We start from the raw sequence: 134,483 nt of genomic DNA on the forward strand, positions 1-134,483 counted from the left end.
GAATATGAGAAGCGAAACTGTGATAAAGTGGTGGGAACGTCTATGTTATCGTACACACACCCCAGTTTACAGATTAAGAGGCCTGGGCTCAGGAAGTTAAATGCCCAAAGTTGTATCGATGAGTGACAAAAGGCTGGCTGTGCTCTGGGAACCTGATGGGCCAATAATAAAAGTCAGGAAAATTGGTCCAGGCTGTATGCAGAGAATGATCTAAACTGAGTAGGCAGGCCCGGAGAGATAGCATGAAGGTAGAGCGTTTGCCTTGCATGCAGAAGGACGGTAGTTCGAATCCCGGCATCCCATATGGTCCCCAGAGCCTGCCAGGAGCGATTTCTGAGCAGAGAGCCAGGAGTAACCCCTGAACGCTGCTGGGTGTGACCCAAAAACCAAAACCCAAACAAACAAACAAACAAACAAACAAACTAAAATAAACCGAGCAGGCAGCAACTGGCTTCGACAATGCTGGGACCGAGTTCCAGTGCTTTTTCTAAACTTTTTGCAGGCCTACAACACACCCTGGTGGGCACGATGTCTCTCTTAAGGAGAATGTTTACAGCATGTTGGACCCGATCGAACCAGGAGCTCCATCATTTCACTTAAGGGCTCATCATGGCCCTGGCACGACATAGGTGAGTGAGCACAGGAGATAGTGTATCCCTCATCCCCACTCTACCTAACCCAGGAACAGTTTCGGGTGTCTCTAACAACAAGGGATCAGGTAAAAAGATGAACTGTCAAATGCAAGATGGTAAGAAAAGGGGGTGAGGAGGGGAAAGTAGAGAGAGCCAGGATCTCTCAGCAAAAGGCTGTCCAGAGATGGGAGCTCCCTGTTTCCCATTTCCTTCACCCCACGTCCTCACGTCCCTACCCCACACCCCGATTTCCAACTCTGATCAGCGGGCACGCAGCCCTGGCAGGTTCGGGGAGTTAGATGGGCCGAGTGTCATGAGGGGAGAAGAAGTCAGCTCTGGGATCTAATGCTGGCAATACACTTCTTTGCTCCATGATCACAACACACTGGTCCCGGGCCCCAGACCCTCCACCTGCAACTGGCGGGGTGGTGGTGGGGCGCAGCGGAGGGGCCACAGGCGCTGGCCTAGCAACTCGGCCCAGCGTTCCCCAGGCCAGGCCAGGTCCAAGCTTGCTCGGACACCGGACCAGGGTCCCTCAGGGCGGGGAAAGGGGGCGAGTGAAGGCCCGCCCTCGAGGAGCTGGACTCGGCGTCTGGGCGACGAGGGGGACCGCTCCCGGCAGCGCACCAGGCGGCCCCGCCAGCCCGGTACCTGGTCCTGAAGTTGCGAGCGAGCGGTACCGCGCGATCCCGTCTCAACTCCGCCTCCTCGTTGATGGCCGCGCCACCACCAGGCCGGTTGCGAGGGAGGGACGCAGGCGACGTGCCATGCGCAGTAGAAGCACGAGGGCGGGCGGGCGGGAGAGGGAAGCCCCGCCCCCAGAGGGTGGGGCTAGGAAGCGCCGTCCAATCCCGAGCCTTAGAAAGAGAAAGCCCCGCCCAATCCCGGCTTTGGAAAAGAGGAAGCCCCGCCCCACCCGGCCCAGAGGGAGGAGGAATCTTAGCCCCGCCCCAGTCCACGCCCCTCCGCCAATCCCGGCCCCTGGAACGAAGCTCCGCCCCACCCCGGCCCCCGACGGAAGAGGAATCTTAGCCCCGCCCCTGAAGGGAGAAAGCCCCGCCCAATCCCGGGCCTTGGAAAGGGGAAGCTCCGCCCGCTCCGGAACCAAGGGAAGAGGAAGCTCCGCCCACCCCGGCCTCGTGGGAAGACGAGGCTTATCCCCGCCCAAGACCACGCCCACGAAGGGAGAGGAGGCCCCGCCCCCTCGGCCCGCCGCAGCCCGCCAGCTGCGGACGAAGTTCTGGGCCTGCTAATGGTGCTGCTGCTCTAACATCGCTGCCGCGCGGATGAATCCTGTACTAGGAGGGTGTCCCATCTGTAGCTCGAGAGACCCGTTGCCCCAGAGTGGCGAGGAAGCGGAGCTTTCTGGGTGCGGCCTCCTCTGCCCTGCGGGAGGGAAGCAGGTTCCCATAATGACATCCAGGGAAAAGGGCTGTCACCCACCCCACCCTGGCTACTCACTTGGCGACTTGGAGGCTTCTTGATTGTTTTTCCATTTCGTGCGGTTGGGCATCCAAATGGGAGAATCCTGTCTCGCGCTTTTTTCTTTGGGGCTTGGGGACATAACCAGCAAAGCGCAGAGGGTCTTTATAACGCATCTCACAAAGAGAACCCTAACTTTTTTGGGGGGGTTTGGGTCACAACCGGCAGAACTCAAGAGTCTACTGGCTCTGCACTCAGAAATCGCTCCTGGCAGGCATGGTGGGGACCATCTGGGATGCCGGGATTCGAACCACCTTCTGTCCTGGTCGGCTGTGTGCAAGGCAAAAGCCCTACTGCAGTGCTATCTCTCTGGCTCTAACTTGGGGGGGTTTGGGGTCACACCCGGCAGCACTCAGGGGTATTCCTGGCTCTACGCTCCTGGAAGGCTCTGGGGACCATATGGGATGCCAGGATTCGAACCACCGTCCTTCTGCATGCGAGGCAAATGGCCTACTTCCATGCTATCTCTTGGGCCCCAACTTTTTTTCTTTTTTAACCCCCGCTCAGTCCCAAATAGCTCAACTGATGGGAACAACAATCACATTTCCCCTCTGGGATCATTTTGTCCACAGGTCTTTTCTCTTCCACACTCAGGAAGTTTTGTTTGCAGAAATCCGTTGACAGGGAGGCTTGCCAAAGCCAAGACAAGCTGGGCTGGAGAATCAACAAGGCAAATTAAGCCAAGGCCCTTCTGAGACTGTTTCAGGCCTGTTCTCATCCTGGATGTGGGACTAAGAAGCTGATGGAAATGGTGCAGGAACTGAATACAGCCCACATCATCTTATAGCTCCCTCCTTCACACAAACACTATTTTGTTTGCTTACTTTTGGTTTGGGGACCTTGCCTAATGATACTTAAGGGGTACTCCCAGCTTTGAGCTGGAGGTTCAGGGAGTATCGCTTCTGGTGGTGCTCAGGGGACCATTACCTTGCCAGGAACTGACCCTGACCTCCCACATGCAGAGCATACACTCCAACCCCTTGGGCTACCTCTGATCCTATACAACTTTGCTTTTAGGGGTCCACACCCACCCGTGCCCAGGGAACACTGCAGGGAATATATGTGGTGCTGGGGATCCAAGAGTGGGTCCTATGAAAGGCAAGCATCTTAATCCCTTTACTATCTCTTTGGCCCCAGACACACACCACTTTGACCTTATCTAATCCTTCTAACACACCAACACTATCACTATTTTGTCAGTATCAGAGTAAGATGCTTATCTCAGACAACTTGGAAAACTCACAAAGCAAGGTTGCTGACTGAAATTAGGATCTTTGGCTGGGACTCCAGTTACATCTGGCTCTGCACTAAGAAATCGCTCCTGGCAGGCTCGGGAGACCATATGGGTTGCTGGGATTTGAACCACTGTCCATCCTGGATCACTGTGTGTAAGGCAAACGCCCTACCGCTGGACTATCTCTCCAGCCCCCAAATAGAAAATTTTTGAGAAATTAAGAAATATATAATATTGTAGGGCCAGAGAGATAGAATGGAGGTAGAGCATTTGCCTTGCATGCAGAAGGATGGTGGTTCAAATCCCAGCATCCCATAGGGTCCCCTGAGCCTGCCAGGAGCGATTTCTGAGCATAGAGCCAGGAGTAACCCCTGAGCGCTGCTGAGTGTGGTCCACCCAAGAAATATATAATATTGTAGAAAATTTGTCAAATTATTTACATATTTAGGGACTAGAACAGGTAGGGCACTTGTCTAATAGGCAGTTAACTAGTACAGGGGATACCCATATGGTCTCCCAAGTCTTGCCAAGAGTGAATCTAGTGCAGAGCCAAAAATACATAAGACCTGACCACTGCTGATTGTGGTCCCCAAACACCTCCCCCCCAAAAAAAGCACTTCACAAACTGAACAGTCATTTTGGGACAGAAGATAACGCTTATGGAAAAAGAATTTGATTAGCAGGAAACAGACTTCAAGTGTCAGGAGTGTACTAAGGTTGTTGTTCATAAACTTAGGGTTCTTTCCTGAAGCAGAAAACTGGTTTTAAGTCCACCTGTGATTCATCTTTGCCAGTTTACAGGAAAGAACAATATCAGGGCCAGAGCAATAGCACAGCAGGTAGGGCTTTAGCCTTGCACATGATTCACCCTGGTTCAATCCTCAGCATCCCATATGAGCCAGTCAGGAATGATTCCTGAGTGCTGCCAGGTGTGGCCCCAAAACCAAAATTAAAAAAACACACACACGGGGCCGGAGAGGTAGCACAGCGGTGTTTGCCTTGCAAGCAGCTGATCCAGGACCTAAGGTAGTTGGTTCGAATCCCGGCATCCCATATTGTCCCCGGTGCCTGCCAGGAGCTATTTCTGAGCAGATAGCCAGGAGTAACGAGCACCACCAGGTGTGGCCCAAAAACAAAACAAAAACAAAAAGCAAAAAAAAAAAAACACACATATGATGAAGAAATCTACTTAAAATATGGACATAGCTAATATGACATATGGAGACACCTCAAAGGGCTGGCACATGCTTTCCATGCAGCAGCAACAGGCTCTATTCCTATCACTGCTTGGTACCTCCAAAAAAGCAGGGAGCAGCCTGGGAGCATTGTAGGCCCAAGCAGCACATCTTCATGCACCCTTGCACCGAACTAGCTCAGCTGAGAATTACTGAGAGTGGTGATACTACTTAGGCAGGCCTCCTCATTTTCTTCCCAAGTTTTTTTTTTTCTTTTTTGGTTTTTGGGCCACACCCGCGGTGCTCAGGGGTTACTCCTGGCTGTCTGCTCAGAAATAGCTCCTGGCAGGCACGGGGGACCATATGGGACACCGGGATTCGAACCAACCACCTTTGGTCCTGAATCGGCTGCTTGCAAGGCAAACGCCGCTGTGCTATCTCTCCGGGCCCTGGGATTATCTTTTATTGCATTTTGGGCCACACTGGAGGGATGTGGGTGCTGCTCCTAGCAGTGCTTAGGAAACTCTATGGTGAGAAGAGTAAAACTGGAGTTTGTCCACATGCAAGGCAAGCACTTTAATCCTTGTACTATCTATCTGAGCCAAAGAATCTGGGTTTTCAATAGAGGTTATAGATTAGGGTTACCTGTAGAATTCTTCACTGCTGATTTATGACAATCACAGACTTGGATTTGTTAATGCTAAAAAAAGGCATTTAGGTTTTCTTCCATATGCAAATAAACCTCTATTGCCAATTTCAGAAACTGAGAAAAGTTTTTGGTTTTTTAAGTCACTCTTATGGATCTAATTCTGTTTACAGCCTTATTTTTCCCCACTAGGTAGTGTTCCGAGCTTACTCTTGACTCTGTACTTGAGGATCAATCCTGGCAGAGTTCAGGGGAACTATATGTGGTGCTGGGGCTTGAAACAAGATTGGCTCTGTACAAGGTAAGTACCAAAATAACTATAATATAGACCTGCCCCAAAGTTTGCTTTGGTTTTTGTTTGTGTTTTGACCACACCCAGCAGCACTCAGGGGTATTCCTGTTTCTGCGCTCAGAAATTACTCCTGTGCAGGCTTGGGGGACCATATGGGATGCCAGAGATTGAACCAGGATCCACAGCATGCAGGCACAAGCCCTATCCATTGTGCTATTATTCTGGCCCCAGAGTTTACATTTTTAAAGAGCTATAGTTTACAATTTTTTTATTATTATCTTGTGATGTTGACCTACTTTGTAAGGTATGCATGGCAATGGAAATAATAACTATCTATTCTGATTATATAAGGAGGAACAAAAGAGACTCCAAGAAGGTAGTAACATGCACAAAGCAATCTTTTGCTTTAATAATTGTCATTTCTGAAGCTCAAAATTTTCCAGTGTTGGAAGTACAGTATAGTAAATAGGGCATTCGCCTTGCATGAGGTCGACTGGGTTTAATCCCTAACATCTCATATGGTCCCCTGCACACCACCGAGTGTAATTCCTGACACATAGCCAGGAACAACCCCCTGAGCATCGTCAGGTGTTGACCAAAAACAAAACAGAATTTTTCGGACCAGAGTGATAGCACAGCGAATAGGGTATTTGTCTTGCATGTGGCCAATCTGGGTTTGATCCTCAGCATCCCATGTGGTCTCCAATCCCACCAGGAGTGATTCCTGAGCACAGAGCCAAAAAATAACCCTTGAGCACCCCACCCCCCAAAAAAGAATTCTTTTTTTGGGGGGGCCACATCCGGCTGTGCTCAGGGGTTATTCCTGGCTATCTGCTGAGAAATAGCTCCTGGTAGGCATTGTGGGGACCATATGGGATGCTGGGATTCGAACCAACCACCTTAGGTCCTGGATCGGCTGCTTGCAAGGCAAACACCGCCGTGCTATCTCTCCAGCCCCAAAAAAGAATTCTTGCTTGGAAATAAAAAGATTTTATTTGGACTTACTGACGAAGGTGAAGGAGAGGATGAGAAAGAGAGACTAAGAGTAACATGCTCAAGGAGAGTGCAGGTTTCTCCAAATGCTGAGACCCCAACACGAAAGTAGGAAAGTCCACATCTCAAGAGGGGAGATGCAGATAATGTGTGTTTGGGAACTTGTACTGGGCAGTACATATGCACCAAAAATTTGTGTGTGTGTGTGTTTAATGCAGGGCCGGACCGGTGGCGCGGAGTGGTAAGGCATGTCTGCCTTGCCGGCACTAGCCTAGGACGGACCACCGTTTGATCCCCTAGCATCCTATATGGTTCCCCAAGCCAGGAGTGATTTCTGAGCTCATAGCCAAGAGTAACCTCTGAGTGGCACTGGGTGTGGCATAAAAACCAAAAAAGAAAAAGAAAAAGATTGGGCCCGGAGAGATAGCACAGCGGTGTTTGCCTTGCAAGCAGCCGATCCAGGACCAAAGGTGGTTGGTTCGAATCCCGGTGTCCCATATGGTCCCCCGTACCTGCCAGGAGCTATTTCTGAGCAGACAGCCAGGAGTAACCCCTGAGCACCACCGGGTGTGCCCTCCCCCCCCAAAAAAAAAGAAAAAAAGAAAAAAGATAATGCTTGTTGCAGCACCACTCAGAACCCGATGAATATAGATAAGATTGGAGAGCTCAATATTTTTCCTATGTATGGCAGTCAAAAACATTCTCTTTGCATTCCCTGCATGAAAACGGCACCTAACTCAGAGGGAAACTTTGGGGAAGAATCATTCATAACATATGAATTGAAAACACAGACCATTTTGCGGGGGTCAGAGCAATAGTACAGATTAGGATGTTAGGCTTGCACACAGCAGTCCTGGGTTCAATCCCTGGCACCCTATATGGGTCACCTGAGCCCCGCTAAAAGTGATTCCTGACAACAGAGCCAGGACTAAGCCCTGAACAGAGTTGGGTGAGGCCCTAAAATAAACACTACACAGGCTGGAGCGATAGCACAACAGTAAGGCATTTTGCCTTGCACACAGCCAACACAGGATGAACCCCAGTTCGAATCCCGGCATCCCATATGGTCTCCCGAGCCTGCCAGGAGTGTCTTCTGAGTGCAGAGCCAGGAGTAACTCCTGAGCACTGCCAGGTGTAACCCCAAAACAAAAACAAAAATAAATAAACACTATAGCCCATTCTAAAAATGATAGCATGTTAACCACTAAGAATTTACAACTCTTTGAAAAGAAATGCATTTCAGTGTTGATTTCTACAGAGCAGAGTGAACACTACTATAGAACAACCCAGAAAAGTAAAGGCGGCACTCTGGAGACTTTTGTTAATTAATTTAATATATATGCTTAAATTACAAAATTAGCTGCCATGATCCAAATGTGTGGGATTTATAAGAAAGCTTGTCATAATCCAAAGAGAGCTAGGCATATCAACTTTGATTTCTAAAATGTCTTTGAAAGATTTTTAAAACAAAGCTCAATCTAGAATTAGATAGCAGTAAAGTGATCAAATTTTATTATTTTGGTTATTTCAATAACTTAATTTTTTTACGAACTGTTAAAAAAATATTACATTTGCATTTCCCAGTTTACACGTTTCTGCGTCAACCAAGAGAAAAACTCACGGGAAAAGTTTCCATGCAGTGACAAAGGTGCAGCACCTGCTGTTTTCACAGCAACTTGTTATTGCCCTGAAACACACCTGCACACAAAGCAACAACCAAAATACCCACCCACCCCTCTCCCACCAAAAAACCCAGCCCCTTCCCAACTCCCAGCGAAAATTACCTGGTACAAGCACATACTTAAAAAAAAAAAATGCTTTCTTAGTAGGAAGCATTTATAAAATGCAGATATCTGAGCAAGCTAAATGCTTGAGCAGAGACGGGCCTCTCCCGTAAGAGCGCCTTCCTTCCTCAACACAGGCAGAGAGAAGAAAACTCGCAATCATCTGGGAAAGCTCTTTTTTTTTCTCTCTCCAAATTTATGCATGTCACGGCTGTTTCTTTGAAAGAGTACACCCAGCCTCAACTGTGGAAGACAGAAAGCAGGAAAAGCAAAGAGACACAGCCATAACACAGACAATCGAGCTTGTCCACAAACATCCAATAGGTGGCAGCAACCAAGGAAAACGTTGGTGACTTCTCAAGAGACCACTGGCCTGACCTAGGGGAAGCAGTTAATTTTTTCATGCATTTGTTACTCAAGAAAAATGTACAACCACTTACACTACAGCATTCACATTGTCAAGAGCTCGTGGTATCAGGTAAGGAGAAAGCTGCGTTCCCGTATACTATCTACCCCTAGAACTTTCCATGTACAAGTGTAAGTATCCTAAAGACTATAGATATTCTATAACACTGTTATCAGCACCTCCTACTTACAAAACATATTCAACCTCACTGTCTAAGATCCCTGGAGATTTAACACCACGTCTAGTGTTCTAAAATTTACTTTTTTACAAGCTTAATAGACGAAAATGAAAACACCAAGCAATATTTATTGTGCAATTCCAAGAGTTACTTGTGGAATCGTGGTTTAGAAGTCTGTCTTCATAGCCATTTCAACTGTCTAGTTTGAATAAGAAGCATCAGTCTGGGCCGGGCGGTGGCGCTGGAGGTAAGGTGCCTGCCTTGCCTGCGCTAGCCTAGGACGGACCGCGGTTCGATCCCCCGGCGTCCCATATGGTCCCCCAAGAAGCCAGGAGCAACTTCTGAGCGCATAGCCAGGAGTAACCCCTGAGCGTCACAGGGTGTGGCCCAAAAACCAAAAAAAAAAAAAAAAAAAAAAAAGAAGCATCAGTCTATAAATTTCGTAATTATTCTTCAAACATCCAAGCACTAAAAGCACAGGTGATTCACGGTATAACTTTAAAAATATTTTAAAACTATACAGATTTCAAATATCATTTCTCTTATAAAATAATCAAAACAACTAGATTATCTGGAAGATCATCTAAACAGTCTAATATTATCTATAACCTTTTTGCAATTCCAAGCCAAAAGCAGAATAGATGATGAAATACGAATATCTCAGTCATCAGGAGTGTCTGAACTTTAAGAGAAATGGATCAGTACTTTTGATGTTTCCTGTCAGTTCAGAGCTTCCAGAAGTCAGATCTCTGGGAAGACCTTTACATGGCTTTCACTTTGATTTGCTTCATTTTCATTTGCTTCTTCTCCAATTTCTTTTGTTCCCGCCTCAAGGCAGCTTCCTAGAGAGAAAAAGAATCCAAAATAAGTGGTTACATATTTATGTAACTATATTTCAGTTAGTAAATATGGAGGAAACATTCATCTTTAATAACAACTTTGAAAATGCAAAACAAGGGGCTAGATCTATAATACGGCAGATAGGGTATTTGCCTTGCATGCAGCCAACTCGGGTTCAATCCCTGGCATCCCCTATAGTTATGAGGAGCAACCCCTGAACGCAGAGCCAGGAGTAAGCTCTGAGCACTGTCAGATGTGGCCCAAAAACCAAAAACCAAAAACCAAAAAAAAAAAAAAAAAAAAAAAGGGAAAACAAATAAAATGCCAAATTATTTTTTGGGCCATACTTGGTGACACTCAAGGGTTACTACTACTTCTGGCTTTGTGCTCAGAAATCACTCCTGGCTTGGAGGACCATGTGGGACGCTGAGGGACCGAACTTCGGTCTGTCCTATGTCAGCAGCGTGCAAGGCAAGCACCCTACTGCTGCGCCATGGCTCTGGCCCCAACTAGAAATTGAACTTCACGCTGCACACACATCAAGCTATTTGTTTGTGTTCTAGCTCCACATTAAAAAAACAACAACAATAATTTTCATAGAGATATGATTAAAAAAGGAGTTTGAACTGGTGAAAGTGAAAACTCATATAGCCTACTGGCAGGCAATCTTTCTCCTCAGACTGCTTTTCTCAGGCAACAAAATGGAAAAATATGGACAAAATACTTTCTTTATATTCATCTATTTTATGTATAAATATAGGCATATATTTATACATATATATCTTAGTATATTCTGGGTCAGACCTGTTAATACTTAGGATAATACAGGAAATTGAACCAAGGGTAAGGCAAATCCATTACTGAGTCACATTTCCCTTGCCCACCACTTCTTATAAAATAATCTATGTTAGGGGCCAGAGCAATAGCACAGCCGGTAGGGCGTTTGCTTGAAAGTTGCTGATCCAGGTTCAATTTCTGGCATTTCCACATGGTCTCCCTAAACACCACCTGAAATGATCCTTGAGTGCAAAGCCAGAAGAAACCCTTGAGCACTAATGAGTGTGGCAAAAATATTGCATAGAAAAGCATATAAAATGAACTACATCACAAATATGTAGCCAGAGAATAAAATAAATAATATAACATTAACAGAGATTAGTTGACTACCTTTCGGGATAGGAATTAGCTGAAAGACTGCTTTTGTAGTAGAATTAAGATGAAGTTTTGGAGGGGGCCAGAGAGATAGCATGGAGGTAGGGCGTTTGCCTTTCATGCAGAAGGTCATTGGTTCAAATCCCGGCATCCCATATGGTCCCCCGCCCCCCCGAACCTGCCAGGAGCGATTTCTGAGCATAGAGTCAGGAGTAACCCTTGAGCAAAAAAAAAAAAAAAAAAAGATGAAATCTTGAGGCTGAGTGATAGCACAGCAGTAGGGCATTTGCCTTGCTTGCAGCTGACCTGGAAAGAACCCGGTTCAATTCCCAGCATCCCATATGGTCCCCTGAGCCTGCCAGGAGCGATTTTTTTTTCAGGAGTAATTTCTGAGCACAGAGCCGGGAGTAACCCCTGAGCGCCGCCGGGTGTGGCCCTCAAACAAAAAAAAAAATTATGAATTTTCATTTCATCTTATGTTTCTCTGTACTTTTCAAATTATATATGTGTGAAAACAGCTACAATAGTGTTGCAAAGGTACAAGATAATCTGTTAGTGTAAAATTATTCAAGTCAGAAATAGAATTCACGGGGCTGGAGAGATAGCATGGAGGTAAGGCATTTGCCTTTCATGCAGGTCATTGATTCGAATCCCAGCATCCCATATGGTCCCCTGAGCCTGCCAGGAGCAATTTCTGAGCGTGGAGCCAAGAGTAACCCCTGAGCACTGCCAGGTGTGACCCAAAAAACAAAAAAAGAAATAGAATTCACGGGCCAGAGAGATAGCACAGTGGTAGGACATCTGCCTTGCACCTGCCTTACCCAGAACAGACCTGGATTCAATCCCTGGCATCCTATATGGTCCCCCGAGCCTGCCAGGAGTGATTTCTGAGCACAGAGCCAGGAGTAACCCCAGAGCGCTATTGGGTTGGCCCAAAACCAAAAACAATAACAACAAAAAGAAATAGAATTCACTAACTTGAGGTTTTTTTTGAGGGTTCCTTTCCATTTACTACACTGAACATTTTTTTTTGGGGGGGGCCACACCCGGCGGTGCTCAGGGGTTACTCCTGGCTGTCTGCTCAGAAATAGCTCCTGGCAGGCACGAGGGACCATATGGGACACTGGGATTCAAACCAACCACCTTTGGTTCTGGATCGGCTGCTCAAAAGGCAAACGCTGCTGTGATAAGCCACATGTTTTTCTGCTCGGTAAACTATTGATTACTCCCTTCTTCCTTGCTAACTTAGACTGACTTGCTAAGGGCCAGAGAGATAGCATGGAGGTAAGGTGTTTGCTGTTCATGCAGAAGGTCATCAGTTCGAATCCCGATGTCCCATATGGTCCCCCGTGCCTGCCAGGAGCAATTTCTGAGCCTGGAGCCAGGAGTAACCCCTGAGCACTACCGGGTGTGACCCAAAAACCACAAAAAAAAAAAAAAAAAAAAGAATTACTTGCTAAAGTAAATGTATAAAAACCCTGCTCTTGGGGTCTGAGAGAGAGCACAGCGGTAGGGTGTTTGCCTTGCAAGTGGCCGACTCAGGACCAACGGTGGTTCAAATCCTGGCATTCCATATGGTCTCCCGTGCTTGGCAGGAGCAATTTCTGAGCAGAGCCAGGAGTAACCTTGAGCGCTGCCACTGGGTGTGGGCTCCCCACACCCAAAATAAAAACCCTGCTCTTTGAGTGAATAAATAGGCTAGATCCAAACTCCTTTCCCAGTGTGTGGTCTAGTCACAATCGCTGACTCCAGTGCCCACTCACCTAGAGGACCCCACTGCTGTTCCTGTGTCCAGCTGCTCCTGCCCAGCCCCAAGTAGCCAGTGACAGATCACCAATTCCACAGTCCCTCAAAAACTCTTAGAAGAGATTCCTGAATACAGAGCTGGGAGTAGTCCCCTAGCACAAACAGGTGTGGCCATAAAACAAATAAAAAAAAAACAACATTTTTTTCCCAATTTCTTTTTACCTCATGTTTGTCTTTAAAGAGAGAGAGAGAGAGACAGGGGCCAGAGTGATAGCACAGGGGTAGGACATTTGCCTTGCATGAGACTGACCTGGGTTAGATCCCAGCACCCCATATGGCCCTGAGAACCTGCCAGGAGTAACATGGGGTTGTGTTGGGGGAACAGGATATCGGATAGCACTCTGGGGTCTAACAAGGCTTGAACTGGAAGGACAATTTTTGTGTGTATTCTCAGCCAACTAACAATCTATCTCAAGGGTTGACAAAACACTGAGCTTATTAACATGCCCACACAATGTTAACTGATAGGGCACATAAGCGCATCCTTCCCTGAGTTGTATCCCAGGGATAAGAGAAAGGTGTCTCTTACCTCCAGCCTGCGCTGTTTCTCAGGATCTTCCTCATTCATGATTCGCTCCTTTTCGGCTCTTTTCTTTTCTTCACGACGAGACTGTGCAGCTTCCTGTCTCTGTACGTGGGTCAGCTTCAAGAAGTTCTCTTCTACTCGGGCACGGTTCTTATCGGCTTTTTGTTTGCCCTGTCCCAGAAAAACAAAGTATTTCATTAAAAAAAAAAAATGTATCCGCAGGGGCCGGAGAGATAGCATAAAGGTAAGGCGTTTGCCTTGCGTGAAGAAGGTCGGTGGTTCGAATCCCGGCATCCCACATGGTCCCCGAGCCTGCCAGGAGCAATTTCTGAGCGTGGAGCCAGGAGTAACCCCTGAGCACTACCGGGTGTGACCCAAACCAAAAAAATAAAAAATAAAAATAAGTATCCCGCAGAAGATACTTAATATTTTTCATTAAACTACTGTCTGCCGGGGCCGGGCGGTGGCACTAGAGGTAAGGTGTCTGCCTTGCCAGTGCTAGCCTAGGACGGACCGCGGTTTGATCCCCCGGTGTCCCATATGGTCCCCCAAGCCAGGAGCGACTTCTGAGCGCATAGCCAGGAGTGGCCCCTGAGCATCACCAGGTGTGGCCCTAAAACCAAAAAAAAAAAAAAAAACTACTGTCTGCCTTTTCGTTTCTTTTGGGATATGCTGGATATTAAACCCACGTCCCCCACATGCAAGAGATGTGCCCTACAACTCAGCCACATCCCTCCTGGTATTCATTTAGCCTTTTCAAGTCAATAAATCAACTGAACTCACAGATAGCTAAGACTCTCCCCTCACCCAGATTTCTCCACCTCCAGGAAGACAAACAACAAAAGGGATAAGGATAACATGTAATAAAGGCTGCAGGCCTTACGTCTCTGTTGAGCCGGAACTTTTTGGCTTTATCAATGGAATAGATGACCATGTTCATCAGGGGCAGCAAAGCCTCCATATCCTTTGGGTAAGTGTTTCCTGAGCCAGGAACTGAAAAACACGAATAATTTTCCCAATGAGTCATGGCAGCATCAATCCTCCTACATCGTCATATCTTTTGGGTTTTTTTGGAGCCACACTTGGTGGTGTTTGGGGGCCAAATGGAATCCCAGGGATCAAACCCGGGTTGGCAACCAAGTGCCTTACCTGCTGTGCTATCGCTATGGCCCCTCATCAAATCTGTTTTAGTATCTTCTTTTTAAATATCTGTTTCTTAGGCAATAAAATGTAGCAGGAAATTTAGGGCTGGAGAGATAGAATGGTGGGGCCAGATACTTCTGTGTACATACATGGTCCAGGTTCAATCCATGACACGACTTTAAGGTCCCCTGAGCTCCACGAGGACTGATCCCTGAGTACCATCAAGTTTGGTCCAAAAAGATCACCAAAATAAATAAATAAATAAATAAAAATAAAAAGAATTATCTATCTTCCCCAGCACAGGTGGGATGGCCCAGTAACTTAAGAAAAAGAGGGGCTGGGGTCGGTGAGGTGGCACTAGAGGTAAGGTAAGCAAGCGCTAGCCAAGGAAAGACCATGGTTCGATCCCCCAGCATCCCATATGGTTCCCCCAAGCCAGGGGCAATTTCTGAGCTCTGAGCCAGGAGTAACCCCTGAGCATCAAACAGGTGTGGCCCCAAAAACAAAAACGAAAAAAAAAAAAAAAAAGAGGGGCCAGAGAGATAGCATGGAGGTAAGGCATTTGCCTTGCATGCAGGACAGTGGTTCGAATCCCAGCATCCCATATGGTCCCCCAAGCCTGCCAGGAGTCATTTCTGAGCGTAGAGCCAGGAGTAACCCCTGAGTGCTTCCGGGTGTGACCCAAGAACAAAACAAAACAAAACAAGAAAAAGAGATATTTATTGAAAAAAAAACCCCAAACTAGTAAGATAATGGGGTTAGTTTTAGTGTATTTTTTTTTTACACCTAATTTAGGATAAAGTAATAATTCCCCCAAGATCAGATCACAAAAATGAGGACAGGGAGACAGATCAGGATCTGATATGAACAGGGCCTAGGTTTGACCCTCCACATAAGATGACCTCCTGAGCTCCACTGAGTGTAACCTGGTGATTCCTAGCAATTCCAGCAAAGCCATCCCAAAACAAACCATCTCAAACAAACCCCCAAAAGACCATCTCAAAGAAAATGGGACCCACAAGAAATAGACAATTACCATTAAATGTAAACAGTAGTGTTCTCTTAGTTTCAGGTAGCTTTAAAGGCTGGCCTTCCCTGCCATAAAAGAAAAGTCTTTTTCAGAAAGAACACAAGGAAGGTATTTTCCATGCACATAAATAGCCAATTCACTTAAATACCTAGATAGTCACAAATAATCAGCAGTTTGAACTGCACTGAATTGAATCTCCAATTCAAATATAGTCTCCAAGCCTGAGGGTCTTTACAGGTTATCTGGTCCACTCAACTATCCAATGGACACACTGCCAAGGGCTCTTTAGCCTCTATTTGAACACCTTCAGAGTTGATCTCTCCAGGAAGAGTATATTCCACGGCTGCAGAAGCTAGAAATGAGCCAATGCTTAAGTATACGGGCCATATTCTAAATAATGTTATAGATTATTCTGATGGATATTTAAATTTAGCTTCTGATTCTTTTTTTCTATAATGAAGTGTGTTATCGTTGAGTCTAGCTCAGAATCTACTGCAGCATAATTTTATAATCTTGGATTTATTACTTCCGATTTTTTTCCCAAGACTCAATGCTATATGTGATATTTTCCTTCCCCCCACTCCCTCTTCTTTGTTTTTTTTTTTTTTTTTTTTATGGTTTTTGGGTCACACCCGGCAGTGCTCAGGGGTTATTCCTGGCTCCATGCTCAGAAATTGCTCCTGGCAGGCACAGGGGACCATATGGGACTCCGGGATTTGAACTGATGACCTTCTGCATGAAAGGCAAATGCCTTACCTCCATGCTATCTCTCCGGCCCCTCCCTCCACTCCCTCTTAACTGAGTTGAGCACAGACTGCTGAGAGGGAGAAAGGACTTGAGCAATTCTGACATGTAACTAAATACAGATTTACCTTTTTTTTTTTTTTTTTTTTTTTTTGGTTTTTGGGCCACACCCTGTGCCGCTCAGGGGTTACTCCTGGCTATGTGCTCAGAAGTTGCTCCTGGCTTGGGGGACCATATGGGACACCGGGGGATCGAACCGCGGTCCGTCCAAGGCTAGCGCAGGCAAGGCAGGCACCTTACCTTTAGCGCCACCGCCCGGCCCAAATTTACCTTTATTGTACTCAACTCCACGGCCTGAGCGTTTGCTAATAACTAAAAATTTTGGTCAGTACAGTTCAACACTAAAAGTTAAACTTAAATAAGCACTTTTTCCTTAGCAAGGGTATAAATGCAAACAATAGTTTCAAGCCCTTAATATGTATACTTGAGCAACAGTACTACAAAGTCAGAAATTCTGTGGGCATCAAGGGCACAATACTCAGGAAGCTAGAAAAATCCACAGATTAAAGACCATTTAATATGCAATCAAACAGAAATCTAGTATTACTATATACTATAAATTATACTATAAATAAAAAAAAAAAGATTAGTTGCATTTTCTCAGCACCTGCTAATGTATAAGGTTCTCATCCCTATCACTGAGAGAACAGTGAGTGGAAATTGAATTTCTGGTCTCTAAGCTCATGTCCATATGCATGCTGCAAGCAAAGGAAACTTGTTGCCTATCATCAATTTTCCTGACTCATTTGGCAAGGAAATGGCAAAAGCATCTTGCAGGTGCTTCAACACCAAAAGCCAGTGAGGAAAACAAATTTCATCATTTTATCTTATACGTACTCTTGCATAATTTTTGGACCAGAGAACTGATCTGAAAAGTGAACAGATTCAATCCTGTCAGCATAGTGTGTTAGGAAGTGAACCATCTGAAACAAAGAAGAAAAGATTGTTTATTTTTAAGTGGGACTTGATTCATTTCACTATTATTGTTGTATGTGGGGTGTGGGAATTGGGTCTTACCCAGTGGTGCCTAGGGTAGGGATTACTACTAGTCCAGGGTGATGGTCAGCTAAATGCAGAGCATTTAATCCTTACCTGTGCTATCTCTCTGGCACAATGCATTTCCCTTTTTCCTTCTTTTTGATTTTGGTCTGATTCTTGCTGGGCTTAGGGCTTACTCTTGGCATTGTACTAAAGAATACTAACGGGGGGGCCGGGCGGTGGCGCTAAAGGTAAGGTGCCTGCCTTGCCTGCGCTATCCTTGGACGGACCGCGGTTCGATCCCCTGGTGTCCCATATGGTCCCCCAAGGCAGGAGTAACCCCTGAGCGTTACTGGGTGTGGCCCAAAATCCAAAAAAAAAAAAAGAATACTAACGGGGCTCATGGATCTTTGTGTAGTGCTGGGATTGAATTCAAGTTACCTGCATGCAAAATAAGCACCTTACCTGCTGTACTTTCTCTCCAGTTTGCAATTCCCCTTCTCATTAAGATATTTTTTGGGAGCTGGAGACATAGTACAGAGGGTAGAATGCTTGTCTTGCATGACCTGGGCTCTATCTTTAGGTACCTCATATAGTCCCCAGTCCCCACCAGGAATGATCTCTAAGAGCAGAGGCAGAAATAGCCCACAGCACTACTGAATGTAGCTCAAAATAAATAAATAAAATCAGGTATCCACCCTTTTGTGCAGCCAGTTAAACTCTGTGCTTCCTCTCTCTCTGGGTCTGGTAAGAGATGGCTCCAAACAGCAGCCTCCATGGCAGTGTATGCAGTTCGTGAAGGACATACCCACCTGCTCTCATGCCATCCCCATCTCAGGCTCTAACAGGTATGAAGGATGCTCATGGTGTCCAGGATTCACACTGGACAAGCATTATGCCCAGCAACTCATACCGGCTGCAGGTTAAAGAGCATGTGATGGAGGCTCTGACTAAGGCCAAGTTCAAGTTCTCTAGGCACCAGAAAATCCTACATCTCTAAGAAGTGGAGATTTACCAATTTAAGATGGGTAAACTGGAGAACTGGGTGTCATGAAAGTGGCTCATCCCAGTTGGCTGTGGAGTCTTTTGGACAAATGGTGGAAACTGCATTCCCGAGAGCCCCAGAGCCTGCACCTTTTGAGTGTCTCTGCTCTGAACACCTTCCCACCCACTCTGCTCCATTCTGCTCCCTATTAAAAAAAAAAAAAAAAGAAAGATATTCACCTTCTGAGAGTTGGGAAGGGAGCTCAAAGGGCTATTGCATATGCTTTGCATGCAGGAGGTCTGGGTTCAATCTCTGGCACATCATGATCTTCTGAACACTGTCAGGAATAACCCCAAGCAATGCACTAGAAGTACCCTGGCAGTAGTAGTGGGTATGACCCAACTCCCCACAAAATACCCAAAAGATACCGCCCTTCAGATGTCCTTATTTTGTTTTGTTTTTGTTTTTTGAGTCACACCCGTCAGGGCTCAGGGGTAACTCCTGGTTCTATGCTCAGAAATGGCTCCTGGCAGGCTCAGGGGACCAAATGGATGCCAGGATTCTAACCACTGTCCTTGTGAATGCAAGGACATGCTATCTCTCTGGCCCCAGATGTCCTTATTTTTGTACAATATCTTTAAGAAAAAATCTTTTTTAAACTTATTAAAGTTAAAAAAGTAAACAAAAAACTCTTCAGGGACCGGGAATACAGCACAGGTGTGTATTCTTACCTAGTATGTATGAAGCCTTAAGTTCAATCCTTGCAATACTAGTCTATCACCATGCAAAAACAAAAACACAAAGTCAAAACAAAACCCAGAAAACAATAAAAGTCACTGTACAATAAACCAGCATTTTTCAGGGCTGGAGAGATAGTAAGCAGGTCTTGTATGCACTGGTCTTGCACACAGCCACATGGGTTCAATATCACCAGCACCCTATATGGTCCCGAAGCACTGCCAGAGGTAATTCCCAAGTGCCAACCCAGAAGTAACTCCTGAACAAAACTGGGTGTGTCCCAGGAAGGAAGGAAGGAAGGAAGGAAGGAAGGAAGGAAGGAAGGAAGGAAGGAAGGAAGGAAGGAAGGAAGGAAGGAAGGAAGGAAGGGATTCTTTATAAACCTATCTGAACTCATAGCCTTCTTTGCTATGCTTTATTTTATACAAAGGTGTGTAATCATTACATATTAAATGGCCAAAAGAAAATAAAGAGCAATAAATCACAGTCTAGGTACTTGGCTCAGTTGTAGAGCGCCTATCCTTCAAATCTGAGGACCTGAGTTTAATCCCAGCATTGCAAAATATAAAAACAACAATAACAAAAACACCCAAAACAAAAACAGGAGAGGAGGGTGCCATTAAATCACATAGTGATAAGGATTAAAATTATATTCCTTTCCCCAAAATCCTGAAGCACATTAATCTTAGGAACAAATTGCTCTTGACTATGAGAGAACTTGACTAATCAAACTGTCTTCCTGACAAGTCAACCTATTGCTTACGATGATATTTGAATGTCATATGGGAAAGAAATTGCCAACTAGTGCAATGGCATCGCATGGAAATCATATACAGTGTGACTTTAAGAAAGAGTTCCTTAAAAACAAGGAAGTCTGCAAATACAAGTCATCTGTTGCGTTTACCTTTGTGTCCATCATTCCCTCGGTCACTTCTCCCATCTCCGACAGGATGGCCAGGGAGTCTGGCAGTCCATACTTGGCTCCAGACTTAGGTTTGTCACTGCAAAACTCGCTCTAGAGAAAAAGGAAACAGAAAGTGAGACTTTGCCTTTTTTATGCTCCAACACTTTCCACCCCCGTCCCCTATTTCAGAGTATGCATACCAAGTGGTTGAAGTTGATGATATAACAGATGGTTTTTGCACATAGATAAAGTTAGAACAACATACCATATCTTGCATCTCTTTCTGTAGCCGCACCAAAGCTTTTCGAGTACCAACAGCAAACACATAGGTATCCATGTCTTCATCATTCATGGTTACTTTTATTTGCTTCAAAACATAACAACAACAAACATCTCACCTATTAGGTCTATGACAGGCAGATATCTAAGCTTGCTTCCAAGACTCCTACCTACGGCTTTAACCACCAGAAGGTGCGGCTTGAATATGACAAGTGACCACTCCCAGAAATATGTTGTGTTGCACCAATATGTTGCACCAATATGTGTTGCACGGCAGAAAATCCCTTATCAGCTGACAGTCCATAAACAAGTGAGTTCTCAAAAGGGGACTGTACTTGCTGAGGTGCTGAAGTGCAAAAGGTATTATGGGGGAGGCCACACAAATATCTGTCTGTGATCCCAGGACCTAAGAGTGGCTCTCAGTTGACAGCAAGAAATATGGGGAGTTGGAGGGGCGCAGAGTGACAGCACAGTGGTAAGGTGTTTTTCTTGTACGCAGCCAACCCAAGTCAGACCAGGGTTCGATCTCCGGCATCCCATTTGTCTCCCATGCCTGCCAGGAGCAATTTCTGAGCGCACAACCAGGAGTAATCCCTGAGCACTGCCTGATGTGGCCCCCAAACAAAACAAAACAGAATAAAATAAAATAAAATAAAAATGAGGGTCTACAACCACAGGCACTGCCATCCTGCCAAGAACCTGAAGGATCCTGAGAAAAGGATCCCAAATTCCAGTTTTAAGTTAAGCAAATAAATCAATTTGCTGGAAGGGCACAGTACCTCAGCTCTATGCCCACTTCCAATGAGCTGTTCCTCATCAGTATCCTTTATATCAGTAAACGTTTCCTGAGCTTTGTACAGTATTGTGACAAATCATGGAGCCCATCAAGAACAGTGCAAAGTCTCAATTTATAGTTGCTCAGGCATGCTCTGGCTGGTGGAGAAAACAGCAACTGTTTCTTCAAGTGTAGGCAGTCTTGTGGGAATGAGCCTTTTGGTGTGTGGGATCTAGCACTAACTCTAGATGACTTGTGTTAGATCTGAATTGAAATAAGACACCAGCTGTTACCTAGAGATTCTAAGCACTGATTGCTGGCATTAGGGGACACCCCAGATGTAGGCAAACAGTTCGTAATACTTTAACAGGGTCAGAGAGATAAAGTTTTAAGTCGAAAGAGTCTGCTATGAAAAGTAGAGCCCTCTTTGTAGTAGTGATGTGAGGGCAACTATATCCTAAAATACCTGAGTCAAAAATCTTTCTGTATATGAAAAGAAATATTAAAGTACGGAACTAAAGCAAAGACCTGTCAAGACAAGTGCAGAGGAAAAAATTGAGTCTTACGATAATATTGCAAACGATTTAAGAGAACACTGTAAAGATTAATTTCTGGGGTCGGAACAATAGCACAGTGGGTAGGGTATTTGTCTTGCACACGGCTGACCAAAATTTGATCCTTAGCATCCCATAAAGTCCCTGGAGCCTGCCAGGAGCAATTTCTGAGTACAGAGCCAGGAACAACTCCCGAGTGCCACCTGGTATGACCCAAAAAAACAAGAAAAATGAATAATTCTTCCTTCCTTCCAGGGTTACTCCTGGCTGTCTGCTCAGAAATAGCTCCTGGCAGGCACGGGGGACCATGTGGGACACCGGAATCCGAACCAACCACCTTTGGTCCTGGATCGGCTGCTTGCAAGGCAAACGCCGTCTCTCTCTCTCTCTCTCTCTCTCTCTCTCTCTCTCTCTCTCTCTCTCTCTCTCTCTCTCTCTCTCTCTCTCTCTCTCTCTCCCTCCCTCCCTCCCTCCCTCTCTCTCTCTCTCTCCCTCCCTCCTTCCCTCCCTCCCTCCCTCCCTCCCTCCCTCCCTCTCTCTCTCCCTCCCTCTCTCCCTCCCTCTCTCTCTCTCTCTCTCTCTCTCTCTCTCTCTTCCTCTCTTCCTTCCCCTCCTTCCCTCCCTCCCTCCGTCCCTTCCTTCCTTCCTTTTTACAAAAGGGATAATTTCTATAAGAAAAAGTCTGCTAGTGCCTTCCTAAGCTAATAAGATATGAGGCAGAAAAAAGGCTTATGTAGTGCACATCCCAATTCTCTGGGTTATTACCCTGCCCCTCCACCCCTTTATTTGGGGAATGGGATGGGGGTAGGGCTAGTCAAGGATCAAACCTAGAACTTCACCCACACAAGGGAAAACTTTACCACTTTGGCTATATCCCTAGCCCCCAATGACAGAAATCTTAATTGAGAAAGCTCTGAAAGCTAATGGATTAAGTCATCACATTAGATAAATTAAGATATAGATTTGCATCTAAAAAGAAGAATGTCAATTCAAAAATTGCATTTCAAAGGACCTGCTTATATAATATGACATTATTAACCAAGTCCTACTCTCTATTTTGACATCTATGCAATCATTTCTTGTTCTACTAGTTTAAAGGGATAGTCTTATATGCTTTTGTTGCTTGGAGCAATGAAAACCAGCACAATAATTTTTTGAAATACTAAAGAAAGAAAAACGTAAAATTTGTCTCGTTTGTTTGTTTGAGGTGATGCTCAGCGGTTACTCCTGCCTCTGCACTCAGGAGTCACTCCTGGCAGTGATCAGGAGACCATATGGGATGCCTAGGACCGAACCTAAGTTGTATACTAGGCTGGGTACAAGGCAAGTGCCTTATCTGCTGTACTATCTCTCCATCCCCCAAACTGGTATTTCTTATGGACAAAATCTACAGGTGAACATGCAATTTAATAAAAGGTGCACCAAGTGATAAGGTTCCCAGATTCTGCTTTGAGCCCATTCAGCCTCTTAGTCAGTGTTAGTTGAGAAGAAACCAAGACTATTGTCAAAGATTTAATGCAAATACAACGAGCAGGGCTAGATGTAATGTAAAACTGTCTTTGTCAGCTATTTCCCCCACAGTAGGCAGGCCAAGTCGACGGTCCTCTCTGAGGATGGAGGGAGGGCTACTTTCTTCCCTTCAAAAAGCACATTCCTAGAGCCAGAGTGATAGAACTGAGGCTTGATCCCTGGCATTCCATATGGGGCCCTGAGCACCATCAGGAGTGATTCCTGAGCATAGAGATAGAGTAAGCCCTGAGCACAGCCAGGAGTGACCCCAAAACAAACAAACAAAAAAAACCAAACCACATTTCCCCTTCCAACAGACCCTCATTTGTATGCTAAGTGGAAGATGGCCTGTACTTTTGAGAAAGGGTTTGTTTTTGGTATGGCACAAGTGACTCCAAATTAGAGTCCAATCCAGATCCGGGATGAGTTCTAAAAAATGACCAAATTCATCTGCACAGAGAAAACCAAAAGGATACTTACCACTTGATCACTGACGGGTCTCATCATCCTGGCCAGGACATTCAGTAAGTCCTGTCTCTTGAGGAACTGAAACAAACAAATAAACAAAGTCGAAACTTCTACTGACAATAAGAAAAAGACTTTAGATGAGGAATAAGCTCTCTGCTAAATATAACCTCCACTTGTAAATAAATAGGATGGTAAAATTTATAAGATTTTTTAGTGGATAGGGCTTGAATGCAGAACCTTGCATGGGTTAACCTTGCATGGCACCCTCATTCTACCTCTGAGCTATATGACTAGCCTTAACCTCATCATAAAGCAAATGTGATGTAGAGGATTTGATATTATAGTTTGGAAAAATAAAGAAATATTACTCATCCTGGAAATCCCCTACTCACCCTCAGCTGGATAAGCATTCCCTCACAGCACACACGCCCGGAACACCAAAGGTTATATATGTGCTCATTCTCCTGGTTCAGCTTTCCTGTGCTTATGGCTTCTTTGTTAGTTCCATCATCCCCTAGAAGTAATAAATAACACAATTCGCTGGAAATGTTGGGGCTTCATCACCATACTCTCTCCAATGCAGACACTCTCTTCCCCCGTGATAACAATGGTGTACCATTACTTTATTTCAGTAGAACTTCTTTGGACAGATATTAAATCAGATGAGCATCTGTTTTTGGTTTGTTTTTGGGCCACATCTAGTAAGCCAGGAGTTATACTGACTCTGTGCTCAGGAATCACCCCTGGCCAGCTCAGGGGACCATATGGGATGCTGGGACTTGAACCTGGGCTGTCCACATGCAAGGCAAATGCCCTACCTGCTGTGCTATCGCTTTAACCCTCAAACGTCATTTTCTTTAAAACTCTTTGTTGTCTCCATTAAAAAATATATATGACTAAGGGGACTGATACTGAGATAATGTAGAAGGTGTGGTGTTGAAACGCTGTATGCATGTGTATACTCACAGAAATGTAAATCACAGGGCTACAGATTATTTTTAAAAAATTGTCTCCAGCCATTATTTTTTGTTTGTTAGTTTTGTTTTTTAGGTCACACCTACTGTATTCAGGGCTTACTCCTGGATCTGCACTCAGAGTGCACTCCTGGTAGGCTTGGGGAACCAGTGGGGGATGCCAGAGATTGAACCTGGGCTGGCCACATACAAGGCAAACACTGGGCCCTAGCATTACTTCTGTGTTTTTGCTTAGTAAGAGATGAGCCAGTGTAGTAGCCCTGGTGATCTCTTAGCACTGCTCTGACAACTCAAGACAGGAATGGTTACCAGGAGTCATAACACTGTCAGGATCATCCCTATTTAGGAAAAAATGGGTGAATAGCAGAAATTGAGAGCACAGCAGGTAGGATACATGCCTTGTACATGATCAGCCCAGGTTCAATTCCCAGAACTCTACATGGTTTCCTAACTCAGAAGAGATCTCTCAGCACCACTGAGCTTCCATGGAAAAAAATACCACAATATAAACTATTCAGTATTTCCTTATTGCTTCTCCAATGAGCTAATTTTCAGAAAGCTTGACTTTCCAATAGAAAAAATGATTGAATTCTGGGCCCGGAGAGATAAAACAGCGGCGTTTGCCTTGAAAGCAGCCGATCCAGGACCAAAGGTGGTTGGTTCGAATCCCGGTGTCCCATATGGTCCCCTGTGCCTGCCAGGAGCTATTTCTGAGCAGACAGCCAGGAGTAACCCCTGAGCACCGCTGGGTGTGACCCCCCCCCAAAAAAAAAAAAAAAAAAAAAGAAAAAGAAAAAATGATTGAATTCTATTTCAAATAAAGTTCAAATTTAAATATTTTTTTCTCTTCATTTAATGAAGTACACACACACACACACACAAAACCTGCTGAAACTCAAAAGGTGAAGCAGCAGATAGAGAAACAGTATATGAAGGCCTTAATAGTTAGTATAAGCTAAAAGCACTATCAACCTGGTTTAATCCCCTGCACCTCATTCAATGGTCCTGAGCACAGAATCAGGTACAGCAGGGTACAAAGTGCTGTAGAGTGTGACCAAATTTAAAAACAAACAACTTAACAACAACAAAACCCAAAAGAAAAAAGAAATAGGGAAAGCTAAGTTCCTAGGATAATATGTACTTCCAGAGAGCCAACATAAAGAGGAACAGGAAAAGGAGAGACAGAATGGTAGATTAAGGCCCTTTCTGTTCATCCAGCCAATCCCAGTTTGAACCCCCCCACTAACCTTACTTTCCCCACAACACACACAAAAGAGAAACAAAGTACTAAAGCCAAACTAAAAGGTGAAGGGAAAAAGCTCAGCTTTTTCTTACCCCCACCCTCACCCCAAATGCAGTTTTGAGTATATCAAAATCTGTGTATTCTGGGCCAGAGCGATAGTGCTGCGATAGGGAGTTTGCCTTGCACTTGGCTGACCCAGGATGAACCGAGGTTCAATCTCTAGTGTCCCATATAGTCCCCAAGCCAGAAGCAATTTCTGAGCGTATAGCCAGGAGTAACCCCTGAGCATCACGCGGGTGGCCCAAAAACCAAAACCAAACCAAAACAAAACAAAACAAAAACAACTGTGTATTCAATTGAAACTTTATAATCAACTTATTTTGCCACTATTTCATTCTAATAAAATACTACTAAGTAGCTGCTATAAATAATAATAGTTATTTTAGTTATATGAATAGTTATATGAATGCAATTTATTTAGTATAGAAAGTCTATAAAACTAGGATCTTTCAAAGAAAAAGCACCCATTTCAGCAGTCCATGAAAGCTGCCAGGTGCTTATGTAAGCAGAGTAATAACAGTTCTTACCTGATTTTTTTTTTGTTTGTTTGTTTGTTTTTTTGGGGCCACACCTGGAGGTGTTCAGGGGTTTCTCCTGGTTATTTGCTCAGAAATAGCTCCTGGCAGGCACAGGAGACCAGATGGGACACAGGGATTTGAACCAACCACCTTAGGTCCTGGGTTGGCTGCTTGCAAGGCAAACACCGCTGTGATATCTCTCCGGCCCCATTTTTTTTCTTTTTCCCCAAGCAGGCAGCTGAGCTAGACTTAGTCTCACTTACCTACTAAGGTAAAGTTGCTCTCCAAAAGCTCTCTGTGTGTGTTAAACCAAGCCTGGGCAAGGCGACTATTTTTATTCTTCCCAATGATATAATTCATGATGTAGGCAAGAAGTCCGGTTACCATCAAAATTTCTAAGTAATAACTTTCCCAACTGTTCTGGAGGTGTGCAGGCACCTAAAGAACGATCATCATCATTTCAGTTAATGTTGGCTAAGATTGAAGGCTGGAGACTCAACTATTAGAATAAAGGTGAATGAGAAGATTCATAAAAAGAAGCAGGTACATTAGATAACTGTCCCTGAATACTCTTATCCTTTGAGAAAGAAAGGTCAGCTCCATAAGGCTAGTTTCCTTAAGAAAAAATATGAAGACAATCATATGGGGGTAAGCCTGAAACTCTATATTCAACTTAATTTTGAATCCCGATCTGAAAGAAATCCAATGACAGGTCTATCCCCTTCATAAGATGATATATAAAATGAAAGAGGACTGTAAAGAAATAAAGGAATTCTTTATACCTACATCAACAATTGTGATAGGGTCTTTGTTTTTGCTAGAAGAAATATCTGGTTTGTCTTCATACCCTTCAAATTCTTCATCATCATACGGCTCACTCTCGCTATCCCCCTCCTACAAAATCAAGGTACAATCAATTCGTTTCCCCTACAAATGTCTCCAACTGTTACCTCTCATTTTTTTTTTTTTTTTTTTGGTTTTTGGGCCACACCTGGCAGTGCTCAGGGGTTACTCCTGGCTGTTTGCTCAGAAATAGCTCCTGGCAGGCACGGGGGACCATATGGGACACCGGGATTCAAACCAACCACTTTTGGTCCTGGATCGGCTGCTTGCAAGGCAAACGCCACTGTGCTATATCTCCGGGCCCTACCTCTCATTTTTGTAGGCAACATTTGTTGGAGAAAACAGAGTATACGTAAGCATAGAAATTTTCTGTTTCATACAAATGATGAGTTTCCATGCATTCAAACCCTGAGTTCAAGATGACTCAACTATCATCCATACTAAAACATTGATTCTCTCCCCCTCTCCACAGTCTGACTTTCATAGAGGAGAAAAATACCATCCATTCTCCCATCAATGTAAAAGATGAGAACAGAACACAAAACATTAAGGAAAGTTCCATATGCTGAATGAAAACAAAGATTCCAGAGTAACGGTTTCCTTAGACCTGGGCCTTTCAATGTCAGTGAAAAGTGCTACTTAGGGGCCAGAGCGATAGCACAGCAGTAAGGTGTTTGCCTTGCATGAAGCCAACACAGGACGGACACTCATCTAAATCTCGACATCCCATATAGTCCCCTGAGCCTGCCAGGAATGACTTCTGAGCGCAGTGTCAGGAGTAACCCCTGAGTGCTGCCAGGAGTGATCCAAAATCCAAACCAAACAAAAAGTGCTAGTTAGACAGTTTCACATTCTTGGGCCAGACCAATAGTATGGAAAGTAAGGAAAACCTTTGCCTTGCACATGACCACCTGGGTTTGAGCCCTGGCACTTTTTATATGGTCCCCAAACCCTGTCAGGAGTGATTCTAAGTGCACAGCCAGGAGTAAGTCCTGAGCTCTGCCAGGTGTGACCCAAACAAACAAAATTTCCCATTTTCCAGGCCAGAGTGATAGTACAGCATGTGGGGTGCTTGCCATACACATGGCCTATCTGGGTTTAATCCCCAGCATCCCATATCATCCTCCCAAGCCAGGTAAATCCTGAGTGCAGAGTCATGAGTAATCTCTGAGCAATGCCGTGTGTAGTATGTGGCCCAAGGACAAAACAAACAAACAAACAAAAATTCCCATTCTGTGCTCGCTTCGGCAGCACATATACAAAAATTCTCATTCTCTCAATTTTCCTAGAAATGAATCAAAAGGGAATCATACCTGGATATCTGCATCTTCAAAATCCCCTTCTTGGTTTTCATCTTGCCCTTCTAACTCCACAGTGGTCTCATCTTCATCATCTTCTGTGGTGATTACCCGCTGAGGAGATTCCGTAACAGAATCTTCTGTGACATCCTCAAATTCAGCAAAGTCATTATCATCGTACTCTACTATGTCTTCCTCATCCTCAAAATCATCAAACTTGGCTTCAGAGATTCTTGCCAACACCAAAAGTACAACACAGAAAGCATGAAAGGCTTTCATTGTACCCTAAAAATACAAGGGGAAAAAAATGGAGAGCTGTTCTACTTATACTAATTAAATCTACAAGTCACTTCTGTTTTTCCTATTTCCTCTTCAACTAAAATAGCATTATATAAAGAACAATAGGGGCCAGAGTGATAGCACAGCGAATAGGGAGTTTTCTTTGCGTGCAGCCAAACCGGGTTTGATCCTTGGCATCCCATATGGTCCCTGAGCCAGCCAGGAGTAACCCGAGTACCATTAGGTGTGTACCAAAAATTAAAAAAAAAGCTTGAGTTCTCATCTAAATTCACTATAAAAAATCTTGGACAACTGGAGCAGTGACGCAGAGATAGAGCATTGGCCTTGCATGCGGCTGACCTAGGATGGACTGCGGTTCGATCCCCTGGTGTCCCATATGGTTGCCCCAAGCCAGGAGCAATTTCTGAGCACATAGCAAGGAATAACCCCTGAACATCACTGGATGTAGCACAAAAAACAAAAAAAAACAAAAAAAAAATCTCGGACAAGTCATTTAATTACTTTAGGTTATTTTTTTTTTTTTTTTTTTTGGTTTTTGGGCCACACCCGGCGGTGCTCAGGGGTTACTCCTGGCTGTCTGCTCAGAAAGCTCCTGGCAGGCACGGGGGACCATATGGGACACTGGGATTCGAACCAACCACCTTTGGTCCTGGATCGGCTACTTGCAAGGCAAACACCGCTGAGCTATCTCTCCGGGCCCATTATTTTTTTTAAGCTTTCCATTTACAACAAGCATTCAGCAAATATATTGTAAATCTTTAAAAAATTTCGGGGTTGGAGCGATAGCGCAGCAGTAGGGCATTTGTCTTGCATGCTGCTGATGGACCTTGATGGACCTGGGATCGATCCCCCGGCATCCCATATTGTCCCCCAAGCCAGGAGTGATTTCTAAGCGCAGAGCCAGGAATAATCCCTGAGCATCACTGGGTGTAGCCCAAAAACAAACAAAAATAAAAAGTTTCATATAGAGGCCAGAGAGTTTGCTTAAAGTGCTGAAGTCCAGTGTTTAATCCCTAGCACCGCTTACCCCAGTAAGTACTGCTTGGAGTGGTCCGCCCCACCCCAAACAAGATGCAATTATTCACATTGTTAGTGGTAACAAAAATAATTAAACCATTGATCACGTATGAGTATGATCATCCCACACAAGCAAATGTTCAAAGACTAGGAAAAATCCAAACGGTTTTACAAAAACCAGCTAATTTAACCCTCGTTGACAGTTCCTTAAGGAAATAAGCATTATTAACACCCAGATAAGGAGAAGGCAGCAATGTAAAGCAATAAACCTACCAAATGTGACACAGAGCCATGACTTGAGCACCTCTATGAGCCAGTCTTCTCAAATACAAGACAATAGCTGCTATTTTATTTTATTTTTTTTTTGGTTTTTGGGTCACACCCGGCGGTGCTCAGGGGTTACTCCTGGCTGTCTGCTCAGAAATAGCTCCCAGCAGGCACGGGGGACCATATGGGACACCGGGATTCGAACCAACCACCTTTGGTCCTGGATCGGCTGCTTGCAAGGCAAACACCTCTGTGCTATCTCTCCGATGGCTGCTATTTTATATGAATTCTGCCTCAAATCAAAGCCCTTGGTTTGGGGGCCACATCCAGCAGTGCTTAAAGTTTCCTGGCTCAGTGCTCAGGAATCACTCCTGGTGGTGCTTAAACACATATTTTATTATGTAGACCAGGGAAAGAACCCAGGTTAGCTGTGTGCAAGGTTAGTGCAAGTATAGTGGGTAGTATCTGGCCCTGAAAAGTTAATTATTTGCTCACAAAAAATCCCAGGCTCTCATACTGTAAATTAAATACAACAATATTTCACAGCATCTGAAAAAAACGGTGGGCTGCATTTTATTTGATTTGATATTTTTTGGTTTGGGGGTCACACCTGACAGTGCTCATTAGTTACTCCTGGCTCTGCATTCAGAAATCACTCCTGGCAGGCTCAGGGGGACCATAAAGAATGCCAGGGATTGAACCTGGGTCTGTCCCAGGTCATTTGCATGCAAAGTAAATGCCTACAGCTGTGCTATGGCTCCGGCCCCGTTGGGCTGCATTTTAAAGTGGCTGAACTAGCAAATCTAAGGAAATCAGGTATAGGATACAAAATATGCCAATTTATATGAAAAACACGGAGAGAAATTCTTTGTTTTGTTTTTGGTTGACACTCAGCAGTTCTGGAAGACAGGGTGCTGATGTGTGTGACTTTCACTGGCTCTTTGCTCAGGGATCACTTCCAGGAGTTCTCAGGGGAGCACATACTAATAGCACTGGGGTATGCAGCATGCAAGGCAGAGGCCTTTAAGCCCTAAGCCAGTTCTTTGACCAAGACAAATAGTATACATAGGCTTTTTGCCTTACATATGGCTGATATAGGTTAGATCCCAGGAACCCCATATTTTACCTGAGCACAGCCAAGAGTGAGACCTGAGAGAGCCAGAAGTAAGTCCCAAGTCCAGCCAAGATTGGCCCCAAAATAAAGCAAAAAAAGGGTCAGGGAGCAGGGTGGAAGAACATTTGGACTAAAGTTAAAGAGTAAATTTTTTTTGTTTTTGTGCCATACCCAATGGCACTCAAGGGCTACTCCTGACTGGCTCAGGAGACCATATGGGATGTCAGGGTTCAAACCCAGGTGCATCCTTGGTTGGCCGCATGCAAGACAAATGCTGTACTGCTGTGCTATCTCTCGAGCCCTAAAGAGTAGATTTTAACCATGTCACATTAGCATTTTTTTTTTTTTTTTTTTTGGTTTTTGGGTCACACCTGGCAGCACTCAGGGTGTACTCCTGGCTCTATGCTCAGAAATCACTCCTGGCAGGCTCGGGGGACCATATGGGATGCCGGGATTCGAACCACCATCCTTCTGCATACAAGGCAAATACCCTACCTCCATGCTATCTCTCTGGCCCCCACAATAGCTATTATTTCTAGTACTATCCTCTTGTTTAAATACCAATCCTATAAATACAGGACACTTGAATACCCTCTAAATCAATGGTCCTCAAACTACAGCCCACGGGCCACATGTTATATTTATTCCCATTTTGTTTCTTCACTTCTAAATAAGATATATGCAGTGTGCATAGAAATTTGTTCATGACTTTTGTTTTTACTATAATCTGGCCCTCCAACAGTCTGAAGGACAGTGAACTGGCCCCCTGTTTAAAAAGTTTGAGGACCCCTGCAGTCTAAATTTTCTCCATTAGATCATTATTTAAGCTTTCAGGGCCACCTACTGGTCTATTTGCTATATATTCTTCTTAAGAAACAAAAGCCTAGGCCCTAATGCTGCCCTGGCACCAACTTGCCCCAGAGTGGATTCATATTTCTCAGATGACTAGTAAACAGCAACAACTTGCTTTCAGGGCAGGTTTCCCTGCATGGCTGACTAATGCTAAGATGAAACCAGAAGATGTTCACGACAGCCCAACTTTGACACAAGATCTATACAAAGGGGCCGGAGCTATAGCACAGTGGTAGGGCTGTGCACACGGTCAATCTAGGACAAACCTTGGTTCGATCCCTGAGCGTCTCATATGGTCCCCCCAAGCCAGGAAGGATTTCTGAGCACATTACCAGGAGTAACCCGAGTGTCAGCGGATGTGGCCCAAAAAGCAAAAAAAATAAAAAAATAAAATAAAATAAAATAAAAATCTATGCAAAAATCGACATCTCTAATTATAGAAACCAGACTGAAAACTGTGATTAAGAACTTTTATGGGGACCATTAAGAAATATTTTGGGGTTAGACAACTCAGTATGCCAGAAACCTGAAGATGGTCTTATGGTAGGATGTTTTTAGGCTCAAGTTTTTTTGTTTTTTTGGGCCACACCCAGCAGCACTCAGGAGTTACTCCTGGCTCTGTGCTCAGAAATAACTCTTGGCAGGCTCAGGGACCCTATGGGATGCGAGGAATTGAGCCTAGGTCCATTCTGGATCGGCCTAGATCTGCCACATGCAAGGCAAATGCCTACTGCTGTGCTATCTCTCCAGCTCATAGGCCAAAAGTTTTTCCTTTCAATTTTCCCAACTTTTGCTGCATCTATGCAAGCAAAACAAAACAAAACAAAATGAAAACAACAGGTACCATAATACCCCTTTTTATTTTTGTTTGTTTTTCTGGGTCACACCGGCAGTGCTCAGGGGTTACTCCTGGCTCTACGTTCAGAAATCACTCCTGGCAGACTCGGGGGACCATATGGGATGCTAGGATTTGAACCACCATCCTTCTGCATGCAAGGCAAACGCCCTATCTCCATGCTATTTCTCTGGCCCCTCTTTTTTTTTTTTTTTTTGGTTTTTGGGCCACACTTGGTGTCACTCAGGGGTTATTCCTGGCTATGTGCTCAGAAATCGTTCCTGGCTTGGGGGACCATATGGGACTCTGGGGATCGAACCACGGTCCTAGGTCAGCCACGTGCAAGGCAAATGCCCTACTGCTGTGCCACCGCTCCAGTCCCAATCTTTATTTATTTATTTATTTATTTATTTGGTTTTTTGGGCCACACCCGGCGGTGCTCAGGGGTTACTCCTGGCTGTCTGCTCAGAAATAGCTCCTGGCAGGCACGGGGGACCATATGGGACACCGGGATTCGAACCAACCACCTTTGGTCCTGGATCGGCTGCTTGCAAGGCAAACGCCGCTGTGCTATCTCTCCAGGCCCACCAATCTTTATTTATTTTTTAAAATAATATTTTTATTTAAGCATCATGATTATAAACAAGTTTGTAGTTGGGTTTCATTCATAAAAAAGAACACCACCCCTTCATCAGTGCAACATTCCCAACACCACTGCCTCCATGTTCCTCCCCCGCTCCTTCCTTTGCCTGTCTTCGAGACAGGCATTCTATTTCTCTCTCTCACTACCATTGTCCTGATAGTTATTAGTGTAGTTATTTCTCTAACTGCACTCACCACCCTTTGTGGTAAGCTTCATTTCGTGGGTAGGTCCTTCCAGTCCTCATCTCTATTGTCTCTGGGTATTATTACAATACTGTCTCTTATTTTTCTTTATTCCCATTGATGAGGGAGACTATTCTGTGTCTGTCTCTCTCTTTCCCTCTGACTTATTTCACTCAGCAACCTAGTTTCCATGTCTATCCATGTGTAGGAAAATTTCATGACTTTATTTTCTCTGATGGCTGCATAGTATTCAATTGTGTATATGTACCACAGTTTCTTTAGCCACTCACCTGTTGTCGGTCATCTGGGTTGTTTCCAGATTCTGGCCATTTTAAATAGTGTTGCAATGAATATAGCTATGCAGAAGGAATTTTTTGTTTGTTTTTTGTTTTGGGGTCACACCCAGCGGCACTTCTCTCTGCTCAGAAATCACTCCTGGCAGGCACGGGGAACCATATAGGATGCTGGGATTCAAACCACCGTCCTTCTGCATGCAAGGCAAATGCCCTACCTCCATGCTATCTCTCTGGCCCTGTTCTTGTTTTTTTAAGATGTGTGCCAGACTCTGTGGAATGAGATGGCACCTTATTGTTGTTTTGATTTACATCTCACTGATGATTAGTGATTTGGAGCACTTTTTCTTTTCTTTCTTTTTTTTTTTTGAAGCACTTTTTCATGTGCCTTTTTGGCCATTTGTATTTCTTCTTTGAGGAAGTGTCTGTTCATTTCTTCTCTCCACTTTTTGATGGGGTTAGATGTTCTTTTCTTGTTTCCTGTCAGTGCCTTGTATATCTTAGATATTAGCCCCTTGTCTGATGGGTATTAGGTGAACCGTTTCTCCCACTCTATGGGTGACCTTTGTATTCTAGTCACTATTTCCTTTGAGTTCAGAAGCTTCTCAGTTTATTTTTTGTTTTGTTTTGGGGCCACACTTGGTGGTGCGCATTGGTTACTACTGGCTCTGCACTCAGAAATGGCTCCTGGCAGGCTTACAGGACCATATGGGTTGCAGGGAATCAAACCCTGGTCCGTCTCAGTTTGGCGTATGCAAGGTATACACCCTACTTGGTGTGCTAATACTCCAGCCCATGTTTTTTTTTTTTTTTTTTTTATAAATTTCTCATTTTGCTTTAGTGAATATATTACTTAGAAAATGGAGGAAAAACATTCTGTAATCCAGAAAAGGTTCTGGAATAGGGCTGACAAGTGGCTATGAAGTGGAGGCCCAATAATTTTGAGGCACAATTTTTCGGGACAATAGGGGTGGGGGCTTGGGCCATACCCAGTAATGCATAGGTATCACTTCTGGCAGTGTCCATGAGCCCACACACAGTGGCAGGTAAGGAACTGAAGTTAAACATATGCAAACCAAGCACTTCAGCTCTTGTATTATGAAGTACCTTTTTTGTTTTGTTTGTTGGGCCACAACTGGCAATACTCAGGACTCAGTGCTCAGAAATCACTCCACTCCAGGCAGGGGACAATATGCAATGCTGGGGAGTCAACCTGGTCAGCCATGTGCAAGGCAAATTCCCTACCTGCTGTGCTATTGCTCTAGACCTCAAACATTTTTTTATTTGGTTTTTGAGTCACACCCGGTGACGCTCAGGGGTTACTCCTGGCTATGCGCTCAAAAATCGCTCCAGACTTGGGGGATCATATGAGACGCCAGGGATTGAACCAAGGTTCCTCCTGGGTCTGCTGCGTGCAAGACAAACACACTACCACAGCGCTATCAATCCACCCCTCCCAAAAGTAGTTTCATAGAGAGGTTAGGATTGGGGTTTGGGGCGACATACAGCTGTGCTCAGGGATCACTTATTGCAGTGTCCAGGAGACCATACATTGTGCCAGGGATGAAATTGAAGATGACCACATAAAACCAAGCACCTTGGGGCTGGAGCAATAGAGCCGCGGTAGGGCATTTGCCTTGCATGCGGCTGATCCAGGACAGATCTCGATTCAATCCCCGGCATCCCATATGGTCCCCCAAGCCAGGAGTGATTTCTGAGCGCATAGCCAGGAGTAACCCCTGAGCATCACCAGGTGTGGCACCCCCCCAAAAAACAAACAAAAACCCAAGTACCTTAAGCCCTGCATTATCTCTCTGCCAAGAAGAATTGGTATGAGAAACATCTAAGATGAAATGGTTTTCATTCCTTCTTTCAGAAGAGCATGGTCAAAATGGAACAAAGTCAAATCATTTCTAAATAAGAAAAAAGTCTGACTTTGGATTTCTACACAAATCTGCAAGTAAGATATAGGCCCAAAATATCTAAATCAGGAAAACAGCAAAATGACCAATATGCAAGACAGAATGCAGGGAGATGAAGTGGGTGACAGTTGATGGAATGGGTGACAAAAGTCAGTGCTAGCTCTAGGATAGTGAATATTTACCTTCAATTTATAGCGCTGTACATTGTGAAAGGGATCCGTTCATTATCAAAGGTTACTATTGCCCAATATCTTGCAATCAGTGAATGCTCAAGAAATATCCTCAGGATCTTTTGTAAAGTTCAGAAGTTTTGAAACCCAATTATTTTGGGAAATGTGATATCATGCACCTTTTCTAATAATCGCTCTTTTCACGATTTTATTGTGGGGTGTGGGGTCACACCAGTTATGGCACAGAAAATCAGGGCCTCTCCTGGTAGGTGCTATGGGGTCATAGGGTGCCAGGAAACAAACCCAGAGCCTGTACTACTTTAGCCATGACCCCTGTTCAATCTTTGATCTTTGAATTTAGTCCTAAGGACATTTTTCTGTTTTTTGTTTTTGGGCCACACCCAGCAGTGCTCAGGGGTTACTCCTGGCTCTGTGCTCAGAAATCACTCTTGGCAGGCTCAGGGGACCATATGGGATGCCAGGGATTGAACCCATGTCTGCCCTGGATTGGCTGCATGCAAGGCAAACGCCCTACTGCTGTGCTATCGCCCTACTGCTGTGCTATAGATCTGGTCTCCTAAGGACATTTTTAAGGGGGAAAATATCTACTTTCCTACCATCAACCATAGGTTTGCAACGTGTTTCTTTTTTTGTTTGTTTTGGGCCATACCTGGCAGTGCTCAGTGCTCAGAGTTACTCCTGGCTCAGTGCTCAGAAATTGCTCCTGGCAAGCTTGGGGGACCATATGGGATGCGAGAAATCAAACCCAGGTCTGTTCCGGGTCATCTGCATGCAAGACAAATGTCCTACTTCTGTATTCTTGCTCCAGCCCTGCCTGCAATATGATTCTAAACATCCCTAGCTTCTTTAATAATCTTTCATTAGAGAAAAAAAATAGAAGAAATATGAAAAAGAAAGCATGTCTTGGGAAGATTGAACTATTTGGAAATGCCAGTCTTACCATTTGCCAGTCATATGATTTTAGGTTAATCACTTAACAGTCCTTGTTCTGGGGATAGATGATTGTGCTGGTGCACATATTTGCCTGAAGGAGATTAGGGGTAGATATCCACCACCATGCCTGTCACCTGAGGACATCCAGAAGCCCCTCCCACCCCTCAAGTGCCACAGTATGGCCCAAACCAAGCAAGTTTTTTTTTGTTTTGTTTTTGGGTCACACCTGGCAATGCTCAGGGGTTACTACTGGCTATCTGCTCAGAAATAGTTCCTGGCAGGCACGGGGACCATATGGGATGCTAGGATTTGAACCAACAACCTTAGGTCCTGAGTTGGCTGCTTGCAAGGCAAATGCTGCTGTGCTATCTCTCCGGCCCCAAGCAATTTTTTTTTTAAGAATGCAAAGAAATTACAAGACAACTTATACTTTTATGTAACTGACCCTGGTTCAATCCCAGATACCGCATGATACACAAAACCAATAGGAGTAAACAACAAGCATAACTGGGTGTGTGGCCCAACCCCTCACCCTTTATATTTTAGAAGTCTTTCCCATATACAAGAGAAAAGAAGAAAGAAGACTATCCCCTACTTTACAGGGCTGCAATAGATATTTCTGTTGTGTTTTGTTTTTATTTTTGTTCCTGGGCCACGCCTGGTGGTGCTTTGGGATTACTTTTGGCTCTGAGCTCAGAAATTATTCCTGGTAGGCTAAGATGACCATATGGGATGCCAGGGATCAAACACAGGTTGATCATGTGCAAGGCAAATGCCCTTGCTCTGCTATCGCTCTGGCCCCAAAGTTGGGGTTGATTGGGTTTTTTTGGTTTTGTTTTAGGTTATACCTCCCCACTCCAAAAGCTCACAGGTTACACCTGGCTTTGTGTTCAGGAACACACTCCTGGTGGGTTCAGGGGACCATATGGGATGCCAAGGAATCAAACTTAGTTAACCACATGCAAGGCAAATACCTTACCTGCTGTACTATCACACCACCTGCAATAGGTTTCTATTACTTCCTTACCTTGTGCTTCATGAACAACCTCTTAAGTCCTGTTTCTTACCCAACCCTAAACATACACACTTCTAAAGTTTCTCTTTTCAGAAAGCAATCGTAAGCACACCTGAAGTTGTGCCTGAGCTCAGAGCCAAAATTAAGTACTGAGCATCTTGAGGTAATCAACCCTCTCTGCCCAAAAGAAATCTTAAAATTTTCCTTTTTCTGGAGGTAAGGTGTCTGCCTTGCAAGCGCTAGCCAAGGAAGGACCGCGGTTCGATCCCCCGGCGTCCCATATGGTCCCCCCAAGCCAGGGGCGATTTCTGAGCACATAGCCAGGAGTAACCCCTGAGCGTCAAACGGGTGTGGCCCAAAAAACCAAAAAAAAAAAAAAAAAAAAAAAAAAAATTTTTCCTTTTTAGGTTCTTGTACCACACTCAGTGGCGCTCAAGGTTTACTTCTGGCTCTGTGCGTTAGGATCTCTCTTGGCAGAGTTCTGAGAATATGTGGTGCCTGGATAGAACCTAAATTGGCTGCATGGGAGGCAATTAATTTTTAACCTTTATACTTCTATTTGGGCCTCCACACCCAAGTTTTCAAAAAGAGGGAACTGGCAGGATCAACCTGAATAAAAAAGTTGGTCAACAGGTCTGATCATTTCAGTATGAATTCCCAATAAGAATGTTCACTTCAGGGGCCGGAGAGATAGCACAGTGGCGTTTGCCTTGCCAGCAGCCGATCCAGGACCTAAGGTGGTTGGTTCGAATCCCGGTGTCCCATATGGTCCCCGTGCCTGCCAGGAGCTATTTCTGAGCAGACAGCCAGGAGTAACCCCTGAGCAATGCCGGGTGTGGACCAAAAAACAAAACAAAACAAAACAAAAACAAAACAAAAAAACAAACAAAAACAAGAATGTTCACTTCAGAGATGCATTTCCAAAATAACTCAGCACTGTAACAGGGTTGCTTTGAAGCTGTTTAAAAATCATCCAAGCCATCTGTGCCTTACCCTTCCCTCTCAGTGTTCCTCTATTGTCACTTCACCTGTCAAATGCCCAACTAGGTGACTGGCCGCTCAATCCTAAGTAAGACTCTTGGGTCAAAACCCGCTAACACTAACATGGCTTATTTGAGTATATATGTTCTGCCAGTTCAGCCAGCAGTCTCCCAGCAATGGGTCAGATGTTTGCAAGTAAAGAGCTTGGTGGCGTCAAGTTCTTGTTGCTATTTTCGATGAACCCTTGCTGACAACACCCAGACCATGAGGTCGACATTCTCGTGTTTCCGTGCATGGTGGAGAAAAAAAATTTAAAAAGTAAAAAATGTTTTGGATAAGAAAGAGGCCTTCTGAGAAGATCTGGGCCCGGGAGCTGTCATTTGATTAGCGACTAGGGGGGAATCAGGATTTGGAAGATCTGGGCCTAGGAGTTGTCTGTCACTCGGTTACCCGACTATGGGGATCAGGCTCGCCTTCCCACACCCGGGATCAGATCAATTCCTCTGAATGTATGCGTGCACCCCACCTGTCCTGCAGCACACCAGAAGCTAACTCTAACTTTGCCCTTGTGCAAAAGGGCTCAGAGATAGGCGGGGAGATGCCTTAACACGTTTAAAACAATCATCTGGACACCCCCCCCAACAGAAACCAAGCATGGAAAGTGGATTTTAAACATTCAAGTGAGAAGGCTCGGAAACCAGTGCATGTCACCCCTCCACCTGCGGCTCCCAAGGCTGAACTTGTGACTAGCCTCGGTTAGGCCACGCAACTAGTGATCGTTCAGCCTGGCTCGGCCCCTCCTTGTGACAGTCGGGTCACAAGGCTCGCTTCCTACCTGTCCCCGAGACTGGATCCAGCCCAGCTCTCTTGCACGACCATCAGCTCGGTCCTGCCTGCACGATCGCCTCGGCTTCCCCGCGCCGGTGGCCTCTAGGGTAGGTCCAAGCCGACCACTTATAGGACTCGGTCACGCCGCGCCGCTCCTCGCCGCCGCCTTCCTTTACGTCGAAAGCGTGCGGCCCATCCGCGCCTGCGCACAGCGCGGCCCGACGCCGCGCAGGACAGCGCCTGCCCTTACCTTGCCCACACCCGAAGGGGCTGATGGGAAAATTACATAATCCCGACCTCCTTAGGCCCAAACTTTTCTCTACGCGGGTGCCAGGCCTCTCCGCTAGGGTTCAGTCGTGGTCACCATGGAATTGGTTGCTCCGGAAGAGAAAGGAGGCCTGGGGAACCACGTGGCCAGAGGCACGCGTTGCTGTCACCCTAGTCCTAGTTGAGTTTTTGTTTTGTTTTGTTTTGGGGACACACTCAAAAGCATAAATTAAAAAAAGAACACCCCCTTCCACTAGTTCAACATTCCCAATACCCATGCCCTCCTCTTCCTCCTCCTACACCCCTTGCCTGCACTCAAGACAGGCATTCCAGTTCAGTCACTAGTATTGTCATGGTAGTTGTCAGTGAAGTCATTTCTTCAACTGAATTCACCATTCTCTGTAGCAAATTTCTTACCATAGGCCATGCCTTCTCTATTGGCTCTGTGTATTATTACAATGGTTTTCCACTGTTTTGTGTCTTTCTACTTCTGTCTTATTTCACTCAGCATGTTAGAGTCCATGTCCATGCATGTATTGGAAAATTTCATGATCTCATCTCTTCTGATGGCTGCATTGTATTCCATTGTGTTTATGTACCAGTTTCTTTAGCCACTCAACTGTTTTTGGGGCATCAGGGTTGTTTCCAGAGTCTGGCTATTGTAAATAGTGCTGCAGTTAACATAGGTATGCATAAGGCAAAACAAAAAAGAAAAGAAAACGCTCCTGGCAGGCTCGGGGGACAATATGGGATGCTGGGACTCGAACCACCGTCCTTCTGCATGCAAGGCAAACGCCCTATCTCCATGCTATCTCTCCGGCCCCTTGAGTTCTTTTTTTGGGATCTGGTTTTGGGAGTGTCACTTCCAGGGCATACTCCTGGCTTTGCTTTGGAGTTACTCCACGCGGTGCTCGAGAGAATCATAAGAGACGTCAGAGGTCAAACCCACTTCGTGCAAGACAAATGTCCTCCTATTTACTCCCAGTGCTATTTTTCTGGCCCTTACCCCAGTTATGATTAAAGAGTAGAGATAAGGGAGAGGGAATCCCATATAAATATATGTAAAATATATAAGTATATAAAAATAAAATATAAATATATTTATATAAAAATATGTAAAAGCAATATATATTTATAAAAACAAATACATAAAAGTAATATATAAATACATTTATAAAAATAAATATATTTATATAAAATAAAATGTATATATATATGTCTCATATAAATGAAATCGAGGTCACTGCCCATGCCCTTTTTTCTCTTAGGGTGTCCCTGCTAGTGTCTACTGTCTGTTTCTTCCTTTCTCTTCCCCAAACCCAATTCCTCCACTAGCTAACTAGCTAGCTAAGGGAGGACTCCTCAGCGCCTGTCATGTTGGTGCCAGGAGGTTGAGTGAGGCGTTCTGGCCCTTTAAGAGCGGGAGCGCGCAAGGCTAGGCCTCTCGGGAGCCGTAGGCCCCGCCCTATCACGATGCCTGGAAGTTGAGTGAGGCGTTCTGGCCCTTTAAGAGCGGGAGCGCGCAAGGCAAGGCCTCTCTGGAGCCGTCGGCCCCGCCCTGTCATGAAGCCTGGACGTTGAGTAAGGCGTTCTGGCCCTTTAAGGGAGCGAACGCGCAAGGCCTCTCGAGGGGCGGGGCCGACGGCTCCCGAGAGGCCTTGCGCGCTCCCTCCACTGCGCATGTCAGGACGGCGTCCCCCTCCCCCTCCTCCGTCAGCAACGGGCTGAGGCGGCGGCGAAGGCGAAGGGGGCGGAGAGGGCGGAGCGCGGCGGCGGCGGACCGCGCGGACTCGACTCGGGCTGTCGGGTTCTCTCAGCGGCGGCGGCTGCTTGCAGCTCGAGCGGCAGGTTTTTTTGGAAGGGAGGTGAGTGACCATAAGCGCGGGGTGGAGGGGAGGCCGCCGCGGCGGTGGGGCCTAGGCAGCGGGGGGCCCCGGGGGCCGCGGCCCTGTGTTTAACAATAGAGTCGGCGGCGCCCCCGGAGGTCTGGAAGGACGGCCGGTCCGGGCGGGCGGGGCGGAGGCCCGGAGCGCCGCTCTAGCTCTCCCGGCTCGCGCGTCTCGCCTGCTCTGCGCGGCCGGGTTGGGGTCTTTCCGGAGGCGGCGCCCGCCCGCCCGCTGCCCGCCCGGGCTCTGGGGTGTCCGCGGCGCGCCTGTCTCCCCGTGCTCCCGCACCCGCTCCCCGAGCACCGCAGGACGCAGGAGCGCGTGACTCGGAGATCCGACCGACCCAAAGTTTTTCCCGCGTCGCACGAACCAACTCCTCCGCGGCCTACCTAGGAAGCCCGGCGGGCCGGAGTTGCATGATTTATTCGCTGCTGCAGGCATGTACCTAGACACCTACGGAGGGACCTGCTGGTCTGGCCGAGAGTTTTAGATTTGGGAGGGAGGGGCTCGTTTTGATAAAGCCATGCCTCCCCCCCTTTTCCAGGTTCCTGCAAGTGCGCCCTGGACCGGACTGTCATTCCCAGCCCTCTGGCTTGGATACTAGATTTTTTTTTCCTGTTTTTGCTAAATGATGTTCGAATAGTCTATGCATGCACACATACATCCCCAAGCCCCTAAAGAGCAGCGATTTGTTTTGTTGATTTATTTTTTTGGGGGGGGGTCCACACCCAGCAGCGCTCAGGGGTTCCTCCAGGCTCTACGCTCAGAAATCGCTCCTGGCAGGCTCGCTGGGGCGGGGGGGTAGGGGGAGAACCCTATGGGATGCCATAAGGGATTCGAACCACCATCCTTCATGCAAGGCAAATGTCCTACCTCCATGCTATCTTCTCCAGCCCCTTGTTTGTTTTAGTTTGTTTTGGGGGTGGTGCTGGTTCTAGAGTTACTCCTGGCTCTGCACTCTGCAGAGATCACTCCTGGTGGAGCTCAGAGGACCAACCCATATGGGATTCGGGGGATCGACCCCAGGTTGTTATGGGCATGCCAAGGAAAGTTCCTTTTTTTTCCCCAACTGCACTCTCACTCTCCTCCCCCCACCCCCCGCCCGGTGGAACTTGTGTCTGAATAATTCATTGGAACTGTTAAGTTATAACATTTTTAGGGAGTAAGTTGTAAGCAATCATTCGTGCAATAATTAGTTGTTTTTTTTTTTTAAGATTTTCCGCATAGGCAAAAAATAAATAAATAAAAGCCTTGGGATTTTTCTGAACCTGGAAGGGTTGTTCTGTGGACTAATTTGTGGCTAGTTCATTAGACATCCATTTTTACTCATGCCGATTATGTATGTGCCTTTTCCTAGCGATTTTGCGTTTGTTGGCTGGAGCCTCTAAAAAACAAACTTTTGCAGTGGGAGGAGAGGGGCAAAAAACAAACATATAATTTCTACTCTATTGGAAGATAATTATTCTCCAGGGTCCAAACAAAATTGGAAAGACCGTGGAGAGATTTTTTTTTTTAATTTGAAGTAGGATGTTGGAATTATTTATGAAGAAGCTGGTATTGAAATTGATACTAGAAGGAAGTGAGAGTGAGCCTTGGTAGTATTTAAGAAAAGAAAAATTTCAGATCGAGGAAACAGCAAAAGGAAAGACCTTGAAAGTACTGAAAAGGTGGTAAATATGGAGTAAAATATTGAGAAAAGCCTCCTAAAATGAAGCCTTTTCTCGTGGCTGCCTTTCACACAGCAGTCCTCTGAACCCCAGCATCACATAAGATCCCTCAAGCAGTGCCAGGAGAGACCTCTGAGCAAGAGCCAGGAGTAAGTTCTGAGCCTCTGTGGGTATGGCCCCAAAACCAAAACAAAAGGCCTTGATGAGGATAGTACTGGCCTGTTAGAGAAACAATTTGAAGATCATTGTGCTTGGAGCACTGAGCAAAGGAGTAGTGGGAGATAAGGTCATGGAAGAAAGAATACCAGAACAACCAGAACCTTTATTCTATTCCATTGAGAATTTCATTTTGGCTCTGCTTGACCCATGAATCGGATTCATCCCGGTCAGCGTGCAAGGTAAACGCCCTACCACTGTGTTACCCCCTGGCTCTTTAGTCTATTTTAAAAGTAATTTGGGCGCCAGAGTGATAGGGTGTTTACCTTGCATGTGACCTAACCATGTTTGATCCCCAGCGTTTCTTCTGGTTCTCTAAGCCTTCCAGGACTGATTCTGAGCATAGAGCCAGGAGTAACCCCTGAGTGCTTGCTGCTGGGTGTGGCCCCAAAAACTTAGGTTAAACCTGAGTTCAATGCCTGGCGTTTCCTATGATATCTCAGCACCATCAGGAGTAATTTCTGAGTGCAGAGCCAGTAGTAACCCATAAGCATCACCAGATGTGGACCAAATGCCAGGGGTAATTTCTGAGTGCAGAGCCAGAGGTAACGCCAGAGCATCACCGGATGTGGCCAAAAAATGACTTTAAAAATGTTAAAATTTGGGGCCGGGAAGGTGGCGCTAGAGGTAAAGTGTCTGCCTTGCAAGCACTAGGGTAGGAGGGACCACGGTTAGATCCCCCGGTGCCCCATATGGTTCCCCCAAGCCAGGGGCGATTTCTGAGCGCATAGCCAGAAGCCTGGGCGCCAAACGGGTGTGGCCCAAAAACCAAAAAAAAAAAAAAAGTTAAAATTTTATAAGTACAATGCATTTCAGAGTAGAGATTTTGTTTGGATTTTCTTTTGGGGCCACACCTGGCACTGCTCAGGACTTACTCCTATCTCTGTGCTCAGGGATCACTCCTTGTCAGCTCAGGGGACCATATGAGGTGCTGGGGATTGAGCCCAGGTTGGCTATGTGTAAGGTGAATACCCTGCATTCTCTACTATTGCTCCCACCTGAGACTGAAGTCTTAATATTGTCATTATCTCAAGCTGGATAAAACAGTAAAAATGTGTATGCATGGAATCAGAGTGATAGTACAGAGAGTAGGGCACTTGTCTTGCATGCAGCAGATCCATGTTTGATGCCTCGCATCCCACATGGCCCTCCAAACACTGCCAGGAGTGATCTCTGAGCACAGAGCAAGGAAGTAAGTCCTGTGCACTGCTGGGTGCCCCCCCCCCCCCAACAGGACCTGTATAATAGAATCTTGTTTGGTTTTTGGATCTTAAGGAATCAGTGCTCGGATCTCTTTCACTGTAGAACTGTGCCAAGTCTTGAGTCTAAGCTTTCTATATGCAGAGCATGTACTCTAGCCCTTTGAGCTATCTCCCTTACTCGTGGGTTTCTGGTTCTTTTAAATTGTTTCTGTTATGTGGTAAATGCCTATTAAAAATCTTAGATGTGAGCCAAAGTGGTGGTGCAGAGCATAAGGCATCTGCCTTGCATGCGCTAGTTTAGGACGGACTGTGGTTTGATCCCCCGGTGTTCCTTATGGTCCCTCAAACCAGGGGCAATTTCTGAGCACAAAGCCAGGGGTGACCCCTGAGTGTCATCCAGTGTGGCCCCAAAACAAAACAAAAAAAAAAAGAAAAGAAAAGAAAAGAAATTTATTGTTATCTAAATGTTCTTTGGCTGAAATTTCAAAGTTAAGATATCAGCAAGGGGACTTCTGAGAATTATGTTATGGGTGATTGTCCTTCCACTGTAACTTTACCTTGTCCTCTTTCTTTGCATCTTTGTTCTCATAATTAAAAATAAAAAATTAAAAATAAAAAAGAACAAAAAAAAATCTTAGATGTGGGGCCCGGAGAGATAGCACAGCACAGCGGCGTTTGCCTTGCAAGCAGCCAATCCAGGACCAAAGGTGGTTGGTTCGAATTCCGGTGTCCCATGTGGTCCCCCATGCCTGCCAGGAGCTATTTCTGAGCAGACAGCCAGGAGTAACCCCTGAGCACCACGGGGTGTGGCCCAAAAACCAAAAAAAAAAAAAAACACAAAAACTTAGATGTTTTGTTTTGATCAAAACTTAATATCAGTGGTCAATAGGAAATAATTGTTATATCTTTCCATGGTGAGAGATTTATTTTGTCCTGTTTTGTTTTGGGGCCATACCCCATGGTGCTCAGGGGTTACACTTGACTCCCCGCTCAGAAATCATTCCTGGTAGGCCCCGGAGACCATATGGGATGTTGGGAATTGTACCCAGGTCAGCTGCACGCAAGGCAAAACTATTGCTTTGGCCCCAGAATTCTAGACATTTTTAGTGGCAATAAGTTCATCCATATTATTTTGTAGTCATCCTCACTAGAGTGTCCATAAAGTTCATCTTATAAAACTGAAACATTGTGCCCATTAAGCCAAAACTCCCTTTTGCCCCCATTCAATGCAACCATCTATCATTCAATTTTCTTCTGAGTTTTACTACTCTAGATTCATGATGTAACAATAATCAGAAGTATAAGCTCATTTGTGACTGACTTGTTTCACTTAGCATATATCCTCAAGATTGATTCATGTGGCAGGTCAGAATTTTATTTGTTCTGGGGCCAGAGAGATAGCACAATGGTAGGGCTTTTGCCTTGCCTGTGGCCGACTCAGGAGGAACCTGGTTTGATTCCCAGCATCATATATTGTCCCCTAGCTTGCCAGGGGCAATTTCTGAGTGCAGAACTAGGAGTAACCCCTGAGTGCCGCTGGGTGTGGACCAAAACCCAATCAATCAATAAAGTTTAAAAAATAATTTTATTTGTTCTTTTTTTGGGGGGAGGGGCTACACATGAATGCACAGGGCTGATAACCCGGCACTGTGCTCAGGAATCACTTTCTTTTTTTTTTTTTTTTTTTTTTTTTTGTTTTGTTTTTTTGGGCCACACCCGGCGATGCTCAGGGGTTACTCCTGGCTGTCTGCTCAGAAATAGCTCCTGGCAGGCACGGGGGACCATATGGGACACCGGGATTCGAACCAACCACCTTTGGTCCTGGATTGGCTGCTTGCAAGGCAAAACACCGCTCTGCTATCTCTCCCGGGCCCAGGAATCACTTTCTTGTTAGTGTTGAGAACCATATGCCAGGGTCTGGGATTGAACTTGGGTGAGCATCTTGCAAGGCAAATTCCTTAATGCTATACAATCTCACTGGCCTATAAGACTGAATAATGTTGCATAGTATATGTAGAAAGAGAGGTCTTAGTATATTCTCTTATTTTGGATAGTACACATTATCAACTGAATTGACGTTTTATCTTCCCTTTTTTGTTTTGCCTTTGGGCCACACCTCATTGTGGTGCTCAGAGCTAACTCCTGGCCCTGAGTTCAGAAATTGCTCCTGGCATCTCAGGGGACCATATGGGAAAATGGATCTACCCAGGCCAGCCACTGCAAAGCAAACGCTATACCCACGGTACTATTGCTCTGCCTGACATTTTAAAATCTTTTTAGGGGCTGGAGTGATTTTTCTGACAATATACTGACATTTTTATGACATAAATGTTATAGGGGCATTTTCCTTGCACTCAGGCCAACCTGGGTTCAATCCCCGGCATCCTGTTATGTTCCCTGAGACAGCCAGGAGTAATCCCTGAGTGAGCAGGATTACTCCTGAGCATCGCCATGTGTGTCCCCCAATCTAAAAACTAAAAAGTCATTTAAAATTTTTTGGATCACACCCCAGGGTGTGCTCAGGGTTTATTCCTGGGTCTGTGATCAGGGTCACTCTTGGAGGGACTCTGGTGACCCTAAGGCTTGGGCATGAAACCCAGCTCAACACCATACCATCTCAGGCCATTGCATTTTAAAAATTGATCCTGGAAGTATGGAGCCATAACAGCGGTAGAGCCGTTTTGCCCTTGCATGCCTGCGGACCCAGACAGACCTGGGTTTCGATTCCCAGCATCCCATATGGCCCCCCAAGCCTGCTAGGAACAATCGATTTCTGAGCACAGAGCTAGGAGTAACTCCTGGGTGCGCCACTGTGCCCAAAAACAAAACAAGACAAAAAAAATTGATCCTGGAGGTTGTAGGTAGGAGAGACCCTGAAGGCAACGTATGTGGGTGGAACAGTGTGTGCATGACACCCTATCATTAAGAGTATCATAAATCATGGTGCTTCAAAACAAATAAATGATCTTGTAACTGGATATAATGTAGCTCTGGTTGGACTAGCATGATTTATACTTGTGAGGTCCTTCAGCTACTTATACTGCAAACAAATTCTGAAGAAAATAATTGGTATCTACAAAAATGCAGCTGAAAATGCAGCTATAACTGTGTTATAGAAATAGTGAATAAGTATTGCTATTAGAAGGTATTCAATATGTTATTAGATGAAGACGTCTCTATAGTATGGTTTCAGTGTTTTAGTTTAATGTACACAGACATGCATGGAAAAATAGCAGAAGACATCAACATTAAGTCAGTGGGAGAGGACATTTTAGGTAGTTTTCAATTTTGCTTTATTTTTGCTTTTTGAGTTTTCTGCAGACATCAGTATCTTGTGTCAGTACAAGAAGGTTTTTAAAAAAGAAAAAGGGGTTGATTTTTGTGGCTTGAAGATAGCACAGCAGAATAAGACGTTTACCTTGTGAGAAGACAACCCAGGCTCAATCCCTGGCCCCACTGCAGATGGTCCCTGAAATCGGATCAGCTCAGCAGAAGTCAGGAGTAAGCCCTGAGAATAGCATGGGTGTGGTCCAAAAAACAAAATGAAAAGGTATTGATTTTAAGCTCAGGGAATTTCTTTCTTATTTTGTATCCATTGGCTAACTGCATGTGACATGCATAACAGTGAAAAATGAATAGAAGTTCTAATGGGTTCAATTAATACATGATTCACAAGTACCATCCACGACAATTACATAAATCAATTAAGTATAAATACCAATAACAACCCTAAATTTTCAAGACTTTTTTGGGGGGAGACAGGGGTGAGGCACACCTCCCTAGTCTCAGGAACTACTCCTGGCAGTGCTGGGGGACCACATGGATGCTAGGAACCCAGGTCAGCTGCGTGCAGGGCAATCATCCAGTGGATATTATGTCCCCTATTTAAATCTTTTTTTTTGTTGTTGTTTTTGTTTTTGTTTTTTTGGTTTTTGGGTCACTCCCAGCAGTGCTCAGGGGTTACTCCTTGCTCCACGCTCAGAAATCGCTCCTGGCAGGCTCAGGGGACCACATGGGACGCCGGGATTCCAACCAATGACCTCCCGCATGAAAGGCAAACGCCTTACTTCCATGCTATCTCGCCGGCCCCCCCTATTTAAATCTTGCCCAGAGATTTGGTTCTTTGATTCTTCCAGATGTTTTTTATTAGTGGATCACCTTTAGTTTTGGGACGGTCTTGCTAGTGGCATTTCATTTTTATTTGCTCATACAATTTGTTTATTCATAGTAAGTGTTGCATTTTTTGATCTTTGGGCCACACTCGGCGATGCTCAGGGGTTACTCCTGGCTGTCTGCTCAGAAATAGCTCCTGGCAGGCACGGGGGACCATATGGGACACCGGGATTCAAACCAACCACCTTTGGTCCTGATCGGCTGCTTGCAAGGCAGACGCCGCTGTGCTATCTCTCCGGGCCCACAATCTTTTTTTTTTTTTTTTTTCACACAATCTTTTCAATGAGCTCAATGTCTCCTCCTGTCCATCTGGATGGTGCTTGAGAGTATATGCGATGCTGGGATCAAACCTGGGTCAGCCACATGCAAGCAAGAGCCTTACCCACTGTACTCTCTCCCTGGCCAACCCCTGTACTATCTTTCTAGCCCCCCCCCTTTTTTTTTTTTTTTTGGTTTTTGAGTCAGACGGGCAGCGCTCAGGGGGGTTACTCCTGGCTCTACTCAGAAATCACTCCTGGATGACATAGGGGACCATATGGGATGCCGGGATTCAAATCAATGCTGGTTCTTAGTTGGCGTTTGCAACGTCCTACCACTGTGCTATCTCTCAGGCCCATCTAGCCCATTTTTATTTTGTTTCTTTTCTGGTCCTTGAGGATGAAAATAAAAGGTTGTTTTTTTTCATCTTGTTAATTTTCAATTTGTCTGTATAAAAACCTAGCACATCCCTCCCACCACAAATATTTGAAGTCATATAAATAGTTTAGGCAGCTTAGATGTTAAATTAACAGTCATAACCTTTTGAAGGGAATATTAAAATACTAAACTCTTGTACTGGGGAGATGGTTAATTGGACTGGAGTACTTGCTATATATGCAGGGACCTCAAGTATTGATACATGCCTGGTACTACATATTTGTTCGCCCTAGGGCTTCTCACTAGAATTAACTCTTAAGCACTACTAGGTAAGGGTCCCCAAATATATATACATACATACATACATACATACATACATACATACATACATACATACATACATAAAAATATTGTGTTCTTAGGGATGATAAGTTTGCTACCTACCTAGTAGTACATATTTGTTTCCCTGGGCTTCTCACTAGAATTAACTCTTTTTTTTTTTTTTTTTTTGGTTTTTGGGCCACACCCGGCAGTGCTCAGGAGTCACTCCTGGCTGTCTGCTCAGAAATAGCTCCTGGCAGGCACGGGGGACCATATGGGACACCGGGATTCGAACCAACCACCTTTGGTCCTGGATTGGCTGCTTGCAAGGCAAACGCCGCTGTGCTATCTCTCCGGGCCCTAGAATTAACTCTTAAACTCTTAAGCACTTCTAGGTAAGGATCCCCAAATATATATATATATATATACACACACACAGTATTTTTATGTGTATATATATATACACATAAAAATATTGTGTTCTTAGGGATGATAGCCTATAAAATGAGACTTATTTAAATTAGCATAGTCCATATATGAAATACTAAATCAATTTTATTTAGAGGCAAAAATAAGATATAGAGTTGTCAGGGACTGGGGAGATGCTTGCTTAAATGGTGAGCACTTGCTGAGCATGTGTAGAGTCCTGAGTTTTATTCCCAGTACCACATACACACCTCTGAGTATGTCCTCTATTTAAAAGAAAATTGTAGATGGAGATTGAAAGACACATAAGCTTTTTTTTTTTTCTTTTACCTTAAATACTGAATTTTAGGGGGCCAAAGAGTTTGTATAATGGGTACAGTGCTTGTCTTTTACACAGCTACCTGAGTTCAATCCCAGTATGGTCCCCTGAGCACCATGAAGTGTGGCCTGGAAAACAAACAACAAAAAGATTGATTTTATATTGAATTTGAACATAAATATTGAATTTATACTAGTTTCTTCTTTTTTTTTTTTTTACAGATTAATCGTTGACACCATGAACTGGAATAAAGGTGGCCCTGGCACTAAGAGGGGATTTGGCTTTGGAGGTTTTGCCATTAGTGCTGGAAAGAAGGAGGAACCCAAACTTCCACAGCAGTCCCATAGTGCCTTTGGGGCAGCCAGCTCAGCTTCTGGATTTGGAAAGTCAGCTCCACCACAGCTCCCTTCTTTCTACAAAATTGGATCTAAACGGGCTAACTTCGATGAAGAAAATGCGTAAGTGGAAATTCCTTATAATTGAACAAATGTTAAGCTTTGAGATATTCTATCGAAAGAAATTGTTTACTCATAGTAAGTGTTGCATTGTAAAGAAATATGTCTTCAGCAGGAGGAGGAAGTACAGAGGGTAGGGTGCTTGCCTGCATGCAGCCACCCAGGTTTAATCACTTGTGGTACCTCCACTACTCCATGAGCAATTCCTGAACATAGAGCTGGAAGTGAACCATGAACAGTCAGATGTGATTTGACCCCTTCCCCCCAATTATTTTCCTCCAAAATATTTTAAATTGGTTATCTTATTAAGTTACTTGTTTCCAGTAAGTCAAATCATCACCTTTGTAAGGGATCATCTATTTGTAAGGGATATATATAATGCTTATGGGCTTATGCTAACTTTTTTACTCAAAAATAAAAAGAGCTAAGTTTTTTTTTGTTGTTGTTTTGTTTTTGGGGGGGGTTGGGTCACACCCGGCAGCGCTCCGGGGTTACTCCTGGCTCTACGCTCAGAAATAACTCCTGGCAGGCTCAGGACCATATGTGATGCCGGGATTGGAACCACCATCCTTCTGCATGAAAGGCAAACGCCTTACCTCCATGCTATCTCTCTGGCCTAGCATTAGCTTTTTTAAAAAAAAATGTTGTGATGACTCTGCTTGATAGTATTCAGACCCAGCAGTTCTTGGGGAACCACCAGAGTTACAGCCAGAGATAGTGGGGTAAAGGGGAGAGGGGAGGGTAAAAAGCAGAATTAAACCCAGGGCTTCTGTATGCAAGGTCTAATATGTGGACATGTCTAATCTATCACTTAAGCCATATCCCATCTCCCAATTAATGGTTTTCCATTTGTTTTGGGGTCACTTCTGGCAAAGTTCATAAGCTACTTCTACTTCCATGCTCAGGGGTTGACTATAACAGTGCTGAGTAGACCATGAATGCAGTTTCAGGGATTTCAGGCCTCTTGCAAGCAAAGAAGTGCTTAGCCTATTGACCTATCTTTAGTGTTTTATAACTTGATTGTTAAATAGGTAGTTATAAAATGAGAATCTGAAGGTTTTAACTTATTTCTGTAGATTTTGCCCTGTTGTGCTATTGCTTTGGCCCCACTTTTACGTTTTATTTTATTTTTTTGCTTTTGGACCATACCCAATAGTGTTCAGGTGTTATTCCTTGGGACCTTATGGGATGCTGGAGATCGAACCTATGCAAGGCAAATGTTCTACCTGCTCTACTATCATTCTGGCCCTAAAACTCTTTTTTTGTTTGTTTGTTTGTTTGTTTGTTTCAGGCCACACCCATTAGATGCTCAGGGGTTACTCCTGGCTAAGCACTCAGAAATTGCCCCTGGCTTGGGGGGACCATATGGAATGCCGGGGGATCAAACCGTGGTCCTTCCTTGGCTAGCGCTTGCAAGGCAGACACCTTACCTCTAGCGCCATCTCGCTGGCCCCCTAAAACTCTTTCTTTTAAAAATAAAATTCCATTGTTAATCAGAACTTTATAGAAAAGGGGGAAAGCCAACTTCTTCTCTCCTTAGTCCCAGCAACGTAATTTTAGGCTTGGGAACTCTGGGTGTCCTGTAGCTTAACAGCAGAAAAATATTTAACAGGATTGGCATGTGGCATTGAATAGACCTTATTACAGTGGAAAATATGATGTGACTGTTGTTGTTGTTGTTAGAATTTTACATATCTTGGGCCCGGAGAGATAGCATGGAGGTAAGGTGTTTGCCTTTCATGCAGGAGGTCATCAGTTCGAATCCCGGTGTCCCATATGGTCCCCCGTGCCTGCCAGGAGAATTTCTGAGCATGGAGCCAGGAATAACCCCTGAGCGCTGCCGGGTGTGACCCAAAAACCACAAAAAAAAAAAAAAAAAAAAAAGAATTTTACATATCTTAAATAAGTCTTGGTCACAGCGTAAGTTTGTAGTTGGAAGTTACTAATTTGACCTATATAATTAAAACTTACCAAGTAAGATGTACTATAATAAAAGTTCTCTGTTAATAATTTGACTCCAAGATTAAATATTTACTTCATCAGTACATTTTAATTTTAGGTATTTTGAAGATGAGGAAGAAGACTCTAGCAATGTTGATTTACCTTACATTCCTGCTGAAAACTCGCCTACCCGCCAGCAGTTTCATTCCAAGCCTGCAGATTCTGACAGTGATGATGACCCCTTGGAGGCATTCATGGCTGAAGTGGAGGCATGTATTCATTTGTTTATATACATGTTTATGTAGACATTTAACAGTCAGGGTTGGAGAGATTGCCAAAGTGCTGAGCACTGGGGGAGCAACCTCCTAGCACTATCACTAAGTGTGGTCCCAAAACAATAAACAGAGGTGCTACATTTTTTTTTTTTGTTTATTTGCTTTGGGGTCATATTGTATTTGGTGGTACTCAGGGCTTACTCCTAGTTCTGTACTGAGGGATTACTCTGGTGGGGGTTGAGGGATAGTATGTGGTCCTGGGATTGAATCCAAGTCAAGTACCCTGCTATACTCTATAGCCCCAACATCTTTTCTAAAAAATTTTTCTAGAATTTTACTTTTGTGTTTATGATTTTTCTTTTTTGCTGTCTGTGCATCCAAACCCAAGTCCTTTAAGACATACAAGGCAGTCACTCTTCTGAGCCACATTGTTGATCCTAAAAATAAAAAATTCTTAGATTTATTTCATCTGCATCTATAGCATAATAATCAGAGGTGACGAGTGCCTAGAAATTAGAATTGTAATCTTTGAACAAAGTAACTTCGTATTTGCGTGTGTGTCTTAATGATTCTAGGTAAGTTCTTAAATCGAATGAATATTCTCAATTTTTAAAAATCTATATTCTACACTTATGTTGGGAGGAGCTCTTTTAAGCAATGCTGAGGGGTAACCAGAGGCCCTAGCTGGTGATTATCAGCCTGTGGTTCAATGCTAAGACCCAAGGCTTGATGGTGTGAAGGCCACTATGGCAGTGCTTCCTCAGCGGTGCTTCTGAGGCCATACCTGCCGTCTTCTAGGGCCCTCCACAATTATACCCCAGTGATGCTCTGAGGACCATGTGATACTGTAGATGAACCAAGGTTGGCTGAATGCAAGGCATGTCCCTTTACTATTTTTGTGGCCTCCCTGTATCCTATAATTTTTTAATATTTTTTTTATTATTTGGCTTAGAATACTACTAATAACTGTTTCTCATAGACATAATTCAACCCTACATCCATCATCTGTGTACCAGTCTCCCTTCTTCCCTGCTCCCCAACTTAGTTGTGTGGTTCAGTTCCCTGCTTTATGTTGCTTTTAGGTCTTTGTTGCTACCTCAGTGTGTATGGGTTTTTTTGTCCTACGTATCAGAGAGATCATTCTGTCCCTTTCATTCTGACTGACTTTAGCACACTTGTTTGAATATAAATGTTGTTTTTATAGAAATTTCTCCTGCAGTGTTTTTTTTTTTTTTTTTGGTTTTTGGGCCACACCCCGTAACGCTCAGGGGTTACTCCAGGCTATGCGCTCAGAAGTCGCTCCTGGCTTGGGGGACCATATGGGACACCGGGGGATCGAACCTCGGTCCGTCCAAGGCTAGCGCAGGCAAGGCAGGCACCTTACCTTTAGCGCCACCACCCGGCCCCCTCCTGCAGTGTTTTTAATTGATACAATTCCATATGACCTTTGTTTCATTAGGATCAAGCAGCTAGAGATATGAAGAGACTTGAAGACAAGGACAAGGAAAGAAAAAACGTAAAGTAAGTTATTTTCTTCTCTTCCAAGTGTTATATAAAAGTTGGTGACGTATTGTAAAGCCTGTTCCCTCACAGTTTATAGAGAAAAAAATTAAATACAAAGATTTCTTTTTGTTGTTTTCATTTTGGGGGCCACACCTGGTAGTCCTCAGGGTTTACTCCTAGCTCTGCATTCGGTGCTCCTGGCAGTCAGTGTTCAGGGGACCATATGGAATGAGGATATCAAACCCAGGTAGCCCACATGCAGGGCAAACATCTTACCCATTGTACTATTGCTCCAGCCCCAAAACTCAAAAGTTTCTTGACTTAAAGTTATTCTCTTATGTTCTGTAGAGATGACAAAGACTTTGCAGTTGCAATAATTTTATCCTTTTTTTTTTAACTTTATTTATTGATTGATCAATTGATTGGTTGCTGGGCCACACCCAGCGGTGCTCAGGAGTCACTCCTGGCTCTTCACTCAGAAATCTCCCCCAGCAGGCTGGGTGACCATATGGGTGCCGGGAATCGAACCAGGTCCCTCCCGTGTCCACCGCATTAAAGGCAAACACCCCACTGCTGTGCCATCTCTCTGGCCCCAATAATTTTTATTCTTCTTGGGTATCAAAAAAATGAAAGAATTTTACCAATATTGTTGTTTTGACTAAATTTTTTTTAGTAATACAAGAATGAACTAAAAGATGAAAGTGAATATATGATAAAAGTATGGGTTCTTGCTTTCAGTTTTTTTCTGTAAGATAAAGTAGGTTAATGTCCATTGATTATGATGCGTTAATGATTTTAATATAAAAACTAGATATTAATAATAAATAATAAAACTACATGAGGAGTGATACCATACCTTAGCAACCTTACCAGAAATTCTTTATTGGGAATTCTCTTTCCCAACTGCTGGTATGTTTCAGGAGGAGGAGGAAGATAATTTGAAATATGATAGTGATGGAAATTCACTTGCACCTTCCAAAATAATTAATGGAATTCTCTTAAAAGTTTGTGCCACCATGCACAAATAGGGATGGATTGTTTGGATTTTTTTTCTCACTTTGGCAATCGGTGCTTTGGGTCTTCCCTAAGGTGGCATTCCATACAGGGGTTCAGTCCTCTCTGGTGCTTTCTATATGTTCCATCCTCTTTCAGCTGCCTCACACTGGTGGTGTTGCTTTCTGGGTACTTTGGGAATAGCAAGTGCTGTGGGATAGAAAGAAAATCTGATTAAATGAGATGGTTGTAGAAATTAAACAACCATAGTAGGGTTCCTAAAATATATAACAAGTTGCAGTTACTCTCTTTCCTCTGTGTCATCAGTTTAGGAATTTTTAATCCCAAGTTTTTGACAAATTTGTCTTTTTTTGTTTTTTTTTTTCTGTCCCCAATGATTTTGATCGAAAGCAGTTAGTCCAGAACTAGAGTTTGTGACATTTTTTTCTAGTGTACATCAAACATGGGATGGTTTTCTTTTAGTCTAAAGGACTCACGGTGCACTATGCTTGTTGTATGGGGTTCACAGAGCTAGAATCGGTCCTTGGGTACCTTTAAAACTTTTACTCCTTATGCCCTTGTCTTAATAATTGATATTTCTAGGGATTCCATATCATCCCATTCAAAAGAAACATAAGTCACAACTGCTTATAGATGGGTTAATACTTTACAGTATGCTTATTGCTACTTTGTTGTTGTTAGTGTTGATTGTTCCTGTGCTATATGGAATTCAACACTAATCTGCTGTAAGTGTGGAGCCTGGGTATGGGGAACATTTGCAGGGAAGTTTGTTTCTCCGCTTGTTTTTCCAGGGGTATTCGAGATGACATTGAAGAAGAAGATGACCAAGTGAGTTCCTATGCAGTATTTCTATCTTTTATTTTTACTCCACGAGATCTGTATTGAGTACAAGCTAGAGCTTGCCTTTAACCAAAATGGCCATTCCTTATATTTCTTAGGGAATGTCATTTGATTTGCTTCTTTTCTACCTGTGACTAATTGGTAATAATATTCACATGCCTTGCCCCCATTTTGAAGAAGAAACTTGATCAACTATCAAACTATGGCCCGCGGGCCACATATTGTATTTGTATCTGTTTTGTTTCTTCATTGCAAAATAAGATATATGCAGTGTGCATAAGAATTCGTTCATAAGTTTTGTTTTTACTATAGTCAGACCCTCCAATGGTCTGAGGGACAGTGAACTGGCCCCCTGTTTAAAAAGTTTGAGGACCCCTGAACTATGACATCAAAAACAAATACCAGTTTTATTCAGCTTATTTTTTTAAATTCGGTATTAATATTCTGACAAATAAAGTAGTGTGGGATATACTGAGGGCCTATAGCAACATCTAAATGCTGCCTCTTTCAAAGGCAGTTTGTGATTCTTTATTTCAAGATGGAACATAGTGATTGTCTTTGAGTATTTTCCCTCCATTGTCTGTAGTGGGATGGTGAAAAGGGAGCCCACGTAAGTAGTACTCCTTTCTAGGTTTGTGACTCTTCTACTCAGGGTCAGCTTCCAAACTTGGTTTGATAAAACTACAGATGTATTCTACAGTTCTGGGAAGGGTAGGCAGACACCCCACCCCAGAAAGGCTGTGGAATAGATCTGTAAGTCTTACGTTAAAAAAGTGAGATAATTTTATAGTATGTTCTCATTTCTTCTGCTTATGCATTTAAATACTTCTGTTAAGAAATTATGCTAGTAAAAGTCTTTATTGGTAGGTATTTTAAAGTATAATCATCTAGTACATTGTGGGTACTATATGGAGCTAGAATGTTCTGAATTGTCCTTGGGAATGATTGTGTTCTTGTGCTTTCCTGCAGGAAGCTTATTTTCGGTATATGGCAGAAAACCCAACTGCTGGTGTGGTTCAAGAGGAGGAGGAAGATAATTTGGAATATGATAGTGATGGAAATCCAATTGCACCCTCCAAAAAAATTATTGATCCTCTTCCTCCTATTGATCATTCAGAGGTATGTTGTCTCCTGCTTTTTTTTTCCCAAGCTGATAATGGTTTTTAGTTTTAATATTAGGTTTTCCCAATATTTGAGTACTTCTGCATTATATTCAATATGGGTTGTGGTTTGGTTTGGTTTGGAGGCCACAAACGGCAGCACTCAGGGTGCTTGGGATTGAATCATATGGAATGAGAACCATATGGTATTCTGGAGATTGAACCAAATTGGCCACATGCAAGCAGCCCTACCTGCTGAGCTATCGCTCAGGCTTCCATATTCATTATGTTATAGAAGTGTTTGTTCTTTGAGATCTTGTCATCCCTCTCTTAAGTAGTTGATTCAGATAATTATAATTCCATGAAGCTTTATAGCCTGTGTAATTCAAGATTCAGTTGAATCACTTCCTCACATCTGATTTTAGAGTACAATGTAGTTTTGTTTTAGATTGCCAGTAATATCTTTTCAAATATCTTTGGGCTCCTTTTGGGTGTTTTGATTTTGGGCCACACTGAGCACTCTAGTGGTATCTAGGAACTATTCCCAGCTCTGTGCAGTGTCAGGGATCAGGCCTGAGCTCTTACATGCAAAGTACATTCTCAGCTCAGTCACTCTTGCTGACTTTGCATTTTTAATATTGCTTCCAGATCTGGGATAGATTGAAATGCTTTTCCTTCAAAATGGAGCCAGGAACTCCAGGGTTGTTTTTGTTTGTCTGTTTGTTTTTTTAAATCAGAAAAAGGAAATGAGGATATCCATATATTTGGGAGTAGGAGGGGAGAAGATGGATACGAGAGCTTAGTGTTTCATCTAGGTTAGAGTAGATCAGAGGTTCCAAACTACTGCTTCTAGAGCCTTTTTTTTGGGTGAGGGGAATCACTCAGAAACTGAAATGTACCCCCTTCCCCTCTCAAATCTTATCCTTTTAAGACTTAGCCTCTCTTCTTTTGGAGGTGGAGAGTGATATTGGGTATTTGGGTTATTCCTGACTACTCAAAAGTGTGACCCCTGGCAGTGCCAGGAATTGAGCAAGAGCCCACCAAAACAGTTGAATGCAAGGCAAATGCCTCTACCTTCTGTGCTATTTCTCCAGTTCTGTAATTTATTTCCAAATAATAATTTTACCTGAGCTATCACTGCTTCTAGATTATTGCTGCATCAGATTATTCCATACCCACCCTGGAGTAGGAGGGGCAGGGCAGTATCACTTACTTTGGGAAACACTGGACTGAATTTTACAATGATCCTAAATCTAGAATAGTATTTTTCAAAGTATTGCCCAAGAACTTCTAAAAGAATCTTCTCAGGATCAAGTCTCACATAAATGAAAGTTTGGGGTGTGTTTAAGTGTAAATGGAACCTGAGTCTAAAATATTTGCAAACTGCTGATTTAGAACAGAATATGGGGGCCGGGAAGGTGGCGCTAGAGGTAAGGTGTCTGCCTTGCAAGCGCTAGCGTAGGACGGACCATGGTTCGATCCCCGGCGTCCCATATGGTCCCCCCAAGCCAGGGGCGATTTCTGAGCTCATAGCCAGGAGTAACCCCTGAGCGTCAAATGGGTGTGGCCCAAAAACCAAACCAAACAAAACAAAACAGAATATGGGTTATATTCAATTTTTAAATGTTTTTTTTGCATAGATGCTACTGCATAATGCCTTGGTATTTTACATATGACAAATAAAATGAAGTATATGAAAGTGATCTAAGAGGAAACATTTATGATAAAGGGTGAAAATAAAATTAGAACACAAGTACTTGAAATAATCATCTAGTAAAATGTTTGAGATACTTGACAAAGTACTCCCACTTTATTGTCACATATGTTTCCTAATGGAATGGTCAGTCTGCCAGAAAAGATCAAAGTTGAGACAAACTCCTATGCCTAGAGTAACTTGCTTTGCATTTTAATGCAAAAAATATATGTAAAAAATACCTATTTATGGGGCCGGGCGGTGGCGCTAAATGTAAGGTGCCTGCCTTGCCTGAGCTAGCGTTGGATGGACCGCGGTTCGATCCCCCGGTGTCCCATATGGTCCCCCAAGCCAGGAGCACCTTCTGAGCACATAGCCAGGAGTAACCCCTGAGCGTTACAGGGTGTGGCCCAAAAACCAAAAAAAAAAAAAAAAAAAAAAAAAGAAAGGGGCCGGGAAGGTGGCGCTAGAGTTAAGGTGTCTGCCTTGCAAGCGCTAGTGTAGGACGGACCGCGGTTCGACCCCCCGGCATCCCATATGGTCCCCCAAGCCAGGAGCGATTTCTGAGCGCATAGCCAGGAGTAACCCCTGAGCGTCAAACGGGTGTGGCCCAAAAACCAAAAAAAATAAATAAAAAAAAATACCTATTTATATGTAAAATCTGAACAAAAATTTCTATTCCCCTATAGAGCTTCCATTCTGATAAAGAGAATGATAAAACCTTGGGACGAGAGCAGTAGTGTAGCTGGTGGTGCACTTGCCTTGCATTCATTTAGCTGACCAATTTTGTTTTTGTTTTTGGGCCACTCCCAGTGACACTCCTGGGTTACTCCTGGCTATGCGCTCAGAAATCGCTCCTGGCTTGGGGGGATACCTGACCAATTTTGATCCGAATCCCACCAAGAGTGATTCCCGAGTGCATAGCTAGTAATAACCCAGAGAACTGGGTAGGTGTGGCCACATACCTTGCATGTGTGAAGCTGGGTTCAATACCCAATACGGCAAGAAAAGAAATTTCTGTTGGAGTTTAATATGTCATTGTAAGGGAATGTTACAAAAGATTCTACCTATTAATAATGCTAAAAGAACCATCTGAAAACTTCCTTTACTTTCTATTGATAGTACTATAGAAAGATGATTTTTTTTTTTTTTTGGTTTTTGGGCCACACCTGGCGTTGCTCAGGGGTTACTCCTGGCTGTCTGCTCAGAAATAGCTCCTGGCAGGCACGGGGGACCATATGGGACACCAGGATTCGAGCCAACTACCTTTGGTTCTGGATCGGCTGCTTGCAAGGCAAACGCCGATGTGGCTGTGCTATATCTCCAGACCCATAGGTGATTAATTTTCTATAGTTTATTTTACAGTTGTACTGGAGACCTGGGCCCATTGGTACTAGGTGTGAAAGGCAGCAGACAAGTGGTGCCAGAGATCAAACTAGGCCATAAGACTACACCCATTGGGTTCGGAGAGATAGTACAGCGCGTTTGCCTTGCATACAGCTGATCCAGGACCAAAGGTGGTTGGTTTAAATCCCGGTGTCCCATAGGGTCCCCCGTGCCTGCCAGGAGCTATTTCTGAGCAGACAGCCAGGAGTCACCCCTGAGCACCGCCGGGTGTGGCCCAAAAACCAAAAAAAAAAAAAAAAAGACTACACACATTGCTTAGGGGCCTACACAATGACTGGGATTGAATACTCAGCACCTTGCACCACTTGGGCATGGGCTCTACCACTTGAAATGTTTCCCCTCCAGAATTAATGAAGTCTTTTGTTTTTATTTTATAAAGAATTTGTTTTGGGGGTCCACAGCAGGCAGTGCTTATTTTTCTGTCTTATCTTTGTGCTCAGGGATCATTGCTGGCCAGGAATCAAGCATGGGTCAGCCAACGCGAGGCAGGTCCCCTTCTCACTGTACTTACTATCTCTTCAGGCCCCAGAATTGATGAAGTTTTTGACCATTAGCACTTATAGTTGCCTGAACAATAAGTGTTTTAGAAATTGGATAGGTAGTACCAGAGGTAGGATACCTGCCTTACATGTGGCTGACCTTGTTGAATCCTCTACACATATGGTGACCCCAGTACCACCAGGAGTGATCCCTAAGCATGGAGGCAGGAGTCAGTTCTGAACATGGTTAAGTGTAGTTCAACTCCTACTCCCTAAAAAAAGTATTTTGTAGAAATAGCACATTGACAAAAAGAATCATTTAGGAATCAAAGATGAAACATGTTAAGGCACTTGTCTAGCATGTGCCTTAACCAGTTTAATGACCAGCACTACCTAATTACATATGGTCCCCTGAGTGCCTAAGGTTTAGCTCAAGACCCCTTCCCAAAGAGTAATTTAGCCACATCCACATAAAGATTATGTTTGCTATTTTTTAGTATAGAATGAAAAGAACAGAAAATTCTTTTCTATGGAATTTATATGCTTGGTTATACTTATTTTTAAGTTACATAAACAGTTCCATGCTTTTAAAAAGCATAGAACTAGAGGCCATATCTGTAGTACAGCCTCGTGTGTGGCTGACCCAGGTTTGATTCCCAGTGTTTCATATGGTCTTCCAAGCCCTGTCAGGAGTAAGTATAGAGCCAAAATTAAGGTAATTTTAATTGAATCCCAATGAAATGCATAGTTAAAATGTTGTTCATGGTTGAGTTTCATAGAATATCTAACATCTGTTTCTTCACCAGTATTCATTTCCCACCTCCACTATCCACAATTTCCATCTACCTACTATTTTTCTTTTGTCTCCCCTTTTTTCTTTTAGGCACCGTAGTTTGTAATTTTTATTTATTTTTTGCTTTTTGGGTCACACCCTGCAGTGCTCAAGGGTTACTCCTGGCTCTACACTCAGGAATCGCTCCTGGCAGGCTCGGGGGACCATACGGGATGCCAGGATTCAAACCACCAACCTTCTGCATGCAAGGCAAATGCCCTACCGCCATGCTATCTCTCCAGCTTCCGTAGTTTCTAATTCTGTTAATGAGAAGTATCATGCATACTACTTTATCTCCTTTTAGCACTTAGTTTTTGTCCAGAGTGATCATTTCCAACTTGTCATAGTGGTCCCTAACTGCAGTCTAAAAGCAGAATTCTTTCTAGAGGAAATAGAAATATTTGCAAATTCTTTAGAGCTATGTAGACAGATTAACTCCCCAAAAATATTTCCGCTAATTGGTTAGAATATTTTATTTGAAACACTTGTGCTAAAGCCTTTGTCCTTAGATCCTCTGAGATACCTCAGTGTTTTCATTTAAATCTTAGGTGTTTCTTTTTTTTTTGGGGGGGGGGTTACACCCAGCAGTGCTCAGGGGTTATTCATAGCTCTATGCTCAGAAATCGCCCCTGGCAGGCACAGGGGACCATATGGGATGCCGGGATTTGAACCATCGACCTTCTGCAAGAAAGGCAAATGCCTTACCTCCATGCTATCTCTCCAGCCCCGTAAATCTTAGGTGTTTCTAAGAGACTTTAGGACCCATAGAGTTAGTTCAAAGGTTTGGAGTATATGTGTGGCATGTATGAGTTTCACCTTGCTACCTCATTGTCTTTTAAGCACTGTTGAGTGGTTCTGGTGGCTCCCAACACCCATTTGTCTAATCAGCACAGCTAACCCAGTCTCAACATATTGACTTATCCAAGCTGGGAATGGTTTGCCTTGGACTCTGCTTTCCCCACTACCCAATAGTCTTGTTTTGTAGCCACACCTGGCAGTGCTCAGGATTTACTCCTAGCTCTGAGCTCTGGGATCACTCCTGACTGTTGCTATAAAGACCCTGCCCATTATACTATCCCACCTATCCACCCCCGAGTTTTAAAATAATATTTTAAATAAAATAGATTGGCATTATATTGAGATAGGAATAAGAAGGGTTACTGGTTTTGATGGTCATGAATAAGTGAATTCCTTTGTTCTCAATAGCTGGTTATGGCTTTACTTGTGTAGTATTTATAAAAAGTTATTTTGTATTAAAATCAAACTTACAGGATTGACTCTTGAATTCTAGACTAACTTTGAATAATTGGACCTGCAGATTGACTATCCACCATTTGAAAAAAATTTTTACAATGAGCATGAAGAGATAACCAACCTCACCCCACAGCAGCTCATAGATCTTCGGCATAAGCTCAACCTTCGGGTAAGCAAAGATAATTTTTTTCTTCTTTTAATGTTAATTTTTGTCCAGTTAGTAATATTGCTCATGCAAATTAAAGTATCTTAAATTTCTTTTCTAATTATCACCAAACTGTCTCAGGTTAGAATAATAATCAGATTTTATGTATTGATTTTATTCTCATCTCTACCTATCTTAGGGCAAGATTTTTTTGTTTTGTTTTGTTATTGGATCACACCTGGCAGCGCTCAGGGGTTACTCCTGGCTCTATGCTCAGAAATCGCTCCTGGCAGGCTCAGGGGACCATATGTGATGCCGGGATTTGAATCACCATCCTTCTACATTAAAGTCAAACAACCTACCTTCATGCTATCTCTCCGGCTCCAGATTTCTTTTTCTTTGATGGAAATACATGTGTGCTTTGTGTCCTATTGCTTTCTGTTGGACTAGTGAGTTATTGTGACCTTGTGATTCATTTAGTAGGCATTTCTTCACTGAGCATACTCTACTAAAAATTGTATTGGATGGACTAAGTGCTGAAAGCTAGGAACTCATATATTCAGAAAGAGGAAGAAAATTAATATGTGAATCTTAGAATGTTTCCAAATTATGGCCCGGAACAGTGGTGCAAATAGGGTACCTTGCACGCAGCTAACCTAGGACGAACCACAGTCCGATCCTCCGGTGTCCCATATGGTCTCCCAACCCAGGAGCAATTTCTGTTTTTTGTTTTGTTTTGGGCCACACCTGGCAGTGCTCAGGGGTTACTCCTGGCTGTCTGCTCAGAAATAGCTCCTGGCAGGCACGGGGGACCATATGGGACACCGGGATTCGAACCAACCCCTTTGGTCCTGGATCGGCTGCTTGCAAGGCAAACACTGCTGTGCTATCTCTCCGGGCCCAGGAGCAATTTCTGAGCGCATAGCCAGGAGTAACCCCTGAGTGTCACTGGGTGTGGCTCAAAAGGCAAAAAAAAAAAATCCAAATTAATATATATGTATTAAGTATTGTAACATACTTTTATTGTTAGAAAGAGGAATTCAGGGGGAGAAAAAAAAAAGAGGAATTCATACCTATAATAAATATACCTATGCTAATTTCAGAATAAAGGGTTAACACATTAACTTTACCATTACATACCATCAGTGACTCACAAATTGCAGCACAGGCCAGGAGGGAAGGAAAAGAGAGAGAAAGAGAATGTGCATGAACAAATTAATGTGCTGAGTAGTGTTTTGTTACATACAAAGTACCCCAATATATCCAACCCCAAAGAAAAATGTTGGTTGTGATCCTGATTGGAAGTAATCAGTAATACTGAAGAGGATTTTAATTGGTTAGAAGCAATATTGGGATCATAAACCTCATTCCTCACATGGGTATAATTCAAACAATGCTTGAAACGTAACTGGACCATCAATCACTTAGTATGCCATCAACTTGTGCATAATTGAGAATGGAAATGGTAGCTAATGTCTGTGTAACTGGTGATTATAGATTTGTCTATTTGAAACTCATTTACATTCCACTTTATTTCAAGAGTAGTTTTTTTGTCTATTATCTGGTTACTAATAATGAAAAGTGGCCTTGAAAAGTATATAATTGCCCTTTTAAAAAAGATTATTGAAGTGTCTTTAATTTCATAATATAGTTTGTGATTAAAAGATTTCTAGGTATATATAATTATCTTAATATTTATGATGGGATTATTGTGTGGTATTTATGTCCTCTGCTTTTGAATTTTACTTGGTCAGAGTTATCTTTACATTTTTACTTGCTACTCAAACTCAATGCTAGATACAGTAAACAGTGTTAAAGTGACTCTGCTGTTTTTAAATGTAAGTCATTTTTGGAGTTGTACTTATCTCTAGGTCTCTGGTGCTGCACCTCCTAGACCAGGAAGTAGTTTTGCTCATTTTGGGTTTGATGAACAACTTATGCATCAGATTCGGAAGTCTGAATATACACAACCCACTCCAATACAGTGCCAGGTAAGTAAAGGATAAACGGAAAATTAAATACAATGATATTTATTTATTTACAAATGACCCAAAGCAGTGAGTTTTTTAGTTTTTAGTGTAGAATTACATAAACATACATGGACACACATGGATGGGGTCAGAGAGGTGGGTAAGGTGTTATTTTGTACATAGCCAACTCAAGTTTGATCCCTGATGCCCCATGTGATCCCCAAGTATATAGTAGTGATCCCTGAGCACAGTTGGTTGTTCCCCTCTCCCCCAAAACATTTACATAGACATAGAATTTCCATATTCTTCGGCTATGATGTACCTTCAACTTTTACTTGTTAAAGGGGTGGATGGGGGCTGGAGCAATAGCACAGCAGTAAGGGTTGCCTTGCACACAGCCGACCCAGGACGGACCTGAATTCAATCCCCGGTATCCCATATGGTCTCCAGAGCCTACCAGGAGTTATTCCATGAACGCAGAGCCAAGTGTAACTTTGAGTGCTGCCAGGTGTGGCCCAAACACCCCAAAACCAGAAAAATTAAGGATAGGTGCGTTTACATACAGTAAACTCGAGTATTTTAAACCTCTATAAAGATTAAAAAGCAAAAAATATTTTAACATCTGAAATAGTTTCTAACTTTCTAAGGGGTTAGAAAGCTCTAGTCTGTCTCTCAGTGTCTGTCTCTTTCCCTCCACCACCCCCTTCTTCCCTCCCTCTCTTTTTCTCTCCCTCTTCCCTCTCCTCTTTTCCTGAGTTCATTTGCTTAAATTAAAAAATAAAAAACAAACTTGTGGACAGATTTAGCACTAGCAATGACTAATTTTTTCCCCTATAACCTAAAAATTCTCATAAGTGAAAATAATAGCACCTGTTTCCCTTATGTACATAGAATATTTTTGTTCATACGTAGGAGCTGAGAATTCTCTGTAATATTTTTGAGTTTATCTTTTTTTTTTTTTTTTTTTTTTTTTTTTTAGTTTTTGGGCCAAACCAGCGTTGCTCAGGGGTTACTCCTGGCTGTCTGCTCAGAAATAGCTCCTGGCAGGCATGGGGGACCATATGGGACACCGGGATTCGAACCAACCACCTTTGGTCCTGGATCGGCTGCTTGCAAGGCAAACGCCGCTGTGCTATCTCTCCGGGCCCGAGTTTATCTTTTTTTATTTTATCTTCTCAGGGGATCCTGAGATCCACTTAGTAATTATATATTGCAAGTTTTCAATAACTGTTTCAGATAAGATGGAATTAATTATAATTTGTAGGTTGTAGCTGATTGATTTAAGTAGACTCTTAAAGCCAATATGCAGAGGCACAACATTTTTGTCCCTTTGGTAATGAATGTCATTCAGTCATTTGCCTTCTCCAGGATTTCTTTTAGTATATTTTTAAAATTGCAAAATGAATCCAAGATATAGCTTAGTGATCTGAGTGCATGTTTTGCATGTAGGAAGCCCGGGTTTGAACCCCAACCTGTATATAATCCTCTTGAGTATACCAGAAGGTGTTGTGCCCCCACCCCTCAAGTCAGGAATTGCCTGTGGGCATCATCAGTGTGAAAACCTTCCCACCCTGAAGAAAACAAAGCTAAACTTGAAAATTAAGGGCTTGGGATGTGTCTCAGTGGTAGAGCGTAAGCCTTGTGGGCCAGTGATTTGATTCCTGATTTACTTGCAAAACTTTTTTTTCAGCTTAGAATGGATATACTTTATATATTTTTCTTCCAGGGTGTGCCTGTGGCTTTAAGTGGTAGAGATATGATTGGCATTGCCAAAACAGGCAGTGGAAAAACTGCAGCCTTTATCTGGCCCATGTTGATTCATATAATGGACCAGAAGGAATTGGAACCAGGTGATGGACCGATTGCTGTGATTGTATGTCCTACTAGGGAACTGTGCCAGCAGGTATGTATGTATGTGCTTTGCGTAGAATAACTCCTAGTGTTATGTGCCCTAGCAAGAGACTAGCCAGTCAAGTGGGTAGAACTACCCAGAAACTTTTAAGTTGTGAAATACAGATGAAATTAGCCATTTAAACAACTTTTTAAAGCTTATAGTTTAGTGTCATTAAGAACCTTCACAGGTTCCTGTGTATCACCAGGAAATTGTATAAAAACATATATTACGTATTTACTATATAACTAGATAACTTATTTCCCCCTAAAAAATATTATTTTAAGAGGAAAAATAAGTGTTGGTAGGACTTGTTTGTAATGTAAGCTTTCTGGGTTAATTTGTTTTGCTAATAGAAAACAATATTAGGGGCCCAGAGAGATAGCACAGCGGCGTTTGCCTTGCAAGCAGCTGATCCAGGACCAAAGGGGTTGGTTCGAATCCCGGTGTCCCATATGGTCCCCCGTGCCTGCCAGGAGCTATTTCTGAGCAGACAGCCAGGAGTAACCCCTGAGCACCGCCGGGTGTGGCCCAAAAACCAAAAAAAAAGAAAAAAAGAAAACAATATTAGAATGTTTGCCTTGCATATAGCTAACCTGGGTTCAATCCCTGGCATCCCATGGGGTCCCCTTAGCCTGCCAGAGGAGTGATTTCTGAGTGCAGAGCCAGTACTAAACCCTGTGTACTGCTGGTGTGGCCCCAAAATAGAATAATCAATCTCAGGATCTAAAAGAGATCGGGCAAAAAATCACCAGATATCTGGTTTTCAGAACTCTTGGTTTGTAACAGGTGTTAGTATTAGTTTGTTGATATGTTGTTAACTTTATAGATCCATGCAGAATGTAAACGATTTGGAAAAGCATATAATCTTCGATCAGTGGCTGTGTATGGAGGCGGGAGCATGTGGGAGCAGGCCAAGGCACTCCAGGAAGGGGCAGAGATTGTTGTGTGTACCCCAGTAAGTATGTTTGCAGTTTTAATAGTTTCTCACCTCTTTTGCTATGGAAAGATAATTGGTTATTGGAGAAATTTCCACTAACATGGAAAAATAGGATTGACAGTATTGCTGAACAACAGTCTGAGGCTTTGGTTTAGTTTTGATGGAGTAAATAGCATGATTCTCGGGGGGGGGGGGGCAGGGAGAAAAGGGGAGGGGAGGGGAGAGGAGAGGAGAGGAGACTAGAGGGAGAAAAAAGACCTATTAGAAATTTTTCTGTATTCTTAGAAAATAGGTTTTTGTGGGCTAGAGATAATGCAATTAAGATATTGCCTTGTGTATGAGTTGGCCTGGTTTTATTTCCAGCCCCTCATATGTACTCTAAGCACTGCCAGGAATAAACCTTGAGCAAGGAGAGAAAACGGATCTGTGGTTATTGAATATGACTAGAATTGCTTAGAAGAATGCAATATGAACATATTTTAGCCAACATGGTCTTGGCCGTCTTAGAATTTTGAGAATTTCTGTTCTGGATCTCTAATGCTTCCTCTTACAGTAGGAAGCCAGAGTGTTTTAGTACTTCTATTAGGAGCATAATATAACTCTAGAAGGTTCTTAAACCTTTAATTATACTTATTTATTTTCTGGATCTCATAGGGTCGACTGATTGATCATGTGAAGAAGAAAGCTACCAATCTTCAAAGAGTGTCTTACCTTGTGTTTGATGAAGCAGATAGAATGTTTGACATGGGATTTGGTATGCTCTGAATGCTCTCTTATTCTTTCTGTCTTTATGCTAGTTTCTTCTTTGTAGACTCAAGGGACAGAAGGGAGAGAGAAAAGCTGAAAAGTACTGGGGAAGACTATGATATAAACAAGGCATTAGCTTTTTAGGAATTCTTTCAGGAAAAGAATTTAAGATTTGATTAGTTTAAGGATATATATCTGTTATAAGTGCTTTTGCTAGGTGTATAAGAAGGTACGTGTTCCTGAGTTTCATGCTAAATGATATGGGGTAGCAGGATGGGCATGTTGTTATTCAAATTATAGAACGTATCTGGCATATTCAAAGCCCTGAGCAGCATTCCAACTCCCCAGCACCATTTAAGAAAATAAAAAGAGGTGTGAGATATCCTAAAGCCTACAACACATGCTTTAGAGGTCCAGATTTTATTCAAGTGTCACCTTAGCACTGTGGGGGAGGGGGGTGGCACACACACACCTCATCCCACTCCCTGTCCAAGAATCATTCTAGGTAGAGTGTCTGAAAATTGCCAAATGAGGCTCAAGAAACCCTCTCCCAAAGATAGGTGTGAGGTATTTTATTTTTCCAGTTTCTTTTTTTTTGTTGTTGTTGTTGTTGTTGTGGTTTTCTTGGGTCACACCTGCCAGTGCTCAGGGGTTATTCCTGGCTCCATGCTCAGAAATTGCTCCTGGCAGGCACGGGGGACCATATGGGACGCCGGGATTCGAACCAATGACCTCCTGCATGAAAGGCAAACGCCTTACCTCCATGCTATCTCTCCGGCCCCATTTTTCCAGTTTCTATAGTCTATCATAAGAAAAGTTTAGCTAAATGACTTTTTCCAAGTACTGTAAACTACATTGTATTAATTAGTATAATTGTATTAGTATTTATAGTATGTACTATTATATTAGTATAATTAGTATATACATTGTATTAATTAATGAATTGTGCTTATTCTACTCTACTATTCTACCTCCTCCAGAATACCAGGTGCGGTCCATTGCAAGTCATGTTCGTCCTGATAGACAGAGTATGTATGAAGAGATTTATTAAGTCACTGAAACACTTACTTTATAAAAAATCATGGCTATGGCAGCAAAGAATGATCATGTGTATGTTGCTGAGAACCATAAAGGGGAAATTAAGACAGTTCATTTGTGCTGGACTTGATCTTAGAGATATGACTTGCTCAGTTTTATAGATAATAGAACCAAGACTGGCAATCAAATTACTTATCCCAGTTTATATATTTTATTAATGGGTAGTGACAATGTCTGCAACCATACTGACAGCTCATGTCTTAATGTATTAGAAATAGGAAGTCTAAAAATAGAATAACTTTTTTATTCTGAAAAACCTATTTTTAAATAAAAAACTAAAGTTTGGGTGGCCTTATTTTTAAAATCTGAATATTCTGATGTCATTATTCAAAAAAGAATTGAATAATTTTTCTTAACAGAATTTGCTTTACTTTTAGCTCTCTTATTCAGTGCAACTTTTCGGAAAAAGATTGAAAAATTGGCCCGAGATATCCTGATTGATCCTATTCGAGTCGTGCAAGGAGATATTGGAGAGGTAAAACTAAGCAGGGCTGGATATGGGACACATATATCCCACCTTCAAAACCTCTACCCCCCCTAGGTAGCTTCTTACGTTAGGGAGGTATAGATTAATTAATATCTTACTATTTAGAGATTGGGGGAAATATATGTATTTTTGCTTATAGGTGCAAGTTCCAAATTTGCTTTAAAATGTTAAATGGCAAAAACAAACAAAAAAAGGGCTGGAGGGACCAGAGAGATAGCATGGAGGTAGGGCATTTGCCTTGCATGCAGAAGGACGGTGGCTTGAATCCCAGCATTCCATATGGTCCCCGTGCCTGCCAGGAGTGATTTCTGAGCATAGAGCCAGGAGTTACCCCTGAGTGCTGTCAGGTATGACCCAAAAACAAACAAAAAAGGCTGGAGCTATAGGACAGCAGGGTACGGCATTTGCCTTGCATGCAGCCGTTCTGGGTTCAATCCCCATCATTCTATATGGTCCCCTGAGCCTGCCAGTAGTGATTTCTGATTGCAAAGTAACTTCTGAGCACTAACAGGTGTGGCCCCAAAACAAAACAAAAATAAAACATTAAGTGGGATGGTCCAGAGAGAGTAAGGTGCTTGCTAGCATATGAAGTTCTGTCCCTGGCATTACATGTGGCCTGATTTTCATCACCCTACCACCATCAAAATGGAATTGCTATTATTTGCAGTAAAATAGTTCTTAGGGAATATGCAGAGTAAGAAAGCTATAGTGCTGGGAATACACATCTCAGGTTGAGATGTAGTCGAATCTTCAAGATAGACAATTTCTAGGATTGACTTTAAGTAGTTTTGGCAGGTTATCACAGCCTTGAATGGTAGGACTTCAAAGACCTACTGAAAGATTTAAGAGTTTTTCCTCTTGTATATGACCAATATAATATTATTTTGAATTGTGATTTGGAATTCAGGTAATGCTGCTGTGAGAACTAAAGTTCCTTACATGTTTATTACTAAAGTTTGAAGGCAGAGCAATAGTAGAGTAGGTCAGGTGCTTGTCTTGCAAGTGCCTGATTCAGGTTCGATCCCCAGCACCCCATATGGTCCCCTGAATTCAAAGCCAGGAGTAAGTTCTGCGCACTGCTGGGTGTGACCAAAAAAAAAAAAAAGAAAAACATACAAGAGCTGTAAAATTAACATTTGAACTTTGGGGCCAGAAAGATAACACAGTGGTAGGGTGTTTGCCTTGCAGCAGCTGATCCAGGATGGACAGTGGTTTGAAACCTGGCATCCCATATGGTCCCCTGTGCCTAACAGGAGCATTTTCTGAGCACAGAGCCAGGAGTAACCCCTGAGCGCTACCGGTTTGACCCAAAAACCAAATCAAGAAAAAAAAATTTTGAACTTTGTCTTTTTTATTATGAGTCCATTTATTTACACATTTGAATTCTAAAAGGAACATTAAATATTGAGAAAATGCTCTATTGAAATAATATGTTACATAATTAAAAATGTACATTAGGGTCCTTAGCCATAGTATAGCAGGTAGGGCATTTGCTTTGCATAAATTCTGGCACTCCATACTCTGGGCCCTATGCATGACCCAGAATAAACCATGAGCACTGCCAGTATGGCCCCAAAACAAAAAAATGTTTTGCAAAGCGTTGGTAACTCATACATATATACATTCCACCTGAGATGGAATACAGTGAGTTTAGAGTTGCTCTTGACTTGCTGAAGGAAGGTACAAGAAGAGGAATTGTTTTTTCTCGATGCATGCCTGGTCCCTTTTCAGTTACCCTGTGGCACCAATGTCACAATCATATGTTTCTTTTTTCAGGCAAATGAAGATGTGACACAAATTGTGGAAATTCTTCATTCTGGACCCAGTAAATGGAACTGGCTGACACGGCGTCTGGTGGAGTTTACCTCTTCAGGGAGTGTCCTCCTGTTTGTGACTAAAAAAGCCAATGCTGAGGAGCTAGCCAATAACCTTAAGCAGGAGGGTCACAACCTTGGGTTGCTCCATGGGGACATGGATCAGAGTGAAAGAAACAAGGTCATTTCAGACTTTAAGAAAAAGGACATACCTGTCCTGGTTGCCACAGATGTTGCAGGTAGAGTATAAAGTTCCCTAATGAGCTTAGCTTTCTGTGCTATAAGAGCAATCTGTCTTACTACACGTGACTTACAATTTCTGAATGGCCCCACTGCAAAGCTGCTTACTGACTTGACTCGCTAAAATGCGAGAGGCAGAAGCAGTTCAGAGCATAATCATCACATGTTGGGGTTTTGAATACTTTTCTCTTTGGGGGGCCACACTCAGTGGCACTCAGGTTACTCTTGGCAGGTGCGGGGGACCATATGGGATGCCGGGGATCGAATCCAGGTTTGCCGCATGCAATGCAAATATGCAAATACTACCTACTCTGGCCCTTTGAGTACTTTTCTTGAGTGTCTGCTTTTTTTTTTTTTTTTTTTTTTTGGGGGGGGGCCACACTCGGTGATGCTCAGGGGTTACTCCTGGCCATGCGCTTAGAAATTGCTCCTGGCTTGGGAGACCATATGGGACGCCAGGGAATGGAACTGCACTCCATCCTAGGCTAGCACCGACAAGGTAGATGCCTTACCACTCTGCGCCACCACTCCAGCCCCATTGAGTGTCTCTAAAACTAAAAACTTGGGAGAAAAAACTGGAGAGGAGTTTACATGTAGGCTGTGATCTTATGTCTGAATAATTAGTACCGTTCACTCCAGATTTGGAAAGTTTTTTGTGAATCATTGTTCAGTTGAGGATTGGTATACTGAGGATCAAGCCCCAGGACTTTATACATGTGAGTCCTGAGTTTTTTCACTTGGAGCACAGTTTTTAATTTTGTCCTGATGTATTTTTATAGCTGCTTTTAAAAATTAGTGTTTTCTTCCAGAAAGGTAACTGTGCTTCAAGCCATATTTGATGATGGTTGTAATTTTTGGAGGGAGAAGAAGGGGAGAGAGTAATAGTTGCTAGGGATTAAACCTCGGGCCTCATACATGTAAAACATGTACTTGACACTGAGCTCTACATCTCTGGGCATAACTTATTTTTTGGTCATACTTGTTGATAGTGTGATGGGGAAATAGGAGAACATGTAGTTCTGGGTATTAAACTCGAGTGCTCTTATATATGCATTCCAACACTGAACTACCCAGCTCTTCTAGCCATAAAGTTTTTGGGGGGTGGGGGTTTGGGCCACACCCGGTGATGCTCAGGGGTACTCCTGGCTATGCTCTCAGAAATCACTCCTGGCTTGGGGAACCATATGGGATGCCGGGGAATTGAACAGTGGTCCGCCTACGTCAGTGCACACAAGGCAAATGCCCTACTGCTTGCACCACCGCTCCGGCCTCAAGCCATAAATTTTTAAATACATTCCTGGTAGAAGACAGGCCATGATAGGTCACTGGTTGCAAAAGACATTTAGTTTTTGTTTGGTCTTTTTTTTGGGGGGACCAACATCTGATAATGCTCAGGGGTTACTCCTGGCAGACTCGGGATCATATGAGATATCGAGGATTGAGCCCAGGTTGGTCATGTGCAAGGCCAGTGTCCTTCACACTATTATTTCTCTAGCCCCATGATCCTTGTTTCTCAAGGGTAACTTGCATGATATAAGAGAAAGTTGGGTTCAGTGACTCAGTGGTACAATGAATGCCTTCCTTACAGGCTTAAGGTCAAGAGTTATATTCCTGGCACTACTGAACATTATTGACTGCAGTCCTGGAAAAACTGCTAATTGGGTCATTGGTTCCACAATACCTGTGTGACCTCTAACATACTATAAGCAAGTGTATGTGACTCCTTTATGTTGAAACAGTTAAAACAAATGGTTGCCAGGTGCGGGGATGGTCAGGGGAAGAATACTAGTTCCTGAAGGACTAGCATTTGGGGTTACTTGGTCTTTTGACTCCTGATGGAAAAGTAAAATATTTTGTTGGTTTTTATTTCAGCCCGAGGTCTGGACATCCCTTCTATTAAGACTGTCATTAACTATGATGTGGCACGAGATATTGATACTCATACTCACAGGATTGGGCGCACTGGACGAGCAGGAGAGAAGGGAGTTGCCTATACCTTGCTGACCCCTAAGGATAGCAATTTTGCTGGTGACCTAGTCCGGAATTTGGAAGGAGCCAATCAGCATGTTTCTAAGGAACTTCTAGATCTGGCAATGCAGGTAAGGGGTTAGACACACTTTGATTGCTTTAGCTTATAAAACTAGAGGAAAGGGGGCCAAAAGATATTTTGGGGAGCTTAAAGTTAATCTGCCTTGCAGGCAGGTTAATTTAAGGCTGCAAGTTCAATCTTCAATACAAGGAGAAAGACTTGATTTATCTGAGACAGATGGAAGTAAATGGACCAGAAAGGGAAGAAGCTTTGGTAGTGTTGATAAAATTATGATAAAATTATGACAGAAAGGGGAGATTGGGAAGCACTTTTCAGGGATAGATTGATGTTATACAAACACCATTTGATCTTTTTTCTTTTTTATTCTTTTTGGTTTGGGGACCACACCCAGTGATGCTCAGGGGTTACTCCTGGCTATGCACTCAGAAATTTCTCCTGGCTTGGGGGACTGTATGGGATGCTGGGGATTGATCCCAGGTCTGTCCTCAGCCGTGTGCAAGGCAAACACCTTTCCCCTGTGCTATCGCTCTGGCTTCAACCATTTGATCTTTTTTCATCCTTTCAGAAGCATTAAAAGTTTTCATGGTGCCAAGTCTCCCTCTCTAAGGTGGTTACTACTGCCCTGTCCCTCAAATAGTTTTCTATATGAGATAGGGGCTAAAAAATGATATCATAAACAACATATTTAGCCATTTCTAGAGGCTTAGATCTCAGACATGAACATGATGGTGATTTTGTGCTATGCCAGGACAGTCCCAAATTAACCCTGAGCCAAAAGCTTGTGCTCATTGTGCTCACTAAATATCTAACTGTATAGCCTTAAAAACTTAAAGATTTTTATGTCCATTTATTTACCTTATACCTTGCTTCAGAAATAGAAAATAAATATAACTCATCAAGATTCTAAGTCTTCTAACAAAAAAAAAAAAGATTCCAAGTCCCTTGACAAATATGATCAATCATCTAAAGAAGCAAATCTGGTTTTTGTGAATAATTTACTCTTTAAATATGTTGACAACAGATTAAGCCAAAAGTTGATGTTTTTCTTTTATCTAGTTTATTCTGATCTTGTTCTTTTCCTCTGCCTTTTCTTCCCCTGGCTTAACCTTTTATTGTCTTCAATCAATTCAGAATGCCTGGTTTCGAAAATCCCGCTTCAAAGGAGGGAAAGGCAAAAAGCTCAACATTGGCGGAGGTGGCCTAGGCTACAGGGAAAGACCTGGGCTAGGCTCTGAGAATACGGTGAGTTGAGAATATAAGAGTAATCTTAGGGTTGGGTTCTGGATCATGGATTGGACTCGTTACCCACTGGAAAAAGCCTCAGTGAGTTCAGAGCTATGTGTAAGAGGTTCTTGTATTCAATTTGATTTGAATCATTACCATTCCTACATGGCAATGATCCTTAAATATTATGACTTTCTGTTAAGATGTACGTATGTGATACATGTTTTGTTGATTAGGCACACTAAGAAATCAGTCAAATTAAAGATCCTTGAAGCAGCAGCAAATAGTTTGTGCCCCACTCCAGAATTAGTGAATCAGAAATTCAAGAGTTGAAACCTTAACTATATGTTTTACAGTCCCTCCAGTATTGCCCTATAGACTGCTGCTAGTTAGACATTGCCAGAGGGCCCTCTGTAAATTAGCTGTATCAGTTATAACTGGACCTAGGATGGTTCCTAGGCTCGAGGATGTCATTTCAGAGAGGAGGACTATCTGTTATAATCTAGGCAGCTAAAACTCCCTCTTAAACAGTTTAATTGTGTGCTTCCTGAACCAAGGAAGAATGTTCCAGTCTATATTGCTGGAGCACTATAGTTTTATCTTAGTATCATGATAAAAGTTTATGTTCTCACGTAACAGTAGTTATGATGGTGGTAGAGCCTAATACTGAGTAACTTCTACCATGGTCTTTCCAAGCATTCACTTGTAGTCAGTCTTCACAACTTCCCAATGACAGACAGCATACATACAGATGATAAAGCTAAGCTGAGACTTAAAAGGCCTGAACTGAAAGCCTGATTTAACCAGTTCCCATGCATCTCAGCGTAAATTGAGGACTCGTCTGTGACATAGACTTTATTTATTTTTATCACTTTTTTTTTTTAAAAGGACCGAGGCAATAACAACAATGTCATGAGCAATTATGAGGCATACAAGCCCTCCACAGGAGCCATGGGAGATCGACTGACAGCAATGAAAGCAGCTTTCCAGGTCTGACAGAAGAATGTAATTAAGGGCTTTAAACAGTAACTTTTGGGCAGTGATGAATATAATCTCAATTCACTAAGACCTTATACTTGTAGTATAATGCTTAGTCACCTCAGTCAGAGACTTGATCCTTCAGGATCAATGATGAGACCTTTTGCTCTCAACTACCTAAAATGTTACCCACCTTCAAGGTGAGGGCGATAGACCTCTTTTCCAAGTTAAATTTTCAGTCTTTGTGTGTGCATGTCCCACCAGATTCCCAAAATCTAAATTAACTAGTTGGATTTTAAACACTTTAAGGCTTGCAGACCGCTTTATTTCAGTTACCACAATTCTGCTTTTCATTAAGAGAAACCACAGGATTTGGGTGCCACCAGGATGCTAATCACAGTGCCAAGAAAACAAAATTTTCTGTTCCATAAACTTTATCATTGTTTTAACTATTCTGGTTTCTTGGGGTGGGGAACCACACCCAGCAGCTCTAAGGGGTAATTCTTGGTTCTGCACTCAGAAATCACTCCTGGCAGGCTCAGGGGACCATATGGGATGCCAGGGATTGATCCCAGGTCAGTCCTGGTCTAAGGCAAATGCCCTACAACCCCTGTGCTATATCGCTCCTGCTTCAATATTCTGGTTTTCTGAACTGTTTTTTTTTTTTTTTCTTTCAGTCTCAATACAAGAGTCACTTTGTTGCTGCCAGCTTAAGCAATCAGAAAGCTGGAAGCTCAGCTGCTGGGGCAAGTGGATGGACTAGTGCAGGGAGTTTGAATTCTGTTCCAACGAATTCCACCCAACAAGGCCATAATAGTCCTGACAGCCCTGTCGCCAGTGCCACCAAAGGCATCCCAAGCTTTGGCAATTCTGGGAACCTCAGCAGTGCCCCAGTGACCTACCCTTCTCCAGGAGCCCAAGGAATCAACAACACAGTTCCAGGGACTAACAGCCGAGAAGGGATTGGGGGTGGCAATGGGAAACGAGAGCGATATACTGAGAACCGGGGTGGAAGTCGTCATAGTCATGGAGAGAGTGGCAATCGACATGGTGACAGTCCACGTCATGGAGATGGTGGTCGCCATGGAGACGGATACCGGTATCCAGAAAGTAGCCGTCATACTGATGGCCATCGACACGGGGAAAACAGGCATGGAGGAGGTGGTGGTGGAGGCAGTAGCAGCAGCAGTGGTGGAGGTGGAGGTGGTGGTGGAGGAGGAGGCGGCGGCGGAGGTGGCCGGCATGGGGAAAGCAGAAATGCAAATGATGGTCGGAATGGTGAAAGCAGGAAAGAAAGTTGTAATCGTGAAAGCAAGATGGACAATAGCAAGATGGACAAGATGGACAGCAAGACAGATAAGACAGCTGATGGCTTTGCTGTTCCTGAGCCCCCCAAACGCAAGAAAAGTCGATGGGACAGTTAAAGGATATATGTTAAAGGGTGATAACAATTGTGTTAATTTTATTTTGAGAGGTTTTTTGGTGACTAGGTGTCTCAGGGCTGAGTTGGGGCCTAAGGTGTAAAGGCCCCCTGCCTTTAATGGCTAGCTGGCACCTGGAGACATTACCTTTTCATCTGGATCACTGTCCAGATGTTTTCTTGGTAAGCTGCTTGGCAACAGTGAGAGCTGGGGAACTTCTTTGGGTTCTGGGCAAGTTATGAAGGTCACTTGAGGAAACCTTAGAAGGGCCTTGTCGGGGATAAAACTCACTTAGGTTTCTATTTTATGTAGCATATATTTTTTACTAAAATGTCACCTTACAACTACACATTAAAATCTTAGCTATGTGGCCAGGCAGTCCCCTTTTTAGGAGTTGGCTTCTGTAAGCCCAGCCATTGAGGTATATCCAGGTATTGCAGAGAGAGTTGCTTCATTCTAAATGGGACCCTTCTTGCAACCTCTATGGCCCCAAGGAAGTAGCACCTGCCAGGTCCAGAGCATTTTGAAGGGGGGGAGGGTGGGAAAAGAATCCTGAGAATAGTTCCAGGATTATTCCAATTCTTAAGTGCTCGCTAAAATTAAAATGACCCAAAAGCAGCTTTTTAAGTGTCTTCTATTTCATTGTATTTTTTTTAACTTGCCACGATGGTAGAAAAATCTTTTGCTGATTTTTTGTTCTATCTTGTTTATAAAGAAAAAGAAATATACTTTGAATTTTGTGACTTTGTGAAGGTTTCTTTAAGATGTGCATTCCTTTCTGCTTGCTCTAGTAAATGTTTTACCACTGGGACCTGTGAATTGCCTGTCATTTCTCTTCATCATGAGTTAAAACAGTTTATTGCACTCCAATGGTCTGTGAGCTACTTTAATGGTAGATTGTTGACAGAAATATCACCTTTTAATTAGGTAATAATAGAAAAGGATAGAGGAAAGATGAGACCCATTTCCCTGAAATATAATATACACTCACAGATCTGTATTAGGGTCTGGCTTTTTTTTTTTTTCTCTCTTTAGGCCACACTCAGTGACACTTCTGGCTATATACTCAGAAGTCACACCTGGCTTGGGGGACCATATGGGACGCTGGGGGGATCGAACCGTGGTCCATCCTAGGTTAGCGTGTGAAAGACTTGTGCCACTGATCCAGCCCCGGGTCTGGCTTGAATTGTGGATTTTAGTTCTAAGTTAATTGGATGGAGGCATTCTTTTAACCATAAAATTTATAATAACCAAAGTTTAAGTATGATGTAAATCCAGTTTTTCTCCCCTAGGATGCGTTTCTCAGGCAACTGGGAAATTTTAGCACCCGTGTTATGCCTGAAAAGATAGTTGCATCCTGCTTCTAACTGAACACCTCCTTTTGGGCAAAGGATTCCCTGCCACAGAACTCGAGCCTGCCCCCTTCAGCTCTGGTAGTGTTGCACAGCAAAGGAAGGGCTGGTTCAAGCAGCAGCATACAGTCCTCAACTGCACTGTCCTTTCAGAGGCCCCAAAACGCTGCTGCTTATTTCCGCTTGTGTTTTTTCTTCTGCTCTTTCCGTTGCTGTGCTCTTTGGTCCTTCTTCATCCTTGAGTCCACCACCTTGAAATGACCTCTAACTCCAGTTGGCCGCCGCACTTTGCGACCCACACCTTTTTTGGCTACAACATAGGTGACCTGGCGTTTCTCCTTGCCAAGTCCAGCCTTCTTGTAGAGACTATAAATGGAAAGAAGAGAAGAAAGATTAGGCATTTCCTGACACCTTTACCATGTCCCTTTGTGGGTGGTCCTTCCTTTTGCCCTCCACTACCTTCGTAGCTGTGCCACTTTCTCTCGCTCAGAGATATCCACAGTGTTCACCACAGCTTCGGCCTTCTTCTTAGTTTGCTCCAGTTTCTTCAGCATCTGTGCAGAGACCTCAGTTAGGCTAATGACTGCCAGAGTGCCACCTCACCACCCTGATCTGGGCCTTCCCACTGTTTACCCTCCTTTTCTTTCTGGCCTTCGCCTCAGCAACTTTCTTAATGGGACGGGCATTGATTTCCCGCCAGCGCTTGCGGTACTGCTCCACCGCCGCCTTATCAATAGGTAACTGCCGTATCCTGTGCTGCTTTTCTTCCTGCACAAACCATTCTGGTAGCTCTCCTTCATCTTCATTAAATGTGTATCTAGGTACAGAAGACAAAGATCCCAATGACCAGTCCAGGCTTTATGAAACCATCCTATCCTGGGCCATTTCTCATGGGTTTCTGGGCCCTTACCTGCTGAAAGAATTATCTATGAGGTCTCTCTTAGCCTTCTTGGAAGATGCAATAACAGCACCTAGAGCCAGACCTTCAGGGTCCAGAATCCGGTACTTCGCTAGAGGAAGGAGAAAAGTCAAAACTCCGCTCCCAACTCTGAAACTATCTCCTCCTCCACTAGGCTCAGAGCTCTTACCTGGATCCTCAATAGGCACCACTTCAAACCCATCATCGTTGTCATTTGCTTTCGGTCCACGGCCTCGCTTCTTAGAGCGCTGTGGTTCCTGCCTGAAGAAGCAGCTGTGTAATCTCCACATCACTCAGACCCATGCCTGACTTTAAAACTACTCAAATGACTAGAAATCCTGTTACCCAGGCTATACTAAATAGTAAATTCGTTGCTTTTTGTGTCATGCTCAGAATTGCTCAGAGCTTTCCTCAGGCTCTGCTCAAGGATTAATCCTGACAGGACTTGGGGTCATATGCAGTGCTGGGTTAGCCACCTGCAAGGCAAGTAAGTGCCTTAACCCCACTATTCTTGCCTAAATGCTGCCATTTTTAATCTTCCTCTCTACAGCAGCAACACTTGAAAACTCCCACGTAAAGAAACAGTTGGAACCCCATGTTGCCGATTCTTCCTTTCATCAGCTGTAGCCACTTACCTCATTTCCTCCTCACTGCTGCTGCTGTCTGTGTCTGAACTGCTGTCTTTCTCTTCCCCTCCAGCCTCATTCAACCTCTCTGCCTTTTGAGGGGCCTCTTCTGGGCACACAGGAGGGTGAGATTTCACACGGGACGGTGGTGTTGGCAGCTGTGGCTGTGGCTGCCCCTTCCTACGGCTCTCATTCAACAGCTGAGCCTGGCTGATCTCCAGGTCTTCATCAGCATCATCCTCAATCCCGATGAAGCTGTCCTAGAAAGGGAAGAAGGAATCTCAACCACCTTCTCCCTGGAACACCAAGGCCCTTCCTGTCCGGGCCCCCAGCTTCTTACCTTTGAAAACCACAGACTGGCCTGTTCTTCCTGCAGTACAGCCTTTTCCTCCAAAGGTACTAGGAGTGGATTTTCCTCTTCCTCTTCTATCTGTTCTTCTACTTCAGCAAACTGTACTCTAAGCCCAAGAAAGGTAGGTGGACAGTTAGTGCCCAGGAGAACGTGCTCCACTCAACCCGAAACTATCTGCCATCACTGTTCTTGAAATTGTGCCACAGGTGTCAGCATTCCCTCACATCCCCACTTTCTTACCGCTTTTGGTTCTTGGAACTCTGGGGTTTTCCTCCTCCTCCCAGCTCCTCTTGGTCCAGATCACTGTCCAGAGATGTGTCATCATCGTCGTCATCTTCAGCATCTGATACATAGATGTCATCTCTCGGCAGATCACACAGGAATGTGTCTGCAGCACTCATGTCTCCTTGTGTTACCTTCTCAAACAACTGGTTTGAGGAGAAATAGGTTAAGGGTATGCATAACGAGCTCACTGCTGCTTCTCTCTCACACACATACACACCACCCCACTCAGCAGCGCTCAGAGGTTATTCCTGGCTCCCTGGTTCTACGCTCGGGGAACCATTTTCTGCACACAAGGCAAACGCTCTGCCTCCATGCCATCTCTCCAGCCCATATTCTCCCAATTTTTATCTTTTTGTCTTCAACACTGATATGTACACTGTGGCAAGCAGGTTCTTCTTACAGGCAGGCAGGGAAAGACCGGGCTGTTGAAACATCCTGTTCATTGGCAGCCTTGTTGCTAGTGACAGCAGAAGTAAAAGAAAAACATCCCATACCAGTGTCAGATCCTAAGATACTCAAAAAAGTTTGGCTTTCTTTTTAAACTGTTCTTGGGGCTAGAGATATAGTTCAGTGGGTAAGGCATTTGCATCCAACTCAATTCAACCCATCATCCTATATTGTTTCCCGAGCTGTCAGGAGTGGCTCCTGGCAGTAACCCCTGAGCATCTCTGGATGTGGCCACAAAACAAAAATAAGTAGTTTTTTTCCTCATCACCTTCCAAAGATGAAATCAACATGTTCTGTTGCTACTGAACAAGAGGATCCCAGAATAATATATAAATCATTTTTACGCAGCAAGCCATCTTCCAAGTCTATTTCTTTTTTTTTTTTTTTTTTGCTTTTGGGCCACACCCGGCGTTGCTCAGGGATTAACTCAGAAATAGCTCCTGGCAGGCATGGGGGACCATATGGGACACCGGGATTCGAACCAACCACCATTGGTCCTGGATCGGCTGTTGCAAGGCAAACACTGCTGTGCTATCTCTCCGGGCCCTCCAAGTCTATTTCTAATCTATTTCTTTTATGACAGACCACTAGTATTTGAATGTTTTATCATGTACTAGCAATTTCACCTACCATCTTTATTTTTATTCCTCACAAAAGTCTTAACAGGTTTTGTTCTGGTTGTTTGGTTTGGTTTGGGGGATTACACCCAGGCGTGCTCAGGAATCAGTGGTGCCAGGAACTAAGCCCAGACCTGCAAATCATGTAATCCAACCTTCCTTTCCACTCTTCTCTCCCTTCCTTCCTTCCCTCCCTCCCTCCCTTCCTCCCTCCCTTCCTTCCTTCCTTCCATGGACTCGAACTCAGGTCCATCCTGCGTCGGCCACATGCAAGATAAATGCCCTACCGCTATCTCTGGCTGTACTGTTCTATTTTGGAGATGAGGAAACAGACTTAAGAATGAAGAGTCATGGGTTGTAGGACCCCCATGTTCTGTGTTCCATGTCTTCTACAGGGACACTGCTCTTAATGGGAAGTATTCGGCAGAAAGCACCATTCACAGCCCAACTCTGGAAGCTGCTCGTTCATTTTGAGGATCTGAAGAATACGGTTGCCCTCTACCATACACTAGATAGATACCTCTATCTAGTCAGCACCTGATCTGACATACAGCAACATGGGGTGAAACACAGCATAGTGGGGAGGGTGTTTGCCTTGCATGCAGCCAACGCAGGTTTGAGCTCCGGCATCCCGTGTGGTCCCCTGAGCCTGCCAGGAGTGATTTCTGAGTACAGAGCCAGGAGTAACTCCTGAGCACCACAGGGTATGGCCAAAAAACCCAAATAAACAAAAGAATACAGCAACACCACAATCTAATCTTCCAGACTTCACCAATTGAGATGTACCAGGAGACTGCCTGCTCTTATCATGGGCAATGATGGCAACCATGATCACTGAGCACACATAAGACATCCCTGTGCCCCCCAAACACCCCACTAGTTCATCCCTTACCTGGTGCCCCTGGATGGTGCGCAGGGAAAACATGCCAGTCTCCCCTTCATCTGCAATGGAGACGCCGGGCAGATCCATCTTCAGCTCCACCCGCTCCCGCTGCTTTCTCTGCTCGCGCAGCAGCTTCTTCTTCTTCCTGATGAGTAAACAGGTTTTGTGAGAGCTGCCCAGCACTGAGGACACCCTCCCATGTGCCATTCTCCCCTGTACTCCCCATACCTCTTTAATTCTGCCACCTCTTGGGCCTTCATCTCAGCCAGTGTCTGATTCAGCTGCTCTTCCTCCTCCTCCTCCTGAAAGGGCTGCCTTGTAGTTGAAGCTGTGGCCTCCTCATTGCCGTCTTCCTCTTCCTCTCCCGAGCTCAGGCTGTTCCACAATGGTCCAAAGCATTTATTACCTAGATGCTTCCTTCCCCACCTGGGCCAGCTTCACCAGGCTCCCTCCTCACCTGATATCCAAGGCCTTTGCTTGCTCTTTCAGCTTTTTGGCCATGTATCGCCGAAGTTTGGTTCTCCAGTTCAGTAGGGATCTGTTCCAGAAATACCATTATTGGCCTTGGCTTCTCCCTCTATGCTGTCTTAGGCATACACCCCACATTTAAAAGCTGCTTCATAAAGCTTCACCCAAGCACACAGTAGCATCCTAGTGCAAGAAACCCTAAACGGTGGCCTTGAAAGGACTTTTGCTGCCTCAGCCTTCCTATATACCTAAGCTCCTTGCGCCCCAGCACTTTGATGTCCTGACAGCATACACGTATGTCCTCTGTGGTAGCTGGGTGCTGTGCCAACTCTTCATCATCGAGTGAGATCTGTTTGGGAAAAAGGAAAGGAGAATCCCTGTATGTGTTTCTGGGGTTCCCTCTCCCTATACCCCTGATTAAGTGTACTTACTTCGCTGGCTTTGGAGAGAAAGTCAACAGGGTTGGCAGCCCGGAGGAAATCAGTGACTGAGGCACGATGATAGAGAGTGAGATCGCCCTCAGCATAGCCTTCAGCCTTATAAAAGGAAATAAAAAATGAGGTTTCTTCATGAGCATCTAAAATGTGGACACAGTGGCCCAAACACGCCAGAGTTCCATGACACCTCCCTAAACACACCTTTGGCTTCTTCTTAGTCACCAACTCAGTAACCGTCTTTGCCTGTACTTCAACCTCCTTGAAGGCAAATTTGGGGTCAAAAAATTTACTGTCAATCTTATCAGGAGCCAGGAATCCTAAGGACGAAAGTGAGTTATAGCATTTGGGAGAAGAAAAGCTCAAGAAAAAGGAGGGAACGAGGAAGAAGGGGTAGGCATCCATGATGCATGTAATTCATCCTGTTCTAGAGTCCTCGGGACCACATGGCCTCAAATAATATTAGGTACAGTCCTGGTCGCCCCAGAGCACTGCTGGAGTGACCCAAGTCATCCCAAGCCTCTCAATGGGTTAAGCAAGAGTCACTGGAAGTTACCCTGGGGACTCGAAACATCCCTTGGGAGGCCCAGAAATTAAAAAAAAAAATTTTTTTTAAGAAAAGAAATGAGGCTTACCCTGACAGACAACAAAGATTTCTGCAGACTCATAGCGAGAGGCTTGAGGCTTGGTGGACTGGACTCGGTGGAATAGCTGCTGGAAGATCCACAGTAGGGGTTGATAGTCACGTGAACGGAAAACCTTGGTGATGAAGCAGCCACCTCGTGCCAGAAACTCGCAAGCCAGACGCAGAGCCATCAGTGTCAAGTGGGCTGTAAATGAGAGCCACCATGCATCAGAGCTCTGCGGCCAGAAAGGATATGCCCCTCCACCACCCTCATCTCTGAACCCAGGTACCTTGAGAATAAGCATCATGAACCCAGCTTGCTCCAACATTAGGGGCCCCGTCATTGAGCACAACATCAACTTTCCAAGTCTTCAGCTCCTTCCTCAGAGCCTGTGGAGAAGGACAAGGGTCATTGCACCAGAAACACAAGCATGACTAGGAGCAGAAACCCTGGCCTCAGGCACAAGTCTACCCAATCATCTGATGAGTGTCCATTAGGGGCCAAATCCCCCAGAGGACTAGCAGCCTAGACAATACACAGAAATATCACTTCAAAGCCGGTGGGATAGTGCAGTGGTAGGGTGTTTGCCTTGCATGCATCTGATCTAGGACAGACCTGGTTTGATCCCCAGTGTCCCATATGGTCCCCCAAGCCAGGAGCGATTTCTGAGTGCATAGCCAGGAGTAACCCCTGAGCATCACTAGGTGTGCCCCCCCCCAAAAAAAAATCACTTCAGTTTCCAGGAAGTGTACAGGCAACTAAAAGATTCAATGGCAAGGACCGATGATCTTCAAACTCCTCGCTCCTAAGTAAAGGTGGACACTGAGAACATTCTGGACCTTGTCCGGGATATTGGGCAGACAGTGTTCAAGGTACAATAGAAAGGGAACGTGGGCAAACAGAAGATGATATGGGTGTCTGAGTGGAAAGAAACTGAGAGGTGTTAATTACCTGCTTACAGCGCTCTGTAGTGATGTCTTCTTGGAGGGTCACCACATTAGGAAGAGGCTTGATTGGAACCAGGTCCACTCCTGGGACAAATCAAGCCAGAGAATGTCAAATCCTGCTGTGGGCAGGGAGGAAGCAAAGGTACAAGAGGGGCTCTGGGGCATAGCTGAAGTGGCAGAGCACAGGTCTTCCATGTCAAAGGTCCTGACTTCTGTCTCCAGCATGCCACAGTCCCACAATCAAAAACCCAACTTGCCCACAACAGAGATAGTCAGAGGTTATGGCACTTGCCTTGCATCCTGTGGGCCCCATTTAAATACCCAACACCACACATACCCTGAGAATTATCATGGCTCACTCTTGAACAGAGCCAGATTTAGTCTCTAAGCTCCATGGAGTGTGGCTCAAATCAAACCAAACCAATTGAAGGATAAGCTGCTTCCATTAAAAATAAAAATCAAGCCAAGCGACAGCACACCGGGTTGGCATATGCCTTGCACACAACCAAACCGGGCTCAATCCCTGGCTTCCCATATTGTCCCTTAAGCCTGGCAGAAGTAATTTCTAAGCACAGAGCCAGGAGTAATGCGCGAGTACTGCCGGGTATGCCCCCCCCCCCAAAAAAAAAAAGCAGGAGGCATAGGGGTAGACCAATAGGGAGTAAGCCAACCCAGGCTGAACTCCGGAAAAAGATAGAGTCCCTAGATCACACTGCCAGGATTGATCGCTGAGCTGAGCCAGGAGTAAGCTCTCAGCATCATTAGGCCCAAAACAAAACAAAAACGTTTTTTAAATCCCTGAATACTCCCACCCATTAGCAGAAAATCACTTGTCACTCACCCACAATGAGACTGGACACAGGCATGAACTTGGCAGCCACCTGCAACCTGTGTAGAAGAAACAGGAAAAATAACAGAATGTACCAAGCCCTCCTTCGGAGAGTGATGGCTCCTCCCTGTCAGAAGCACCTTGTTAACAAGTGCACTGGCTGGGGACACTGAGTTGCACACATTTCATGCCTTTCCCTTACAGCCATGAAAGGAACAGTACACGGAGCTCTAGGACAAACTGGCTAGGAATGCAAACATGTGAGGCAGGGCATCCCTCTCGCACTAAAGACCCTGGTGGGCGACGGTGCCGCCTGTCACATACCATCCCCCGGGCGCGGCGCACAGGTCCAGCAAGGCCCGGGCCTTCTGCAAGAACTGAAAGCGGCGATTGAGCTGGATCAGCTTGAAAGCTGAGCGGGAACGGTAACCTGGGGGGCAACAAAATAAAACAGTGAAGTCCGCGGAGACCCTCCCCTTCCATTAGATTCCTGAGATCTTAAAAGCCCACCACCCAGGGGCTGGAGAGAGAGAGTATGGAGGTGATGCCTTTGCCTTGCATGCAGAAGGATGGTGGTTCGAATCCCGGCATCCTATATGGTCCCCTGAGCCTGCCAGGAGTAAGACTTCTTGCAAGATTTCAAGATAGAGCCGGGAGGAACCCATGAGCGCTGCCGGGTGGGACCCCAAAACCAAAACCAAAACCCAAACCCCATCACCCAGCTGGCTACTGGAAGGAAAGGGCTGGTGATGGCGAACACGACTCACCCGTCTCCTTCGCCAAGTGATAGAATTTGTCCCGTCGGCTCTTCCCGACTTTGCCTTTCTTGCCCATGGCAGAGGAGAAGCGCCACTCGCTATGGAGACGGCAGAAGGTGGGACTCCTCTTTTCCGAGCACTAGATCCCGCTCCAGCGATCACAACCTGCACCGAGACCCAGCCCGGTCTCAATCCGGAGCCGCTTTCCCCTAACTCGCAGCGGCACGTGTAGGCCATAAACGTACTTCCGCTTCCGGTTGGCGTTTCCGGTTCGCGAGTCGGCTCCCTTTTCCGGCCATCTTGGGTGTGGCTCCAGACGTCTGTGCCGCCCAATCGGGTCTCTAAATGAGAAACTGCGACTCTGAGCGGCACAGTACTTGAAATAGCAACTTGAACTTTCTTGAAAACGTAGCCGAGGAAATAGGAACCGTCCTGGATTTCTTGCAAACTTCTTGACCTTACCTCGCTCATTTTTTTCCTTCCCCTCCCTTCCCGCTCTCCAGGCCTCACTTCCGGTCTCTCCACAAACCCCGCCCGCTGACCCGGAAGTCTTTTCTCCCCGGGGTCACAGGGGCCTGGGCCTTTGCTTCTGCGCCTGCGCACTCGAGTGGACGCCAAGGCCGGCGGTCTCCGCGGAAGTGGGAACATGGCGCTTGACGGGCCGGAGCAGGTATGTTCGGGGGCAGCGGTACTGGAGGGGAAGCGGTCGCGATCCGAGGATCCGAGGAGGGTCGTCCGTCGGCTGAAGCCCGACGGAGTCGGCTAGGGAGGCCGGTGGCCGGGTGGGTCCCGGTGGGGCCCTCGCTCGGGCCAGATCTGCTGTGTCAGTGGTGGACCCCGGAGTGCGAGGCAGGCAGGCCGGGCCGCGAGTCGTCCCTGCTCGGTCCTCCCGGTCTTGCCAGGGATGTGCCGGGCCTGGATGGTGCCTGTACCCGGCACGAAGCGCCCGCCCGCTTCCGAGAGTCTTCGGGAGTGGGCAGGCGGCCCTGCGCCTGCGTGTGGCCCGGGAGGGTGACTTGATGTCCGTCCCGCCTGTCACAGATGGAGCTGGAAGAGGGCAAGGCAGGCAGCGGCCTCCGCCAGTACTACCTGTCCAAGATCGAGGAGCTGCAGGTGAGGAATGGCCCTGCGCTGGCTGGGGTCGGGGTGGAGGCAAGTACCTGAAGACACCTGTAGCTGCTGGTGACTCGCTTGTGGCTCCCTGCATGGGATCCCTTGCAAGTGGGATCAGCCATTGAGCTCGACCATTAAGCTCAGGAATTGTTTGGGCAGAAAAGCCTGTTTCTTTAGGGGCTTTTTAGTTTGTTTGTTTTCTACCTTGGAAGGGCAGACTCGGGCAATGAGGTGTAGCAGTGATGATTGGGGGCAGACTTTGGAGGGAAAACAAGAAACGCTACGCTAGCCTAAAGAGGATGCGGGGAGCATAGAAATAAGGGAAATAAGAGGCTTAGGAATTCCAGCTATCTTTGCAGGTATTTTATTTGTTTACCACTTCTCAAATGCTTCCAATTCTAAGAGTCTTGGGAAAGGAGTCAGACAGTGATGTCACATCAAACCTTAGTTGTGATTGGCTGTTAGCAGAGGGAACAAAAACTACTTCAGTGATCTTCCCAAATAGCTTGTTGTTCCCCTTTCCCTGTCCCTGTCCCCAAATCTCCTCCTCTCCCCGCCTCCCCCCAATCAGGAGTGAGCTGGCTCTAAGTTTTCTCCACTAGGGTTTGTTATTCCTGGACCAACATTGGACTCTCAGTCTTTTTTTGGTGGCTGCTATAGGTCCTGGGGCACCTCTGAAATATAGGCCCAGAGGGTCCGTAGGTTCACATTGTAGGAGTGGAAGGTGCTCTGTGGTCTTACTCAACACACACCCTCCTATAGACATCTTGACCAGAATCTTACCCCTGCCCTTTTTGGGGGAGTGGGGGGCACACCTAGCAGTGCTTAGGGGCTACTCCTGGCTCTGCGCTCAGAAATTGCTCAGAAATGGGCTCAGGAGACCATATGGGATACCAGGGGTCAAACCCAGGTCAGATGCTTGCAAGGGAAATGCCCTGCCCGCTATGCTATCAACTATCGTTGCTCTTCTCTCCCTTGTCCTATCCTCTGCAGCTGATTGTGAATGATAAGAGCCAGAACCTTCGGAGGCTGCAGGCACAGAGGAATGAGCTTAATGCAAAAGGTGAGCAGTTTGTGGTCCTGTTCAGAACTCCCTGAAGTGGGCTTCAGTTTATTTTTTTGCCCCGTCTGTTTGTCCAATCCAAAATGATACTTTGTACTGTCCTTACATAGCTATTCACTGGCCTCTCTGCCACACACTGTAACCTCCTTTAAAAACTCAGTTTAAGGGCCATCGGTGAGGTGGCGCTAGAGGTAAGGTGTCTGCCTTGCAAGCGCTAGCCAAGGAAGGACCGCAGTTCAATCCCCTGGCATCCCAAATGGTCCCCCCCAAGCCAGGGGCAATTTCTAAGCGCTTAGCCAGGAGTAACCCCTGAGCATCAAATGGGTGTGCCCCCCCCAAAAAAAAAAAAAACCAACTCAGTTTGGACTTTTACTAGCCTTGCATTCAGAACTTTCAAACGGGGCCTGGCCATGGGTTCTGAATTGTTTGTTCGGGAGGGAACATCAGGTGTGGTGACCACGTCCCTTTCTCGTCTAGTTCGCCTATTGCGGGAGGAGCTACAGCTGCTGCAGGAACAAGGCTCCTACGTGGGTGAAGTAGTCCGGGCCATGGATAAGAAGAAAGTGCTGGTGAAGGTACAGGCAGCCTGATCTACAGGCCTTTTTTTCCCATCCCTCTTCAGACTTGTGAGAACAGAGTTGCTGTGTGGTTAGGAAGCTTGGTTCTCCTGGGTGGACTGGGTGCTGTGACTATTACAGATTCCAAAATCCCTTGTTTTCGTAGGTCCATCCTGAGGGCAAGTTCGTTGTGGATGTGGACAAGAACATTGATATTAATGATGTAAGTGCAGAGTGATGGAGGGCAGGGGCATGTTGTCCCCACGGCACCTCCTCAAATGCTCTTCCTTCACGCAGGTGACACCCAATTGCCGGGTGGCCCTAAGAAACGACAGCTATACTCTGCACAAGATCCTGCCAAACAAGGTAGACCCACTGGTATCGTTGATGATGGTGGAAAAAGTGCCAGACTCAACCTATGAGATGATTGGAGGACTGGACAAGCAGATCAAAGAAATTAAGGAGGTGATCGAGCTGCCAGTCAAGCACCCCGAGCTTTTTGAGGCACTGGGCATCGCTCAGCCCAAGGTGAGAAGCTGGGCTTCTGTGGGCCCTGTACCCTTACCCCAGGCCTGACTCTTGTAGATAGGAGTGACTGAGAGGGGACTGCAGCCTGCCTCTTCCCCTAAAGAGGCTGGCAAGGAGCTGCTGCCCAGACACCAAGATGCTTGGGATGCAAAACTCCAAGTGGATCAGTATCTGTCTTGTCTAGTGTGAGACCTGGCATAAAGTATAAAGTGAGCCCCGAGTAGATCTTCCTTGAACGAAGTGAGGAACTAAGCCTTGTTTCTGTCCAGGGAGTGCTGCTCTATGGCCCCCCGGGCACTGGAAAGACATTGTTGGCCCGGGCTGTCGCTCATCATACAGACTGTACCTTTATTCGTGTGTCTGGCTCTGAGTTGGTACAGAAGTTCATCGGGGAAGGTAACTAGTAAGCAAATGAAAACCAAGCACATGTGGGTGTCAGGTTGTGAGAAGTGCATTAGCCCCCTAACACCAGTGTGGTCTCTGCTCAGGAGCCAGAATGGTTCGGGAACTGTTTGTCATGGCCCGTGAGCATGCACCATCCATCATTTTCATGGATGAAATCGACTCCATAGGCTCCTCTCGGCTAGAGGGGGGCTCTGGAGGGACAGTGAGGTACAGCGCACTATGCTGGAGCTGCTCAACCAGCTAGACGGCTTTGAGGCCACCAAGAATATCAAGGTAAGTGTCCACTATGGGATGGTTGGGGGACACATAGGCTAAGGAGGGGCTCAGTTTATGCTGCTTCTTATACTTAGGTGATCATGGCCACCAATAGGATCGACATCCTGGATTCTGCGCTGCTCCGCCCAGGCCGCATCGACAGAAAGATTGAGTTCCCACCCCCCAACGAGGAGGTTTGTACCAGGCAGGTGACCCTGGCTCTTGGGGAAACTGCAGGATCTGAGCCCCTCCTTTCCTCTTCCTTTCCAGGCTCGCCTAGACATTCTGAAGATTCATTCTCGGAAAATGAATCTGACCCGGGGCATCAACCTGAGGAAAATCGCTGAGCTCATGCCAGGAGCATCAGGGGCTGAAGTGAAGGTAACTGGAGTGCCCAGGGTATGGGGGCAGAAGCTTGAGGAGGCCCCGTGTCCGGGCCCGCCCCTGGCAGCAGTTCCTTTCCTCTACATAGGGTGTGTGCACAGAAGCGGGCATGTATGCACTGCGAGAGCGCCGAGTACATGTCACCCAGGAGGACTTTGAGATGGCCGTAGCCAAGGTAGGGGCCTCATCTTTGCCTTTACCTGCCTGTTGGGGCCATGGGGCCAGGGTACTTGTTCTCTGGTTTATACTCTGATTCTGTTTCCCCTGCAGGTCATGCAGAAGGATAGTGAGAAAAACATGTCCATCAAGAAGTTATGGAAGTGATATGGATGCCCTTTATTGGCACACTCAAATAAAGTACTGTGGACAAGTCCTTGAGGATTCAGTCTGTTCACAAAGGGCGGTGCTGTTGAATGATCACACTGGGTACCACTCAGAAACAAAAGGGTTTATTTGGAATTTTCCAAACCTGCCAGAAGTGGCCCTTACCATGCCCTCTCTGGGCCCATTCTCCTCACCAGGTTTGGTCAGGCAATAACAGACCTGCCACCTCCCACCAATACATATATTCCCGCACGTTGGGCCATGCTTAAGAACTGGGCCTCCTCCCCCTTTGAGGTTTTTCCCACCCTGGACCCAAGGAGCTGGGGAGCAGCCCTCTGGCACCCCAGGAGATGATGGCGGCTACAGCCGCTTGCATAGTTGAGGAAAGAGAACCAAGACAGGCACCAACCAGGACTCCCTGAAAAACCCAACTCACCCCTGTACAAAAAAAGTGGCTCCCGCATAGAAAAACCTGTTCCCCACATAGTGCAAATACCCAAAGAAAAGGAAAAACCAGCAACAAGGCTGGACTTGTAGGAATGGCAAAGAACTTTGGTTTTAGAAAGGCCAGGAAGAACACGAGCTGCGCCCCTCTTCCTCTGCCAGCTCCCCAGCCCCAGAGGGGAGTCTGTAAACAAGCAAAGCCAGTGGCTTTTGGTTTGGAAGCGACTGGTCCAGTCCAAGCGCAGCCTCCAGCAGTCCCACTTGGGCCTGCCTGCAGGGGGGCAAGGAGGTGGCTAGTGTGAACCCAATTAAAGCCAACTGCAAAGTAAGGACTAAGGCTCCAGGAACCAAGCAACAGGGAATCCTAACATTACATGTATGAAACTAAAGCTGGGGGACAGAGGGTGATGGGAGACAGCCCTCACCCCAACCTTGTCCTATGTGTCTGGGGCCTTGGAGGATGGACCCCATTCAGGCTGAGCAGGCGAGGAAAGGCCAGGGTCCCTGAGCAGTTAGGTAAGGCGAATTCCCAGCACCTGTTCCAGTTCCTGCCTTCGCTGCTGCACCTGAGAAAGGACAGTGGGTCAACCCCTGGGGCTCACCACCATAGGGGGGTGGCCAGGGTAGAGTCTCACCTTGGCAAAGATATGCCTCCCCACAGCTTCCTGGGCCCAGGGTTGGTGGTAGAAGGCAGCTCGTCTCTCCTCCTCAGGATTACCAGTCACATCAGTGATGATCTGCAGAAAGCAAGGAAAAATGGTCTCCAGCCCTGAGCCAATCCCCGGGGCAGGAAGATGGGGATCAGCCTCATGAAGGAGGGCTGCACCTTGAGGTCCCTACGCTGCGAACGGAGCCATTCCTGAATGAAGTCCTGGGGGTCCGTGCTAAAGCTGAGCATGAAATCCCTCTGAGTCTTCAGCTGGTTGATAGACTCAATGGTCTCATGGATCTAGGAGAAAAGGCTGTGTCACCTACCTCCACATCCAGAGTTACATGCTCAGCGGTCTGCCCCAACCCGTGGGGTGCTGAGGAAGCAAGAGCCTACCTTGACATCCAGGGAGGCAATCTCTTGCTGATTGGTGGTAGAAGCCAGGAAATTGCTCATCTGAGCCTTAAGGGGGTCATCTACCTCCACGTCAATGTCATAGCAGGCTGTCTTCTTCTGGTCATTGGGGTCCACACTGGACGAGCACATGAAGGGAAGCGTGAGGACCCAGTCAGCCCACCCTCGAGCCCTGGGTCTAACCTGCGTCTAGCTTCAGATCAACCCCAAGGAAGCAGCTCTTAGGTCAGCCTCCCTCTCTTCTTGCTCCATTACCTAATGACATGGTTGATGACGATGGGGTCTGGATGCTGCAGTAACCCGGCCAGCTTCATGGGGATCTCAGAGAAACGGAGGCGGCCGCAACTGAAGATCTGGAGAAAGTACCAGAGCTAGGTGATGCCTTTGAGGACCCAGAGGACAATGTGAGGAATGTGGCCCAGGACAATCCAGAGGGGCTTTGGAGCTGTGGGCATGGCAGGACTGAGAGACAGTGGGGTGGCCTCCTGGCTCACCTGGCGGAAGTAACGGTTGCAGTTGATGTACTCGCGCTCATGGCCGTCCTGTAGCTGGTTGTGTTTGATGTAGAGCCACAGGGCCTGCATGATGGCAGCCCTCGTTTGGGTGTGCACCCCCAGCAGTCTTGCCAACCGGGGATCCAATTTGTACTGTGGAGGCTAGGGTTGGACAGAAAGTCGTCAGAGAGGGGAGGGTCCTGTGAAAAGCCAAAGGAACAGCAGGCAAGGACAGGAGGTGTTTTATTAGGTGGCCGGGGCCTCTGGCACCTGGTGATCCAGCATGAGCAGGAGGGTGCATTTCACATTGAGGTCTCCAGGCCTCTTCACCTGGAAGCCATCCGTCTCCTGGGTGGTCGGCATCCGGTGCCACTGACAGAGGGAGCAAAACTTGTCACCCACAGGATCAGATCACACCCACTTCTGGCCTGGCCATGCATGCGCTTGGGCTCCCCATGCCACAGGTCCATGCTCACCTCCACCAGGTGATTGTCGGGCCCATAGAGTTCCTTGTCTAGCTCAATGACGAGGCTTTTAAAGAAGGATGAAAACTTCCTCTTCTGTTTACTCGGCTGGAGATAGAAGAGGGGGTGAATGATTTGGGGGGGGGGTATTCTGTGGAACACTCAACCTAAGCTTTTAGACGTGAGTTTGGGTTACTTCAGAGCCTAAGCCTGAAGGAAAGGGGCAAGCAAGAGACTGGAAAGGATCAAGCACTTTCCTAGCCAAGATGCTGTACTGCCCTCTGCAGGAGTACTGCTGAATAACCACGCAAGTTCTTAGCCCCAATTTGGCTTGGCACTGCACAGTGACACCTCCAACTACTCTCCTCTTCTAAGCACCCAAGGATCTAGCCCCAATCCCTTTTTTTGTGTGTATATGGGGTGTGTGTGTGTCTGGGAGTGGGAGGCACACCTGGCAGTTCTAGCAGTGCTCAGACTATATGGAGAAGGGATTGAACCTACCATGTGCAAGGCAAAAAAGCCCTCCTGCTGTACTCTCCAGCCACTAGGCCCAATTAAATCCACACAGGCAACTTCCCTCCAGTACCTCCCCTCATCAACTCACATCATCCAGCAGTTTTCCCTCTACTCGGAGCTCCCAGGAAGCCACCTTGTCCCCTGCTGGGGTTGCCCCAGGGGTTCCTGCAGCTCCAGTGCTGTCACCTTCCACCTTGCTGGGACTGAACGTGTTGGAAATATAGATCCGCAGTTTCCGTTTTTGCTAAAAGAAGAAAGACAGCAAGAGGTGGACCAAAGCAGCAGGAAACCATGGTGCCCAAATGCCCACTTCTAAGCTTAACATTGAGTATCCCCTGAGGAACAGGAATAAAAGAACAAAATCTCAATCCTGACCTCCAAGGAAATCTCATTTTATATTTTATATTGTATGGCCAACAATTCCCCCAGCAGAAGACACAAGGGATACAACAGGGCTACCAAACAAATCAGACTTCTGGATCATGTTCTGTTTTGGTTTGGGCTTTCTGGGCCTCACCTGGAAATGCTCAGGACTTACTTCTGGCTCTGTGACCAGGGATCACTCTGATGACCATATATAGTGATGGGGCGCAAAATGGGATTGCCTGTATTGTTTAACTCCTGTATTCTATCTGGGCCTAAATAGATGCTCACCATTATCCCAAACATCCTTGTCTCCTGGAAAGCCTGTCACTTGGAATTGTTTTATCTTTTTATTTTATTTTATTTTATTTTTTTTGTGTGTGTGTGTGTGTGGTTTTTGGGTCACGCCCGGCAGTGCTCAGGGGTTATTCCTGGCTCCATGCTCAGAAATTGCTCCTGGCAGGCACAGGGGCCCATATGGGACGCTGGGATTCGAACCGATGACCTTCTGCATGAAAGGCAAATGCCTTACCTCCATGCTATCTCTCCAGCCCCATCTTTTTATTTTTTAAAAGTAGAAGTGGGTTTTCTCCAGGGATTTGACTCACTCCAGGGAGTGAGTCAAAAACTACCTGTATCTAAACTAGCATCCAGACCAGATTCTGACCACCTCCATGCATTTATGTCTAAAATCATGAACCAGCCTTCATGTGCATGCATATATAGAAATGACTAAAACAAAATGACACAAAGCACAACATCTATTACAATAGTGTTTACGCAGCTCTGACTATGAAATATTACCTCCTTCTTTTGGGGAGTTGGGAGCCATGCCCCCTAGTGCCCAGGGGGCTATTCCTGGCATTATGCTCAAGAGTGACCCCTAGTGGTACTCAAAGGATCATATGAGGTACCTGCCATCCAAGCCAGGATCACACCCAAGGCAGCTGCTGCATGCAAGACAAATGCCTCACCTGCACTCTCCAATCCTAAGAAGTATCTCACTAAATACTTCCTATCACTTTATTAAGTATCTCCCTAAAAACAAGTTAGGGTCCCCTCCCTTACTGAAAGTTGGTGCCACAGAAGGGAAAGCAGAACCACCAAACGAGGGGGAGGCTCAAGTAGGAACAACTGGTTGCACACACCGTCAGAGGCTTTTTGATGGCCTCCTGGATCTCCATCCGCTTTCGAGCAATGGTCTGGTCCAGCTTCCTCTCGAAAGCCAAGAGATCCATGTACGCCTGAGACTCTGGGACAAGTTCCCGTATCTGGAGGAAGAAGGAATCCTTCTGTTTGTTTCCGCTAGGGTGCTGGGATGAGGGAGAGACCACCAATGGCCTGCCACGGGCACCTGCCCACACCCCTTCCCAACACTCACACGCTGAGGTAGAACCTTGTCTGCCATCTTCCTCCTCTTCAGCCTGAGAGGACAGAAACCCCCTAAGTGGAAACGGTTCAAAGGACCCGCTCCTCTACACACACCCCAGGCCCCTTCCAACCCCCAGGTATGGTCATCAGGCAGCACACAGGGCCGAAAACCTGCACCATCAGCGCTGGTGAGTGGGAGGGTGGAGAAATGAGCCATCTTACCCCCGGCGCTGGGCAGGCATCGGGGGCTGGGCCTGGGGTACCAGCAGGCGTTTTCGGAATGGGTCCATCATTGTAGGTGGCATGCCAGGTCGAAGTGGAGCCGCTGCACCAAAAGGGGAACCGGCAGGGAGTCCCACCTGCAGACCAGCCATGGGCATGCGGCTCCCAGGTGACATGCCCGGCCGCTGCGGAAAGTACGGCAAGGGTGGTGCATAAGTCAAGGGCAGGGCCCGACGAGGCCCAAAGCCCATTCCCTCCATCCCTCTCCTGGGCCAGGTGGACGCAGCAGCACGGTGTGGATCTGGGCTGGAGGGGCAGGAACAAAGGGGAGCAGGCGGCTGGGAGCAGAAGTGTAAACCACACCTGCCCCACCCCCTCCAACCGCCCTGGCAGCCTTGCCAGCGAATGGGGCCTCCAGAGCCCAGGGGTGGGCGGAGAATCTGCTGCAGAGGGAAGGGCCCCGGGGACTCCTGCGGCCCCAAAGCCACCCTCCAAGTCCCAGCACGCTGAGCTCCTGCTCCCCAAGATAAGCAGGTGCCAGTTCAGACCACCCTTCACTTGAAGAAGCTCAGCAGGGAGGTGACCCTGCGGGGTGCTGCAATGGAAGCGAGCTGGCAGGCAGGTCCCTGAGAAGGCTGGGAAGAAAGGCAGCAGTCCCAGGTGAGCAAGCTCCAACAGGACAGGAGGCCGAGACATGTCAGTTCTACCTACTAGTGGGAGCAGCCCCGGGCAGAGACCAGAGACCATCTGGTCACCAGATGGCCCCACTTAGATCTCTTCCCGCCCTCCTCCCCTTACTGCCTGGCCCCCCAGGACGCCTGCCGAGAGGGCAGCTGGCACTGGACTCTGCCCGTTTGCGGCCCATATGCACCTGGTAGCAGATAGGCTCAGCCTCCACACAGTCCCCGCCATCCCAGACAGGATAACAGACAGATGAGGTGGAAAGCAAGGGTCCAAGTCCAAGTCTGGGGAACAGATAGGGCACCTCAAGAAACCTGCAGAGCACTTCCTAGTGCCAGATCCCAGCCACCATTTGGAGGTAGTCTCAGACCCCCTTCACCTTTTCCTGTGCCTGCTGTCTGCAAGGCCTGTCTGGCAGCTCTGCCTCGAACACACTGTCCCTGGCAGCCTCACAGGGCTGGCCCCAGGGCCTAGATTATGCAACCCAGTACAACCAGCCAGCCCAGCCAGGCAGGGTGGGGACGCCACCAAATCAAGGACCCCTCACCCACACAACACAGAGATGGTTCTTCCTCTGCTTCACCCAACACCATCCCTGTTCTCACTAGGAGAGAGGTGGAATGGGGAGTTACTGCAGGATCCTTGCGAATTCCACAGCTCTAAGCCCCTCTCATCAGGAAGCGATTCATCTGAGCTGCTGAGAAGCTAAAGGCAGCCTGATTGAAGGCCCTAATGAGCCATGGCCAGAGATGACAGAAAACAGCTCCGCTTGGCCTCTGCAGGAAGGCCAGGCTCCAGACCCTCCAGACCAGACAGTTTCCAGTTTCTCCACCCCAGCACCTGAGCCAAAGGACAAGGAACAAAGCAGAGCTGGGACCTACAGCTGTACCGGGGACCCGCAATCCCCAGAAGCTGTTCCCTGGGGCTTTCACAACTTGGCCCCATGCTGCCCTATTCCCGGGACCAGGTGGCATAAGCAAGGTCTGAAACAGACACCACTCTCCCCTTCCCACCCCCTGCCCCACCATCTGCTCTATACTCCACTGCAGAACCCCCTAGCCCGCTGCTCAGCCAGGGCCCCAGCCGCAAGAGACTGCGCACAGTTCAGGAAGACCCAGCGTAGCTTTACCAAGCTGCATGTGTTGACTTGAAAGCCTGGTAACCCTCCACTGCAAATGCACAACCCAGGAATTGAACTCTCAATCTCCCAGCCTCCTGGCCAGCAGGCTTGGATCTGAGCACCGAACCCCAAAGCAGGCAGTAGCCCCCTCTTCTCTTGCCCTGGCAATGTCTCTAACTGAAGGGCCACCACCTGGGATGGTGGGGCCAGAAAGTTCCTGGGTCTGAGGGTCCCTGAGAAGAGGCCCTTCCTTGAAAATAAAATACTGGGACCAAAGAGATAGCCTGGAGGTAGGGCATTTGCCTTACATCCAGAAAGACGGTGGTTCGAATCCCGGCATCCCATATGGTCCCCCGTGCCTGCCAGGGGCGATTTCTGAGTACAGAACCAGGAGTAACCCCTGAGCGCTGCAGGGTGTAACCCAAAAACCAAAAGAGAGAGAGAGAGAGAGAGAGAGAGAGAGAGAGAGAGAATAAAATACGGAACTATGCAGTAAGCCTCCCCACTGAGTTATTTCCATGTGAGGTTTTGATTTTTTTTTTAATTCTTTATTATAGGGGCCACTTTATTATTGGGACTCTGTAGGGTTCAGGGTCACTTTGGAATCATTCAGCCTAGGGGTGCTTAGGGGTCCCAGGACACGCTCAGTGGTGCATGCTGAGGGCAAGTGAGGTGCCTGTGGCTGATGCCCCCCCCCCTTTTGGAAACGACTCAGCTAACCCACAGCTAGATCATTAGCTGTCCTATTAGCCTCCCTTATTGCCCAACATCCATGCTCCCCCATCTCCACTCCCACACAGCAACCCCTTCGCTTCCCAGGGCTCCAGTCCCTCCTTCTGGAGTCACAACGCCGGGCCTGGAAAGAAGCCAGGCAGGACTCGCATCCAAGCAGCCCAGTGTGAGGGGTCAGTCCTCCCCTACGCACAGGAAAGTACTAGCTCTGCAGGGTTCCAGGCGCCCAAGAAGTGGGAGCCAGGGAAGCTGGGAGCCTCAGCAGCAAAGTGGGCGCATGAATCCCCACTGTGAAAGAGCCTGTGCTAGAGCTACACCCCGATTTCAGTTTCTGGGGCCACACAGTCAACACCACACAGACTGTTTCCTTTGAAGGGAGGCAAGGGCCCGAGAGTCGAGACGAAGAAGGAAGGCTGCTTGCTCACTGTCCCCTGGTAGGCATCTGCAAAAAGCCGGGTCCGGTGTCCCCACGTGGGACGTGCTCATTACCCCATGGGGCGCCGGATTCACCTGGCACCTCCACCTAGAGACGGGCTCGAGGAGGGGCCAGCGGAGTCTTTTTTCTCCCGCCCTCCTCCCAGCGAGAAGCCGCCTCCGAAAGCAGGAGCGCTCGCAGGCAGGTGGTGTTGGGGCTGGGGCAACTTCGGAACCTCCCAAGCTAACGGGGTGAGCGGGAACCGGAAAGACGCTGCAAGGCCTTAAAGACTTAAAGGGCAGATCTGGGGGGGGGGGCAGCGGCGGGGTCAGGCCGAGTTCCCCAACCTGACCCCGGCACTCCGCCTGCCTCTCGGCGGCCTTTGAAGCTGCAACCTGAGACGCTCCTCCGCAGCCCTGCGAGCCCCACGGACGGGGTCGGGACCGACGCTTTGAAGCCAAGGGGAGTCTGCCAGCCCAGCACGGGGCCCCCCGAGCCTCCTCCGGCCGGGCCTCGCCTGTCGGGGTCGGTGTCGGTGCGGGGCTGGCTTTCCCCGCACTGGCTGCAGCCCCCCGGCCCGGGCGGCGCCTGCCCTGCCAGTGGGCGCCAGGCCCCGCTTCCTGCTCCCCAGCAGCTGGGAACCATCTCCTCTCCCGGGCCCAGGGCCAGCGCGGGGTGACCCACAGTGCGGGGTCCGGGGTGGGGGGCCCGGCTCGGCCCCCCAACAGCAGAACTCTGCCCCCCCAGACCCCCCCAGCCGACCCGCCGCCCTGCCCGCGACCGGCTCTCCACCGCCCCAAGCCGAGCCCCAGGCTCCCGGCCCCGCTCACCTGGTACTGCGCCGCGGGCCCCGCAGGGCCCATGGGGCGGAAGGCGGCGGCCCCCGGGCCCACCACGCCGCCAGCCGGCCCCGGGCCCCGCAAGGCCGGCACGGGCAGCATCCCGGGCCCCCCGGGCGGAGGCGGTGCCCCCAGGGCCGCGGCCACGGCGCCGCCGCCGCCGGGGCTGAGCGGGGGCAGCGGGAACCCGCCCGCGCCTCGGCCCGACATCGCTCCGGGAAGTCCCGCCCGGCGCTGGCGGTGGCGGTGGCGGAGGCGGAGGGGCCCGATCCGGCTCCGCGCCTTTCCGACCTCGTTCCGGGTCCGGGCTGGCGGATCCGGTTCCGGGATTTCCCCGCCCTAGTGCGCGAGGTTCGGGCCGCGCGGCCGAGGCCGAGGCCGACTCCGCTCCTGCCCGGGAGACTCCGGCTCCGGGATCTGCTACCGGCCGGCCCGCCCAGCCCGGGGGCACCTCCAGGGGTTTCGCCGCCCGGGACCGGTTACCCGGAAGCCGCCGGGACCCCGCCCCGCCCCGCGCTAGGCCCTGCCCACACGCCGCTTCGCGGGCCGAGGCCGCTTCCTCAAAGCCCGCCCATATTGGGACCCGCCCACAACAGGCCCCGCCCCAACCAGCCTGCTGCCCCGCCCATAACTCTGGGTCCGCCCTTCGCTGGAGGGGCGGGGCCGAAGCTGGCTGCGAAATGTGATTCGCTGGGCGGAGGTCACGTGCCGCTCTCCCGGTGACCCGGTGAAGCCACTTTTTTGGTGTCCGCGGCTCCGGGAGGCATTCGGTGACGTTCTTTGAAAATAGTTTTGCACAAGGACTGTGGTTCGAATCCCGGTATCCCATAGGGTCCCCCGAGCCTGCCAGGAGCGATTTCTGAGCCCAGAGCCAGGAGAAACCCCTGAGCGCTGCAGTGTGTGGCCCAAAAAAAAAACAAAAAAAAAAAACAACAGTTTTGTCCAGTGTCATAGTAGAGTGAATAGGGTGCTGGCCAACCCGCATCCGATCCCTGGCACCTCTTATGGACCCCTGAGCACTGCCAGAGGTGATCCCAGAGTACAGAGTGAAGAATAAGTCCTGAACGTAGTTGGATGTGATCCCCAAAATAAACTGTTTCCTCTATGACAAGGAACCAGTGGGTTTCTCCTATGTTAAAGGCCACTGATTTCTAAATATTTTTATTTCTAAATATTAATGGTCTTTGCCTTGCACGTAGCCAACCAAGGTTCAATCCCCGGCATCTATATTGTCCCCCAAGCCTGCCACGAGTGAGGCTTCCAGGACTGTTTCCTGAGCACAGAGCCAGGAGTAACCTGTAAACATTGCTGGATGTGACCCCAAAACAAAAACCAAATTTATTTTAAATGTAGATGCTGATTTTGTAGCTCTGAAGAAGGACCCATGATTCTGCATTTCCGTCTCTACACTTTTCAGTTGCTGAAACATTTTTCTGTATATAAATCCCTTGATTTGCTTTGATTCCCAGCCAAGTTCTGTACCATAATTCCCCAAATCCTGTTTATAGAACAGTCCTCCAACTTTTTATAGAAATTAGTTGGCTCTGCTCAGTCTTCCTGGTATCTTTCCTCTGATGATAAACCCTACTGCTTTTGCTATACTGGCTCTTGGTGTCCTTAGAGATCTCACTCCTATTTCTCCCCAAAAGTTGCTAGCTCAGTCTGAGTCATTGTCGATTATTGGGGGATTGGAGCAATAGTACAACGGGTAGGGCACTTGACTTACACACAGTTTACCCAGGTTCAATCCCTGGCATCCCATATTGTCCCCTGAGCCTGCCAGAAGTAACCTTTGAGCACAACTAGGTGTGGCTGAAAAACAAAACACACAACAACAGCATACAAGAAACTGTCAGACATTGAATAAGAGAGAGCCCTTTAACAGGGAGGGTCTTGATTGTTCATTTTGAGCCCCTAACACACACATACACACACACACACACACACACATTTCAAAATAAATAAAAGACTTCAATATCCTTGCTTAAAACCGTTACCAGCCCCCATTGCTTTTGGACTGAATGTCATCCACCCTCACCAAACTTTTTGCAAGCCCTGGCTACTCCACAGCATTGACTCCCTTGGTTATATTGCAATAATCGGGTCGTACATCCTTTGTCAGAGTGCTCAAACACTCAGTCACAGTGCCCATGGGGTAGAGGCCAAAGTTTTGTTTCAGTGCTTGTATAAGTGCTTCTTTTTTTTGTTTTGTTTTGTTTTGGGGCCACACCCGGCGATCCTCAGGGGTTACTCCTGGCTGTCTGCTCAGAAATAGCTCCTGGCAGGCACGGGGGACCATATGGGACACCGGGATTTGAACCAACCACCTTTGGTTCTGGATCAGCTGCTTGCAAGGCAAACGCCGCTGTGCTATCTCTCCGGGCCCGTATAAGTGCTTCTTAAAATCCCACTCATCTCAGCTGTGGTGCTTGCTGGGGTAACTGTGGCATTCACACTGGCTCAATAAAGACCACACTCCTGCTTCAATGTTCAATGTACATCATAGTATACACACTTGCTGCACCAGTCAGTGGAGGTCTTGGACAATCAAGTCACTGGGGCTTTTCCTGGTGCCTGTGGGATAAAATTCAGGATTCGACACTTGCAAGGCAAGGCCCATTTTGCCACAAAGCAATCTCCCTCCTCACCATCTCTTCCAGTTCTATCTGGGAATCTATAAAAATTACTATCTTTTTTGCTCTCTAGGCATCAGTTTAGAGGGTCTCCTAGAAATTCCTTAAACTGTAAAGTTCTCACCAAAGCCTCTGGCCCTGATTTTTCTTTTCCTTTTTGATGTGGCAGTGCAGAAGCCCAAGTGGCCCAGGGCTGCAGGCTGCAGATCCCCAAGGCTGCCAGGGCCCTGGTTCTGCAAGGCTCACAGGGGCTCGTGAGACCCAGATGCTAGGTGGGACCTCGAGCCAATCCAGGGACGCCAACTTGTAGTAACTGCCCACCCAGGACAGAGAGGGAGAGGAAAGAAGAAACTATATATATATATATATTTCTTGTTCCTTCTAGTGTCTGAGAACTGTTGCTGCTGCCCAGGGGTTCCAGAGAGAGGAAGAGAAAGTTAGATAGAAATTCACTGACCAGAGGTGGCTAGGGAGGCCCGGGATTCAAAGACAATATAAAAGCGAATATTTGGGCCCGGAGAGATAGCACAGCGGCGTTTGCCTTGCAAGCAGCCTATCCAGGACCAAAGGTGGTTGGTTCGAATCCCGGTGTCCCATATGGTCCCCCCCCCCCCCCCGTGCCTGCCAGGAGCTATTTCTGAGCAGACAGCCAGGAGTAACCCCTGAGCACCGCCGGGTATGGCCAAAAAAAAAAAAAAACAAAAACAAAAAAAGCGAATATTTGCAAAGCAGGCAGCATTTCTCCAATGCTTTACCTCTGTTTCCCCTCCCCCCCACTATGAGCCAGTAGGCATTGCTCTGCCCCACACACACAACAGGCAAGTTTCTCCTTTTATACCAGCATAACAAAGTGGCATATCCAGGCCCAATTGCCACATTTCTTCCAACTGCCAACCGACTGTCTTCAACTATCTCTTCCAACTGCCAATCGACTCTCCTCAACTCTCTCTTCCAATTTCCATAGGGCAGGGACACACTGGCAATGCTCAGAGGTTGCTCTTGGCTCTGCACTCAGGAATCACTCCTGGCAGTGCTCAGGACCATGTGGAAAGCTGGGAATTGAACCTGAGTTGAGTATGTGCAAGGCAAGCTCCTTACCTACTGCATTATTGCTCAGGCCCTGCCCCTTGATTTTTCTTAATCCTTTCACCCTCCCCTTATTACACCCCCTCCAATAAAACACATAATTATTTTATTTTGTTGAACTAATTTACTTATTAGGCTCCCTCATTAAAATATATACCCTGTTGAGACAGACACTGTTTATTTTGAATTGAGTCAAGCTTCAGGTAATACAAATTAACCATTTTAGGGTTAGAGTGATAGATAGTAACCCCTGAGCATCAATGATTGTGGTCCAAAACAATTCAACCATTCCATTATTTATTGGGAGGACAGGGGCACATTGGCCTGTGCTCAGGGATTACTCCTGGCAGTGCCTGGAGGACCATATGTGGTGTGCTGAGGAATGAACCCAGGTTGTACACAAGCAAAGTACACTTTACTCACTATACTATACTATACTATACTATACTATACTATACTATACTATACTATACTATACTATACTATACTATACTATTCTTTGGCTCAAAATTAACTTCCTTAGAGGGCCAGAGAAATAGTACAATGGGTAAGGTGCTTGTCTTGCACACAGCTAACCTAGGTGCCTCTGGAATTTTCTCTTCCTTACCCCACCCTGCAATTGCCATCATCAATTTGTCTTTGTCTTTCTGTTTTCCACAGCACCAGTGCATTTTGTCTAAACTTCTGTTGGAATGCTACTCATCATATTGTGCCATGTGGCTTTTGTCTGGGATTCTGTCTCCATCTACACACTTTTCTATGATGAATTCCAGGAAGACAAGGAAAGTGCAGAAACAAGGCCTGTTCCGGAAATAACACTGATAAAAGTTACCTCTGCCTCTCCACCCCAGAACTCTGTTCCAAGTTAGTTCTAATGAGAAATCAGCTGACTGGGGCCAGAGAGATAGCATGCAGAAGGTCGGTGGTTCCAATCCTGGCATCCCATATGGTCCCCCGAGCCTGCCAAGAGCAATTTCTGAGCCTGAAGCCAGGAGTGACCCCTGAGCGCTGTCGGGTGTGACCCCCAAAAAAAAAAAAAAACCACCAGAAATCAGCTGACTAAGGCTAAAGTTAAAAACCAACTTAACTGTAAATTCACTTTGGCTTCTAGCTCTTGAGCTTTCTGCTTGCTCTTTTGGACTTGGTGATTTGTGATCTTCCCACTTTATTTCTGGATTTTTCTTTTTTCACACCACTGCCCCACATTGCCAGAGTGTGATCCCAGCTGTACAAGTGTTGTCCTCACTGCATAACCAAGAGTGTAGCCCTCAGGACTTGTCAACAACAAGTGCAACCGGAGGAAGAGGTGTAATATAGAAGTAGTAATATACTACTGGCAAGCTAATATAGGAGTAATATAGAAGAATCTTCTTTTGGGGGGAATGGAGGGCTAGATTACACCAAGCAGCACTCAGGGTTTACCCCTAGCTCTGCACTTAGGGATCACTCCTGGATCTCTATGGAGTTCCAGGGAAGAAACTTAGATTGGACATGTACAAAACAAGCACCCTACATACAGTACTCCAGCCCCTACGGAGAGAATCCTTTTTTGTTGTTGTTTAGTTTGTTTTTAGTTTTTTTTCCAGTTTTGGAGCCATATCCAGCAGTGCTCAGTGAAAACACAACAACCAAGTGTGTGAGCACAATGGTATATAAGTATATAAGCAGCAGAAAGAAAATTGAAAGAGCTTCAAGAGTCTAGTGACACAAGCTGAGACTCTTTTATACAAAGGGGTGATGCCTCCCCACAATAAAATGAAGGTGTGTTCCTAGGAATATGCCCTAAGAACCCAAAAACATCATGCAGAAAAGCTCTTTGCACTCCTATGTTCATCACAGAATTATTTACAATAACCAGAATTTGGAAACAACCCAAGTGCCTGCGAACAGATGAGTAGCTAAAGAAACTGTGGTGCATCTGATACACTATGGAATGCTATCCAGTTGTTAGGGGAAATTGAAGTCATGAAATTTGCTTATACATGAATGAATATGGAGAGTATTATGCTGAGTGAAATGAGTCAGAAGGAGAGGAATAGAGCTAGAATAATCTCACAGTATGGTAATAATATCCAGAGAAAATAGAAATGAGGGTCTGGAAGACTAGTCCATGATATGAAGTTTGCCACAAAGACCGATGAATACAGTTAGTGTAGTGAACAGTTCACGGTGACAGTGATAGGTGAAACTATTGCTAAAGGGGGGTAAAGTAATGGTACCCCTTCATTAGCAATAGTGTAAATCACAGCATCAGGGAGAGAAGGTGAGAGATGGGAAAAAAGAGAGAAAGAGAGAGGTAAAATGGGGAAGGGAAACTGGGAACAGTGGTAGTGGGAAATGTGCAGTGGTAGAGGGTGGTGTACATACTATAACTGAAATTTAATCATGAACAATTTTGTATCCAAGGGGCTTAAAAAATGTAATTAAAAACCATTAAAAACAAAAAAAGAAAATGGGCCAGAGTGATAGCTCAGCAGTAGGGTGTTTGCCTACCAAACACCTGGATAACCCAGGACAGGACTGGGTTTGATTCATGGCATCATATATGGTTCCCAAGCCAGCCAGGAGCAATTTCTGAGTGTAGAGCCAGGAGTAACCCCTGAGAACCCCTGGGTGTGCCCTCCCCACACCCAAAGAAAAGAAAATGAAGGTGTGCAAACATCACTCTTCACAGACTCAACTCTTTCAATGACTAAATTCTTATCTGGAATATACTATGTGCTTGGCTTTGTTCTAGGTGCTAAGACACAGTAGTGAGGCAAAAACTATGCTAGAACATGAGAAAAAACAATAAACAGATATATACAGTTTAATGGTGGTAAATGTTTACCATCCAGTTCTCAATACAAAACAACAAAATACACACAGTAATAAAACCTAATTGTGTTTTGTACAATTTCAATTTTGTGTACCTATCTGACAATATGAAATGTATTACTGGGAAGATATGGGGTTGTCCCAGTGAGCCAGTGTTTGTTATATAACAACAATTAGATATCTAACAACATCGGTAGTAATAAGTGTTCTAAAAAAAAATGAAAGAAACCACATCCTGGAAATGGAATGGAATTTTTTGTTTGTTTGTTTGTTTGTTTGTTTGTTTAACTTTAGACATTAAAGGCCTTTATTGGTGCCGGAGTGGTGGCGCTAGAGGTAAGGTGTCTGCCTTGCAAGAGCTATCCTAGGATGGACCTCAGTTAGATTCTCCTCGGTCCTATCTGGTCCCCCCAAGCCAGAAACGATTTCTGAGCGCATAGCCAGGAGTAACTCCTGAGCGTCAAACGGGTGTGGCCCAAAAACCAAACAAACAAAAAGAAACCCCCCCCAAAAAATAACCCTAAAGGCCTTTATTGGTTGCAACAGTTGAGGAGGCCAGAGGGGATCTAACAGCTTGGGCTTCTGGGGTGACTTCAAAGACCAGGTAGCTTCCTTCACAAAACAAAACAAAACAAAAAAAACAAAACAGCCTGCAGCTGAAGAGATAGCACAGCGGTAGGGTGTTTGCCTTACTCAGGATGAACCTGAGTTCAAATTCCAGCATTCTATATGGTCCCCTGAGCCTGCCAGGAGTGATTTCTGAGCACAGAGCCAGGAGTAAGTTCTGAGCGCTGCCGGGTGTGGCCCAAAAATCAAAAATAATTATTTTTTGAAAATTTTTGTTGTTGTTGATTTGGAGCCACATACACACACAGAGGCTCTGTGCTCAGAATCACTCTTGGCAGACTCGGGGGACCATATGGAATGCTGGGGATCAAATGCGGGTGGGCTGCTTCCAAGGCAAATGTCCTCCCCCGTGTGCTATAACTCAGGTCCCAGTAAAGGTATTTTTGAGTTACAAACAGGTAAATGCAGGCTTCCATTTATCAAATACCTATTTAGCATCAAAAATCATGGTAGGAATTTTGCCTCACTGCTTGCAGCCACCTTCTACCTAGTTCCCAATATGGGCTGCCCAGAAATGGCTTCCACTTTTAACCCCCGAGAATGCAAGCTGTCCAAACAAGAAGGACAGAGTTATGGTTTCTTTCTGCGAATTGAGAAGGACATCGATGGCCACCTGGTCCGGCTGGTGGAGAAGGACAGTCCTGTGAAGAAGGCGGGTCTCCAGGACGGAGACAGGGTGCTTAGGATCAATGGTGTCTTTGTGGACAAGAAAGAGCACATGCAGGTTGTGGATCTGGTTCGCAAGAGCGGGATCTCAGTGACTTTTTTGGTTCTGAATGGTGGGTCCTATGAGAAAGCTATGAAGGCACAGGTAGACTTGAAGGAACTGGGCCACAGTCAGAAGGAACCGAGAGTGGATGGTGAGAAGCCATCCCTGATGATGAATGGAAGTGGTGCAGACATGTGCCCAGCCTCGTCTCTGCTACCTGGTAAAAGCGAGAACAGTTATGGCTTCTCACTCAAAACTGTCCAAGGCAAAAAGGAAGTATACTTGACCGACATAATACCTTAAGGGGTGGCCATGAAGGCTGGTGTCCTGACTGATGATCATGTGATCAAAGTGAATGGGGAAAAAATAAAAAGGGAAAAAACATCATGGTAGGGGAAAAAAATCATGGTAGGGCATAGAGCCAGGAGTAATCCCTGGGTGCTGCTGGGTGTGACCCAAAAACCAAAAAAAAAAAAAAAAAAAAGGCATTGGGCTGGAGAGATGGCATGGAGATAGGGCATTTGCCTTGCATGCAGAAGTGCGGTGGTTCGAATACCGGCATCCCATATGGTCCCCTAAGCTTGCCCTGGAGCTATTTCTGAGCATAGCACCAGGAGTAAGCCCTGAGCACTGCCCGGTGTGACCCCCCCCAAAAAAAAATATCATGGTAGGGCCTATGAGACAGAATTGCAGATAGGGTGTTCGCTTTGTACACAGCACAACCAGGTTCCATCTGGTCCTCCCAAAGTCTACCAGGAATGATCCCTGAGCAAACCCAGGAGTAAGCTATGAGCATTACCAGGTGTGGCCTCAAAACAAACCATGGTAGGTTCCTATTCATAGGTTAAACATTATTTTGGACAGATAAGGAAACCAGAAAGTTACTTCTTTTTTGTTGCTCCCAAAGTTGGTATTACATTGAAAAGGATTCATGAGCAGACACCTCTGACTCAAAGCTTCTGTTTCTTCTCAGACTCTCCCTTTGAGAGTGGAGAGTGGAGAGACAAGACAGTGCTGGTACATAAGAGTGCAGGAACAGCAGCTGGTTGCAGTTAGTCTGAGGACAAGGAACCACTAAGTAAACAAGTAGAGGACAGATAAGAGGTTCATCCATGAGGACAGAACGATAGCACAGCTTGTAGTGCACTTGCCTTGCACGTACTGGTCAGAGTTTAATTCAGGACATCCCATATGGTCACTAGAACACTGCAGGAGTGATTCCTGAGTGTAGAACCAGGAGTAAGTCCTGAGCAGCCCTGGGGATGCTCCCCACTCAGGGAAAAAAAAAAAAGTTCATCCAGGACAAGAAATACAGCTCTTTTTAATTTTGTTACTTTGGGGTCACACTTGCAATGTTCAGGGATCACTCCTGGCAGGGTTGGGGGGACCATATGTGGTACAGGAATGGATCTATGTAAGCCAAATCTCATACTCGCTGTATTCTCGCTCCAGCCTCAAGAAATACTCCTCTTAAAACATACACTGGAACTGCAATATGGCTAGAGCAGCAGAGTATGTATAAGTATGTGTATATAAGTTCTTTAATACCACGGAGCAAATTTGATCACAGCTGAGCAACATCCTGGACATCCCAGGGTGTACTCCTAGTAGCCTTTTACTTAAAAACAAAACAAAACGGGGCCGGAGAGATAGCACAGCTGCCTTTGCCTTGCAAGCAGCCGATCCAGGACCTGAGGTGGTTTGTTCGAATCCCGGTGTCCCATATGGTCCCCCGTGCCTGCCAGGAGCTATTTCTGAGCACATAGCCAGGAGTAACTCCTGAGTGCTCCGGGTGTGGCCCAAAAAAAAAAAAAAAAAAAAAAAAAAAAAAAAAAAAACAAAACAAAACAAAACAAAACAAAAAAACCAAAACACTAAACACCGAAACTTCTTTTCTTTTTCTCTTTTCTTTTTTTCTTTTTTGGCTTTTGGGTCACACCCGGTGGCACTCAGGAGTTACTCCTGGCTCTGTGCTCAGAAATCACTCCTGGCAGGCTCAGGGGACCATATGAGATGCTGGAAATTGAACCCAGGTTTGTCTCAGGTCAGCCGTGTGCAAGGCAAAAATGCTCTACCGCTGTGCTATTTCCGGCCCCTAAACACCCAAACTTCTAACTAGTAAGTCATTCCACTTGTGAGCCTTTTCCAAATCTGGTTCCTCACTCATTCTTTAAAAGGGAGTAACCATTGTGCTGCTTCCCTACACCAACCCCCCTTCACAGTCCTTTTTTGTTGTTGCTGGTTTTAATTTTGGACACACCCAGAAATGCTCAAGAATTACTCCTGGCAGGCTTGGGGGACCATATGGGATGCCAGAGATATAACCTCAATCAGCTGTGCACAAGGCAAGTTTGGCCTCCCACACAGTTTTATTCAATACTTTTTCTTTTCTTTTTAATCTTTTTTTTTTCTTTTTTTGGGCCCCACCCGGTAACGCTCAGGGGTTACTCCTGGCTATGCGCTCAGAAGTCGCTCCTGGCTTGGGGGACCATATGGGACGCCTGGGGATCGAACCGCGGTCCATCTCCTAGGCTAGCGCAGGTAAGGCAGGCACCTTACCTCCAGCGCCACCGCCCGGCCCAATCTTTTTTTTTTTTAATTTTTTTATTTTTGGGCCAAACCTGGTAGTGCTCAGGAGTTACTCCTGGCTCTGGGCTCAGAAATCGCTCCAGGAAAACTCAGGGGACCATATGGGATTCCCGAATTCGAACCACCATCCTTCTGCATGCAAGGCAAATGCCCCACCTCCATACTATCTCTCCGGGCTCCTCTTTTTAATCTTAAACTTGATTGGTTGGTTTGGGGGCCACACCTGGCGGCGCTCAGGGGTTACTCCTGGCTCTACGCTCAGAAATCACCCCTGACAGGCTGGGGCGGGGCGGGGGGGCATATGGAATGCTGGGAATCCAATGGGGTCCCTCCTGGGTCTGCAGCATGCAAGTGAAACACCCTATCGCTGTGCTATCTCTCCAGCCCTATTCAATCATTTTTCTCCTCCAAATAACTTTCCAAATTCAAAGCTCACTGTCCTCAGGATCAGGCCAAGAGGCAGGTGGACCCACCAAACTAGGGCTGAAGTCAACAGTTGGAAATGAGGACCAAGGAGACTGCGACACAACAATCGCGAGAGTTGGGGCTGAGAGAAAGAGGGACACGGGCCTGATTAGCCCTGACTGGTTCTGATTGGTCCTGACTGGCCCTAACTGGTCCTGATTGGTTCTGACTGGTCCTGACTGGCCCTGACTGGCCCTAACTGGTTCTGAAGGGCCCTGACTGGTTCTGACTGGTCCTGACTGGTCCTGACTGGCCCTGACTGGTCCTGACTGGTTCTGAATGGCCCTGACTGGCCCTAACTGGTCCTGACTGGTTCTGAATGGCTCTGACTGGTCCTCACAGGCCCTGACTGGCCCTGACTGGTCCTGACTGGCCCTGACTGGCCCTGACTGGTTCTGACTGGTCCTGACTGGCCCTGACTGGTTCTGACTGGCCCTGACTAGTCCTGACTGGTAGGAAGTGCTGAGGGCAGCTTGAGAAATAGTTAAGAAATGGTAATGGCGGTGGTGTGTGAAGGAAGGCAGCCCTTTCCTGATACCCACCTCTTCTCCTTCCCCCCATTATTCCCCTCAGGATGACTGAGGAAGTTAGTGACTAACTGAGGGGAAACAGCCACAAGCGCCTCAAAGCCCGTCTCCAAGGCCGCCTTTTCCCGCCAAGGCCTTCCTTTCCCGCCTTAGGAGCTCGTGGTCAGACCGCACCACCAGAGGCACGAGGGGGGGGGAGAACAAATCCTTATTTCCCTCAGAAAGGCCATCATTGCCGGCCAGAACCATTTTCCTTTGGCGTCAGACTTATATTTCATCCAGGTCGCGCTCTTGAGTCAAACGCGCCTTCCTGAGGGGGGCAGACCACAGACTTTCCCGCGCTCGACTTCCCCGCCACCCCTCTCCCACCTCGCTTCACTTTCTGCTCGCCCCGCGGCGTCAGCCAATAGGCGCTCGCCTTTTCTGCTCGCCCCGCGGCGTCAGCCAATAGGCGCTCGCCTTTTCTGCTCGCCTTGCGGCGTCAGCCAATCGGCGCTCTCCTTCCGCGGTGACGTCACCTGTATCTAGGCAGATCAGACGCCTGCGTCGCGCGCGCCCCCCCCCACACACACCTGTGTCGCTCTTTTCCCAACGGTCGGGAGCGCGAGGCTGAGGAGAACGCGGCGGAGGGCGAGGCGGACGCTGAAGGACGCGAGAGCGGCCGCAGCGAGCGCCATTAGGCTTTCCCAGCTCGGTTGTGGTGCGTGTCGGGGAGTCCTAGGTTCTTCCCCGTCAAAATCTGTGCCAGTGACTTGTGGCTTCGCCGCCTCACACCCACCTCACAGGGCGGCCCTGAGGCTGACAGAAAAATGGTCCCTGCGCGGCTCTTTGCTGCTTCTTCTTCTCTCTCTCTCTTCCAAGTTTCAAATACGTCTGCGTTTTCATATTTTCAGTGGGACCCCAAAATGCCGTCGGGGTTCCCCTTAGTTCGGGCCCAGAGCGTGAGAACCTCGTGGTGAATTCGAACCCTGAGTTTGGGGGTGTTTGGGGGGGCGCTTCCTCTCCCCTCCTTCAAGCGCTTGCGAATATGTCAGTATTTTTTTTTCTGAGATATATGTGACTATTAACAGTATTTGTTTTCTCTCCTATGCTGCCAGGACACGACGCCAGGAGCATCTCAAAGCCCAGTCTACCTTTTTCCCTAAGAGCCTTTTTTCCTAAGGAATTGTCTTTACTTGTTCAAGAACCGTTTATTGCATACTTACTGTGGGCAAAACTTTGGGGAGAAAGGTTACCAAAATGGCGACTGCTGTCTATAATGCTAGATTGGGAGAGGGGGGTCTGCCTCACACAAAGCAGTCCCCGGTTCTATCCCTGGCATCCCCCCAAAAAAGTCCCCTCAACCCAGCCAGGAGTGATCCCTGAGCATCTCCAAGTGTGGCCCCAAAGTAAAACCAGGGCACAGCTAGTTAAGGGCGTGCGTTGTGGGGGTCAGTTGGGCACCCCAGAAGGCCTCAGGGTGCAGCAGGCTGACTCTAAAGGGAGCAGTATGGTGGGATTTTGGAGGTACGGGCTTGCGGAAAGACCTTGGGTTTGTCTGGTCCTCCAGGCTTCTCTGTTGCTTTCATTGTCCTGTCAGCCTAACTGTAACCTTACGTTCCACACACACACACACACACACACACACACACACACACACACACACTCACGCTTCCCTGTTGCTTTCGTTGTCCTGTCAGCCTTACCTTCTATACACACACACACACACACACAGGCTTCCCTGTTGCTTTCGTTGTCCTGTCAGCCTTACCTTCTATACACACACACACACACACACACACAGGCTTCCCTGTTGCTTTCCGTTGTCCTGTCAGCCTAACTGCAACCTTACCTTCTATACATACACTCGCGCTTCCCTGTTGCTTTTGTTGTCCTGTGAGCCTGACTGCAACCTTAGAAGGACTCCAGATGTGCCCAGGATTCAAACACACACACATACACACACACACACACACACACACACACACACACACACACACCCCTCTACCTCTGGTGGATGGGGCGGGGGGAAGGGGTAGAAGGACTCCAGATGTGCCCAGGATTCAATCCCACTGTGCTGTCTCTCCAACCCCTTGAGTGATCTTATTTACTTTGGTCATCTTTCTTTGCTTTAGTGGCTTAGTGTGCCAGTCTGTGGGGAAGTCCCTGGTCAGAGGATGGGAACGGTTGGTGGTGGTGGCCTGGCTAGGAGACTCCCAAGCAGCATTGGATTGCTGCAGATTGTTCAGGTGAGGGCAAGAGGCCCCCTGCTCAAACTCCAAGAAAAATTCAGGGGATGACAAGAGAAAGCAGTCGCCTAGTCCTGATTCTCAGTGACATCCTAGGGTTAGCCACATCCCATCCTGGTTCCTTCTCTCACACCACATAGAGTGCCCCAAGTACTGGCAGGGGTGGGAGTTACCTGAATATAGATGGGATGACCTAGAACCTCAACCTTCCCCAAAAGAGTGTAGTTGAAGGGGTCTTATACTGGACTGGTGAGGAGAGTCCAGGGGTGGTAAGAGAGTAGTCATAGTTTGTCTCATTGCAAAGAGACTGAGTTGCGTAAAGGGATAATAAACTCAGGAAGAGGGAAGAGACTTTGGAAAAGGGAAAGTGTGTGTGTGTGTGCGTGCACGCATTAACTCTGGAAATAATTGGATTGTGAAACTTCCAAATGCTGACAGAAGTCCAGTTCATACTAAATGGCCAAGACATTCCAACAGTGTATTCATATTAGATACCCTCCTCACACCAACCAAACTTTTCATGACAGGAACTATTGCTCCAGCCCCTGAAATAGCTTTCTAATTGATTCTGTAGTCATTGGTATATTTTATTCACATTTTCTTTTTCCAGCATAGCCAATAAAATGTTCATATTCTTTTTTTTTTGGGGGGGGGCCACACCCATTTGATGCTCAGGGGTTACTCCTGGCTAAGCGCTCAGAAATTGCCCCTGGCTTGGGGGGGGGGACCATATGGGACGCCAGGGGATAGAACTGCGGTCCTTCCTTGGCTAGCACTTGCAAGCCTTACCTCTAGCGCCACCTCACCAGCCCCAAATGCTCATATTCTTAATTTTGGTAAAAATAAGGCCACTTGAAAACTTCTAGATTCTCCTGGTAGCATAATAACTGTTTTTTCTTTTTTTTTTTTTTTTGTTTTTGTTTTTGGTTTTTGGGCCACACCCGGTAACGCTCAGGGGTTACTCCTGGCTATGTGCTCAGAAGTTGCTCCTGGCTTGGGGGACCATATGGGACACCGGGGGATCGAACCGCGGTCCGTCCAAGGCTAGCGCAGGCAAGGCAGGCACCTTACCTTTAGCGCCACCACCCGGCCCATAACTGTTTTTTCTAAGTTTATTTCACATATCTTTCCTATAAGTTAAAATTTTACTCATGTTAGGTTTTTCACATTTTTTCAAATAAACCTGGCCTGACTGGATCTCTCTAGTCTAGATCTACTGAATCTTCCCCTTCCTTCCTTCCTTCCCTTCCTTCCTTCCCTTCCTTCCTTCCTCCTTCCTTCCTTCCTTCCTTCCTTCCTTCCTTCCTTCCTTCCTTCCTTCCTTCCTTCCTTCCTTCCTTCCTTCCTTCCTTCCTTCCTTCCTTCCTTCCTTCTTCCTCCCTCCCTCCCTCCCTCCCTCCCTCCCTCCCTCCCTCCCTCCCTCCTTCCTTCCTTCCTTCCTTCCTTCCTTCCTTCCTTCCTTCCTTCCTTCCTTCCTTCCTTCCTTCCTCCTTCCTTTCCTTTCCTTTCCTTTCCTTTCCTTTCCTTTCCTTTCCTTTCCTTTCCTTTCCTTTCCTTTCCTTTCCTTTCCTTTCCTTTCCTTTCCTTCCTTTTCCTTTTCCTTTTCCTTTTCCTTTTCCTTTCCTTTCCTTTCCTTTCCTTTCCTTTCCTTTCCTTTCCTTTTCTTTCCTTTCCTTTCCTTTCCTTTCCTTTCCTTTCCTTTCCTTTCCTTTCCTTTCCTTTTCCTTTCCTCCTTTCCTCCCTCCTTATCTCCTTCCCTCCCTCCCTAAAATTTTCTGCCATGCCCTGCAGTGTTCAGTAGCTCTATAGTCAGAGATTAGACTTGTTAGGGCTTGGGGACAATAAGGTGTCTGAGGGTTGAACCCTGGCTACATGCAAAGCAGGTCTTTTACCTGTTATACTATTGCTCAGGCCCCTTTTATACTTTTTCAGGCAGTTATTATTCAGATTTTTTGTTTTGAAATTTCTTTAGTTGCTTTGGTACTTTATTTAGAATATTATTTTGTTTTGTTTTGTTTTGTTTTGTTTTGGGGCCACACCTGGTGGAGCTCAGGGGTTATTTCTGGCTCTGTTCTCAGGGTCCGATATGGAATGCCTGGGATCAAACCTGAGTTAACCACATGCAAGGTAAACACCCCACTAAACTGTGCTATCACTCTGGCCCTATTTAGAATATTCTTAATTTTTTGAGACCTGGAAGGAGACACAAGTAAATTGGAGCTAAGTTCAGCAAATAGAATAACCAAGTAATAACATTCTTTTTCTTCAGAGAATAGTTTAACAAAGATATCTTTTGGTTTGTGTGTGTGTGTGTGTGTGTGTGTGTGTGTGTGTTTATTTGGGGTTTTTATGGGTATCTTTTTTTTTGTTTTTTATTTTGGGCCACAACCAGTGGTGCTCAGGGGTTACTCTGGCTGTCTGCTCAGAAATAGCTCCTGGCAGGCACGGAGGACCATATGGGACACCGGGATTCGAACCAACCACCTTTGGTCCTGGATTGGCTGCTTGCAGGCAAACGCCGCTGTGCTATCTCTCCGGGCCCTTATGGGTATCTTTTAAAAGCCAGTTCTAGATCATTTCCAAAGAAAGTTCTGAGTTACGGCATTATTGTTATTCTGGAATAAGGGTTACATATTCAGGGGCCGGAGAGATAGCATGGAGGTAAGGCATTTGCCTTTCATGCAGAAGGTCATTGGTTAGAATCCCAGCGTCCCATATGGTCCCCCGTGCTTGCCAGGAGCAATTTCTGAGCATGGAGCCAGGAATAACCCCTGAGCACTGCCGGATGTGACCCCCCCCCCAAAACACACACACACACACACACACACACACAAGGGTAACATATTCATCCGGAGTATAATTTTATTATTATTTTTTTTGTTTGGTTTGGTTTTGGGCCACATCAGGCAGCGCTTGAGTTATTCCTGGCGTTGTACTCAGAAATCGATCCTGGTAGGCTTAGGGGACCATATGGGATGCTGGGAACCAAACCTGGGTCCGACCTGGGTGGGCGGCTTGCAAGGTAAAAGGCCCTACTGTGTTATCGCTCTGGCCCTGGATTAGAGTTTTTTGTTTGTTTTGTTGTTGTTTTGTTTTTGTTTTTTTTGGGGGGTCACACCCACCTGGTGGCGCTCAGGGATTACTCCTGGCTCTGTGCTCAGAAATCACTCCTGGCAAGCTCAGGGACCATATGGGATGCCGGTATTTGAACCACTGTCTGTCTTGGATTGGCTGTGTATAAGGCAAATGCCCTATCACTGTGCAATCTCTCCAACCTCAGAGTAGAGTTGTTGTTTTTTTTTTTTAAGTCATATTCAGTGGGGCCCATGGCTTATTCCAGACTCTGCTCAGGGATCACTCCTGGTGGTCTCAGATGATATATGGGTGCCAGGAGCTGCATGCAAGGCAAGCACCTTATCCTCAGTCCTATATCTCTGAGCCCCCCTGGAGTAGAATTTGTTTATTTTGTTTTGTTTTAGGGCCATACCTGGTGATGCTTGGGGGTTACTCCTTACTTGCATTCAAGAATTACTCATGGTAGTGTTCAGGGGCCCATATGGGATGCTGGAGCTTGAATCCAGGTTGGCCATGTGGAAGACAAATTCCCTTCTCACTGTACTTTTTCTCCAGCCCTAAACACCTCTTTTTTTTTGGGGGGGGGGTTACACCTGTCAGTGCTCAGAGGTTACTCCTGGCTATGTGCTCAGAAATCGCTCCTGGCAGGCATGGGGGATCATATGGGATGCTGGGATTCGAACTACCATTTGTCCTGGAACAGCTGCATGCAAGGCAAAAGCTCTTCCGTTTCTGCTTTTTCTCCGGTCCCCCTAAACACCTCTTTAAACCTCATTTTCCCTTTTTTCATGATAATATTCTTCTGTTACTCAAGTAGATGAAGACAAACATGTAAACATATAAGTTCAATAAAAGCTTATAGCAATGTTAAAATACTCTGTAGAATAGCCCCTGTGTACCACTAGGTATCTTCTTCCAAATCTAAAAATGCTTTTCATGCTAAATAAACTAAAAAAAATTCTTTTATAACCACACCATTGGTGCAATTTTCTGCGGACAAGGTTTCAGATAAAGGACTAAGTTTTTAAAAAATCCAAGGAAAAGTTTTGTATCCATTCATTTTCTTTCTTTTCTTGGTCACCTTCTCCAATGTTGTTATCTTCTTTTTTTTTTTCTCTCTCCAGCTTTTGAAACCTTCTCAGAAAGATGGAAACATCAGTCATTGGTTTGCATGTATTGACCTTGCTGGCTATGATCCATTGCCCAGGTGAGACTCTCTGGGATAGTATTAGTCAGGATGTGCCAGGGCATAGTTCAGTCATGGATCTGGTCAGTGTAGAAAGAGAGGAATTTCTGAGTAGGGTTAACACTTAAGGTTTCATTGATCTGGAATAAAATTGAGAGAAATAGCTATTACTTGCGTCACAAGGGCAGAATCCTTAGGCTTTTGGACTTGCAGTTTGGAAAACTCAAGCAAAGGGAGAGATCACTTCTTCCTATGAATAGGCCCTATTTCTGTAGGCTCCTTGCTCTCAGTACTGTATTTTGTTGTTCTTGCTGCTGCTGTCCTTGAGAAATTTTTTTTATTCCTTTTTAATGTTGTGATAAGCTAGAGTGGGATCTGGATAAGATAGAGCTCATAGCTCAATTGTAAGGAAGGTAGACGACAAGGAAGGACCCAAAGCATTAGTGAATAGCATTGCTGCAGGAGTTGGGGAGGACCAGAGCTTGAGAAGAAATGATGTTTTGGTAGATATAGTAACATGGTGGGCACATAGTAGGTGAAGGGTAACATGTAGGGAAGCTTTTGAGAGAGACAACCTCACTTTTGTTTGTTTGTCTGTTTATTTTTGGGTCACACCCAGCATCAATCAGGGGTTACTCCTGGCTCTATGCTCAGAAATCGCCCCCCTGGCATGCAACGCTGTGTACCATATGGGATGCCGGGATTCGAACCCACCATCCTTCTGCATGAAAGGCAAACGCCTTACCTCCATGCTACTCTCTCCAGCCCCTGACAACCTCACTTTTATCAGTCATCTCATATTTGCTTTGTGGCTCTCTTACTGGACCTGAGATTTTCCTAGGAAACTGAAACTAATTATCCCAAAAACATCTGTTTCCTTAGCTCCAAAATGAAACATCTCACTTTGAGAAAGATATGAAGAGTTTCTGGGGGAAATGGGGAACCCTGCAAGTTGCCTTTTGATTTTCAAAATTTGCCATTCATCAATGTCTCATGGCATATTTAATTTATTCACCTGCAAATTTCTGGGGCCAACTCTCAAGAACTTTAATTCATTCTGTCTGAGGTGGTGCTGGAGTTGCTGGATTTACAGCCATTCCCTGTCATTCTGGCAAAGGAGATCTTTGTTTGGTCCATAATTTGAGAGTAATATAACACTACAACAAAACTTTTTTTGTTTATTTGTTTTTGGATCAACAGGAAGCACTCAGGGGTTACTCCTGGCTCTACTCTCTGAAAACCACTCCTGGCAGGCTCGGGGGACCATATGGGATGCCAGGGATTTGAACCACTGTCCTTCTGCATACAAGGCAAATGCCCTACCTCCATGCTATCTCTCTGCCCCCCCCACCTTTATTTATTTATTTTTTTTTATTTATTTTTTTATTTATTTATTTTTTTTTTTTGGTTTTCGGACCACACTGTTAGATGCTCAGGGGTTACTCCTGGCTACCTGCTCAGAAATTGCCCCTGGCTTGGGGGGACCAATATGGGATGCCGGGGGGATCGAACTGTGGTCCTTTCCTTGGCTAGCGGCTTGCAAGGCAGACATCTTACCTTTAGCGCCACCTTGCCCTGGCCCCTTATTTTTTTTATTTATTTTTTTTACAAACCTTTTTCTCTCAAGTCTACTAACACCATAAGGACCTCTCAGCAATCAATTCTGGGAACTTTCAAGAATTATAGATGTTTTGGAGAAAATTATTCCCTGGGAACAGGTTTTAGCAACTACATAATTTAATTTCTAATGGTGACTCTAACAATGAAATTATCTCAAAGTGAGCAGAAGACGTGGCAAGCAGAATTAGGGTTCTGACTTGTTTCAAATAAGGACCTGTGTGCTCTCCTGTGCCTTTTTTTTTTTTTTTGGGGGTCACACCCGGCAGTGCTCAGGGGTTATTTCTGGCTCCAGGCTCAGAAATTGCTCCTGGCAGGCACAGGGGGACCATATGGGGTGCCGGGATTTGAACCGATGACCTCCTGCATGAAAGGCAAACGCCCTACCTCCATGCTATCTCTCCAGCCCCTCCTGTGCCTTTTTTATTCAATGTAGGTTTTCTTTTTTTTTTTTTTCTAACCTTTAAGTAGGTAGGCTCTTGTTTTATTGGCTGACAGGGAAAGGATGGAATGCAAAAGGCATGTGATCCTCATCATAATCTTTGGTGTATGTTTGTTTGACAATTTCAGGGGCCACAAAAGAGCTCTTTGAGGTTTCTGTGTGGCCAGATCAGGCCCTGGTAAAGTTTGGGCAGTCCCTGAAGGTCAACTGCAGCACCACCTGCTCAGACCCAGGACCCAGTGGAATTGAGACCATCTTAAGGAAATCCCAGGTGGCCAAAGGGCCTCAGTGGAAGGAATTTCTGCTGGAGGATATCACAGAGAATTCCATTCTGCATTGTTTCTTCTCCTGTTCAGGGATCCAAAAAGATACAAGCCTCAGCATCACAATATATCGTAAGTGAGGCTACAGGCTGGGAGGTAAAGAAAGTGCAGCTAAGGGTCCACTTATGGGGTTGGAGTTGTAGCACAGAGGTACTGTGTTTGCCTTGCATGTGGCTGACTCGGGATGGACCTCGTTCGATCCCTAGCATCTCATATGGTCCCCTGAGCCAGAGCGATTTCTGAACGCAGAGTCAGGAGTAAGCCCTTAGTGCTGTTGGGTGTGACCCAAAAACCAAAAATAAAAGAAAAATAGAAAAAAGGTCCCTTATGAGATATTCTAATTATTTTCAGAATGAGACCTTATTTTATTCTGAGAATAATCATTTTCTCTTTGAAGGGAGAATTGAAGCTCTTAATATGGATTCTTATCATGCTATAGGAATTCTAGAGCTGATTACTTCTATTTTCCTTTGGTGTGGCTTTTAAATTTCGAACAGAATACAGGGACAGAATATTAGGCCTGTATGCCTATTTATAAACGATCAAAGTAAAAATTAATGCTGCATTACTTGTCAAAGTACTCCAAGATAAACTGATTGGAAAAATGGTCTTTGTAGACTGTGGTAATTGGAGAAGTCTCAGGTAAAGGGAGAATTTTGAATGTCTCTTGAAGAATTGTTAGGATTTGAATTGTTAGGATTTGATGAGTATATGTGAGGAGAATTTCTCAGGAGGGCAAATAGGATTGACAAAGACATGATTGTAAGAACAAGTGTCAACTCTGTATGGTCATAGCTTGGTACTAATAATTTTATGGGATATCAAGGAGTTCCTTAGCATACCTCTGAAATGCTGTCAGAGGAGGAAATTCTCCACAAGTGACTCTCCCATTTTTGTCTTTAAGAACCTCCAGAGCAGGTGATCCTGGAGCTACAGCCTGCATGGGTGACCATGGGTGATGTCTTTACACTTAAGTGCTCTGTGCCCAGAGTCACACCCTTGGAGAATCTCAGCCTTATCCTTCTCCAGGATAACCAAGAACTACATAGAAAAAACTTTATGAACTTGACTCTCACCTCCCAAATAGCTGAGGCCACCATTGATGTGAAAGCCCAGAGGGAGGATGACCGGTGCAATTTCTCCTGCCATGCAGAACTGGACTTGAGTTCTCAGGGTGGAGAATTCTTTCAAAGCAACTCAACCAGCAAGATGCTCAGAATTTTTGGTAAGTCAGAGTCCTTGCATGGAAAAATATGAGGCTCTTTATAATCCTCATTACTTGTGTTTTGGGACTAAATTTCTACAAGGTTTAATATAGAGGGTTCGGGGATAACTTGGCTATAAATGTACACATTGAAATAGAGCTCTCATCCTCAGCTTCCATCCGCAAAGTATAGGGTCCTACCTTAACATGACACTTAACTGGCATGAATTTAACCTTTCTTTTATCATTGTATGTTGACAGAATTCTCTGAGAGTCCACAAATATGGGTCTCTCCACTTCTGGAGGTTGGAATGGCAGAGTCTGTAAGCTGTGAGGTGGCTAAGGTGTTCCCAGCCAATGAGGTGATGTTCTCCATGTTGCTGGGAGACCAGGAGCTGAACCCACTCATCTCCTGGGAAGGAGACACAGCTTGGGCCAATACCACCATTCAGGCCATGGAAACTGGTGACCAGGAGCTGTCTTGCCTTGTATCTCTGGGTCCGATAGAGCAGGAAACAAGAGAACCAGTGCATGTCTATAGTAAGTTGCTTGCCTCTTTCCTTCTCCAAGGAATTACTCTGAGTAGAAAAGAAATACCCCTGCTAACCTTGGCTCGGTCTACTCACAAGTGAATATTCACCGTCTTTGATAAGTGCAGATGGATTAGAGACATGTTCACCCTGTTATCTTAGTCCATCCTCTAGAAGAGGGATTGTGAGGGCCGGAGAGATAGCACATTGGTAGGTGTTTGCCTAGCACACAGCTGACCCAGGACAGACGGTGGTTCGAATCCCGGCATTCCATATGGTCCCCTGAGCCTGCCAGGAGCAATTTCTGAGTGCAGAGTCAGGAGTAACCCCTGAGCAACACTAGGTGTGACCCCAAAGAGAGATTGTGAATGCTTGAACTTTTTCCTAGGAACACTATTTCAAGGCCAGAGGCAAATCTCTAAGATGAAAAAAAAGAATCATGTTCTCTGTTCTCCAAGGCATAGTCAATGTGGACAGGCTGCATTTGTTATAGAAGCTCTCAGATTCTTTGATTAACTCACTGCTCCTGCCTTTTACATACAAGCAGAAAGAGTGCTAAGTCCTCCCCCACTGTATGTTTTAAGAGTTACTAAAGAGTACAGAAAGGATGCCGGGTTTGAGAAATATTTACTCTTCTTTTTCTTATAGGTTTCCCTCCACCAATTCTGGAGATAGAAGAATTGTACCCACTGGCAGGGACAGACATTAATGTGACCTGCACAGGGCATGTACTAACATCACCCAGCCCTACTGTTCGACTTAAGGAAGCTCCTGACCTTCCTGCCACTGGGAAGCCTGCCTGGCTTTTTTTTTACTGCCAGGGAGGAAGATGATGGCCGAAATTTCTCCTGTGAGGCCTATTTGGAAGTTCAGGGTCAGCAGTTGGTCAAAACCACTTCAATCCAGCTCCATGTCTTATGTGAGTAGAAGCCTGAAATTAGTTGTTAAAACGGGAACTAGTAGTCTTCCCATTTTCAGAGATCTTTCATTATTAAAATCATCACATTTTTCTCATATAGAACAGTGAGAAAATAAAAGAAAATTTCTCAAATTACTTTACTCCAAATAAAGTGAGCTAGGAAATACAAGATAGGAAAGTGTGAACAGAAAAGCAAACATGATTAAAATGATAAGATTGAAATGATCAGTTGAAGACTTAGAACATGGGCAGAGCTTATGATGAAGAGGTAAATTTCCACATAAAAATACGTATTTTTGAGGAGCCAAGGATATTGAGTCGTAATATGGATGCTTCAGTAAGGGATCAATCCCCAGCACCCAATTTTTAAACTTTATTTAAATACTGTGATTTACAAAGTTGTCCATAATACAATTATTTTGGGTAAAGTTCCAACACCAATCCCTCCACTAATGTTAGCTTTCCTTCACTGTTGTCCCCAGTTTCCCACCCATCCTCCAAGTTGGCACAGGCACAAAGTAATATATGTTATATTCCTTGTACAACAAAAATGGTAAGGAAAATTATCAAAAAATTAATTCAGTATAAGAAAATATTGTGGGGCAGGAGACATAGCATGGAGGTAAGGCATTTGCCTTTCATGCAGAAGGTCATTGGTTCAAATCCCGGCGTCCCATATGGTCCCCCGAGCCTGCCAGGAGCGATTTTTGAGCATGGAGCCAGGAGTAAACCCTGAGCACTGCTGGGTGTGACCCAAAAACCAAAAGAAAAAAAGAAAGAAAATATTGTGAAAATTGTTGTAGCTTACAGTCAATGGGTTATTAAAGTCATTGAGTATTTGTTGAATAGTTTGTTGCTAGCTGACCATGCTATGTTATTGTTTTTGCTTATTGAGCTTAGTTAGCTTCTGTGATACTTTCCCATCTAATTTGTTGTGCTCCTACTGGGATGTCAATGGGTGGAATGTTGAGGTGTTACGCAGGACAGCTGCATAATCATATAGTCCTGAAGTTCTAGGATCTGTAGAACTGGGATAATTCTTGGCCTGCCTCCTCCCAAGGAGGCCCCCAAGTTTTCAGCCTGAAGACTGGTATACTTGTGACTTTCCTCAGCTTGGCATTGCTTCTGAGATTATTCGTGAAGTAGTGAAACTGGACCGTTTATTTAGTAGCTGCTATGGGATATGGGTACAGCTATTGGGACTTCACCAGGACAGGAACTTGGCCTGCCCCTCCCCTGATAGGGGACACAAAAGTTTTCAGCCTGAAGACCAGTATACCTCTGAATTTCATTGGCTTGCCTTGGCTTCTTTTCTAAGGTTAGATGGGAAACTGAGTTGTTTACATGGTGGTGGCTATGGAATGTGGGTCAGATTGTGTTTTTAAAAAATACTCCTCAAAAAAAAAAAAAACTACTCCTCTATGGATTCCTCCCCACCCACGATGTCCTCACTCACTGGGAAGCAAAGGTAGGAAGTGTAGGGGTCTCAGATTTATCACTGAGTGGATCTTTTCAACTTTTTGGATTAAATCTATTAGAGTGCCTGAGGCTGCATCTCAGACTTAGGTACAGAGGGAAGGAAGAAGCAGGGAACTGGTGAACTCCCCTTGGGGATGAAAGCTGCTGGGCTAAGAGGGCATAGCATTCTGTGATGATATTAGCTGTGGGATCCAGACCCAGTGGTGCTTGGAGGACACCAGTGCCACATCTGTATGAGCAAGGTTACCACCAGGCAGGCCAAAGTTAAACCCAGGGCCTCATCAGATGACGCCTGTGCTCTAACCGTTGAGCCACACCCCCAGGGCCAATGTATTTGAATCAGGAAAGAAGAGAGAGCTGAGCTTGACGGTGAAAAGTGACTGCACCATACTAAGTGATGCCCCATGGGGAACTCTCTCCTTTCCAGATGAGCCACAGTTAGAGGAATCTGGGTGTCCTGGCAACCAGACCTGGGTGGAAGGAACTGAAGAGATGCTTTCCTGCATCCCAAAGGGAAACCCAACTCCCACCTTGGTGTGTACCTGGAATGGAACGATCTTCAACCTCCACATGCCGCAGAAAGCTACCCAGAACCACACTGGAACCTACTGCTGCACAGCCACCAACTGGCTAGGTTCAGTCAGCAAAGACATTTCTGTGGTCGTTCAAGGTGAATACAGTTTCTCCATTGCCAGGCACATGAAGTAAATCTCTAGCGGTTGGGGGAGGGCTTATCTAAATGTGGTAAAATGCAAGATTTCAGTAGACTGGGCAGGGGATGGTGGGGGAAGCTAAAAAATGGGTATGGTAGTCTGGGGTGGGGTGATTCTCTTCTTGCTCTTAAATCCTCCCAAATTCTGTCTTCTGTTCTTGGACAGGACTGAATGAAGGAATCAGCTGCACCATCTTCATCGTTATTAGTGTTGTTCTTGGAATATTTATAATTACCATAGGGCTGTACTTGAACTATGGGCCCTACAAAGTAAAGAGGAAGAAATTGAGCTATAGGCAGAAAGAAAAGAACAAAGATGAGGAAAGCCAGTTTGCAGTTCAAGAAGCAAAAAGATACAATGCACATTGCACATAATTGTTAAATAGAAACAACTATTTGGTTGAAGGACACTTTCATTACTGGGGTTTTCATAGGAAATAAGGGAGTAAAGGAGAAAGGAGGAAACAGAAGTGAGGCTGTGTTACCATTTGTGTTTTGAGTCCCATAAAAAAAAGTGTTTAAAGCCCTCTTGTCCCTTGTCTCTATCCACAACTCAATTCTTTTAAATTTATTCTGATTACTAGGAATTTCAGCCTCAATGTTCAACTAGTGAGGGATGACTTCCTGCTGTTAGTTTAATCAGCTCACTCTCAGACTTTAATACCCTGGGTCAGGAGCAATAGCACAGGGGGGAAGGGCTTTTGCCTTGCACATGGCCAATCAGGGTTCAAATCCCAGTATCCCATATAGTCCCGAAAACCTGCCAGTAGTGATTTCTGAGCACAGAGCCAGGAGTAATCCCTGAGTGCCCCCAGATGTGGCCCAAAAACCAAAAAAATAAAAATATATTCTGCCTTTATCCCATTATTAGTCTTTCCTACTGCTCACAAACATCAAATTTAAGAAATTATTAGAAGTGCAACTCACTTCTAGGGGGAGCTAAAGTCATCTTAGTCTGGGAAGAGGATTTAGGGACTGAGTAGAAACAGACTGGAAATCAAAACCCTAGTCCTGCCCTCACACTCCTCTGCTCTGAAAAACCCACCCTCATAAATGAGCTTGATGACAGCATAAGAGGATCAGTGGCTGATCTACCTTCAGTGTGCTGATCATCTATTGTGTCCCTGAAGAGAATATAAAGATGTTAAGAATATTCTACAGAGAGTCAGACCAGTTTACTCAGCTGAGTATTCTGCCCTGAAGCAGAAAGTAAAGTTCTTGCATGGAATTGGCCTCAGAGGTTAAGTACTCCAGATACCTTCATTCCTATTCATAATCCATTAAAGTAGAATGATCACTTGCAGGTTTACATTCAACAGATGGATTTTTAACTTGAAACAGGCTCTTGAGGTTGAATTTCAATGCTTATTTGTCTTTTCCATAAAGAAATATATGTATTTAGTATATTTGCAAACTATTTCTGTAAAGCTTCAAGTGTAATTCTCTGATCACAATGTTCACCATATAGTATTAATATTTAGCTTTCTTCTCCATTCTTGAAATGTATGTTTACTATTAAAGGAGACAGGGTGGTTTTTATTAAAACCAGGGTGTTTTTTACTGCCAATTGTCAGATATGGTTCACTGAAATATTAGATATGTAAAAATAAAAAATGATTTTGACATTTGAATTTATTTCTCTCCTGTGTCATGGTGTACAGATTTTATTTAGCTAAATGTTTGTACCTCGAGTACAGTTTCTACGTAAAGAATGTCACATTAGTTGGCAACATGAAATTGGCCCAGAGCAGATGGTGAATTCAGTTCCACATAGCCAATTTGATGAGCTCTCAAATTTAAAATTTAGGCTGGCTAGAGATTTACAGACTTCTAAATTATAAATCCAGGGGCCAGAGTGACTGCACAACAGATAGGTTGCTTGCCTTGCCTGCTGCCTATCTGGGTTTAATCCCTGGCATCCTATATGATCCCCAACCCCACCAGGAGTGATTCCTAAGAGCAGAGCCAGGAGTAACCCCTGAGCACCATTAAGTGTGGCCCCCAAAACAAAAATTATAGATCCAGGGGGCAAAGAGAAAATATAGCATATAGGGCATTTTTGTCTTATATGTGGCTGACCAGGTTCTATCCTCGGCACCACAGAATATTCCCAATGCTCATCACAAGTGACCCCTGAGTGCTACTGAGTGTGTACACAAAACAATGTCTTTTATTCTACATCCATGGCAGCGGGTTGGGATGGTGAGCAAAAAACCATGCCTGCCTTTGAATAGCGTACTATCTAAGAATATGCTAAAACAAGTTGATAGGAAAGGATGGTTCTGCCCTAAATCTAGGATTGGGAGAGCACCCACAGGAAAATGTTGAATTTAGAATCAGGGAAGCTTCAATAGACTTAGTGTGGACTGAGTGAGTTTACGAGACAGTTGTGACCCCTCTTTACCCCCACCCCCCGCCACCATGTTCTGTCTCAATTTCTACTAAATAGGGCTTTGCTCTCATCATGTGAATAGTAGAATTTAATCACTGAACACTTAGGGAAATACCTTAGAAAGTTGAAGAGAAGATTATGGGTCTAGAGATAGCAAAAGCGGTGGAGCACAATCTAAGTAGCTGCACGACTGCCTGCCACTGGATGGTCTTCCCCATTTTCCTAAATTACCAAATTTAAAAGAAAACAAGATGGGGCAGGAGAGATAACATGGAGGTAGGGCATTTTTGCCTTGCATGCAGAAGGAGAGTGGTTCGAATTCTGGCATCCCGTATGGTCCCTTGAGCCTGCCAGGAGCAATTTCTGAGCATAGAGCCAGGAGGAACCCCTGAGCGCTGCCAGGTGTGACCCAAACAAAACAAAACAAAACTTCCCTTCATCAGTGTCACTTCTCTTTTGGGGAGGTGGGGCCACATCCAGTGTTGCTTAGGGCTTACTTTCGGCTCTTAGTAATCATTTCTGGTGTTGCTCAGGGGACCATATGTGCGTGGGGACAGAATCGGGTGGCTGCATGCATGGAAAGCTTGAGCCAAGACTTTTTTTTTAATATTTTATTTAAACACCTTGATTACAAACATGACTGGTTGAGTTTCTGTCATGTAAAGAACACCCCCCATCATCAGTACAACATTCCCATCACCAGTGTCCCAAATCTCCCTCCTCCCCACCCCACCCCTGCCTGTACTCTAGACAGGCTTTCTATTTCCTTTCATACATTTTCATTGATAGGATAGTTCTCAATGTAGTTACTTCTCTAAACTCATCACTCTTTGTGGTGAGCTTCATGAGGTGAGCTGGAACTTTCAGCCCTCCTCTCTTTTGTCTCTGAAAATTATTATTGCAAGAATGTCATTTTTCTTAAAACCCATAGATGAGTGAGACCATTCTGCATTTCTCTCTCTCTCTCTGACTTATTTCACTCAGCATAATAAATTCTATGTACATTCATGTATAGGAAAATTTCATGACTTCATCTCTCCTGATGGCTGCATAATATTCCATTGTGTATATGTACCACAGTTTCTTTAGCCATTTGTCTGTTGAAGGGCATCTTGGTTGTTTCCAGAGTCTTGCTATGGTAAATAGTGCAGCAATGAATATAGGTGTAAGGAAGGGATTTTTGTATTGTATTTTTGTGTTCCTAGGGTATATTCCTAGGAGTGGTATAGCTGGGTCATATGGGAGCTCAATTTCCAGTTTTTGGAGGAATCTCCATATCGCTTTCCATAAAGATTGAACTAGATGGCATTCCCACCAGCAGTGGATAAGAGTTCCTTTCTCTCCACATCCCCACCAACACTGCTTGTTCTCATTCTTTGTGATGTGTGCCAATCTCTGTGGTGTGAGGTGGTACCTCAGAGTTGTTTTGATTTGCATCTCCCTGATGATTAGGGATGTGGAACATTTTTTCTTGTGCCTTTTGGCCATTTGTATTTCTTCTTTATCAAATTGTCCATTTCTTCTCTCCATTTTTTGATGGGATTAGATTTTTTTCTTGTAAAGTTCTGTCAGTGCCTTGTATATTTTGGAGATTAGCCCCTTATCTGATGGGTATTGGGTGAATAGTTTCTCCCACTCAGTGGGTGAACCAAGACATTTTTTAAATATCACCTGCAACACTGCCACCATCACTGATGTAAGGTGTTGATGGGAATGTTGTCTGGTTCAGTCTTTGAGTTGCTGTTTTCCTGATTTGGGGGGTCACACTTAGTGGTGCTCGGGTTATTGCTGGCTCTGCACTCAAAAAATTACTCCTGTCAGTCTCAGGGAATCATATGGGATGCTGGGGATCAAACTTGGGTTGGCCAAGTGCAAAGAAAATGCCCTACCTGCTGTGCTAGATTCAGCCTTTTTGGACAACAGCATGGAGATTCCTCCTAAAAGATGAGAGCTTTTATGTGATCCAACAGTTCTACTTCTCAGCATCTATCCCTGAAATACAAACAAAACAAAACAAAACAAAACAAAACCACACACCCCAAAAGTTATATGTGCACCTATGTTCATTGTAGCTCCTGGCAGGCACAGGGGACCATATGGGATGCCGGGATTCAAACTAACCACCTTAGGTCCAGGTCAGCTGTGTGCAAGGCAAACGCAGCTGTGCTATCTCTCCAGCCCCTCTGATCACCCTTGATGAAGAAGTTCCTCTTACTGCATTGTGGGAAGTCTTGGACGCGAATGGTTCCTGCCTTTTCTTCTTGCTGTCACATGGTGGCACTGTTGCCTATCTTACATCGACCATCAACCATTGTCGGGCGGATCACCTTCCCCAGGTTGGGTGCTTTGGATCTTTGAGGGAGGAAAATACACTTTTAGGAGTATCAGGGCTCTGAGTTTTCTTGTTGGATTTACAATTCTTCAGAGCATAATACAATGGATAACTCGGGAGGGTCCATCTCCTTTCTGTCTGGCCATCCCACCTGTCAACTCTATCAGCACACAACCGTTCATTCATCTCCGAACACTCTGCCCTTCTGAAAATAGTTGCCTTGGCCAAGAAGGTGACTTAAAGGGGTAGAATGCAGGCTAGCAGGCGGTAACCCCGGGTTCGTACTTTCCGAGCACTACTGGGTTTGGCGCCAAAGTTAGCTGCTTTCATTGCACCATTTCTAAAAGGTGCTGATCATACTCATTCTTTTTTTTTTTCCTTCGTTTTTTTCTGTTTTTTTTTGTTTGTTTGTTTGTTTTTGGGTCACACCCAGCAGCGCTCAGGGGTTCCTCCTGGCTCTATGCTCAGAAATCGCTCCTGGCAGGCTCAGAGGACCATATGGGATGCCGGGATTCGAACCACCGACCTTCTGCATGCAAGGCAAATGCTTTACCTCCGTGCTATCTCTCCGGCCCCTGATAACACTCATTCTAACAGAGCAACCAGTTCACAATTAACAGAGGTACCTTTAATATTTTAAAGGTTTCTCTTAAAATCAGGTGATTTGGGGGCTGGAGCAGTGGCACAGCGGTAGGGCGTTTTGCCTTGCACGCTGCTTAACTAGGAGGGAGCGTGGTTCGATCCCCTGCATCCCATATGGTCCCCCAAGCCAAGAGCGATTTCTGAGCACATAGCCAGGAGTAACCCCTAAGTATCACCAGGTGTGCCCCCCCAAAATAAATCAGGTGACTTAGAAATAATGAGTATTTACTTATAGGATTATAGTTGAAAAAAATACAACATTTAGAAAGCGCTGATATGGTTATATATGTATTTATTTTACTATTTATTTAAAAATCATGAGTATTTTTGCTATTATTCTAACGATGCTCGAGACATTATTGCCCATAAATCTAATTAAGGCAAAACAGGAATCAGAAATGTGACACCAAACACAAGATGACCTCACTTATCTGTGGTATAGAGAAAAACTAGATGAGGAAATGTAATGTAGTAAATAGGGAAAAGCCTAGATCACCTTTGACCTCAGAGCTGAGGGAGGAGGACAGAGAAGGAATGAAATCAAGGTCGGAAGGAAGATGAGAAAGGGAACAGGAGTCAATTACACTGGGGACATGGGAGAGTGGCATAGTTTTACACTAATAGCACAGACTCAACAACACAGAAAACATGAGATTTAAGCTACCACCGCTGCACTTTTTTTTTTCCGGGCCACACCCGTTTGATGCTCAGGGGTTACTCCTGGCTAAGTGCTCAGAAATTGCCCCTGACTTGGGGGGACCATATGGGACGCCGGGGGATCAAACAGGGATCTCGATCTTTCCTTGGCTAGCGCTTGCAAGGCAGACACCTTACCTCTAGCGCCACCTTGCCGGCCCCCACCACTGCACTTTTTTTGTGTGTGTGTGGTTTTTGGGTCACACCCAGCAGTGCTCAGGGGTTACTCCTGGCTCCAGGCTCAGAAATTGCTCCTGACAGGCACGGGGGACCATATGGGACGCCGGGATTTGAACCGATGACCTCCTGCATGAAAGGCAAATGCCTTACCTCCATGCTATCTCTCCTGCCCCACACTGCTGCACTTTTAATGCGCCTGCCATAGTGTCAGGCAGGGGGTGTGGGAAGGGGTGTGCGGGTGGGAATTGTTTGAGTAGGGGAGCACTGGTGATGAGAGTTGACACTGATGGTAAGGATTGGTGTTGAAATATTATACATCTAAAACTCAACTATCAATAACTTGTAGATCACAGATTTTTAATTAATTTTTTTTAGTTTGGGGCTGGAGCTGTGGCGCAAGCCATAGGGCGTCTGTCTTGCACATGCTAACCCAGGACGGACCATGGCTCGATCCCCTGCCGTTCCATATGGTCCCCCAAGCCAGAAGCTATTTCTGAGTGCATAGCCAGGAGTAACCCCTGAGTGTCACCGGGTGTGGCCACCCTCCAAATTTTTTTTAGTTAGTCAGAAATGTGTGATGACAATGAGGTAATCAGTCATAATGATACTACTTGTACCTTTCTCTCCCTTGGTGTTCTCTATTCTTTCTTTTTCTGTGTGTATCTGTGTGTTTGTTTGGTGGGGTGGGAAGGAGGTTGGACCATTCCTGATGTGTTCAGGCTTACTCCTGGCTCTGCACTTAGGGATCACTCCTAGTGGGAATTCGGGGACAATCTATGTCTTGCTGGGGGTCAAACAAGGTGGATTGCAGGCCAGGCAAGCGCCTGATGCTTGTACTATATCTCTCCAGCCCCTCTTCCTCCTTTTTTGTTTGTTTGTTTGTTTTTGTTTTTTTGGGGGGGCCACACCCGGCGGTGCTCAGAGGCTACTCCTGGCTGTCTGCTCAGAAATAGCTCCTGGCAGGCACGGGGGACCATAAGGGACACCGGGATTTGAACCAACCACCTTTGGTCCTGGATCGACTGCTTGCAAGGCAAACACCGCTGTGCTATCTCTCCGGGCCCTCTTCCTCCTTTTCTATTTTCTTTCCCTTCCTTTACTTCCCTTTCTGCTGTTTCTTAAGGTTTAGGATCTTAACTGGTAAAGTAGCAGTTGTTCTCATTTGCTTTTTGTTTTCTTGTTTTGTGGCCACCTAGCCAAGCTCAGGGCTTACTCCTTGGCTCTATGCTTAGGGGTCATTCCTGGCAGTGCTCAGGGGACTGTATGGCATGCTGGGGATGAACCCAGCTCAGCTGCTTATAAACCAAGTGCCCTACCTCCTATACTATTACTCGGATCCTCCTCCTAGTTTGCTTTAAAATGAAGGGTTCCCAAGACTGGGTTATGGTACTAGAACTGGGGAAGCCTCTTCAAAACAGGATCAGTGGGTAACCCCAATATGGCATCACCCCAGTGTTAACATTCTGGGTGTGGGGAGTTCAACAAAAATACAGAATAAAGAAACTAAGAAGTCTGTTCAGCCCAGGAGTGCAGCACCTGGGCCAGAAAGATAGCATGGAGGTAGGGCGTTTGCCATGCGTGCAGAAGGACAGTGGTTCGAATCCCGGCATCCCATATGGTCCCCAAGCCTGCCAGAATTTCTGA

General features: G+C 45.7%; 6 protein-coding genes across 6 annotated transcripts; 3 read left to right on the plus strand and 3 right to left on the minus strand.

Annotated features, from left to right (window-relative positions):
• Positions 1–9,236: 9,236 nt before the first annotated feature.
• Positions 9,237–39,803, minus strand: CCDC47 (coiled-coil domain containing 47). Its single transcript, XM_049779652.1, has 13 exons — positions 39,630–39,803; positions 28,265–28,534; positions 26,895–27,002; positions 26,372–26,546; positions 23,706–23,827; positions 23,326–23,391; positions 19,994–20,095; positions 19,729–19,839; positions 16,961–17,046; positions 15,326–15,384; positions 14,030–14,139; positions 13,150–13,317; positions 9,237–9,664 (listed from the first exon to the last, which is right to left on the minus strand). The coding sequence occupies exons 2-13, from the start codon at positions 28,526–28,528 to the stop codon at positions 9,584–9,586; spliced, it is 1,452 nt and encodes a 483-aa protein (XP_049635609.1). The 5' UTR covers positions 28,529–28,534; positions 39,630–39,803; the 3' UTR covers positions 9,237–9,583.
• A 10,168-nt stretch (positions 39,804–49,971) lies between these two features.
• On the plus strand, positions 49,972–79,344 carry DDX42 (DEAD-box helicase 42). Its single transcript, XM_049779047.1, has 18 exons — positions 49,972–49,998; positions 50,957–51,193; positions 53,250–53,400; positions 54,866–54,927; positions 56,715–56,751; positions 57,733–57,882; positions 63,593–63,697; positions 65,545–65,664; positions 67,370–67,546; positions 68,364–68,492; positions 69,129–69,228; positions 70,202–70,249; positions 70,697–70,794; positions 72,583–72,859; positions 74,733–74,959; positions 76,042–76,152; positions 77,023–77,124; positions 77,790–79,344. Exons 2-18 carry the CDS (start codon positions 50,973–50,975, stop codon positions 78,534–78,536), a joined length of 2,862 nt encoding a protein of 953 aa, XP_049635004.1. The 5' UTR covers positions 49,972–49,998; positions 50,957–50,972; the 3' UTR covers positions 78,537–79,344.
• Positions 79,345–79,914: 570 nt separating this feature from the next.
• FTSJ3 (FtsJ RNA 2'-O-methyltransferase 3) lies at positions 79,915–88,265 on the minus strand. Its single transcript, XM_049779069.1, has 20 exons — positions 88,086–88,265; positions 87,643–87,748; positions 87,331–87,377; positions 86,494–86,573; positions 85,832–85,931; positions 85,552–85,746; positions 85,121–85,236; positions 84,914–85,018; positions 84,731–84,831; positions 84,472–84,552; positions 84,243–84,389; positions 84,024–84,159; positions 82,023–82,210; positions 81,771–81,888; positions 81,440–81,690; positions 80,974–81,065; positions 80,796–80,895; positions 80,519–80,702; positions 80,345–80,439; positions 79,915–80,251 (listed from the first exon to the last, which is right to left on the minus strand). Exons 1-20 carry the CDS (start codon positions 88,150–88,152, stop codon positions 80,059–80,061), a joined length of 2,502 nt encoding a protein of 833 aa, XP_049635026.1. The 5' UTR covers positions 88,153–88,265; the 3' UTR covers positions 79,915–80,058.
• A 410-nt stretch (positions 88,266–88,675) lies between these two features.
• Positions 88,676–92,754, plus strand: PSMC5 (proteasome 26S subunit, ATPase 5). The gene is given in 13 exon segments (XM_049780313.1): positions 88,676–88,746; positions 89,118–89,189; positions 90,183–90,252; positions 90,730–90,827; positions 90,976–91,032; positions 91,107–91,337; positions 91,607–91,733; positions 91,826–91,936; positions 91,939–92,015; positions 92,093–92,191; positions 92,268–92,378; positions 92,470–92,556; positions 92,652–92,754. Coding segments are annotated over 13 exon segments (1,218 nt in total). The 5' UTR covers positions 88,676–88,722; the 3' UTR covers positions 92,706–92,754.
• Positions 92,755–92,814: 60 nt separating this feature from the next.
• On the minus strand, positions 92,815–101,654 carry SMARCD2 (SWI/SNF related, matrix associated, actin dependent regulator of chromatin, subfamily d, member 2). The gene is made up of 13 exons (XM_049779503.1): positions 101,421–101,654; positions 97,643–97,827; positions 97,431–97,473; positions 97,198–97,320; positions 95,775–95,930; positions 95,183–95,278; positions 94,977–95,078; positions 94,707–94,868; positions 94,468–94,565; positions 94,195–94,330; positions 93,976–94,098; positions 93,785–93,886; positions 92,815–93,715 (listed from the first exon to the last, which is right to left on the minus strand). Exons 1-13 carry the CDS (start codon positions 101,637–101,639, stop codon positions 93,662–93,664), a joined length of 1,599 nt encoding a protein of 532 aa, XP_049635460.1. The 5' UTR covers positions 101,640–101,654; the 3' UTR covers positions 92,815–93,661.
• A 7,437-nt stretch (positions 101,655–109,091) lies between these two features.
• Positions 109,092–113,562, plus strand: LOC126001108 (Na(+)/H(+) exchange regulatory cofactor NHE-RF3-like). Its single transcript, XM_049768288.1, has 2 exons — positions 109,092–109,566; positions 113,411–113,562. Exons 1-2 carry the CDS (start codon positions 109,092–109,094, stop codon positions 113,560–113,562), a joined length of 627 nt encoding a protein of 208 aa, XP_049624245.1.
• Positions 113,563–134,483: the final 20,921 nt, after the last annotated feature.

This window comes from Suncus etruscus, chromosome 1, assembly GCF_024139225.1.
Source record: "Suncus etruscus isolate mSunEtr1 chromosome 1, mSunEtr1.pri.cur, whole genome shotgun sequence".
NCBI lineage: Eukaryota > Metazoa > Chordata > Mammalia > Eulipotyphla > Soricidae > Suncus > Suncus etruscus.

Bases quoted from the DNA above. Each gene is read 5' to 3' on its own strand.
- CCDC47 (XM_049779652.1), bottom strand. From the start codon at position 28,528: ATGAAAGCCTTTCATGCTTTCTGTGTTGTACTTTTGGTGTTGGCAAGA. The intron at 27,003-28,264 runs GTATGATTCCCT...TTGATTTTGTAG, and splicing joins TTGAAGATGCAGATATCCAG to GAGGGGGATAGCGAGAGTGA. The intron at 15,385-16,960 runs GTACGTATAAGA...CTTTTATGGCAG, and splicing joins GGTCCAAAAATTATGCAAGA to GGAAGGCCAGCCTTTAAAGC.
- DDX42 (XM_049779047.1), top strand. From the start codon at position 50,973: ATGAACTGGAATAAAGGTGGCCCTGGCACTAAGAGGGGATTTGGCTTT. The intron at 51,194-53,249 runs GTAAGTGGAAAT...TTTTAATTTTAG, and splicing joins AACTTCGATGAAGAAAATGC to GTATTTTGAAGATGAGGAAG. The intron at 70,795-72,582 runs GTAAAACTAAGC...TTCTTTTTTCAG, and splicing joins TGCAAGGAGATATTGGAGAG to GCAAATGAAGATGTGACACA.
- FTSJ3 (XM_049779069.1), bottom strand. From the start codon at position 88,152: ATGGGCAAGAAAGGCAAAGTCGGGAAGAGCCGACGGGACAAATTCTAT. The intron at 84,553-84,730 runs GTATATAGGAAG...TTTCTGGAACAG, and splicing joins CTGGGGCGCAAGGAGCTTAG to ATCCCTACTGAACTGGAGAA. The intron at 80,440-80,518 runs GTAAACAGTGGG...GTCTCTGCACAG, and splicing joins AGGCCAGAAAGAAAAGGAGG to ATGCTGAAGAAACTGGAGCA.
- SMARCD2 (XM_049779503.1), bottom strand. From the start codon at position 101,639: ATGTCGGGCCGAGGCGCGGGCGGGTTCCCGCTGCCCCCGCTCAGCCCC. The intron at 97,474-97,642 runs GTAAGATGGCTC...CTGTCCTCTCAG, and splicing joins ATGCCTGCCCAGCGCCGGGG to GCTGAAGAGGAGGAAGATGG. The intron at 95,931-97,197 runs GTGTGTGCAACC...TTCTTCTTTTAG, and splicing joins CCATCAAAAAGCCTCTGACG to CAAAAACGGAAACTGCGGAT.
- LOC126001108 (XM_049768288.1), top strand. From the start codon at position 109,092: ATGGGCTGCCCAGAAATGGCTTCCACTTTTAACCCCCGAGAATGCAAG. The intron at 109,567-113,410 runs GCAAAAAGGAAG...ACCTGTATCTAG, and splicing joins CTCACTCAAAACTGTCCAAG to GCAGATCAGACGCCTGCGTC.